This window comes from Triturus cristatus, chromosome 5_2 (assembly GCF_964204655.1).
Source record: "Triturus cristatus chromosome 5_2, aTriCri1.1, whole genome shotgun sequence".
Lineage (NCBI taxonomy): Eukaryota > Metazoa > Chordata > Amphibia > Caudata > Salamandridae > Triturus > Triturus cristatus.
In genome coordinates, this window is record NC_140588.1 from 1,065,086,123 (window position 1) to 1,065,230,301 (window position 144,179).

The following is a 144,179-nucleotide window of genomic DNA, read 5'->3' on the forward strand; positions in this document are numbered from 1 at the left end:
CCGATATGGGGAGGCAAGATAAAGGAGGATATCGTCTGCGTACAGTGATATTTTGTCCTCCAGATCTGGTGTCCATTTCAACCCCCTTACCATTACATCCCGCCGAATCCATGCCGCCAAGGGTACGAGCATAAGGGAGAATATTAGTGGCGACAATGGGCAGCCCTGCCGGGTACCTCTTCTTAGCTGAAAGGCCTGGTATGTATGATTGTTAACCCGTATTTGGCCCCAGATATCCTCATAGAGCAGCTGCACCCACTTTAAAAACTTTGGACCAAATCTGAACCGTGCTAGTACCGCAAATAGATACGGCCACTCTATGGAGTCAAAAGCCATAGAGGCATCTAAAGATAGGATCGCCGCATCCTCCTCTAGGTAGTTTTTCCGGGCCAATACGTTCTGGAGACGACGAATGTTCAACGTCGTATTCCTACCTGGCATAAAGCCAGATTGGTCCGGGTGTACCAGGGAAGAGATGACTGTGACCAACCTTGTGGCCAGTACTTTCGCCAATATCTTAGCTTCTACACTGATCAGGGAAATTGGTCTATACGACCCACATTTGTCCCCGGGCTTTCCAGGTTTACGAATCACTACTATAATAGCTAGGCGCTGATCAGGTGGGAGTCGACCTGTTTCATAGCTTTCGTTGTACATAGCCCGAAGGTGTGGGGCTATCTGAGAGCCCGTCACTTTGAGAAACTCGATAGGGGTGCCATTAGGCCCAATTGCCTTGCCCGAGCGAATTTGGGCAATGGCTTTCAGGATTTCCTCATCAGAGAGGTCACTATCCAGGATGCGTCTGTCTTGTTCAGAAAGGGTGGGCAGGTCGCTGTCCGTGAGGAGCTGTCGGGAGTCTTCTGCGTTGTATGTGGTAGAGGGGGAGTAGACTTACTCAAAGTGCTCTACGAACGCTTCTGCTATGTCCTTGGGGTGCGTAACCGGCTCGCCGCTGGGCAAGGTTAGTCTCTGCACCCACCTGTCCCCATGATCCCTTTTCTTGAGCCACGCTAGTGTCTTTCTCGCCTTAACTCCCATCTCGTATAGTCTATGCTGCATATTTAGGTGTTTAGTCATCATATGCTCCCTCGTCTTAAGTCTGTATTCCTCTCGCTTAAGTGTGAGGCGATGTAGTGTATCATCCGTGGGACTGGCAGCATATTCAGCTTCCCAGTGTTGAAGCTCAGCCTCCAGCAGGAGAAGCATTTTGCATTTGTTACGTGTATAACCAGTCTTTAATACCAAGGCCCGCCCCTTCAGTACCACCTAAAATGCCTCCCAGATAGTACGGGCCGGATCTACCGACCCCAAGTTTTCGTCAAAGTAGTTTTTGGTATGAATGCATAAGTCGTCCTTGATATCAGGTATTTTTAACAACCATGGGTCTATTATGATCGTGGTTCGAGGCTGTCGTTCCGAATGTGTGTATTCGATCCACACTGGGGAATGATCGGAGATCCCTCTTGGGAGGACTCGGGACTGCGAGAAACCCCCTTGTGTGGCCGCATAGGTCAGAAAGTAGTCAATACGGGACGACCTCTTGTGTGCATTTGAATAGTAAGTAAATTGTGGCGCGGCCAAGTGCGCTTCGCGCCCGATATCTATGAGGCCCATAGCCACTGTAAATTCTAGCATGAGCCTGTTTGGTTTACCCCCTGGCCGCTGCGGGTGTCTGTCAGTGGTGTTATCGATTGTGAGGTTGTAATCCCCGCCCAGGATCAGGGTGCCTGTAGGGAGGTCGATTAGTATTTTTCCCAAATCCGCTAGGGCGTCTTTACCTAGTGTCGGGGGAAGGTATACTGAAATTATATTTAATGCTCTCCCCTCCCACTGAGCCTCCAAGACCGCGAATCTACCCGGGGGTCAGCCCATGTCCGGTGCACTATCAGGGCTAAGTTTTTCTTGACTAGGATACCTGTTCCTCAGGAGCCTGTAGTGTAGTCTGCATGTACTAAAAGTTTATATCCCCATCGCGTGAGAGCTTTGCTTTTATTCCCAATTAGGTGTGTCTCTTGTAGTAACACTACATCTGGAGATTGGCGCTTTAGATACTGTTGTACCACCCCTCGTTTTATTTTGTCCCCCATCCCATTGACATTCCAGGTAAGGACGGAAAGCGACACATCCCTGTCACCCCCAGTCATCGTAAAGATAATAAAGCCATATGTGGCGGATCGGCAGTAGTGTTTGCGACCTGAAAGGTATCTGATGTCTCGGTGCTGCTATATTTCTGCGTTCATTATCAACTCTTTCCTGATGGCCAAAGTTGTCTATGTTTAGAAACTTTCCCCTTTGCAAATCAATAAAAACCAAAACCATGCAAACCTCCTCCTGGTTCCCTCCCCTCCCTGCCCCCCTGCCCGTGGATTTAAAACTACCCACTCCCCAACATGGCAGAGTGCCTCTCACCCCCCCTAGGTTGCGAAAAATGTCGCGGGGACAGCAGCTCCAGCCCCGCATGATCATATCACAATAGTTATGCTTTTGCCATCCATTAGTACTATCTATCCAGTCTCTAGTTAGTCCCCAGCCATAGGGCCCCTTCCTCCACCCCCAGCATCTATATATCTCCATATCGTGTCTCGTGATGGGTATTTTCACCGGCTACCTTTCCCCATCTCGCTTGCGGGTGTATCAGGGATCTTCCCCAGTGATGTCTATCCCGGAGTAATCGCTATGAGTCCGCCGGCTGGCCCCCCACATCCGGGAGCCTGGGCACATGCGGCGTCGGGCGGCCCCCAGTCGGCCGATGCTGTCTACCATTGCGGTCTCGCCTCTGGCCGCCAGCCCCGGCCTTACCCTCCATCCAGTCCCATGCCTCCTCCGGGGACTCAAAGAACCAGGTGCTCCCGCCCGAGTCCACCCTCAGTTTTTGCCGAGAACAGCATCGCATATTTGATTTCCCGGTCCCGCAGTTCCCGTTTTACTACCTGGAAGCTGCGTCGTTGGGCTTGTATCTTGGCAGTGAAATCCGGAAAAAAGGCCACTTCACTGTTGCCAACTTTCAGCGGGGGACCAACCCTGGCCACCTGCAACATGCTGTCTCTATCTCTATAGTTGAAGACTCTGGCAATAATCGGTCGCGGAGGAGCCCCAGGCTTGGGCCTGCCCCCGGGTACCCTGTGCGCTCTTTCGATTGAGAAGTAGTTGGTCAAGGCTTTAACATCCAGGAATTCTTGTCATATTCCAACCACCCCCCTCCCCACGAATCTATCATGAGCCAGAACTATCCTGTTTTGGTAGCAAGCCATCTGTGCCTGTAAATTGGGGAAACACTCCGCCGTCACTGCCATACATATGGAAAAAGCTCTGATCCAGTTCATTACGTTTTCTTCCACCCTGTATTTCAGCATTTGAGTGGCCCATTCCCTAGGGAGCATATAATCTTTATTTTTCCACGCTTCCTCCCTTTCTCTTTCGCAAATCAGTAATGAGAATATATTGACATATTCACCAGCCCAAATTCTGTTTTTTACCTCTTGTGAAACATGTCTGCCTAAAAGTTCTCGCTCTGTGCGGGACTCACCCATGTCCAACATTGGCAATGTCGTCAGCTTACCTGCTGCGGTGGCCCCAGCTGCCTCCTGCTGCTTCCCCGCTGCCGCACTGGAACCTGACTATCCCTTGTTCTCCAGTGTGCTGGTACCAACCGCTGAAATGATAGGCAAAGGTGCAGCTGGCCCTTCAATATTTTTTACCTCAGGCACCGTATGAAACTGAGACACTATTCGTTTTGCCTCCGCCAGTGCATCAGTCCTTAGCCCCCACCGTTGAAAAGAGGATGCCTGCCTTCCCCAGCCATGGCAAGATTGCTGCTAAATGTGAAACTATCTCTCTCGGAGGGCGCTAACTTCCTGCACCCAACTGTCGCACTGCGAGAACGGAAATCTTTCCTGAAACACTTCCTTTGTAGTTATGTGATTTTTAACAATTCATCAAACATAATCCAAATCTTATTTCATTTATCTTCCTTTTAACTTCATCACCACGGAGACAATATGTTTGTGCTGTATTTATTTATTCAACATTTTCAAGTGCCTGACGTTGCCAATCCAGGCTTTTACGGAGGCATGTGGAATCAAACATATTTTTAGAAAAAAAGTGAGCTTATGATGTATTCCCAATGCATTTCGAATTTTTACAATTCTTCGTCAGGGGTTAACTAAAAATGAAAATAGAAAGAACATTATAACTAGCTGCTCAACCTGTCTAGTGTCAAAAAACCTAACTCATTACTTTCTCTCCACCTCCTCCCAAAAAAGATTACTGCTGAACAACCCGTGTTAACACTAAACAAAGAATACAGCCCCACCGTATTTACAACCTTTATCACTATCAAAGTGTGCATCACAAATTTTGCCAACAAAAACATCAATCCACAGTTCCCACCCGACTGCCAAGTGCCTCGAAATTCAATACCACCCTCCTTGTCTCCCATTTACCTTCTTAACGCCACAACCGGCTGTATGCTCTCACTTCTCTGCATCTTCCCAAGACTCCTACTCGTTTTCCCTACCACTCGGGCCGTTTTTAATGAAGAATCTCTCACACCTGTGACCAATCAGGCTGTGCTCCACTCCTCCCCCCTCTCAAATAAAATACAAATCCCACAATGCACTCCCCAAGTTTACCAAAAAACCTTTATTGATTTTTTTGGTAAACTTGGGGAGTGCATTGTGGGATTTGTATTTTATTTGAGAGGGGGGAGGAGTGGAGCACAGCCTGATTGGTCACAGGTGTGAGAGATTCTTCATTAAAAACGGCCCGAGTGGTAGGGAAAACGAGTAGGAGTCTTGGGAAGATGCAGAGAAGTGAGAGCATACAGCCGGTTGTGGCGTTAAGAAGGTAAATGGGAGACAAGGAGGGTGGTATTGAATTTCGAGGCACTTGGCAGTCGGGTGGGAACTGTGGATTGATGTTTTTGTTGGCAAAATTTGTGATGCACACTTTGATAGTGATAAAGGTTGTAAATACGGTGGGGCTGTATTCTTTGTTTAGTGTTAACACGGGTTGTTCAGCAGTAATCTTTTTTGGGAGGAGGTGGAGAGAAAGTAATGAGTTAGGTTTTTTGACACTAGACAGGTTGAGCAGCTAGTTATAATGTTCTTTCTATTTTCATTTTTAGTTAACCCCTGACGAAGAATTGTAAAAATTCGAAATGCATTGGGAATACATCATAAGCTCACTTTTTTTCTAAAAATATGTTTGATTCCACATGCCTCCGTAAAAGCCTGGATTGGCAACGTCAGGCACTTGAAAATGTTGAATAAATAAATACAGCACAAACATATTGTCTCCGTGGTGATGAAGTTAAAAGGAAGATAAATGAAATAAGATTTGGATTATGTTTGATGAATTGTTAAAAATCACATAACTACAAAGGAAGTGTTTCAGGAAAGATTTCCGTTCTCGCAGTGCGACAGTTGGGTGCAGGAAGTTAGCGCCCTCCGAGAGAGATGTTTTATCATGAAGCTGTGATAAGGGGCGTTTTCACGGCTCCTGTCTGCACGCAATTCACCGTCTAAATTGGAAAACAAGCTTAACGCATAAAGGGAAGGTGTGCATTCGCTCAACTATGACTTATCTGCTTAATAATGTAAGCGCCTCAATGAGCTTGCACCCCATGTTGGTAAAACTTAAATCAAGAAATCATCATCGTGGAGACAGAAGAAAAGTTACAGTAGAAAGTTTAAGACTGGAATGAAACAATTACCAACATCAACATCGGAATGATGGGACAGTTGAACTCAGTTGCTCTAATTGGTTTTCTTTTAATAAATGTGAAATGTAAACACTGTTTATTTAGATTATGCAGTTAATAGATGGGGTAAGCGGAGGGTAATTTATGATGTTAGATTGCTTTGGCACATGATGAGGTACACAGGGGGGTGTAGGTGACCTTTATGTAGGTGATTTTTTTGGTAAACTTGGGGAGTGCATTGTGGGATTTGTATTTTATTTGAGAGGGGGGAGGAGTGGAGCACAGCCTGATTGGTCACAGGTGTGAGAGATTCTTCATTAAAAACGGCCCGAGTGGTAGGGAAAACGAGTAGGAGTCTTGGGAAGATGCAGAGAAGTGAGAGCATACAGCCGGTTGTGGCGTTAAGAAGGTAAATGGGAGACAAGGAGGGTGGTATTGAATTTCGAGGCACTTGGCAGTCGGGTGGGAACTGTGGATTGATGTTTTTGTTGGCAAAATTTGTGATGCACACTTTGATAGTGATAAAGGTTGTAAATACGGTGGGGCTGTATTCTTTGTTTAGTGTTAACACGGGTTGTTCAGCAGTAATCTTTTTTGGGAGGAGGTGGAGAGAAAGTAATGAGTTAGGTTTTTTGACACTAGACAGGTTGAGCAGCTAGTTATAATGTTCTTTCTATTTTCATTTTTAGTTAACCCCTGACGAAGAATTGTAAAAATTCGAAATGCATTGGGAATACATCATAAGCTCACTTTTTTTCTAAAAATATGTTTGATTCCACATGCCTCCGTAAAAGCCTGGATTGGCAACGTCAGGCACTTGAAAATGTTGAATAAATAAATACAGCACAAACATATTGTCTCCGTGGTGATGAAGTTAAAAGGAAGATAAATGAAATAAGATTTGGATTATGTTTGATGAATTGTTAAAAATCACATAACTACAAAGGAAGTGTTTCAGGAAAGATTTCCGTTCTCGCAGTGCGACAGTTGGGTGCAGGAAGTTAGCGCCCTCCGAGAGAGATGTTTTATCATGAAGCTGTGATAAGGGGCGTTTTCACGGCTCCTGTCTGCACGCAATTCACCGTCTAAATTGGAAAACAAGCTTAACGCATAAAGGGAAGGTGTGCATTCGCTCAACTATGACTTATCTGCTTAATAAATGTGAAACTATGTCATGTGGGATCTCCCCTCCCCCCCGTGGGGCCTCCCCTGCGGGCATGGGCTGGGCAGCGGGAGCCGGGACCAATGGGAATGTTGGAGCCACCCCTGGCGCTGGTAGGTGTGCTGGCACTGGAGTCACAGGGTGGGCTGGCAGTTGTGCAGGTGTAGCTGGCGCCATTGAAGGAGCTAGTATTGGCACCGGGACGGGCGATGTCACAGGAGGAGTTGGTACTGGGACCGGGGCGAGAGCTTGGGCATGAGGGACCTCGCCCAGAGGTACAAGTGGCTCTTGTGGAACGTCCCCCCTGGGGACAGGGGGATGGGTGCAGCAGGTTCTTTCCCCACCCGTTTCTTTGCTCTAACTCTCTTTGGGATTGGGGGAAAAGCTGCCTTGGGGGGCTCATTGCTGCGCCTAGCCCTCTCCTCTTGCCCTTCTTGACCCTCCACCTTTTCCCTAAGATTAGCAAGGCCATGACCCAGCTCATCCACCTTTTTCATCATTTCCTCCATCAGCCTCTCCATACGAGAGCGCTGGTCCCCCCTCTTTGCTTTTCCCGCCATTACTCACCACACTCACAAAGGTACTCTAACCCGCAGTACACTGTCCCCACCCACTTGGTTTAATCTGAATGAGGACTTAGGCAGAATGGTGAATTGAGCACACAACCCTGAGAGTAAGGGTATCAGAACACAACCTATAAGCTGACAATGTTACTACAATGCCTATTCTTTGTTAACTGAGACAGTCTAGAGTGAAATCAGCATTAAAGAGCACACGCCCCTGAGAGTAAGGGTATCAGAGCATAACCAATAAGCTGACAATGCAATTATACTGCCTATTTGCCGGTGTATTTAAATTGCCACCGCTCTTTTCTTTGTTAAATGAGGCAGTCTAGATTGAAATATACATTAAATAGCACACAATGCAAATATTATTCTGCCTATTGCCACAGGACCCGATGTATTCTAATATCGACACCTCTTTTCTTTGTTAAATTACACAGTGAAGCATGAAATCAACATTAAACAGCACAAGTAAGGGTCTCAATGCTATATACTGCCTATTGCATTGTTAAATCATACAGTCCCGAGTGAAATCAACATCCAAGAACTGTTTTCCCCGCTAATTAGCGCTCACCACGTGCGCTATGGCGCTAACGCGCAAAGCCAAAGTTTCGATAAGGGCACAACCGGAGGAAAGGCCTAACACTGTCTGCTCACCGCGCGTGCTACGGTGCCGACGCGCAGTGACAAAATTCAAATGCGGACTATAAACGGTAGTAAAGGCCTGATGCGCCCCGCCCAAACGCACAAAAGGAGGCGTGTTAAACGAAACCGGAGGGGTGAGCACTCTCGAACGGCACCTGCGCCACCCCAACCGGGTACCTGCACCGGGCTTAACCGTCGCTGCCGGAAAAAGCTCCGAAGCGATGCTTGACCCGACGTTGCAATCTTGCGCCGCTCCTTATCCTACGAAGTAGCGAGCGGCGACCTCGTCCGATCAATCCCGCCAGCCGACACCCGATACTGCCGCACGATCCAAGGTCGAGAGGTGGTCAGCAGCATGCGATACCTGAAAGAGAAAAAATAAAAGCAATAAAGTTACAGCCTCCTAGCGAGGCTGGGGGCAGGCTGGGGAGCAAGGAGTGAAGAGACAGACTTCTCTGCTCCCCAGCCTTTTATCTGATTTCGATGGATGGCCAGGCCAGTTCTAACTGGCCTGACGTTGCCCAGTCGTGTAACCCGGAAGTGATTCTAATCACTTCCGGGTCACGCCCCCGGGCCGGGACCTATGAGTGAGGAGGCGCACCTGTCGCGTCACCAATGTGCGCGACAGGCTTGCCTCCTGATCCGGAGGGGGCCGGCTCAACCGCCATACTTTTGGCGTGGCTGATGCCGGCCTTGCCGTTCTCTTACAGCCAGTTGGCTGGAAGGGTGCGGGGGAGGGGAGTTACGCTTTCCGGTAAGCTGATTGGCCTGAGTCCCCTTGCGCATGGGCACTCCGGTTGGAGTGCGGGCATAGTTTGATCAGGATCTGGGGCCAGTCATTGACCTTGCCGTGGGCTCAAATAGGGATACGCAGAAAGATAATGTTATTTGTTGTTGAATGCTTAGATTAGGATAGGAATGTCTATGTATTAGGAATATGTTAAGGATAGCAAACAAGACATATGTACCTATCAATGTAACGGACTGGACTTTCTGCGTATTGTGTACATAATGTATATATAATGTTTTGAGTATTAAATTGAAATAAATACGGCCGGGGTTAACAACCCCTAATCCAAAACATCTTGTGATAATTTAGTTGTTGCCTTAGGGGAAGATTGGAGGTGAGCAACTTTGCCACCGGGAAGGGGGCCATCACCTAGGGGTGTCAGTCAAAGGAAGAGGGGGTCTAGGCTGTACCTGGCCATATACCAATTTAACCAATCTTGGAATTTCATCTAAACACTTTACAGGGTATGATTTTTAATCACATGCTAATAGGTGTAAAGACAACCTGGCCAATTCCAGAATGCAAGGTAATGTTTTCTAAAACGCTATGATTATTTGCAAATGTCACATAGGATTAGGGCCACTTAGCTGCTATGTGTGTGTAGGCAATGACCCTATGAATTGTTCCAGGAACTCATACTGCTGTGTTAATTAAACTGTAATACGAAGCATAGCTATTCCTAGGCGCTCATTAAGAGAGGGCAGGTAATTGGTGTGGTATTTATTGCATCTAATAAAATCTAACTCCAAGTTGGAATTTATCGAGTGCAATTAATACCACCCAATTATGGGTTTTTGCAGAATAATGTGGATTTTGATGCTTAGTGGGATCATCTATGGGCGATCACTCCACAATCATTAATCCCACAAAATGAAGCGTCAGGAGGAATAGTCGGTAAAAGACCTGGAATCCTTGGGACTGTGGGTATTAAACAGGAGGTTTCCACAAGAGACTCCACCAGCGGAGAGTTGCCATGCACATGGCCATAAATCAAGAATCGACTATTCAATAGTATCCCTGAGCTTTTGCCAGATGATAACAACTTTTCGGATTGAAAAAACATACAAAGTGATCATGGCCAACAAATACTGGAGATTAAGCTCCAATGTATAAGAGATCAGAAATTAAAAACACTGCCCGGGGAGACATGGACGGTATATTATAGGAGATTGTACTGGAAATAAGGCTCCAAAGCTCCTACAGTGAAAATGGCACTTCAATTAGTTTAGGAAAGCTTTGAAGGGGACTCTTTCACTGCAATTGAAAAATGGGCACTTTTTACAAAGAAATTAACTGCCACCTGTGCATCGGAAAATTACAATAAACAACCAAGCAGTCAATCAAAAGCAATACACAGAATTAAACTATCCTATTCAAGTCACCTTCTAAAAAGAGATCGCAACAGATTGCTGAGACAGACAAAGAAATGGCCAGATAATACAGTCCTCAGTTACAAATTAAAAACTACTATCTCTGATCTGAGGAGGCGAATTTGGGAAAAAAATCTCAACTAAAACAAGCACTCTGGTCAAAAGCACTATGCACAAGTAAAATGAACAATTCAAGAGATTTCTGGAAAATGATTAATGGCTTTCCTAGAACTAGCAAAGCGTCCGTCCATAACATCTACTTTCTGGGTAGGAATTCTTACAACTCACTTGAGCAGCAACCCGGAAGTTAAATAAAGTGAAAGTACAGTGAACCACATAGGAAAAGAAAAACTGAATCCCGAAATCAAAATAAATTTAACTGAAGATCCAGTATGCAAATTAATTTGAAACCAAAGGAAAGACCGAGCTCCAGGCCCAAACGGGATTCCATTTGCCTTATACAAAGATAAAGACACACAATTGATGGATGGAATGCAGAACCAATCAAAACATTCACCCCAGTCAAGAGATCTGGGTTAAATCCATCATTTTTTTGCTCACCATGCCACCCCAGTTTAGACCTGGACATGTGCAAATCAATCTTGACCCTGTGCCTCATGGGAACAGTCCAGCCCGAACTGCCAAGCCAGGTCCTCCCTGGACCAGAAACAAGCATCCTAGGACCGGTTTCGGGGTTTCAGCCCTCTTCAGCCAGGATAGCTTGAATCCAGTGGCACGGTGAGCCCGGGACCCACGTCTTGGCATACCCTGGGCACTTAGGGCGAGAAAGCAAAAGACACAAAATTGATGGACGGAATGCAGAACCAATCAAAACATTCACCCCCAGTCAAGAGATCTGGGTTAAATCCATCATTCTTTTGCTCACATGCCACCCCAGTTTAGACCTAGCCATATGCAAATCAGTCTTGGCCCTGTGCCTCATGGGAACAGTTCTGCCCGAACTGCCAAGCCAGGTCCTCCCTGGACCAGAAACAAGCATCCTAGGACCGGGTTCGGGGTTCACCCCTCTTCAGCCAGAATAGCTTAAATCTAGTGGTACAGTGAGCCCGGGACCCACGTCTGGGCATACCCGGCGCACTTAGGGCGAGAAAGCAAAAGACGCACAATTGATGGACGGAATGCAGAACCAATCAAAACTTTCACCCCTAGTCAAGTTATCTGGGTTAAATCCATCATTCTTTTGCCCACCATGCCACCCCAGTTTAGACCCGGCCATATGCAAATCAGTCTTGGCCCTGTGCCTCATGTGAACAGTCCAGCCCGAACTGCCAAGCCAGGTGCTCTCTGGACCGGAGACAAGCATCCTAGGACCGGTTTCGGGGTTTCACCCCTCTTCAGCCAGGATAGCTTGAATCCAGTGGCATGGAGAGCACGGGACCCACGTCTGGGCATACCCGTCCCACTCGGGGTGACAAATGCAAAAACAACAGTTGATGGAAAGACTCCATGTTTCTAATTAGAAACACATGGCCCCATAAAGATAAGAAAGTGCTTTGCGACAGCAGCAAAGCAGGCCACCGAGTCCGGATCGGAGGTGAAGGGTGTGAACCCAAAACCCTCATTTCCAGTGGCAGGCACCATTTTGCATAAACGGTGACGCCAGCCAATGGAAATGAGGGGCGGGATTCAAGCCCTCTTCTGAAAGTCCTCCTTAACAATAAATCTCGCCGAGCGAGCAGCGCTCCTCTGTAATGGCAGAGGAGCGTCGCCCCACGCGTCACAGTCAGTGACAGAAAAATAAAATAATAATAAAACAACATCATTTTATTTTTCTGTGACTGGCTTAAGGATGCGTAAAGGGCTGGGCCGGGCCGGGAGGAGTAGTGGGCACTTAGAAGTGCCCATGTAAGTCCGACCAAACAGACAGGCGCATTTCTATTTCTCCAACCCAGCTGTGTACACAGCCAGGTTGGAGAACAGCTGTAGGCTCCCTGGGACTGTCTGAGCAGCAGACCAGGCTGCTCAGACCAACCCTGCATGGGAGCAGCGTCTGGATTGGGTAGGGAGCCTGCTTTCCCAGAGATTGCTGGAGAGCACTGAGGTGCCTTCGGAGGCAGCGATAGGAAAGGTATGTTTTTTAAAATTATTATTTTTCCCTGTCCCTTCCCCATCCCTCGCCCCCCTTGTCCGCCTGTCCCTCACCCCCACACTTTCATTTTATGGCGGCCGCCACTGGTAGGCTCCACTCACAGAACCCCTTGAAGGGAGCCCCACACCCAAGGCCATCACTTTGAAGGCCCCACATCACAGAGCCTCACCTGAAGCTGCAGGACACTTCCTGCTGACACAAAATCTGCCTGCACTCTTTGTAAGAGAGAAGGGCGCCACTGCCCAGCAAAAATAAAACAGGCATATTGAAACTTTGTTGTTTTATGTTCAAGGACGGTTCCATGATACACCTCATGCTCAGCTTGCTATAGCCAGGCAGGAGCTGCCGGAGCTGTCAACTTTGGGGCTGGGGAACAAAGTTTGAGTCTTGGCGTCAACTCTCCATCCTGTGATTCTGGGCAAATCACGTAATCTCCCCGTGCCTACAAAAAATTAATATATTCTTGTCTAATAACTGGTGCTCATGTAAAGCGCTCCCATACCTGCGGGTCGGGTTTGCACTATATAAAACTGCAAATAAATAATGAATTAAGTCAGATTGGCACGATTGCTATCACAATGCAAAGTTGGAAAAGTGGGCCCTTCCAGGGTGGAGATTTTTTTTGGGGGGGGGTTGCACCCCAGGGCTGTGGGGGCTAGCAGGGCCGGCTCTAGGGCGGTGCAATCGGTGCCACCGCACCGAGCGCTGATTTGGGGTGGGGGCGTCATTTTTACAAGTATATAATCATTTTAACAGCACCTGCTGCCCCGCTCATGGCCTCCAGCAATTTTCAGGCAACAATTAAAATGTCAAGAAAACTCTGGTGATTAATCCTCTTCCTGGTTAATCATCCTGGTTTGCCTAGTGGAAGTTTTGACTCGTCCTAAGGTAGAGCAGAGGGTTAAAATGCCTGCTGCTAAGAACGTGTACTATGCAGATAACAAAGTGCATATAATGTAAGTAGGTCAGTAGGTTACTGCTTCTGCAAGAGAACTCTTTTTGTAACTTGTCATTTATAAGTCAACATCCTAATATAGAACATAGAGCTATTAACTGTCATTAAAAAACTGCATGCAAACTGCAAGGTATATGTTAGAGCTATATGTTTTTTTGCCCAATTTTTCATCATCCTAATCTTGCGAAAAGGGTTAATTTGGGTAGAAAATAATTATTATTATTAAAGAGAACCCCTAACAATGATGTTATGTTTAAAATTCTAAATTTGTGCTTTTCCAGAATAAGGACTCTTAAACTTTGTTGCCTACAAGGATCGATGACGTCACTCCTACACCTTGTATTCCTGTCTGATGTAACATTTCCTACACACTGATTTACATACATATGTGTGTGTGTGTGATGTGAAGTGCTTTGACACCTTTCACTGGTATGAGCGGTGCTATAAAACTAAATTAATCTGAGAGACAGTGGTTAAGGAGACTCGAGGGGCAATGTTAAAGGGTGCTAGTGAGGGAATCCGTGGCAGAGGTGGTCATTGGGGGGCGCCAACATACATTCTCATACAGGGCGCCACCAGTGTTAAAGCCGCCCACGGGGCTAGCATTACGCCCCTGGCTGGCAGAAGACTACTGCCTCTGTCCTGGGTTGAGCACCTAAAGTTGTGGTGGCAGCACACTGTCGGCCATATTTACAATGAAAGTGACACAGTGTGTGCCACAATTCATTTGGCTGCACCGCACTGAGTCACTTTCAAAGCGCAGGGATGCAACATATTTACAACAATACGTCGCATCCCTGTTTTTCCCCCAGAGCTGGCGCACAGTTGGCTGCCATGCGCCAGTGCAGGCACCCAAGGATACCTGCGTCGTGGGGAGATTTTTTTTTTTGTGCAGACAGGGACATCTGCCTGCACAAAAACAATCCATTGAGGTGATTTCCTATTTCCATCTGTGCTGTAGAATGCAGCACGCGTTGAAAGAGGAAAAAAATGAGGAGAAAACATTTCTCCTTGTTGCGCCTCGCTTGCCACTGGCACTTAATTGTGAACACTGGCATTTATGCCAGTCTGCCATATGGTGGCGCTGTTTTTGTAATTCAGAGATGAGTAGAACATGTGTTTATTAATTCAATACACATTAAAACAACTAAAACCTGCTGCCCAACCCCGTTCTAATAGTATTTGGTGCCTGAAATAGTGTAAAATGTCACACTTGTAGGAGCGATGGTTAGTGTTTGCGTAGGTCCTGTCAATGGTACCGATAGCAGGGGCAATGGGTGGTGTAGGCTGCAGTGGCCTCCTGACGAGGGCCCCGGCGCTTAATATTTTACAAATTAAGCACTGCGAAGGGGGTTATCATTACCTCAGCTTGGAATTCCTCTGAACAAACCCAGGCTCACAACTGCCTTGGCATAAGACCTGCCTGCATTGGCCCAGACGAGGGTGGCACCTGCCCCTACACCAGCTGCAGTTCACCTGTGTCATGGGGAGGATGCCAGGCTGAAGATACATGAGCCCCCCCTCCTCAACCGTAGAGGAGACAACACCCCAGTACTGCAGGACGCTGCCTGCAGGCAGGACAGAGAACTGCAGCAAGCTGAGACTGAGTCTGCCCAGAACCACAGCGGGGGGTGCAAAGTGACTGATTGAGCCTTTAAGGATATTTACTGAGCCTAATTCATGCCTGTACTCGAGACAGCTGAGGAGCTACAACGAGCTATGATGCATAGGGTCACCTGGGCGGAAACAGAGCTTTGGGGAAAGGAAGGGGGTAGCACCCAACGTGGGGATAATCGTGTTTCTGGAGGAACACCCTGCATCCGTAAATTGAAATTTTTACTTTACCAAAAAGACAAGCGTGGGGCTGGACCTTTGGTGGTTGTGTCTGTTGACTGACTGTTGAGGTCTGAGTTCCTGCCCCCACACTACCTCCCTGAGGCCCCTGTGACTGCGTTGTTGTGTCTGTTGACTGTTTTTGCCCTCACACTACCTCCCTGAGGCACCTGTGACTGCGTTGTTGTGTCTGTTGACTGTCTTTGCCCCCACACTACCTCCCTGGGGCACCTATGACTGCGTTGTTGTGTCTGTTGACTGACTGTTGAGGTCTGAGTTCTTGCCCCCACATTACCTCCCTGGGGCACCTGTGACTGCGTTGTTGTGTCTGTTGATTGACTGTTGAGGTCTGAGTTCCTGCCCCACACTACCTCCCTGAGGCCCCTGTGGTTGCGTTGTTGTGTCTGCTGACTGACTGTTGAGGTTTGAGTTCCTGCCCCCACACTACCTCCCTGGGGCACCTATGACTGCGTTGTTGTGTCTGTTGACTGACTGTTGAGGTCTGAGTTCTTGCCCCCACACTACCTCCCTGGGGCACCTGTGACTGCGTTGTTGTGTCTGTTGATTGACTGTTGAGGTCTGAGTTCCTGCCCCACACTACCTCCCTGAGGCCCCTGTGACTGCGTTGTTGTGTCTGTTGACTGGCTGTTGAGGTCTGAGTTCCTGCCCCCACACTACCTCCCTGAGGCCCCTGTGACTGCGTTGTTGTGTCTGTTGACTGACTGTTGAGGTCTGAGTTCCTGCCCCCACACTACCTCCCTGAGGCCCCTGTGACTGCGTTCTTGTGTCTGTTGATTGACTGTTGAGGTCTGAGTTCTTGCCCCCACACTACCTCCCTGGGGCACCTGTGACTGCGTTGTTGTGTCTGTTGAATGACTGTTGAGGTCTGAGTTCTTGCCCCCACACTACCTCCCTGAGGCCCCTGTGACTGCGTTGTTGTGTCTGTTGACTGGCTGTTGAGGTCTGAGTTCCTGCCCCCACACTACCTCCCTGAGGCCCCTGTGACTGCGTTGTTGTGTCTGTTGACTGACTGTTGAGGTCTGAGTTCCTGCCCCCACACTACCTCCCTGAGGCCCCTGTGACTGCGTTCTTGTGTCTGTTGATTGACTGTTGAGGTCTGAGTTCCTGCCCCCACACTACCTCCCTGAGGCCCCTGTGACTGCGTTCTTGTGTCTGTTGACTGTTTTTGCCCCCACACTACCTCCCTGAGGCCCCTGTGACTGCGTTGTTGTGTCTGTTGACTGACTGTTGAGGTCTGAGTTCCTGCCCCCACACTACCTCCCTGAGACACCTGTGACTGTGTTGTTGTGTCTGTTGACTGACTGTTAAGGTCTGAGTTCCTTCCCCCACACTACCTCCCTGGGGCACCTGTGACTGCGTTGTTGTGTCTGTTGACTGACTGATGAGATCTGAGTTCTTGCCCCCACACTACCTCCCTAAGGCCCCTGTGGTTGCGTTGTTGTGTCTGTTGACTGACTGTTGAAGTCTGAGTTCCTGCCCCACGCTGCCTCTCTGGGGCACCTATGACTGCGTTGTTGTGTCTGTTGATTGACTGTTGAGGTCTGAGTTCCTGCCCCCACACTACCTCCCTGGGGCACCTGTGACTGCGTTGTTGTGTCTGTTGACTGACTGTTGAGATCTGAGTTCCTGCCCCCACACTACCTCCCTGAGGGCCCTGTGACTGCGTTGTTGTGTCTGTTGATTGACTGTTGAGGTCTGAGTTCCTGCCCCCGCACTGCCTCTCTGGGGCACCTATGACTGCGTTGTTGTGTCTGTTGACTGACTGTTGAGATCTGAGTTCCTGCCTCCACACTACCTCCCTGAGGCACCTGTGACTGCGTTGTTGTGTCTGCTGACTGACTGTTGAGGTTTGAGTTCCTGCCCCCACACTACCTCCCTGAGACTCTTGTGACTGTGTTGTTGTGTCTGTTGACTGACTGTTGAGGTCTGAGTTCCTGCCCCCACACTACCTCCCTGGGGCACCTGTGACTGCGTTGTTGTGTCTGTTGACTGACTGTTGAGATCTGAGTTCTTGCCCCCACACTACCTCCCTAAGGCCCCTGTGGTTGCGTTGTTGTGTCTGTTGATTGACTGTTGAGGTCTGAGTTCCTGCCCCACACTGCCTCCCTGGGGCACCTGTGACTGCGTTGTTGTGTCTGTTGATTGACTGTTGAGGTCTGAGTTCCTGCCCCCACACTACCTCCCTGAGGCACCTGTGACTGCGTTGTTGTGTCTGTTGATTGACTGTTGAGGTCTGAGTTCCTGCCCCCACACTACCTCCCTGAGGCACCTGTGACTGTGTTGTTGTGTCTGTTGACTGACTGTTGAGGTCTGAGTTCCTGCCCCCACACTACCTCCCTGGGGCACCTATGACTGCGTTGTTGTGTCTGTTGACTGACTGTTGAGGTCTGAGTTCCTGCCCCCACACTCCCTCCCTGAGGGCCCTGTGACTGCGTTGTTGTGTCTGTTGACTGACTGTTGAGGTCTGAGTTCCTGCCCCCACACTACCTCCCTGAGGGCCCTGTGACTGCGTTGTTGTGTCTGTTGACTGACTGTTGAGGTCTGAGTTCCTGCCCCACACTACCTCCCTGAGGCACCTGTTACTGCGCTGTTGTGTCTGTTGACTGACTGTTGAGGCCTGAGTTCCTGCCCCCACACTACCTCCCTGAGGGCCCTGTACCTGCGTTGTTGAGTCTGTGTATTGACTGTTGAGGTCTGAGTTCCTGCCCCACACTACCTCCCTGAGGGCCCTCTGACTGCTCACTCCCGCGACCTGAGAGTCACGCGTGAAAAGGGCTCTACTTGGCCCCGTTTGCAGAGTGAGAGGAGGGCAGACCCCAGGAAACGAGGCAAATGGGCCCAACTCTCAATGCTGGGTTGTTGCCCGGCCCGCCCTGTGCCCCCTCGAACGTGGTCTGACAGGTATCCATCGTACTAGGATGCCCACGCATGGCACGTCTGGCCCTTTGATGGCACTTTGTAGCATATTATGGTTCATCCAATGGTGCCAGCCTCTGGCATTGCTCTGACCCGAGACCTGGGGGTGGTCATTCTTGGCATATTGAGGGCACTTATGCACAATGATGCTCACACCTGTTAGAATCAGCTCTATCGTGGTAATCCTTGGTATACTCTGGGCATGCATGGCATGATGGTGCCCCTTCTGACATATGATGGCCATGATAGAATTGCGGCATTTCTTGGCATATTGAGAGCAGCCATAATATGATGGTGTATTGGCATAAAAGTAAATCATTTTAAATGTAATAATGCCAGGGTAGCGGAAGTGACATCACACACCATTTGACCTTCACTTTCACTCACACACAAACATGCTTACACATACACACACATTCACACCTACACACACACTCTCTCTTACGTAATTTCACACTCACCAGCAAACATGCGTACAAAATACATGCAAATGCATTGTTTGCCCCCCTCTGCTGCCAGGAAGGATCATATTCTAGCTAATTGTACTCCGTTGTTTACACTAATAGTGAAGAATGTATAAGTATTCATTATTAGTGTCATATAAAATTGAGAGACAACAAGGAAAGTGGAGGCCCAACCAGTGTCTATAAGGGTGAACTGTCCCTGTGTTCCTGTCACTGCTTTTACAACCTCTGAGGCCAGGGGTCACAAAGGCAGTGACATGGGTCACAAGGGGCAAGCCGGGGGTCGCTGCTGCGACCCCTGGCGACCCCTAAATGACATCCATGCGTCAGGAACAGTCTTCTGAACTGAAAACCCTACTACTTGACAGACCTTTCGTAAGCTGCTTTACTCCCCGAACCCCTCTCTTAGTTGCCCCCCGTTGAGCTCTGCCCCCTAGCTCACTCCTCCTCCCTGATACTTACTTCGCTTATGACTGGGGAAACCTTTGATGTGTGGGTCTATACAAAGCGCTATAGCACGTCTAGGCAATGTTTGCGCTATATAAGCCTGCATACATAAATAAATAAATAAATACAATATACACAGAATGCTGGTGAGGCCCAGAGCTCTCAAGTTTTTGAGGCCATTGAGTAAGCAACTCGCCAATGCCAGGATTTTGCTTGGCATTCCGGAACTTGTTGACCTGTTCATCGAGTTATGAAATCAAGACTACAATTCCCAAAATGCAAAGCAAAAATCCGACCTGGATGCGCTACACACGCATGGACCTTGGGAACATGTGAACTCTTTCCACCTGCCCCCACACACCCTCTGCTCACGTGGGCATCCTCACACACCCTACACACCCTCTGCTCACCTGTTCATCCTCACACACCCTACATACCCTCTGCTCACATGTGCATCCATCCTCGCGCAATCCCAGTTTTTAAGCGGTCGGCGCTTTGCACGAAGGGACAGTTGAGCCACAACATGAAAAGAGCAAATCTACAATTCTCCCAGTGTAAAATGTTGTGGATTAAGGACCAACAAAGGCTGAAGGCGTCGTACATAACAATTGACGGCGAATGTGTAGAGGGTCAAACATCGCATCTGAGGGAGGCTGGGGTGAGCACAGGGAAATGTTGGTTCGAGGACACTGGAATGTCTGGTTGGGTGTGATGGGGAACAGGCGCGAGCCTGGAAAGGATTTGAACTTCAGGACATCCGCACGACCAGCGCCTCCCCCACCCCTTGCTTGTGCTGATTAGGGCATTAGGCGCTGCTAATTGCACCGATGACTGAACAAGGAATCTCCCACTGGGATCAGAGCGTGGGGGTGCACGGAGGCGTTGATATTGACAAGGGCCAGACCAGGGCGGTGTGGGGGGTGCCGAACCTGAGTGGAGGGAGGTGGGTAGCTTTTCAGGTCACCGCAGCTAGGCAATGAAAGAGAAACCTCTGCTAATCCAATTACCCCAGGGGGGCCATGAGCAAACCACCCTCTTAATGTAACTTGTAATTATTACTCAGAGGCGGGGAGCTCGCGAGTATGTCAGCAATTAGATGGCTCAGTGTGTTATGCACTTGCTGCCGAGATGACCTGCTAAACCCAATCAAGTCTTAATTTATTTCTGAGTAAAACCCGTTAAACTATCGTTTTTGCAAGTTAGAGCCGAGACAACTTCATCAGAACCCCTTCAGCTCAGCAAAGAACCAATGGTGCCATTTGGCGTGTTTCTAGGCACCTTGAATTCTATGGAGACTGGGGCTGAAAGGAATTGTTTCTTATTGCTGGGTGCGCCGTGAGGCCTGTCGCGCACTTCGGAGCGCTGTAATCTGCCCCTTGAAGCAAAGGGAAATTTTGCTTCTAGCTTCATTAGTTCTCGCAGAAATGTGGGATCAGAACACTGCACAAAAGCCCTGGTCCTAGTGTGTGAATATGTGCAGCGCCTGCTGCCCAGCGCGTCTACCACTACACAATACACTGCTCTGTGCTGCAACCACTGTCCTGTGTGACTCCCTTCTACACAATACACAACACGACCGAATACACTGTCACTCAGCAGACACTTCCACTCCAGTCAGCCGGAGTCCCCGAACCGGAAACCGCAGTCAGACTCCAGAGGCCTTTGGAACAACACCACCCAGTGTGAGCGCGCTGCACAAACGCACGTGACATAACATATGCGTGGAGGGTGGCTTGTCTAGAAGGGGCAGGGTGGTTGGGTCCTCATTTCACTGTATCAGTTGCTAACATGACAAGAGCGGACACAGTGGTTGGGCCCTTGTTTCCCTGTATCTTCATGGATCATGTCTGGAGTGGAGAGGGGGGTTGGGCCCTTTTTTCCCTCTATCTGCATGGATCATGTCTGGAGTGGACTGGGTGGTTGGGCCCTTGTTTCCCTGTATCTCATGGATCATGTCTGGAGTGGACAGGGTGGTTGGGTCCTTGTTTCCCTGTATCTCATGGATCATGTCTGGAGTGGACAGGGTGGTTAGGCCCTTGTTTCCCTGTATCTCATGGATCATGTCTGGAGTGTTCAGGGTGGTTGGGTCCTTATTTCCCTGTATCTTCATGGATCATGTCTGGAGTGGAGAGGGGGGTTGGGCCCTTTTTTCCCTGTATCTTCATGGATCATCCATGGAGAGGACAGGCTGGTTGGGTCCTTGTTTCCCTGTAACCCCATGGCTCATGTCTGGAGTGGACTGGGTGGTTGGGCGCTTGTTTCCCTCTATCTGCATGGATCATGTCTGGAGTGGAAAGGGTGGTTGGGCCCTTGTTTCCCTGTATCTCATGGATCATGTCTGGAGTGGCCAGTGTGGTTGGGCCCTTGTTTCCCTGTCTCTTCATGGATTATGCCTGGAGTGGCCAGGGTGGTTGGGCTCTTGTTTCTCTGTATCTTCATGGAACATGCAGGCTGTGGACAGTGTGATGTGGCCCTTCTTTCCCTGTATCTTCATCGTTTATGCCTGGAGTGGCCAGGGTGCTTGGGCACTTGTTTCCCTGTATCTTCATGGATCATGCATAGAGTGGACAATGTGGTTGGGCCCATGTTTACCTGTATCTCCATGGATCATGCCTGCAGTGGACAGGGTGGTTGGGCCCATGTTTCCCTCTATCTTCATTGTTCATGCAAGGAGTGGAATTGGTGGTTGTGCCCTTGTTTCTCTATATCTTCATGGATCATGTCTGGAGTGTCCGGCGCAGTTGGGCCCTTGTTTAGCTGTATCTCAATGTATCATCCCTGGAGTGGCTAGGGTGGTTGGGCCCTTGTTTCCCTGTTTCTAAATGGATCACACCTGGAATGGACAGGGTAGTTGGGTCGTTGTTTCCCGGTATTGTCATGGATCATGCCTGGAGCTGCAAGGGTGGCTGAGTCCTAGTTTCCTTGTATCTTCATGGATCATGCATGCAGTGGACAGGGTGGTTGGGCCCTTGTTTCCCTGTATCTTCATGGATTATGCCTGAAGTGACCAGGGCAGATGGGTTATTGTTTCCCTATGTAGGAGAGTAGGATCTGCTTCTTATAGTTACCGCCACTTTTTGCTGATGTTTCACTGTTTTTCAACTTAGTCTGACTGGGACCCCGCTAATCAGGACCCCAGTCTATCTGCTTTCTTCCTAAATTGGTTGAACATGTACTTTAGGTATACTCCAGATTGGATTCTGGGGTACCCTTATCAGTCCCTAGTATATGGTATACTCTATACCCAGGGCATAGGTACCCCAGAGGCCTCTCAGGGCTACAGCATGTATTATGCCACCCCTGGGAGACCATTCAAAATGACACCACAGGTCTGCTACAGCAGCCTGTGTAAGGTGGTGCATGCACTCCTTACTTAGATATAGGTTCACTATATCTATCCTTATCACTGCACATATAAACCTATCAGTCACCCCAATGTCAGGCCTTATCAATCCTGAAGGCAGGGTGCTGGGATTTATGTGAGAGGTGCCCATGCATGAGCAGAGCCCCTCTCCAGCCTTCGGAACCACTATTCTGGGGTTGTTTGTGATGCAGCCATAACATATACTCTTAAGTGCATTATAACCTCACGGTATATGCTAACTTTAAAAAGGCTGCACGGAAACATGTCATGTTTGGTGTCAAACACCTTAGAATCATACCTCCACTCCAATAACTAGTGTGGGAGGTATGATTCCACCCTACTAGAGGGAGAAATATGACAGCACCGGTATACCCGGTACCAGCTTTGCAAACCCTGGCATCACAAAATGGATGCTGCCAGCCACAGACACGAGTCTGCCCTCCTGCTGCTGACCGAAACTCCGGCAGGGGAGTCCTGGACAATAGGTTTCCTATCACAGGGAGGTGTGACCACCTCCCAGACAGGCTTTAGTCTATTGGGGCTGGGTGGGTGCACTCCAAGAGTGCTTTAAAGTCTGAACTGGGGGCACATTTGGTGTCCCTGTGCATAGTCCACCTCAAACCGGTTGGAGGTGCTACCAGCCCCTGCTCTGGCACGAAACTGGACAAAGGATGTGGGTGTAGCCACCCCTCTGTCCTGACCCTCCCATAGGTGGGTTCCCAGAGGTTGTCACACCCCTACCTTGGGTATAAATTAGGAACCCCTGACTAAAGGACTTTAGATTTACCTGGACAAAACTCTGCTACAGAATCCCAGAACTTCTACTATCTACACGACGTCGGATGACCGAAGAATCTCCCTTGGAGTAAAGGAGTTACTCCCCTGTGAGGCAGGCACCAAAGACGCAACTGTCCGGTTGGCAACTACGCAGCTCCTGAAGGACTTCGAAGTTTTTGCAACACAGGAGGTGGGTTTCCAAGCTTCCCCGAGGCTGATCCGTGCTGTCAGCAAACCTGAGATCCAAAGCCCTCGTGGGGACCGTGCAACCCGAACCCCTGGACACCAGGACGATTTGCAGCAGTATATGCTTTTTGGCAACCCCTAAGGCTGTGCTTTGGACTACTTGTAGTCCAGACCCTGAGCAGTGATTCCACTGAGGATTACTGGCCTACACTCCTCGAGTGACCCGTGGGCTGGTATCGAGTGATTCCTCTCAAGGTCCCTTCGCGATCCCTTGTCCGTCGACTTGTGGGTCCCTGAGAAGGGTACTTTAACTTTCAATGGGCTTTCCTGGTTGCTCCAGAAGTGCCCTGACTCTCCATTGCATGGGGAGTCCACAGGACCATACTGGCCACACTGAAGCATTTTCTCTCACCGCATGAGTTGCAGTTGCCAAGGCTTGTTGGTCTCCAATTCAGACACCGACCCCCCAGCACTCGACATCCTTCGTGGGACTGTGATCATCGTCGACGCCTCCTGGTCCCCATGGCAGTGGAGTCAAGCTTCACCTCTTCGCACCTGAAACACACAACATCGGTGGGCATTCGTCTATCGTGCCCCTGCTCACGGGCAAGTGACCCAGACTCTGTCCCATCTGCTTGCAGGTTCTTCACATCTTCGATCCAGTCTTGGATCACCCCGGAAACTTCTCCTTTCCACGGCAGCAGCACTTTGCAGCACATCGCCATTGAAATCAATGACGATTCTCGACACCATTTAACACCTATGCACCCGGCTTCCCTCCGGTGCTCCCGTGGATGATGGCCCTAGAACCCTCTAAGTCCGAAAGGTTTGCTCAAAGTCCTCTCCTAAGTGTCCTTATTCTTTAAAATTCCAACCGCGACTTTCCCATTGAATTGTACGGGGCTCGTGGCTGTGTTCTCACACTGCACACGTCCCCCGTGGGTCCCCTGTGTCACTGCCTTGGGTGGTTCCTTAGGGTCCCAGCGATTCTACGTGCTCTAGGCACTGTGTCTGGTCAAGTCGTGGTTCTTATACCACTTTCTTAGTATATGGTTTGGTCTTCCCCCTGGGGCCCATTGTATATTGTGCTATTCACTGTCGTTTAATAACTGTATGATTGTGTGCCTTGCTCCATGATCTCATAAAGAGGTTAGTAGAGAGTGTTTAGAAATAAATACAAATATTTTATATATATACCTTGTGTGGTTCTCCTTTCATTTAGCCACTCGAGATTATAGACTGGTAAAACAAGCTGCTTTACATTCCTTCAAGACTTAGCCTGAAGGCTGCTCTTCATAGCTACCACTACAATAGCTTTCAATAAAGATTGTCTTTAACCTATCATCAATAAGGTGTTGTTTGGACTGGTGCAAGGTGCCCACTATAAATAGTGTACAGCATATACCAGGCCAAGTTCTCAAATGTCCCATCTGCGCCAAAGCTTTTCTGAGAGACCGTTGATCATGCCCTTGAGGTTTTTTTTTAACCTTTCAACTAACCCATTGCATTGTGGGTGATAAGGGGTGGTGAATTTGTAATTCACTCCACACTCCTTCCACATAGCAGTCAGGTAACTTGACATGAAGTTTGCAGCCCTGTCTGATACCACCTCCTTAGGGAAACCCACTCTGGAAAATATTCCCAGGAGGGCCCTTGCCACCACAAGTGCTGTGGTGGTCCTAAGGGATATTGCTTCTGGGTACCTAGTGGCATGGTCCACCGCCAGGCTAAATCTGTGCCCAGAGGCTGTCTGTGGATTAATGGGACAAACTATATCAATCCCAACCCTCTCAAAGGGAACCCCCACCACAGGTAGTGGTATCAGGGGGGCCTTTGTGGTTACACCTGCCTTCCTACTGGCTTGACAGGTGACACAGGAGCGACAAAACTCCTTTGTGTCTTCAGCCATGTGGGGCCAATGAAAGTGAGGGACAATTCTGTCCCAGGTCTTGTTTTGGCCCAGGTGACCTGCTAAGGGAATATCATGGGCTAGTGTTAATAGGAAGCCCCTAAACATCCAAGGTATAACCAACCTCCTGGTGGCTCCAGGCTTGGGTTCTCTACACTCTGAGTATAGGAGGCCATCATCCCAATAGATCCTATGGGTTCCACTAGCATTCCCAGCAGCCTCAGCAGCAGCCTGCTGTCTGAGGGGTTCAAGAGAAGGGCAGCTCAGCTGCTCCTGGCTCAGATCTGCCCTGGAAGGGCCCCCTGTCCCCAAGAACTCAACCTGATCAGGTTCAAGCTCATCTGGGACAGTTCCTTCTTCAGGACTGAGATCATCTACCTCAAGAGAGTGATCTTCTTTCTGAGTCAGGTGGGAAAACACTGCCTTACCCCTACTGCTCCTTTTCTTGGGAGGCGCCTGGTCCATTCTTCCAGGATCCAGGGCCTGTTCTGCTTTGACATTTTTGCCTGTGACCTGGTCACAGCAAACACATGTGCAGGGATGCCCAGCATTTCTGCATGAGTCCTGAGCTCCACTTCAGCCCAAGCTGAAGTTTCTAAATCATTGCCAAGCAAGCATTCAACAGGGAGGTCAGCACTTAATACAACCTTCTTAAAGCCAGTTACCCCTCCCCAGGAGAAATTAACAACTGCCAAGAAATGGTATGTCCTGACATTGCTAGCAGTGGCCACTTGGTACATCTCACCAAGTATGATTTGCTCAGGAGCCTCAAGATCTTTTGTCACCATTGTGACACTTGCTCCTGTGTCCCTGAATGCCAAGGACTCTCTTCCATTGATTAAAGGCTGCTGTCGGTATTTGTCCTGATTACTGGGACTGACAAAGGAGGACATGTCCATGCCCCCATCACAGATCAGTACAGTCTGAGTTGAAACTCTGACTAGGCCAGAGTCCACCTCAGAACCCAGGGTTAAACCTACTACACCCTTATTTTGAGTACCACCACTTTGAGCTGAGCTAGGGGGAACAGTTGCCTTAGGGGCAATGGTGGCTGGAGCTTAGTCCTTGGACTTGGTACAATCACTTGTCCAATGGGTTTTCTGCCTACAGATTTTACACCATGGTTTCTTTTGGCCTTTTCCTTTATTAGATTGGGACTCCCCACCAGATGCAAATTTTTGGGGCCCTTGAGAAGACTTCTGGTCTTTACCCTTTTCCCCACCCTTATCAGAGTTTTTGGAATCCTGCTTCTTGGAGTCACCACCTTGGTTCTGAACTTTCTGCCTCACTCTGGTTCTGACCCATTTGTCTGCCTTCTGGCCCAATTCTTGGGGAGAGGTCAGATCAGAGTCCACCAGGTACTGATGCAACAGCTGATTTTGACAATTATTAAGGATCTGCTCCCTCATAATTAAGTTGTCCAATCCTTTAAAATCACACACCTTACTGCCATTTATCCAGCCCTGCAGAGCCTTAGTAGCACAATCTACAAAGTCAACCCAGTCTTGAGTCCGTGCCTTTTGGGTATCTCTGAACTTTAACCTGTATCGTTCAGTGGTTAGGCCAAACCCATCAATTAATGCACTCTTCAAGACTTTGTAATTATCAGCATCCTCTTCTCTAACAGTGAGAAGCTTGTTTCTACCTTTGTCTGCAAAGGAGAGCCACAAGATTGCTGCCCACTGCTCCTGAGGGACCCTCTGTACTTTACAGGCCCTCTCAAGTGCAGTTATCCATTTGTGGATGTCATCCCCACTCTGGTAGGGAGGGACAATCTTGTTCATGTTCCTATAGTCATGAGTATGTTCTCCAACTCTAGGGACACTTTTGATACCACCATGGGACTCTAGCCCCAATCATTTTGAAGCTCTCTGGAGCTGCAGGGGTCCCCTGTCTAGGGCCAGCTGCTCTTTCTTGATTCTGAGCTTTGCTCTCTCAAAGTCAAGCAGTCTGCACTTACTCTCATATGAGCTCTCCCTCCTACCTATGGGAGTAGTGGTCCTATTTGAAACAGAGGTCCCTACAGATGTACCAGAATTATTAGACTCCAGAGAAGGAGATCTCGATCTTCTTGGCACACTGTTTACCCTTCCAGGTGTGGTAAAGAGAGGGCCATTAATGCCTTCTCCCTCATCCTCACCTTCAGGAAAGATTGGATTTTCCAGGTTAGAATCATCTTGATCCTCCTGGCCAGCTTCAGAGTCCTGGTCCCGGATGTTTTCACTTCCAAGCCTGTCATCTTCTGCTGTCCCACCCAACTTGCCTGCCTCATCAGAGCCTGGGGTCTTTCTGAGGTCATCTAAAAGCAAAGCCTCTGTGAGGCGTTGAGTCCTAGGGTTTTTCCCTGTCTTCAATTTTCTGGATGCACACTGTGAGAAGTTGGCCTGGTATATGCTGTCCACTAGTTATAGTGGGCACCTTGCACCAGTCCAAACAACCCCTTAGAGGTGATAGGTTAAAGACAACCTTATTTGAAAGCTATCCGAGTGGTAGCTATGAAGAGCAGCCTTCAGGCTAACTCTTGAATGAATTTAAAGCAGCTTGTTTTACCAGTCTATAATCTCTTGAAAATGAAAAGAGAACCACACCAGGTATATATATCAAATATATGTATTTATTTCTGAACACACCCTACTAGTCTCTTTATGTTACACTTAATATATCACAGTAAATTAGCACAATATACGATAGGCCCTAGGGGCGAACCAAACCATATACTAAGAAAGTGGTATAAGAACCACGACTTGACTAGACACAAGGCCTAGAGCCTGCAGAATTGCTGGGACCCCAAGGAACCACCCAAGGTAGTGACACACGAGACCCACGGGGGACGTGTGCAGTGTGAGAACACAGCCGTGAGCTCCGTTAGCTTCTATGGTGAAAGTCGCGGTTGGAATTTTAAAGTTTAAGGACACTTAGAAGTGAACTATTAACAAACCCTTTTGGACTTAGATGGTTCTAGGGCCAACACCCATGGGAGCACTGGAGTACTCGTGTTACCTGACCCAGGGAAACCGGGTGCATAGGTGTCAAATGGTGTTAGGTTGCGTCGTCGTTTTCAATGGCAGGAGACTGAAAAGTGCTGCTGCCGGGAAGAGGAGAAGTGTCCGAAGAGATCCAAGCCTGGATCAAAGATGTGAAGAACCTGAAAGCAGAGGGGACAGAGTCTGGGTCACTTGCCAGTGACCAGGGGCACGATAGACGAATACCTAGCGATGTCGGGTGCTTCAGGTGCGAAGAGGGGAAGCTTGACACTTCAGCCACGAGGACCAGGAGGTGTGGAGGACAACCAGGAGCTGGATTCGAGCTGTTCCACAAAGGATGTCGAGTGCTGCAGCGTCGGGCCCGGATTGGACACAACAAGCCTTGGCAACAGCAACTCATGCCGGAAGAGGAAAGATGCTTTGGTGCGGAACAGCAAGGTCTTGGGGTCTCCCCAAGCAATGGAGAGTCAGGGCACATCTGGATCAACCAGGCAAGACCAATTAAAGTTAAAGCTGACTTCACAAGGGCCCACCATTCAACGGACCAGGGATCGCAAAGGTATCTCGAGTGAAAACAGAAAGGGATGGCTCACGGAACACTCATGGAGTGTAGGCCAGCAATCTTCAGTGGAAAAGGTGCTCGGGGTCTGGGCTACAAGTAACTCGATGCACAGCCTCAAGGAACGTCAAGAAGGTAATGCACTTGCAAATGTGCTCGGTGTCCAGGGGTTCCCGTTCCACGTTACCCACGAGGGCTACGGGTCTCCGCTTTGCTGGCGACTCGAGTCAGCCTTGCGAAGTCTGGAAACCCACCTTTTGTGTTGCAAATACTTGGGAGTCCGGCGGGAGCTTCGGAGATGCAAACCGGTCAAATGCGTCTTCGGTGCCTGCCTTGCAGGAGAGTAACTCCTTTACTCCAAGGGAGATTCTTCAGTCATCTAGTCATGTAGATCACCGAAGTTCCAGGATTTCTGTATCAGAGTTTCGTCCAGATGTAATCTAAAGTTCTGTAGCCAGGGGTTCCTTTCTTATACCCAAGGAAGGGGTTGGACAGAGGGGTGGCTACACCCATTTCCTTTGTCCAGTTTCACACCAGAGCAGCGGCTGGTAGCCCCTGCAACCGGTTTGAGCTGGACTATACACAGGGAGTTTCGGTCAGCAGCAGGAGGGCAGACTCGTGTCTGTGGCTGGCAGCATCCATTTTGTGATGCCAGGGCTTGCAAAGCTGGTACCGGGTCTACCGGTGCTGTCATATTTCTCCCTCTAGGAGGGTGAAATCATACCTCCCACACCAGTTACTGGTTTGGGGGTATGATTCCTAGGTGTTTGACACCAAACACGACATGTTTCCGTGCAGCGATTCCAAAGTTAACATTTACCGCAAGGTTATAATGCACTTAAGAGTATATGGTCTGGCTGCATCACAAACAACTCCAGAATAAAGGATCCGAAGGCTGCAGAGGGGCTCTGCTCATGGATGGGCACCCTCTCACATAAAACCCAGCACCCTGCCTTCAGGATTGATAAGGCCTGCCATAGGGGTGACTGATAGGTTTATATGTGCAGTGATATGTAGAGATATAGGGAACCTATATCTCAGGAAGGGGTGCATACACTACCTTACACAGGCTGCTATAGCAGACCTGTTTTGTCATTTTAAATGGCTTCCCAGGGGTGGCACAATATATGCTGCAGCCCCTGTTAGGCCTCTGAGGTACCTATGCCTTGGGTACATAGTATTCCATATACTAGGGACTTATAAGGGTACCCCAGAATCCAATCTAGAGTGTACCTAAAGTACATGCAATCATTTTAGAGAGGAAGCAACTAGGCTGGGGCCCTGGATAGCAGGGGCCCAGCCAGACTAAAGTCGAAAAACAGTGAAACATCAGCAAAAAGTGGGGGTAACTATAAGAAGCAGATCCTACTCTCCTACACCAGCCACAGCACAAGTCTGTCCTCCTGCTGCTGACCGAAACTCTAGCAAGGGACAGCTGGACAATAGGTTTCCTGACACAGTGAGGTGTGACCACCTCCCAGACAGGCTTTAGTGTATTGGGGCTGGGTGGGTGCACTCTGAGAGTGCTTTGATGTCTGCACTGGGTGCACATTTGGTGGCCCTGTGCATAGTCCAACTCAAAACGGTTGCAGGGGCTACCAGCCCCTGCTGTGGCGCGAAACTGGACAAAGGACATGGGTGTAGCCACCCCTCTGTCCTAACCCTCGCATAGGTGGGTACTCAGTGTTTATCTCACCCCTTCCTTGGATATAAAGTAGGAACCCCTGGCTACAGGACTTTAGATTTACCTGGACGAAACTCTGCTACAGAAACCAAATACTTCAACTATCTACACTATGCTAGATGACCGAATAATCTCCCTTGGAGTAAAGGAGTTACTCCCCTGCAAGGCAGGCACCTAAAACGCATCTGACCGGTTTGCATCTATGCAGCTCCTGATGGAATCCTAAGATTTTGCAACACAGGAGGTGGGTTCCTAAGCATTCCCGAGGCCAAACAATGCTCTCAGCAAACCTGAGGTCCACAGCCCTCGTGGGGACTGTGCAATCCGAACCCCTGGACACCGTCCACATTTGCAGCAGCATATGCATTTTGGTGATCCCTGAGGCTGTGTTTTGGGCTGCTTGTACTCCAGACCCCGAGCAATGATTCCACTGATGATTACTGGCCTACACTCCACGAGTGTTCCGTGGGCTGGTATTTATCGATTCCTCTCGAGGTCCCTTCGCGATCCCTGGTCCATCGACCTGTGGGTCCCTGAGGAGGGAACTGTAACTTTAAGTAGGCTTACCTGATTGCTCCAGACATGCCCTGACTCTCCATTGCTTGGGGAGTCCCCAGGACCTTGGTGGTCCACACCGAAGCATCTTTACTCTCACCGCATGGGTTTCATTTGCCAAGGCTTGTTGGTCTCCAATCCGGACACTGACACCCCAGCACTCTACATCCTTTGTGGAACAGCTCGCCTGTGGACTCTGGTCATCGTCGATGTCTCCTGGTGCCCGTGGCTGCAGAGTTAAGCTTCACCTCATCGCACCTGAAACACCCGATATCGGTGGGCATTCGTCTATCGTGTCCCTGGTCACTGGCAAGTGACTTAGACTCTGTCCCCTCTGCTTTCAGGTTCGTCTCATCTTCGATTCAGGCTTGGATCACCCCGGACACTTCTCATCTTTCCGGCAGCAGCACTTTGTAGCATCTCGCCATTGAAAACAACGAAGATTCCGACACCATTTGACACCTATGCGCCCGGCTTCCCTGGGTTAGGTAACACGAGTACTTCGGTGCTCACATGGCTGTTGGCCTTAGAACCTTCTAAGTTTGAAACGGTTTGCTCAAAGTCTAAGTGTCCTTAATCTTTAAAATTCCAAGCGCGACTTTCCCATAGGATTGTAGGGAGCTCGCGGCTGTGTTCTCACACTGCACGCATCCCCCGTGGGTCCCCTGTGCCACTACCTTGGGTGATTCCTTGGGGTCCCAGTGATTCTACGTGCTCTAGCCACTGTGTCTAGTCAAGTCGTGGTTCTTATACCACCTTCTTAATATATGGTTTGGTCTCCCCCTGGGGCCCACTGTGTATTGTGCTATTTACTGTCGTTTTAGTACTGTAATATTGTGTGCCTTGCTCTCTAATCTCATAAAGAGGTTAGTAGAGAGTCTTTAGAAATAAATACACATATTTTATATGTATATACCTTATGTGGTTCTCCTTTTATTTGGTCATTCAGGAGGTTATAATCTGGTAAACCAAGCTGCTTTACATTCCTTCGAGACTTAGCGTGAAGGCTGCTCTCCATAGCTACTACTAGGATAGCTTTCAATAAAGGTTGTCTTTAACCTAATCATCAATAAGGGTTGTTTGGACTGGTACAATGTGCCCACTTTAATTAGTGGACAGCATATGCCAGGCCAACTTCTCACACCCTATATCTTCATTGATCATGCCAGGAGTGGACAGGGTAGTTGGATCCTTGTTTCTCTGTATCTTCATGGATCAATCATGGAGTGGACACCTTGGTTGGGCCCTTTTTTCCCTGTATCTTCATGGATTATGCATGGAGTGGCCAGAGTGGTTGAGCCCTTGTTTACCTGTCTCTTCATGGATCATGCATCGATTGAAGAGGGTGGTTGGGCCCTTGGTTCCCTGTATCTTCATTGATCATGCATGGAGTGGACAGGTTGGTTGGGCCCTTGTTCCCTGTATTTTAGTGGATCATGCCGGGAGTGGCAAGGGTGGTTGGGTCCTAGTTTCCCTGTATCTTCATGGATCATGCATGCAGTGGACAGTGTGGTTGGGCCCTTGTTTCCCCGTACCTTCATGGATCATGCATGCAGTGGACAGTGTTTCCCGTATCCTCATGGATCATGCATGGATTGAAGCGGGTGGTTGGGCCCTTGTTTCTCTGTATCTTCATGAATCATGCCTGGAGTGACCAGGGCGGATGGGTTCTTGTTTCCCTATATCTCCATTGATCCTGCCAGGAGTGGACAAGGTGGTTGGGTCCTTGTTTCCCTGTATCTTCATGGATCATGCCTGGAGTGACTAGGGCACTTGGTTCTTTGTTTCCCTGAATCTCATGGATCATGCCAGGAGTGGACAGGGTGGTTGGGTCCTTTTTTCCCTGTATCTTCATGGATCATGTATGGAGTAGACACAGTGGTTGGGCGCTTGTTTCCCTGTATCTTCATGGACTGGCCAGTGTGGTTGAGCCCTTGTTTCCCTGTCTCTTCATGGATTATGCTTGGAGTGGCCAGGGTGGTTGGGCTCTTGTTTCCCTGTATCTTCATGGATCATGCCTGGCGTGGACACAGTGATTGGGCCCTTGTTTTCCTGTATCTTCATGTATCATGCATGGAGTGGCCAGGGTGGTTGGGCCCCTTGCTTACCTGTCTCTTCATGGATTATGCATGGAGTGACCAGGGTGGTTGGGCTCTTGTTTCCCTGTATCTTCATGGATCATGCCTGGAGTGGACAAAGTGGTTGGGCCCTTGTTTCCCTGTATCTTCATGGATCATGCCTGGAGTGGACAAAGTGGTTGGTCCCTTGTTTCTCTGTATCTTCATCGATCATGCCTGGAGTGACCTGTGTGGTTGGCTTCTTGTTTCCCTGTATCTTCATGAATCATGCTGGAGTGGCCAGGATGGTTGGGTCCTTGTTTCCCCGTATCTTCATGGATCATGCCTGGAGTGGGCAGTATGGTTGGACCCTTGTTTTCCTGTATCTTCATGGATCCCACATGGATTAGACACAGTGGTTGGGCCCTTGTTTAGCGTTGCCTTCATCAATCATGCATGCTATGGACACGGTGTTTGTGCCATTGTTTCCCTGTATCTTTAAGAATCATGTCTGGAGGGGTGGTTGCGCCCTTGTTTCCCTGTATCTTCATGGATCATGCATAGAGTGGACAGGGTGGTTGGGTCTATGTTTACCTGTATCTCAATGGATCATGCCTGGAATGAACAGGGTGGTTGGGCACTTGTTAACCCGTATCTCCATTGATCATGCCTGGAGTGGCTAGGGTGGTTGAGCCTTTGTTTCCCTGTATCTTCATTGTTCATGCCTGGAGTGGACAGGGTGGTTGAGCCCTTGTTTACCTGTATCTTCATTGTTCATGCCTGGAGTGGACAGGGTGGTTGGGCCATTGTTTCCCTGTATCTTCATGGATCATGTCTGGACTGGCCAGGGTGGTTGGGCCCTTGTTACCCTGTATCTTCATGGATCACGCATAGAATGGACAGGGTTGTTTGACCCTTCTTTACCTGTATCTTCATGGATCATGTCTGGAGTGGACAGGGTGGTTGGGCACTTCTTTACCTGTATCTCCATGGAGCATGCCTGGAGTGGCTAGGGTGGTTGGGCCCTTGTTTCCCTCTATCTTCATTGTTCATGTAAGGAGTGGAATAGGTGGTTGGGCCCTTTTCCCTGTATCTTCATGGATCATGCCTGGAGTGACCAGGGCACTTGGGTCCTTATTTCCCTGTATCTCATGGATCATGCCAGGAGTGGACAGGGTGGATGTGTCCTTTTTCACCTGTATCTTCATGCATCATCTATGGAGTGGACACAGTGGTTGGGCACTTGTTTCCCTGTATCTTCATGGATCATGCATGGAGTGGCCAGTGTGGTTGGGCCCTTGTTTCCCTGTCTCTTCATGGATTATGCCTGGAGTGGCCAGGGTTGTTGGGTTCTTGTTTCCCTGTATCTTCATGGAACATGCCTGGCGTGGACACAATAGTTGGGCCCTTTTTTCCCTATATCTTCATGGCTCATGCATGGATTGGAGAGGGTGGTTGGTCCATTGTTTCCCCGTATCTTCATCAATCATGTCTGGAGTAACCAGGGTGGTTGGGTCCTTGTTTCCCCGTAGCTTCATGGATAATGCATGGATTGGAGAGGGTGGTTGGGTCCTTGTTTACCTGTATCTCCATGGATCATGTCTGGAGTGAACAGGGTGGTTAGGCACTTTTTTACCTGTATCTCCATGGATCATGTCTGGAGTGGCGAGGGTGGTTAGGCCCTTGTTTCCCTCTAGCTTTATTGTTCATGCAAGGAGTGGACATGGTAGTTGGGCCCTTGTTTCCCTGTATCTTTATGGATAGTGCATGCTGTGGACTGGGTGGCTGGGCCCTTGTTTCCCTGTATCTTCATGGATCATGCATCGATTGAAGAGGGTGGTCGGGCCCTTGGTTCCCTGTATCTTCATTGATCATGCTTGGAGTGGACAGGGTGGTTGGGCCCTTGTTCCCTGTATTTTAATGGATCATGCCAGGAGTGGCAAGGGTGGTTGGGTCCTGGTTTCCCTGTATCTTCATGGATCATGCATGCAGTGGACAGTGTGGTTGGGCCCTTGTTTCCCCATATCTTCATGGATCATTCATGCAGTGGACAGTGTGGTTGTGTCCTGGTTTCCCTGTATCTTAATGGATCATGCATGGATTGAAGAGGGTGGTTTGTCCCTTGTTTCCCCGTATATTCATGGATTATGCGAGGAGTGGATAGGCTGGTTGTGCCCTTATTTCCCTGTATCTTCATGGATCAGGCCTGGAGTGACCAGTGTGGATGGGTTCTGGTTTCCCTATATTTTCATGGAGCTGCATGGAGCGGACAGGGGGATTGGGCCCTTGGTTCCCTGTAACTTCTTGGATCATTCATGGAGTGGCTAGGGTGGTTGGGCCCTTGTTTCCCTGTATCTTCATGGATCATGCATCGATTGAAGAGGGTGGTCGGGCCCTTGGTTCCCTGTATCTTCATTGATCATGCTTGGAGTGGACAGGGTGGTTGGGCCCTTGTTCCCTGTATTTTAATGGATCATGCCGGGAGTGGCAAGGGTGGTTGGGTCCTGGTTTCCTTGTATCTTCATGGATCATGCATGCAGTGGACACTGTGGTTGGGCCCTTGTTTCCCCATATCTTCATGGATCATGCACGCATGCAGTGGACAGTGTGGTTGGGCACTTCTTTACCTGTATCTCCATGGAGCATGCCTGGAGTGGCTAGGGTGGTTGGGCCCATGTTTCCCTCTATCTTCATTGTTCATGCAAGGAGTGGAATTGGTGGTTTGGCCCTTTTACCCTGTATCTTCATGGATCATGCCTGGAGTGACCAGGGCACTTGGGTCCTTATTTCCCTGTATCTTCATGGATCATGCCAGCAGTGGACAGGGGGGTTGGGCCCTTGTTTCCCTGTCTCTTCATGGATTATGCTTGGATTGGAGAGGGTGGTTGGTCCATTGTTTCCCTGTATCTTCATCAATCATGTCTGGAGTAACCAGGGTGGTGGGTCCTTGTTTCCCTGTAGCTACATGGATCATGCATGGATTGGAGAGGGTGGTTGGGTCCTTGTTTACCTGTATCTCCATGGATCATGCCTGGAGTGGACAGGGTGGTTAGGCACTTTTTTACCTGTATCTCCATGGATCATGCCTGGAGTGGCTAGGGTGGTTAGGCCCTTGTTTCCCTCTATCTTTATTGTTCATGCAAGGAGTGGACATGGTAGTTGGGCCCTTGTTTCCCTGTATCTTCATGGATCATGCTTCAATTGAAGAGGGTGGTTGGGGCCTTGGTTCCCTGTATCTTCATTGATCATGCTTGGAGTGGACAGGGTGGTTGGGCCCTTGATCCCTGTATTTTAATGGATCATGCCGGGAGTGGCAAGGGTAGTTGGGTCCTGGTTTCCCTGTATCTTCATGGATCATGCATGCAGTGGACACTGTGGTTGGGCCCTTGTTTCCCCATATCTTCATGGATCATGCATGCGGTGGACAGTGTGGTTGTGTCCTCGTTTCCCTGTATCTTAATGGATCATGCATGGATTGAAGAGGGTGGTTTGTCCCTTATTTCCCCGTATAGTCATGGATTATGCCTGGAGTGACCAGTGTGGATGGGTTCTTGTTTCCCTATATCTTCATTGATCCTGCCAGGAGTGGACAAGGTGGTTGTGTCCTTGTTCCCCTGTATCTTCATGGATCATACATGGAGTGGACACCTTGGTGGGCCCTTGTTTCCCTGTATCTTCGTGAATCATGCATGGAGTGGCCAGGCTGGTTGGGCTCTTGTTTCCCTGTATCTTCATGGAGCTGCATGGAGCGGACAGGGGGATTGGGCCCTTGGTTCCCTGTAACTTCTTGGATCATGCATGGAGTGGCTAGGGTGGTTGGGCCCTTGTTTCCCTGTATCTTCATGGATCATGCATCGATTGACGAGGGTGGATGGGCCCTTGGTTCCCTGTATCTTCATGGATCATGCTGGAGTGGCCAGGGTGGTTGGGTCCTTGTTTCCCTGTATCTTCATGGATTATGCCTGGAGTGGGCAGTATGGTTGGACCCTTGTTTCCCTGTATCTTCATGGATCATGCATGGTTGGGCCCTTGTTTAGCGGTGTCTTCATCAATCATGCATGCAATGGACATTGTGTCTGGGTACTTGTTACCCTGTATCTTCATCGATCATGCCTGGAATGGACATGGTTGTTGTGCCATTGTTTCCCTGTATCTTTATGGATCATGTCTGGAGTGGCCGCGGTGGTTGGGCCCTTGTTTCCCTGTATCTTCATGGATCATGCATAGAGTGGACAGGGTGGTTGGGTCCTTGTTTACCTGTATCTCCATGGATCATGCCTGGAGTGGCTAGGGTGGTTGAGCCCTTGTTTCCCTCTATCTTCATTGTTCATGGCTGGAGTGGACAGGGTGGTTGGGCCCTTGTTTCCCTGTATCTTCGTGGATCATGTCTGGAGTGGCCAGGGTGATTGGGCCCGTGTTACCCTGTATCTCCATGGATCATGCATAGAGTGGACAGGGTGTTTTGGCCCTTCTTTACCTGTATCTTCATGGTTCATGCCTGGAGTGGACAGGGTGGTTGGGCCCTTGTTTCCCTCTATCTTCATTGTTCATGCAGGGAGTGGACATGGTGGTTGGGCCCTTTTTCCCTGTATCTTCATGGATCATGACTGGAGCAACCAGGGCACTTGGGTCCTTGTTTCCCTGTATCTCATGGATCATGCCAGGAGTGGACAGGGTGGTTGGGTCTTTTTTTCCCTGTATCTTCATGGATCATGTATGGAGGGGACACAGTGGTTGGGCCCTTGTTGCCTTGTATCTTCATGGATCATGCATGGAGTGGCCAGTGTGGCTGGGCCTTGTTTCCCTGTCTCTTCATGGATTATGCTTGGAGTGGCCAGGGTGGTTGGGCTCTTGTTTCCCTGTATCTTCATGGATCATGCCTGGAGTGGGCAGTATGGTCGGACCCTTGTTTTCCTGTATCTTCATGGATCCCACATGGATTGGACACAGTGGTTGGGCCCTTGTTTAGCGGTGCCTTCATCAATCATGCATTCTATGGACAGGGTGTCTGGGTACTTGTTTGCCTGTATCTTTATGGGTCATGCCTGGAGTGGACACGGTGTTTGTGCCATTGTTTCCCTGTATCTTTATGAATCATGTCTGGAGGGCCGGGGTGTTTGGGCCCTTGTTTCCCTGTATCTTCATGGATAATGCATAGAGTGGACAGGGTGGTTGGGTCTATGTTTACCTGTATCTCCATGGATCATGCCTGGAATGGACAGGGTGGTTGGGCACTTGTTAACCTGTATCTCCATTGATCATGCCTGGAGTGGCTAGGGTGGTTGAGCCCTTGTTTCCTTGTTTCTTCATTGTTCATGCCTGGAGTGGACAGAGTGGTTGGGCCATTGTTTCCCTGTATCTTCATGGATCATGTCTGGAGTGGCCAGGGTGGTTGGACCCTTCTTTACCTGTATCCTCATGGATCGTGCCTGGAGTGGCCAGGGTGGTTGGGTCCTTGTTTCCCCGTATCTTCATGGATCATGCCTGGAGTGGGCAAAGTGGTTGGGCCCTTGTTTCCCTGTATCTTCATCGATCATGCTTGGAGTGACCTGTGTGGTTGGCTTCTTGTTTCCCTGTATCTCCATGAATCATGCTGGAGTGGCCAGGGTGGTTGGGTCCTTGTTTCCCCGTATCTTCATGGATCATGCCTGGAGTGGGCAGTATGGCTCGATCCTTGTTTTCCTGTATCTTCATGGATCCCACATGGATTGGACACAGTGGTTGGGCCCTTGTTTAGCGGTGCCTTCATCAATCATGCATTCTATGGACAGGGTGTCTGGGTACTTGTTTGCCTGTATCTTTATGAGTCATGCCTGGAGTGGACACGGTGTTTGTGCCATTGTTTCCCTGTATCTTTATGAATCATGTCTGGAGGGCCGGGGTGGTTGGGCCCTTGTTTCCCTGTATCTTCATGGATCATGCATAGAGTGGACAGGGTGGTTGGGTCTATGTTTACCTGTATCTCCATGGATCATGCCTGGAATGGACAGGGTGGTTGGGCACTTGTTAACCTGTATCTCCATTGATCATGCCTGGAGTGGCTAGGGTGGTTGAGCCCTTGTTTCCTTGTTTCTTCATTGTTCATTCCTGGAGTGGACAGGGTGGTTGGGCCATTGTTTCTCTGTATCTTCATGGATCATGTCTAGAGTGGCCAGGGTGGTTGGACCCTTCTTTACCTGTATCTTCATGGATCGTGCCTGGAGTGGACAGGGTGGTTGGGCACTTCTTTACCTGTATCTCCATGGAGCATGCCTGGAGTGGCTAGGGTGGTTGGGCCCTTGTTTCCCTCTATCTTCATTGTTCATGCAAGGAGTGGAATTGGTGGTTGGGCTCTTTTTCCTTGTATCTTCATGGATCATGCCTGGAGTGATCAGGGCACTTGGGTCATTATTTCTCTGTATCTCATGGATCATGCCAGGAGTGGACAGGGTGGTTGGGTCCTTTTTTTTCAAGTATCTTCATGGATCATCTATGGAGTGGACAGAGTGGTTGGGCACTTGTTTCCCTGTATCTTCATGGATCATGCATGGAGTGGCCAGGGTAGTTGGGTTCTTGTTTCCCTGTATCTTCATGGAACATGCCTGGCGTGGACACAGTGGTTGGGCCCTTGTTTCCCTATATCTTCATGGCTCATGCATGGATTGGAGAGGGTGGTTGGTCCATTGTTTCCCTGTATCTTCATCAATCATGTCTGGAGTAACCAGGGTGGTTGGGTCCTTGTTTCCCCGTAGGTTCATGGATCATGCATGGAATGGAGAGGGTGGTTGGGTCCTTGTTTACCTGTATCTCCATGGATCATGCCTGGAGTGGACAGGGTGGTTAGGCACTTTTTTACCTGTATCTCCATGGATCATGCCTGGAGTGGCTAGGGTGGTTAGGCCCTTGTTTCCCTCTGTCTTCATTGTTCATGCAAGGAGTGGACATGGTAGTTGGGCCCTTGTTTCCCTGTATCTTCATGGATATTGCATGCTGTGGACCGGGTGACTGGGCCCTTGTTTCCCTGTATCTTCATGGATCAGGCATCGATTGAAGAGGGTGGTTGGGCCCTTCGTTCCCTGTATCTTCATTGATCATGCTTGTAGGGTTCAGGGTGGTTGGGCCTTGTTCCCTGTATTTTAATGGATCATGCCGGGAGTGGCAATGGTGGTTGGGTCCTGGTTTCCCTGTATCTTCACGGATCATGCATGCCGTGGACACTGTGGTTGGGCCCTTGTTTCTCCATATCTTCATGGATCATGCATGCAGTGGACAGTGTGGTTGTGTCCTGGTGTCCCTGTATCTTAATGGATCATGCATGGATTGAAGAAGGTGGCTGGGCCCTTGCTTCCCTGTATCTTCATGGATTATGCGAGGAGTGGATAGGCTGGTTGGGCCCTTTTTTCCCTGTATCTTCATGGATCATGCCTGGAGTGACCAGTGTGGATGGGTTCTTGTTTCCCTATATCTTCATTGATCCTGCCAGGAGTGGACAAGGTGGTTGGGTCCTTGTTCCCCTGCATCTTCATGGATCATATATGGAGTGGACACCTTGGTTGGGCCCTTGTTTCCCTGTATCTTCGTGAATCATGCATGGAGTGGCCAGGGTGGTTGGGCTCTTGTTTCCCTGTATCTTCATGGAGCTGCATGGAGCGGACAGGGGGTTTGGGCCCTTGGTTCCCTGTAACCTCTTGGATCATGCTTGGAGTGGCTAGGGTGGTTGGGCCCTTGTTTCCCTGTATCTTCATGGATCATGCATCGACTGAAGAGGGTGGTTGGGTCCTTGGTTCCCTGTATCTGTATCCATCATGCTTGAGTGGCTCGTGTGGTTGGGTCCTTGTTTCCCTGTATCTTCATGAATTATGCCTGGAGTGGGCAGTATGGTTGGACCCTTGTTTCCCTGTATCTTCATGGATCATGCATGGTTGGGCCCTTGTTTAGCGGTGTCTTCATCAATCATGCATGCAATGGACATTGTGTCTGGGTACTTGATACCCTGTATCTTCATCGATCATGTCTGGAGTGGACATGGTTGTTGTGCCATTGTTTCCCTGTATCTTTATGGATCATGTCTGGAGTGGCCGCGGTGGTTGGGCCCTTGTTTCCCTGTATCTTCATGGATCATGCATAGAGTGGACAGGGTGGTTGGGTCCTTGTTTACCTGTATCTCCATGGATCATGCCTGGAGTGGCTAGGGTGGTTGATCCCTTGTTTCCCTCTACCTTCATTGTTCATGCCTGGAGTGGACAGGGTGGTTGGGCCCTTGTTTTCCTGTATCTTCGGGGATCATGTCTGGAGTGGCCAGGGTGGTTGGGCCCTTGTTACCCTGTATCTCCATGGATCATGCATAGAGTGGACAGGGTGTTTTGGCCCTTCTTTACCTGTATCTTCATGGTTCATGCCTGGAGTGGACAGTGTGGTTGGGCCCTTGTTTCCCTCTATCTTCATTGGTATGCAAGGAGTGGACATGGTGGTTGGGCCCTTTTCCCCTGTATCTTCATGGATCATGACTGGAGTGACCAGGGCACTTGGGTCCTTGTTTCCCTGTATCTCATGGATCATGTCAGGAGTGGACAGGGTGGTTGGGCCTTTTTTTCCCTGTATCTTCATGGATCATGTATGGAGTGGCCAGTGTGGTTGGGCCCTTGTTTCTCTGTCTCTTCATGGATTATGCTTGGAGTGGCCAGGGTGGTTGGGCTCTTGTTTCCCTGTATCTTCATGGATCATGCCTGGTGTGGACACAGTGGTTGGGCCCTTGTTTTCCTGTATCTTCATGGATCATGCATGGATTGGAGAGTGTGGTTGGTCTCTTGTTTCCCTGTATCTTCATCAATTATGTCTGGAGTGACCAGGGTGTTTAGGCCCTAGTTTCCCTGTATCTTCATGGATCATGAATGCTGTGGACAGGTTGGTTGGGGCCTTGTTGCCCTGTATATTCTCTGATCATGCAAGTATTGGACATGGTGGTAAGGCACTTGTTTCCCTCTATCTTATCGATCATGCATAGAGTGTTCAGGGTGGTTGGGCCCTTGTTTCCTTGTAGCTTCATGGATCATGTCTGGAGGGGACAGGGTATTTGGGGCCCTTGGATCTGCATGGAGTGGACAGCGGGGTTGGGCCCTTGTTTCCCTGTATGTTCATGGATCATGCATGGTGTGGCCAGGGTGGTTGGGCCCTTGTTTCTCTGTCTCTTCCTGGACTATGCTTGGAGTGGCTAGGGTGGTTGGGCCCTTATTTCCCCGTATCTCCATGGATCATATATGGAGTTGCCAGGGTGGATGGGCCCTTGTTTTCCTGTATCTTCATGGATCATGCATGCTGTGAACAGGGTGGTTGGGCCCTTGTTCCCTGTATTTTAATGGATCATGCCGGGAGTGGCAAGGGTGGTTGGGACCTTGTTTCCCTGTATCTTCATGGATCGTGCAAGGAGTGGACAGGCTGGTTGGGCCCTTATTTCCCTGTATCTTCATGGATCATGCCTGGAGTGACCAGGGCGGATGGGTTCTTGTTTCCCTATATCTTCATTGATCCTGCCAGGAGTGGACAAGGTGGTTGGGTCCTTGTTTCTCTGTATCTTCATGGCTCATGCCTGGAGTGGACAAAGTAGTTGGGCCCTTGTTTCCCTGTATCTCCATGGATCATGCCTGGAGTGGACAAAGTAGTTGGGCCCTTGTTTCCCTGTATCTCCGTGGATCATGCCGGGGGTGGCCAGTGTGGTTAAGTCCTTGTTTCCCCGTATCTTCATGGATCATGCATGGAGTTGCCATGGTGCTTTGGCCCTTGCTTCCCTGTATCTTCATGGATCATGCATGCTGTGAACAGGGTGGTTGGGCCCTTGTTTCCTTGTATCTTCTCTGATCATGCATGGATTGGACAGGGTGGTTGGGCCCTTGTTTTCCAGTATCGTCCTGGATCATGCATGCTGTGAACAGGGTGGTTGGGCCTTTGTTTCCCTGTATCTTCTCTGATCATGCATGGATTGGGCAGAGTGGTTGGGCCCTTGTTTCCTTGTAGCTTCATGGATCATGTCTGGAGTGGAGAGGGAGGTTGGGGCCCTTGGATCTGCATGGAGTGGACAGCGTGGTTGGGCCCTTGTTTCCCTGTATCTTCATGGATCATGCTAGGATTGGCTAGGGTGATCCCCATAATTGATTAATCTCCGCTTACAAGTTCCAATAGGACACAGAGGTTGACTAAGTCAGAAGTGTGAGTGCAGTGCAGGTCTAAGTATTACTTAGTATAACATGGGCATGCTAAATGGCTGCGGTTAAACATCATGGCGTTTTCATTAAATGCAATAAAAATAAAAACAAATCATTGTAAGAGTTAAAATGAGTTCCCATTCTCTGGCTTTTGTACCTCTTGGTACAAGATGGAGGAAGTTCATAGCCATCAGTCTCCCTCTCTCAATAGCACATTCTCCTTCATGATGTCTCCCAAGTTTGCATTCACAGGATCTTATGTCACTGGGGCAGTCTTCAGTAACTGTTAATGGAGAAGCAAGAGGACTTCCTTGTATTAGATGTAAGTCTCATTTCAAAGATTTTCATCCCATATCTCCCAGAGACACCCTTCAGCCATGACCAAATTCGTCCTACATCTAAGCCAAATGTGTCATGTATTTTATTTAATTCTTTACCACTCTCTATAAACATCTATTTGTTTGCAAGTGCCGAGAAAAGTGTTAGGAATGTATGTGCAACACTGACATGCTGGTATGGCACAGACACCACCCTTCGCAGCTAAGACCACATCTAGAGCCAGTCGATTTTGTGAAAGGACAGTTTATTGAGCCTTCAGTTGCCCAGAGACAGTCCCAATGTAACAGCTGATGTCACTTGTTCTACTGATTGTGCAGTGATTTTAACTTCACAGGTTGGCTGTCCAACCCCCTGCATGGGGAAGAGAATAGGAAAGAAGCCGTGAGCTATAGAAATGGGAATAGATTAGAAGTGTCATGGGTAGAGGGATCACAGAGGCAGTGTTGCAGATACCTGCCCCGTTTCTATGTAACCTGGGGTAAACTTGATTACCACATGCAAAATACACTCTCTTTTCTGGATCCAGATCATAGCGGGTGTAAAGAACTCAAGTGCCATTCTTAAATTGAAAGGGGCCACACAGTCAGAAGTCACATCAAGTACAACTCACTACAGCTCACAACGATGCTGCTGTTACGTGTCTTGCAAAGTGTTCTTTCTACAGAGTAGGCAAGTGAAATGGATGTGGCCATGATACCTTCATCGGGAAGGTGGTGGCCAGGGCGCTATATGGCTATTCTTCAGGGAAAAGGGAGGCACTCCTCAATGCAGTGGGCATGTGGTGGGCATGGAGCATGTTTCTTCTTATGTAAAAGGCATGGGGATCACCAACAGGCTCTTTGGGCATCAGTGGGCATTGAGGGCAAAACCAGCAAGACAAAAAATGTAAAACCTGTTTGATAATCCTCCAACAGGTACAGGTGGGTGTTCTGATTGATGAAACAGTGGGTGCTGGGGTTGGCAGTGGGCATTATTCAGGTCTTCGTCACAAATGTTAGTCTCAGTTTAGATAAGGTACCGCACAGAGATCACTTGCAGCAAAGGATGAATGACCAGGCCGATAAAGGGATCTCGCGATGGCCAGCAAATCACCTCCGACAGAGGTGGTAACTATGAGGAGAGTGTGAGAAGTTGGCCTGGTATATGCTGTCCACTAGTTCTAGCACCTTGCACCAGTCCAAACAACCCTTATTGATGATAGGTGTAAAGACAACCTTTATTGAAAGCTATCCTAGTGGTAGCTATGGAGAGCAGCCTTCAGGCTAAGTCTTGAAGGAGTGTAAAGCAGCTTGGTTTACCAGATTATAACCTCCTGAATTACGAAATGAAAGGAGAACCACACAAGGTGTATATAAAATATATGGATTTATTTCTAAACACTCACTACTAATCTCTTTATGAGATTAGAGTCCAAGATACACAATTATACAGTTCTAAAACGACAGTAAATAGCACAATATACAATGGGCCCCAGGGGCGGACCAAACCATATGTTAAGAAATTGGTATAAGAACCATGACTTGACTAGACACAGTGCCTAGAGCATGTAGAATCGCTGGGACCCCAAGGAACCACCCAAGGTAGTGATACGGGAGACCCATGGGGGACATGTGCAGTGTGAGAACACAGGCGCGAGCCCCGTACTATTCTATAGGAAAGTCGCGGTTGGAATTTTAGAAGTTAAGGATGCTTAGGAGAGGACTTTGAGCAAACCCCTTTACACTTAGGGGGTTCTAGGGCCAACACCCACAGGAGCACTGGAGTACTCGAGTTACCTCACCCAGAGGAGCCGGGCGCATATGTGTCATATGGTGTTAGGAATCGTCATTGATTTCAATGGCGATCTGCTGCAAAATGCTTCTGTCGGAAAGAAGAAAAGTGTCCAGTGTGATCCAAGCCTGGATCGAAGATCAGAAGAACCTGAAAGCAGAGGGGACAGAGACTGGGTCACTTGCCAGTGACCAGGGGCACGATAGACGAATGCCCACCGATATCGGGTGTTTCAGGTGCGAAGAGGTGAAGCTTGACTCTGCAGCCACGAGGACCAGGAGGCATCGACGATGACCAGGAGCTGAATTCGAGGTGTCCCACAATGGATGTCGAGTGCTGCGGTGTTGGTGCCCGGATTGGACCCAACAAGCCTTGGCAACAGCAACCCACGCAGGAAGAGCAAAGATGCTTCGGTGCGGACCAGAAAGGTCCTGGGGACCACCAAGCGATGGAGAGTCAGGGCACGTCTGGAGCAACCAGGGAAGCCCAATCAAAGATAGAGTTGCCTTCACAGGGACCCACCAGTCGACGGACCAGGGATCGCAAAGGGACCTAGAGAGGAACCACACAATACCAACTCACGGGACACTCGGTGAGTGTATCCTAGTAATCTTCGGTGGAGACACTGCTCGGGGTGTGGACTACAAGTAGCCCAAAGCACAGCCTCAAGGATCGACGAGAAGCATATGCATTTGCAAATGTGCACGGTCTCCACGAGGGCTACGGGTCTCAGCTTTGTTGGGAGCTCGGGTTGGCTTCTGAGAAGTCTGGGAACCCACCTCCTGTGTTGCAAATTCTTCGGTGTCCGGCGGGAGCTTCGGAGATGCAAACCGGTCAGATGGGTCTTAGGTGCCTGCCTTGTAGGGGAGTAACTCCTTTACTCCGAGGGAGATTCTTCAATCATCTAGTGCCTTGTAGATCGTCGAAGTTCCAGGATTCTGTATCAGAGTTTCGTCCAGGTGTAATCTAAAGTCCTGTAGCCAGCGTTTCCCATCTTATACCCAAGGAAGGGGTGGGACAAACTCTAGGGACCCACCTATGGGAGGGTCAGGAAAGAGGCGTGGCTACACCCATTTCCTTTGTCCAGTTTCGTGCCAGAGCGGGGGCTGGTAGCCCCTACAACTGGTTTGAGCTGGACTATGCACAGGGACACCAAATGTGCCCCCAGTGCTGAACTTCAAAGCACTCTTGGAGTGCACCCACCCTGCCCCAATACACTAAAGCATTTCTGGGAGGTGGTGACACCTCCTTGTGACAGGAAACCTATTGTCCAGGCCTCCCCTGCCAGAGTTTCCTCCAGCAGCAGGAGGGTAGACAGGTGTCTGTGGCTGGCAGCATCCATTTTGTGATGCCAGGGTCTGTTAAGCTGGTACTGGGTATACCGGTGCTGTCATGTCTCTCCCTCTAGATGGGTGGGATCATACTCCCACACCAGTTACTGGTGTGAGGGTATGATTCCAAGGTGTTTGACACCAAACACGACATGTTTCCGTGCAGCCATCCCACAGTTAGCATTTACCGTTTGGTTATAATGCACTTAAGAGTATATGGTTTGGCTGCATCACAAACAACCCCGGAATAAAGGTCCCGAAGGCTGCAGAGGGGCTCTGCTCATGCATGGGCACCCTCTCACATAAAACCCATCACCCTGCCTTCAGGATTGGCAAGGCCTGCCATAGGGGTGACGGATAGGTTTTTATGTGCAGTGATATGGAGAGATATAGTGAACCTATATCTCAGTAAGGGGTGCCTGCACCACCTTACACAGGCTGCTGTAGCAGTCCTGTTGTGTCATTTTGGAGTGCTTCCCAGGGGTGGCATAATACATGCTGCAGCCCCTGGTAGGCCTCTGGGGTACCTATGCCCTGGGTACATAGTATACCGTATACTAGGGACTTATAAGTGTACCCCAGAATCCAATCTGGAGTGTACCTAAAGTACTGGTAATCAATTTAAAGGGGAAAGCAGATAGGCTGGGGTCCTGAATAGCAGGATCCCAGCCAAACTAAGTCGAAAACCAACAAAACACCAGGAAAAAAGTGGGGGCAACCATGTAGTCAGATTCCACCTTTCTACAGAGAGGCGACAGCATCTTGTGATTGACAGGTGCAGGCAGCAAGAGCCTAACTCGAGATACGGAGTTAGGCTGGTGTGGTGATGGAGGCCCAGGACCAGGAGGTGTGGGGGGAAAGGATGCACATCTGGGGCAGCAGGAGATGCAGGCGGATGCTTCCGTGGCTGGTGTTGATCCAGGCAGGGAGCCTCTGCGGTTCACAGAGGTGTTGTTGATCAGCATGATCTGGTAAAACCCTCCTGAACATGACTGCAGAGCAAGCTTCTGCTGATGTACTTTGACCAACATCCATCTCCTGTGCTTCAGGTCCAGGCAAACTCCAGTTGGGCACTCAAGCAAAGAAGTTTGGATCTGAGAATGGAAACTGTAGGGACAACAAATTCACTGTCTCCAGGACCACGTCCTCATCCTGCTGCAGATTTGAAGAAGCAGGTGACACTGGTTGGGTAGAGGGAGGCATCTTGGGTCTGCCCATCACTATCTAAAGCGGCGTTTTGTGTTCTGTGAGGTAATTCCTTGGACGGACCAAACAAACAACGGCAGAGTGCTGGCAATTTCAGCTGTGCTTTTGAACATATCTTTGCGATCTTGTGCATAAGTGTAGAGCTGCTATGTTCAATTTCCACTTTGGACTCTGAGTGGTAAGCGCAATGGAAATGCTGTTTTATACTACAGAGGAAACAAAGTGAGTACCACCAAAAAGGCAAAGTGACACTCTTTTTTTTTTTTTTTTTGTTTTTAAAAGTTTTTATTGAACAATAATTCGATTACAAGCACGGGCCTACAACCACCAGGGCCGGCCGCTAAGTACAGAATGAAATATACATTTATCAACGCTGCAGTCGGTTCCCGGGGGTCGGCCCCGTAGTGAATCCGGATAGTTCTAGAGGCACAGGAGACTTAAATCAAACAAACTCAGAAAACTAAAAGAAAAACAAAAGGCGAGGCATAAAGACAAACGGCGCAGGTCAGGCTTCCTCCGGGGAACTCCAGGTCAGACCATTAAGCAGCACACGAAAAGAAGGAGTACCGGGAGGCTGGGGACGGGGGGGGGGGCCAAGGGAACTGAACGTCCATATGTAGTCATTCCAAAAGGTGCCCGGAACCGTCAAGGGTCAGGGGGACAGGGCGATATCGGTGTCCACCAGGGGGGGCGTACAGATACCCCCGCGATAAGCATTCCATTGCCCCCAGATTCTGCCCCATGCCCCCGGCTTACCACGGGCAACATACACAGTCTTCTCCCTGAACATACACCAGTCCATGTTCTCCTTCCATACTGACACGGTGGGCGGCCGCTGGGCACCCCAAAGCTGCGCTATATCTCTCTTGGCAATCATGTTCCCCAGGGCCGCCCACCGAGTCTGAGCCGCGCTATAATCATTGGGCTCCCACACATTCAGGACACAGCGACGCACCTCCGGCAGCAGCACAACCCCAGTGACCTGTCCCATAACCGTATGTACCCGGCGCCAGTAGTCCGCCACCTCGCGGCACTCCCACAGGATATGGAGAAAGGTGGCACTGAGCCCACAACCCCGCTTACAGAGCCCATCGTCGGAATATCCCATCGAGACCAAGCGAGGACCCGTCACATACACCCGGTGAAGAATCTTAAGCTGTACCAACCGGAGACGGGCTGGAATGGCGACCTCTTTGGGGGACGACAGTGCAGACTGCCAGTCCTCGTCGTCCAATTCCACCCCATCCCCCGTCCAAGCCTCCCGAAGGTGCACCAAGAGGTCAGCCCGATGATTAATCAGTTTCTTATAAATTAAAGAAATAGTGCTGTCCGGGACATGTCCGTCAAGTATGCGGTCCTCGAGGGGCGAGGAAACCGGGATCGTGGTCCCCTCTCCAAAGACCGAGAGCAGGGCGTGTCGAACCTGGGCATAGCGGAAGAACTCCCTGTCCGTAAGCTCATATTCGGCCTGAAGAGCCGCGAAAGTCTTAACCGCGCCCTTATGCCACAGGTCTCCCACTTTGCTGATACCAATCGTGTCCCACTGGTCAAACCCCTTCGTAGTCCAGAGGCTCCCCAGGCGATCGGAGGCAAACAAAGGAGTAGCACATGTCAGTCGCTCACCCCAGCCCGTGGCCGCAGTGGCGGCCCTCCAGGTCCGCACAGCGATCTTAGTAGGACCCGTAAGGGTCCGGCCAGCCGAGCGGGAGTACAGCGCCCTGTTATAGTCCCCGCCGGGAAGCAGGAACTTGTCCATCTCATACGCCGGGTTCAGGCCAGGCGCATACGTGGCATGGTTGATGGCCGAAAGCTGCGCGGCCCAATAATACCTGCGAATGTCGGGAAGCGCGATGCCCCCGTCATACCAGGGGAGAGTGAGCTTAGCAAGAGCAATACGCGCCCGCCCGTCCCACACCAGTCTCCTCTGCAGGCTCTCTACCTCCCGAAAGTAGGCCACTGGGATGACGTCGAAGGAATTCTGGAGTGCATAGAGGAACCTGGGAAGGGACATCATTTTGAACAGCGTGGCCCGACCCAGCGGGGACAGGGGCAGCCTGCACCACCGGGCCGTATCCTCTCGCAATCGCCGAAGCGGACGCAGGAGATTCAGCTCATAGCGAGCCACCGGGTCCAGCGAAACGTATATCCCCAGGTACTTAAAGCCGCTCAGTGATACCTGGATCGGAAGCCGAGGCGGTAGGAGTGGAGGACCACCGGAGATCGGATAGACGCAGGATTTAGACCAATTGATCGTGAGACCCGAATTACTCCCAAAGGAAGTCAGAACGTCAAAGAGGACGTTGAGCGACTGCCGCGGTGAGGTGAGATATAGGAGAATATCGTCCGCATACAGCGAAACCCGATCTTCAAAGCCCGGGGCCCACCGGATCCCTCGAAGCGAGGGCTCCCAGCGGAGCCAAGCCGCGAGTGGCTCCAGGGCGAGAGCGAAGAGCAGAGGGGACAACGGGCATCCCTGCCTCGTGCCCCTGCCGAGGGCAAAGGGCCGAGAGACCCGCCCGTTCACCACCACCTGAGCCATGGGTCCCGTGTACAGAAGCTTCACCCAGCCAATAAATCCTTCCCCGAAGCCAAATTTAGCCAAGACAGCCCAGAGGAATGGCCACTCGATGGTGTCAAAAGCCATCGTGGCATCCAAAGAGACCAGCACGGCCGGTTCGGAGAGGAGCTCCGCCCTGGCAAGGGCGCCATGAAGACGCCGCAAGTTAAGAGCGGTGTTACGATGCGGGATGAATCCGCATTGGTCCGGATGAATCAGATCGCACACGACGCTCAACAGACGATTGGCAAGGGCTTTCGCCAGGATCTTAGGCTCCGCATTTAGCAGTGAAATAGGCCGGTAAGAAGTACAGCGATCTCGCGGCTTGTCCTCCTTGGGGATAACGACTATCGTGGCCAAACGCTGATCGGCCGGGAGGGAACCCGCCGCCAGAGACTCACGGAACATGCGACTGAGGAAGGGCGCAAGCTTGTCAGGGCGCAGTTTATATAGCTCAATGGGCAGACCGTTGGGACCCATAGCCTTGCCCGAGCGAAGGGAGCGGATCGCGGTCGCTATTTCATCCACCGACAAGGGGGCCTCCAGCCGCTCACGGTCCTCAACGGACAGGCAGGGCAAGGCGATATCCCTCAGTAGAAGGCGAGAGTCGTCCTCATCCCTGTCAGTCACTGGGGAGTACACAGCCCGGAGGTGGTCGGCAAAACATTCCACAATCTCGTCAGGCTCCGTCACACACACACCATCCGCAGCACGCAACTCCGGGACCACACGATTCACTCTCTCCTTCCTGTCCAGCCACGCGATCAACTTTCCCGCCTTGTCCCCGGCATCGTACAGTCGACCCTGCTGCTCCCTATACATAGTTTTGGCCGCGTCAGTGACCAGGGACCTATATTCAAACTGTTTCAAGCTGAGGGCATGGAGCCCGTCCGGAGTAACATTCGCCTCCAAGGCCGACTCCAGCCCCAAGATGTCAGTCTCCAGCCTCACCACTGCCTCACTCTTGACCCTCTTAGCCACCACTATCTGGGAAAGGGCGTGTCCGCGGATCACGGTTTTAAAGGCTTCCCACAGGGACATTGCAGAAGACACCGACCCCTCGTTATCCAGGAAGTATTGGTCCATAGCCTTAACCAGGCTGTCACGAGTCGTAGGGTCTCGCAGGTACCATGGGTTAATGGGAGCGATCCGCCCTGCAGACTGCGGCCCGGTGTCAAAAACAAGCCACAGCGGAGAATGGTCGGAGATACCCCGCGCCAGGTGCCTGACCTCTCGAATCCGACCAGTCTGCGCCGCGGGCATAAGGAAGTAGTCTAACCTAGAGAGACTCCCATGCGCCCCCGAGTGAAAGGTGAATTGACATTGGGTCGGATGCATTAATCTCCAACTATCCACCAGACCGAAGGTCTCCAGCATCCCACCCAGCCATGCCTGGGCAGCGGGGAGGGTCCTTGGTGGGTGACGATCCAGTTCACCCGAAACCACAGAATTAAAGTCCCCGCCCATGAGCAGGAGGCCGTCCGGAAGGTCAAGCAGCATTCGACCCAGGTCAGTGAAGGTGGAGTTCTGGAGGCCCGGGGGGACGTAAACTGAAACCAGGGCAAGGGGCTGCCCCTCCCACTTCCCAATCAAACACACATAGCGCCCTCTGTCATCCGAGACTATCTTAGTGATCTCCACCGGAAGTGAGGTTCGCAGCAGAATGCCCACCCCCCTGGAACCAGTTGTGAAACCAGAATGGGCCACGAGGCGGTATCCCCCCCTGTTCATTGCATGACAAACATTGCCAACAAGATGCGTCTCCTGGAGAAACACCACATCAGGAGTCAAACGACGCAAATATTGCAGTACTACACCCCGCTTGATACGGTCCCCCAACCCATTGACGTTCCATGACATAAGCCTCAACCCGTCCCCCCCCATCCCCCCCAATAGAACAAGGGTCCCCCCGCCTGCCGCACCGTTCCCAAATGTGGACAAAAATCAGTACCTCGCCCTGTAAACAAAAAACACACAGCAAAACAAACCCTCCTCCCCCCCAACCCCACCCCAGGACCAACTCCCCCCACCCTGCACCCCTGCGGGCCAAAAAACCCCCCCAACTTGCAGTGTGCCTGTCGCCCCACTAACCCCATTCTACGAAAAGAACCCAGAGGAGGTAAGGGACCCGTCCCCGCCCGCCCCCCTCACTGGTCCTGGTAAAACACAATATGCAAATGAAATAAGACCCGACTGTACAGTGCAAAAAGGCAAAATCAAGGACCAAAAGTCATTCTAAAGGGGACCCATCACCTGCGGTGCCCGCAGAGGGTCCGGGACGGCCACCTCCGTCCGGCAGAGAGTCCAGCCAGTCACTTGCAGCCACAGGAGAGTCAAAAAAGGCTGTCCGATCCCCATGTTCCACTCGGAGTTTTGCAGGGTAGAGCATCGAATACTTTAGGCCCAGCTCACGAAGACGACGCTTCACCCCTTGGAATCCCATCCGTTGTTTCTGGACCAGTTGCGTGAAGTCCGGGTAAAAATTGATGGTCGAGTTCTCATGACGAACCGGGCCGTGGGTCCGTGAGGCCTGCAGAATAGCGTCGCGGTCCCTGTAATAGAACAGTTTGGCCACGATAGGCCTCGGGGGGGCCCCCGGCCGTGGCCGACCGCCCGGAACTCGATGGGCCCGCTCCACGGCAAAGAACTTACTTAGGCCAGCCGAGGACAACTGTTTCAGGATAAGTTCCTCGACCACGAGGTCAACCGGGCGGCCGTCAGAGGACTCCGGTACACCTATGACGCGGATGTTGTTGCGTCGGGCCCGTCCCTCGAAGTCCTCAAGCCGCCGGGCCATATGGTCGTTAACCACCCTGATGTCTCCAAGCGCGGCCCGCAGATCCGACACATCCGCACCGAGGGTGGAGGTCCGTGCGTCGAGGGCCTGGACCTTCTCGTTAGTTTTGGAGAGGTCGGCCCGGATCAGGGTGACATCGATCGCGACAGTGTCAATCTTACGGGCCAGGGCCTCATATTGCGTCGCGATGGTTTCCCTGATGCCATCAATGGCGCCCATAATGTCCTGCAAGGATAGTTCCGTAGTGGCGGTCGCGCCTCCTTCCGCAGTATCCGAGGGGAGGCCAGCAGCGCCAGAGGGCCCCCTGCCCTGGGTGTAGCGGTCCATGTTATTGCTCTGGACTGCCCCCCCGCGGAGGGAAGCCTTGGTCTTGCGGCCCTCGGGACCCCCTTTGCCCCCCATGTGAACACGGTCACCCGAGGGGACCTCCACTCAAGAGGTGTAAGGCACCAGCAAGAAGACCACAAAATGTCGGTATAGGGGGTCCGAGGCGATAGGCGCTCTAGCGGCAGATGAAAGAAAACCTCATGCAGAGGCCCAGGAAGCACCCCTCCACCCCGAGCGCACCTCCCTGCCGGTCTCCTGAAGTGCAAAACCGAAACCAAAAGTGGTGGATCGGCAGCTGGCACCGCGCTGAAGCCGCTGTTGTTCAATTGCAGCCCGGTCCCTCGGGTCACCTTCACCCCGGTCACCTCCGTCGGGTGGGTCCCAAAAGTTCCGACGACGACAACTCAGGATTCCCAGGTCCGATTTGAGTTTTGAAAAGAGATATACGCTCAGCTGGTCTTTATCTCCCAGATTCCATAAGCCACGTCAGGATATTCTCAGGATAAATTCCGAGGAGCAGAGAGGGTCCGGGGAGCCCTGTGCTCACGCGACCATCTTGGATGCGCGCTAGGCTCCTCCTCCAAAGTGACACTCTTAAGTAACTTTTTTGAGGACAGTCACAGCATTCCCAAAAAAGTGCGTCCCTGGGAGACGGTCATAGGGCTGGGCAGTTTACAGGTGGCTTGAATCTGATCAGGATACAAATTACATTCTCTGGCAGGGATGCTCTGATTTAAATATTGCACACAAGGGAGAGAAAATTGTGATTTCTCTTTGAAATCTGTTATACGGTTCCCACTAGAAAATGTAGGACTGTTTATTAGGACAACAGGACTTCAGAATGCAGGGACAGAGTCCATCTACGCCATCAGAGACTGTTGGACCAATTCCTAGGTAGCTCATTTTGCCTCACTCAAACCCCTAACCATTGTTCCCTGTAGCGTGCGTCCCTGTAGCGTGCGCGCTTGCGCGGGCGCGCACACTACCTGGTCCTAACGCGCACATACTGTCCCAAAGCGTGTCCTTCACTGCTGCATGTAAGAGACGGCTCGACAGCCACTAAAACTTTGATTGGCGCTGAATAATTATCACTTGTATTTGAAATGCGAGGAGCAGTGGCAGACAGTTTACAAGGCCTTTACTCTAAAACGGGCTTTAGCACAATGTGTCATGGAGTTTGGAGCAGGCAGCTGTTACACATGCTGCTTGCTCTATAAGTGTCGGGGCATGGAGCCTGCAAGGATTCCGTAGCAGTAGTGACGTCCAGGAGCCCGATCCAGAAATGTATCGATAGTTGGCAGTGGCACTGATAATAAAATTGCCCAAGTTTGAAGGCGCGTGTTATGTAAAACAACACAAAATAAACTGGATTCTGCCCATCACCAAAATCGAATCACATCCTTTAGGAATTAAGCTCAAAGCATTTAAGCAAAAAGCAATACTTTTTTATGGCCGGAAAATGACATGCCATATCAAAGAGCAAAGTCAGTTGTCATGTATGCAGTACACGTGGCCTAGATCCTATTAAGAAAAACAAATGTTTTTTGTAGATTGCACCTCCTAAACTTAAGTATTTGAGCTGCTCTTATATGTGATCATGCTGTGCAATTTAGCCACTCTTCCGGCCATAAAAAGGTATTGCTTTTTGTCAGAACTGACATCCAATGACTAGGCTGGTCTGTATTAATGTAATTATCCTAAACTGTACTACTTTCCATTAGGCCTGCATACAGGAGAAAATACATGGGTGTGTATGTGTGTATGTGATAAGTGCAACACTAAATCATGTCTATTTGATGCAGCAGTCATTAAACCACAAAGATCCACCCTCAAGCAGTTTCAAAGGCCGTGTCCTCCCAGGTTGAGTATGCTTCCTACAATGGTGGGAAATACACACAGTGTTTTTAAATACCCCTCACACACCAAAAGGGCCCTTGGTGTCATGCTTCATCATAGGGGTCTTCCCGCCCCTCTACGGGACGGGGCGTGCTACGACCTACAGGTACGCGGGAGCACTGTTGTTGTGAGACGACTATGTGTTGTGTAGGAGTGTGAGTGGAAGGGTCAGGAGTGAATGGGAGGGTGAGGTTAAAAAATACCTGGCTCGTTGGTTAGAAAATAATTTTTAATACACCTGTGAGCTGGTATTGTTTAAATAGTGGGGACGGAGGTATATTTGCCTTAATGAGCTCTGCCACCAGGGTTAGTCAACATGTTTCGAAGCCCCCCAGGCTTCTTCTTCAGGACTTAACAGATCCCTTGCTACACTCACATATTATGTGGTGTGTTCATTGCACTAATCTTCTTCAGAAAGGTGTGTTTGTGAGAATAAATATACAGTGCTCATGGATTCTCAATGCACATATACGATACCTAAATAAGTATCTTGAATCATTTATCTGGAAGAAAAACGGTATTACACATATATGTTAAAATGCGAAACAAAAATGCACCATCCATCGTGATATAATAGTGACCTGAAAAGGAAGTGAAATGAGTGAACATGTACTCCTTATCATTAAACATCATAAGAGGTGGTATGCACACCGTTTTTCACCCATGTAATCCGTATTATCTATTCATATAAACAAACTTTGCAAATTGTGTGCAGAACTGGGCTGTGCCTTGCCCTGGAAACACCGAAGTTAATGCAATCACGTAGGGAGCGTCGAGTAAACGCTCCACTCCCAGACGCACTGCAGGAAGTGGATCGCAGATCCAACCAATAATAATCCATTTGACCATATTCAAAATTAATCCTGTTTAATCCGTTAGTAAATCACTTTATTTGTCTCGTAATTCATCTCCACATATATAACATTATGTATTTTGGAAACTTCGCGTATTCACACTGCCTATCCGGACCTCTTGAAGAATACGATCCAAACACAAGAAGTAGTTCAGAGCAGCATTTCTTTATTAGGAACCCAATGCATTTCGGGCTTATTGCCAGCCCTTCGTCAGGGGTAACTGTGAATCACCAATTTTAGAAAACACTTGATTACAAAATTATGTCTTTACCCACTCTAATAATATCAATCTAAGTTTTCATCTTGCGCAGTATGACATGTAGTGTTAAAACATTCAATGAAAAAGTTGATTTAACTTTAATTTCGAAAATGAAACAAAATGCAATTACCAGGTGCTTAATCCCCATAGCTGAAAAAATATAAATTTTCCCACCCCCAGATAGACATAACAGTCAAGAAATACAATGTAACGAGCCATATGTCATCCCATGGTTCCTCTGATGTCAGACTTTCAAGCGTTCCCTCTAGCACCCTCCTATTCACAGGGCCGAATCACGATCTCCTCCCACCTTTAGTTAAACTACCCATTTTAACATTGCTCTTATGTTTATGAGATTTTTATTGCGCAAGAATACCCTGGGGTGTCTCGGCGCATGCAGAGCTTCCTAATAACAGAAGGCATCTGAGGGGATCACTGGTCGAATAACCAAGTCTTCAAGAGCTTGCGGAACATGATGAGAGTGGGAGAAGTTTTTATAGCCAATGGGAGGGAGTTCCACAGCCTGGGGGTTGCTACCAAAAAGCATCTGTCTCCCCATGTAGAGGTTCTGGTGCGTGGCACCGGGAGCAAGTGCGTAGAGGCTGATCGTAAAGCTCTTTTGGGAACATAGATTCAGAAAGCGTCCTTCATGAACCTAGGTCCTGAGTCATGAATGGCTTTATAGGCAATGCATAGAGCCTTGAACTTTATCCGACTATTTACTCTCAGCCAGTGCAGATGGTGTATGGCTGCGGATGTAGGGTGATGAAATGGAACGTCGAGCAGTAATCTAGCTGCCGCGTTCTGTACTGATTGCAGCTTGGCTAGAACCTGCTCCTGAGCATTGAGGAAAAGGCCATTGCTGTAGTCCATTTTTGAAAAAACAAGGGTGGTAATTAAGGTTTTTCCTGCAGTTGAGGGGAGGTATGGCAGCAACTTCTTAATTTTCCTCAACATATAGAAGGAGGATGCCGCCACAGCGTTGACGTGATACTTAAAAGACAGTTTGTTATCGAACATGATGCCGAGATGCCTGACCTTGGTTACTGGAGTGGGGGGGGGGGACCCATATCGCTGGGCCACCAGGTCACAGACCACTCAGGAGAAAGCCTGCCAAAGGTCAGCACCTCGGTCTTATCCGAGTTCAATTTTAAACTGTTATCCGCCATCCAAGAGCTAATGGCCATCATCCCTTCCTGGAGTCTAGCGGCGACTGCGGGACCATCTTTTTGAACAGACAGCACCAGTTGGGTGTCGTCAGCGTAGGTGGTTAGCCGCAGCCCGTGAGCTTTTATAACCCTCGCCAGGTCCGCCACATATATATTGAATAATGTGGGGCTTAGCGAGGATCCCTGAGGGACCCCGCAAGGGAGGGTCCTAACGCTTTCATATTTTGTTCTTATTTTGTTCTTACGCGCTGTAACCAAATCCATATTTCTCTCCCCACAAGTATGGTACGTTTCTAAAAACTCTTGCGTTCTTGCATTTTTTAAATAAAACTCGTACCGCTGTGATCTACACACCAAACTGCATGCATACCTGCTCATTCCATGATTTCCTAACCGCTCGGTCTGTATCACAGGCGATTCTCCATCTCCGATGCGACTAGCCTTCCATTACATCTCACTTTTAAACCACTTTTACTCCGCCCCCTCATTTGTGAACTTATTAGTCACCTAACCCCCAGACAATAATCAAACAACTACAATACCCATAGTGCACTTTTTTTAAGTTGTGCCTAAAATAATCAATGCACATATACGATACCTAAATAAGTATCTTAAATCATTTATCTGGAAGAAAAACGGTATTACGCATACATGTTAAAATGCGAGACAAAAATGCACCACCCATCGTGATATAATAGTGACCTGAAAAGGAAGTGAAATGAGTGAACATGTACTCCTTATCATTAATTCATAGTGCAGTTTGATGGTGGCGTGTCCCGCTGTTTACCGGAGGAACAAACATTGGACAAAGACTCACACACATAAAACATAAAGCACACACTCTATGTAAAAGGACCAGGTATATTCGGTCCGTAGGGTAATGTCACACCTGTACAAATAACACATTATTTATACATTGTTTGTCAAGAAAAAGGGGTAGGTAGGCATCATGGTAGGGAAAAGATAACCTACTTGTTTTCAAAAGTAAACGTGCCCCATGAGCCTGTAACGGGTGGGAGGGGTGCCTATAGTTGCAACCTAGAGGGAAAATACATAAAGGCAAGTTTGTTTCCAAAGTGGTTGTCTCGGCCAGAAGAAACCTTTTCTACAGCACAAATGACCCCCAGCTATGCCGTACTCACTGCTCCTGGGACACTACCCCGCCGTGTCTGGCCTCCACGTGACTCCGCTGGACAATGAAGGTCGATCGGGGAGGGTTTTAAGTACCACTCTTAGATTACTGCTCCCGCTCGAAATCAGAGTGTGATAAAGTGCACCTGTGTCCCGCCGGGAGGCTCAGGAGGCTAGAGCGCTAACCTCCGATGTTTCCCTGGAGGGATTCCGGCTGGAATGCGCTGTGCTACTGCGTGTAGCAGCGTCGTGGCTGGATGTGATGCGACAGGGAGTCTGGAAATGAATAGACGCCTGAGAGGAGGTTAAAACTAGTATGCCATCCTTCTATTTGAAACGGGAAGGTAAAAAGTACTTGAGACTATGCGTTTCTAATGAAAAAAACAGCGGTACATGGAAAGTGGAGTCACGTGCGTGACTGGTATGCCAACCTTCTGTAGAAAAGGGTAGGGGGTAATTATGACCACGCTCATCTAATGGAAGAACGGCTGCTTGCAATCACGTGTACATCAAGAATTGATAGTTCAGAGGGATACACTCCGAGGATTGCGGGCGCATTTTTATCAGAGACTCTTCCAATGGGTAGAGCACTCAAAGCTACAGTGAGAGAACTAGAGGGGACTAGTACGGTGACGCTCAAATCATTGTGTGGAACCCGGGGCTGATGCTGAAAGGTATTAACAGACCTGGGTTTAGCAGGTGCAAAAGGGGTTGTCATGGGTTGCCAGGATGGGCAGTGTACGTGTACCCATTGTGCGTGACACCAAGAGTTGGTGCGACCCACATGGTTGTTTTGAGATCACTGTGGTGTATGTTGAGAGCTTAAAGGGCGGTGTAAGGTGTGGAGGTTCCGCACCCTTCAGTTTGGGACGGGGAACAACCTTTACAACGCAACTTTTACAACGCACTACCTTTACAACGCATTTTTTAAAACGCATAATCCATTACAACGCATGACATTACAACGCATGACACTACAACGCATTTTTAAAAACTACCTTTACAACGCATTCCATTACAACGCATACTACCATTACAACGCATACCATTACAACGCATAATATTACACTACACTATCCAACACTTACCCTACTGTTGCACCCCCTGGAGTTAGAATAGTAATTTTTACCCCTATACTATCCAACACTTACCCTACTGTTGCACCCCCTGGAGTTAGAATAGTAATTTTTACCCCTATACTATCCATCACTTACCCTACTGTTGCACCCCCTGGAGTTAGAATAGTAATTTTTACCCCTATACTATCCAACACTTACCCTACTGTTGCACCCCCTGGAGTTAGAATAGTAATTTTTACCCCTATACTATCCAACACTTACCCTACTGTTGCACCCCCTGGAGTTAGAATAGTAATTTTTACCCCTATACTATCCAACACTTACCCTACTGTTGCACCCCCTGGAGTTAGAATAGTAATTTTTACCCCTATACTATCCAACACTTACCCTACTATTGCACCCCCTGGAGTTAGAATAGTAATTTTTACCCCTATACTATCCAACACTTACCCTACTGTTGCACCCCCTGGAGTTAGAATAGTAATTTTTACCCCTATACTATCCAACACTTACCCTACTGTTGCACCCCCTGGAGTTAGAATAGTAATTTTTACCCCTATACTATCCAACACTTACCCTACTGTTGCACCGCCTGGAGTTAGAATAGTAATTTTTACCCCTATACTATCCAACACTTACCCTACTGTTGCACCCCCTGGAGTTAGAATAGTAATTTTTACCCCTATACTATCCAACACTTACCCTACTGTTGCACCCCCTGGAGTTAGAATAGTAATTTTTACCCCTATACTATCCAACACTTACCCTACTGTTGCACCGCCTGGAGTTAGAATAGTAATTTTTACCCCTATACTATCCAACACTTACCCTACTGTTGCACCCCCTGGAGTTAGAAAAGTAACTTTTACCCCTATACTATCTAATACTTACCTTAAATACAATTTAATATTATGCGTTGTAATGGTATGCGTTGTAAAGGTAGTATGCGTTGTAATGGAAATGCGTTGTAAAGGTAGTTTTTAAAAATGCGTTGTAGTGTCATGCGTTGTAATGTCATGCGTTGTAATGGATTATGCGTTGTAAAAAATGCGTTGTAAGTGCATGCGTTGTAAAAGTGTGCGTTGTAACGACATACATCCGTTTGGGACACATCTCATGTGAACTGGTTCCATGGTATTTCGTCATTGAGACCCTCGATGTGTGTTCCCAGACGGAACACCCACCGTTGTTCTTTTTCAGACAGTCCAGTCTCGCTATTAAGTTGTTCTATTGCTGTCCACTTCAAATCCTCCATTGCGTGGTTGTGGGTGAGGTAGTGGGTCGACATCTTAGTTGTGCTTCTCCCACAGCGAATGTTGCTCTTGTGCTCCCCAATGCGAACTTTGATGGGTCTTGTGGTCATTCCTATATACTCCAAGCCGCATGGGCAGGTGATCATATATATAATGTTCTTGCTATTGCAATTAGTGAAACTTCTTTGTTCCCACTCACTACCATTCCTGAATTTCAAAAACCTACCTCTGCAGGTCAGGTGGCATGTGCTGCAGTTGCTGCATGGATGGTGTCCCTGTACTGGTGGCAAAAGTTGGCCCATCGGTCTTGTCGGTGGGAGTATCTTTGGTCTTGTATGGACAAGCATGTCCTTTAAATTCCTTTTTTGTGGGCAAACATCGGTTTGGGGAAGTTCAGTTGGCAACTGTTGAGGAGTCTCCAGGGCTTATTGACAATCTTGGTGATCTGATTCGAATGGGTGTTAAAAGTGGTAAAACAGATGGGTCGTTCCTCTTGTTCGGCTGTCACCCTATCCTCCAGCAGTGAATCCCTGTTGTTGTTTCTTGCCCTCTTCATGGCCTTGTCGATGACGTTTTAGGGATAATTCCGTCTCAGGAGTTTTATTTGTAAGTCAGCTGCCTGACTCCTGTAACCATGTAACTCCGTGCAATTCCTCCGGAGACGAAGAAATTGTCTGTAGGGAAGGTTCTCCCTCAAATGACGGGGTTGGAAGTTATTATACATAAAAAAGTTTGAAATGTGTCATCGCCTTCAAAATACCCTCCTATGGGTAAATGTCGAGAAATTCCAAGTTGGTTCGTGAGGTGGTATTGGAAAATTTCAGAAAACTGTTCTGTTTATTCAGCCATACCATGAAGGCTTCAGTGGATGTAATGTCCTCTTCCCAAATCACTAGTATATCAACGATATACCTTGTCCACGTTTTTATATTCTGGTAGAAGGGGTTGTTGATGTTCAAGATTTTCTTGGACTCAAGATGATATACATAGAGATCAGCTAGGCGGGGAGCAAAAGTGCTCTCCATGCGGGTCCCGTGCCTCTGTAGATAGTAGGTATCTTCGTACATGAAGTAGTTCCTCGCGAGTGCTAGTGAGACGCACTCCATCACCACATTCCGTGGTGTTTGATATTCCCACTGGTTGGAGAACAATACTTCCTCAATAGTGGTCAATGTCTCATCATATGGGAGGCTCGTATACAGGCTCTCCACATCGAGTACTATGAGAAAGTTCTTTTTGGGGTCAAACTCAACATCTTTGAGTAGTTGGAGCACCGCCTTGGTATCTTTCAGGGTTGGTATCTGTTGCTTGGACCATGGGGCGGAGAAAGGCATCTGCGAATTTAGACAGAGGCTCCAAAATGGAGTCTATCCCCGAGGCAATCGGACGCCCTGGTGGTTGCCCAAGATTCTTGTGAATCTTGGGTATCGTGTAGAAGTATGGGACCCCCTGTGATTTTTTAATAAGGAATTTCGCCTCTTTTTTAGTTATGCAATTGTGGGCCACTGCCTCCTCTACCATGGTGGCTATTTGAATCCTGATGGATTCCGTTGGGTCGTCGCAGATGATCTTGTAGGTCCTGCGGTCATCGAGGAGTTTCCTGCATTCATTATCATACGCGGTAGTCATCTGTAAAACGATGGCCCCGCCTTTGTCCGCCGGTTTTATGAGGATATCTGCGTTGAGTGACAGTTGGCGTATCACTTCTCTCTCCTCCTTAGAGGTGTTCTGAAAGGTAGTGTTTTCTGATACAGACATGATCTGCATTTCCCGCATCACAGCTTTATCTAATGCTAGTAGTACCACGGGGAGTGTGGAATCTGGAGGGACAAAGGTCGATTTTACCCGTAGGCCGGTGTCCCATTCTCTTCTCCCTCAGGTTTCTCTTTATCTTTGAAGAAAGCTTTCAGTTTCAGCTTGCGGATGAACTCTTTCATCTCCGCACATGTTCTGAATTTGTCTATCTGGTTCGTGGGTACAAATCCCAATCCTCTTTCTAGGACCCGTCTGTAGGAAGGTGGAATCTGACTAATGCTTGCCCCCAACTTTTTGCCTAGTATTTGAGTGGTTTTTGACTAGTCTGGCTGGGATCCTGCTATCCAGGATCCCAGCCTATCTGCTTTCTCCCTAAAACTAATGTGAAGTACCCTAGGTACAAACCAATTGGATGCTGAGGATGCCCCGACAGTCCCTTGTAGATGGTACCCTAGGTACCCAGGGCATGGGTCCCTCAGTAGGCCTACCAGGGCTGCAGCACTTATTGTGCCACCCTGGGACAGCCATACAAACTGATACCACCAGACCACTACTGTAGTCTGGGTAAGGTGGTGCTAGCACCCCTTACAGGGATATAGGTACCCTATATCCCACCCCATTACAACACATGTACTCTCATAGGTCACCCCTATAGCAGGCCTTGCTAATCCTACAGGGCAGGGTGCTGAGATATGTGTGAGGGGGACCCCTACGTGAGTAGGGCCTCTCTGCAACCCTCGTAAAATCATTGCTGGGTTGTTTGTAGTGTAGCCATACCATATACTCTTAACCGCATTATAAGTCTATCGCGATAGCGTGATAACTTGAGAATGGCTACACAGAACCCTATCGTGTTTGGTGTCAAACATGTAGGAATCATACCCCCAGTCCAGCCATGGGCATGAGGGTACGATTCCCCCCTGCTAGAGGGGCGATATGGGAAAAGCAGCAGAATTGAGACACCAATTTAAAAGTGCACATGTAGTACAAAATGGCTACTACCCGCCACCCACACGACTCTGGCTGGCTGTTGCTGGGGAAATCCCCAGCCTCGCCAGCTGGACAATAGGGCTCCTGTGGCAGGGAGGTGCTAGCATCTCCCCAGACAGGATAATGTGGATTGGAACAGGGTGGGTGCACCAAATGTCCTTTCAGAGTTGCACGTAGGCATCTGCAGAGCCCTCATTCTGCATACACCGCTTGGAACCGGTTCAGGGGCATCCTGCCCCTTGCCCAGGCGGGAAACACACAAAGGGGAGAGGGTGTAGCCACCGTTTCCCGCCTCACCTCTAATTGGTGGACACTACTCTGGACACTCCCCTAATCTTGGGGATAAAGGTGAATAACGTGGCCCCAGAGCCTCAGATTAATCTTGAACTTTACAGTCTTGACCTTCGACTTGCTGCTGCCCAGCTGACGGAAGAAATCTCCCTTGGGATAAAGGGGTTATCCCCCTGCTTGGCAGGCACCTGAAACACTGCAAGTGGCCCGGTTGGAACCTCGCTGCTCCTATGGACTTTGACGACTTCCAGCACCCTTGAGGTGGATTTCCAACGCATCCCAGAGGCCAGTGAGTGTGCTCAATGAGTTTGGGCACCGTGGACCACGTGGGTGCCGAGATCCCCAATACCCCAGGACACCAGCCACCTCTTGCATAGCACATGACCCTGACCAGTGGGGAAGTTGTGCTTTGGCCTGTTTTTGAGCCAACCACTCTACAGCAATTGTGCCAAAGACCAGTACCCTAGCCCCCTCGGGTGGCCCGTGGGTGCCCTTTTATGCACTCCAAATTGCCGCCTCCCGCGGTCACTTGTCTCTCAACTTGTGGGCCCTAGCGGAGATCTATTTCAACAATCAAGAGTTTCCCTGGTTGCTCGAGGCCTGCTCTACAGTCTCTCCAAAGGAGACCTCTCCCAGACCTCGTGGTTCTGTACTGTAGCCGATTTGTTTATTCCTCGTGGGTTGCGGTTGCCAAGGCTTAGTGGATCCAATCCGGACACTAACACTGCAGCGACCCTCATCCAACGTGGGACAGTCGCCCTTCGGAAGCTGGCCTTCCTTGAAGCCTCCTGGAGCCCGTGGCTGCAGATCCAAGCTACACCACTTTGCACCTGAAGCACCCGACATCGAAGGGCTCTTTGCTTTGAGCCTCCTGGTCACTTTGCCGTGACCCAGACTCTGTCCCCTCTGCTTTCAGGTTCTTCTCTACAATCTTCACATCTTTGATCTTCACGGCATCATCGACGCTTTTGGCTAGCAGCACTTTTGAACATTTTCCTATAGAAAATCAGCCCGCGACCCGACACCAGAATCGACCTATGCATCCGGCTTCCCTGGGGAAGGTAACAGTGGTACCTCTGTACTCTCGTGGTAGTGGGCTCCTCAAAAGCTTAAGTCTAAAGTTTTAACTTTGTACTCCTGCTAGAAGTGACTTTAATCTGTGTAATTTCAACCGCGACATTCTCCATAGACTATAATAGAGATCCCGATAGCAGCTACTTCCACTGCACGCGCCTCCCGTGGGTCCCCTTCCTCATAACCTGGGGTGTATTCTTAAGGGGCCAGCGATCCTAAATGCCCTAGGCATTGTCTGTAGAATTGTCGTGGTTCTTATACCACTTTTTTGATATATGGTTTGGTCCCCCCCTGGGGCCCAGTGATCCCTGTGCTATTTATTGTGTTTATAAATGCTTGTTTGAATTGTAACTTTGCCACTAGCCTCATAAAGAGACTGTGGGATTCTGTCTAGAATAAATACATATATTTTATATATATACCTGTGTGGGCTACTCTTTCATTTGGTTATTCAAGAGGTTATTATGGTAAAACAATAAGCTTAACACTCCTTCAAGACTTAGCCTGAAGGCTGCTCTCCACAGCTACCACTAGGATAGCTTTCTTTAAAGGTTGTCTTAAACCTATCATCAATAAGAGTCGAATTGGACTGGTGCAAGGTGTCCCTATAACTAGGAGACAGCATATGCCAGGCCAACTTCTCACACCGTACTTGTGTCGGTGTCAGTTGGTAGTCTGTCCGGTTCAGCACCAAATTCATCTCCTGCTGGTCGATGGTTGGGCGCTCGTCGCGCCGGTTATGCTCCTTGTTGAGACCCGTGTGGTCTCCTCCTCCGCGGTGGACCAATGTACATTGTTGCCCCTCCGGTTCCTGCCTCTCCATGGGCCCTGGCGCGATCCTAAAAAAGGGGGCGGGCCATAATAGTTATAGTCATAATCCTGGGGTGGGGGTATCCAGTGTTGATGTGGACCACCCATGGGGGGAGGTCCATAGGGATAAGGTGGAAAAGATGGTGGTCCTTGGTAGTTCACTCAACCACTCCTTCTTGGGTTATATGGTCGCTGGTATTGGTTGCCCCCTCCTCGGTTGTAACGCCGTCCACTCCCTTTGCCAGAGTTAGAGTTGTCAGATCCTGTATCTGATGATTCGCCATCGGAGCTCTGGTCTTGGTTCTTTTGTATGTAATCATCCCGTATATAGGGGTATACTCATTCATGACTGAAGCGCGAGGTATCTTTTTTCAATTTGTTGAACTTGCTTTGCTTCAGTGTTATTTCGTAGTCAGTTATTTCCTGATTTAGTTCCTCCAGGCGTTTGAGGATGTTAGGGGGTATGTAGGCCTTGAGTTGTACCTCCAATTGTTGGATCTCGATTTTGAGCTCCTGGGTGAGTCTGTTCGCTGTTTTTATTATTAAGACCAGCCAGTCATGTGTGCAGTGCCATGATATTAGTGACCATTCACGTTTGAACACTTTGTCATGTTGAAAAATGTACGTTTCGTTGCGGACATTAAGCCCTGCGGGCCGCATTGGCCCTTAGGTACTCAGTCATTAATAGGCCATGTAGAGCTGTTTTTATCTGTATTTTTCTAAGGTTGGCCAACTCATCCCAGTCTGCATTGTTAGGGCCAGGATCCGTGCTTCTCAATCCCTCGAAAGGGTTTATGGCTGCTAGGATTCTATCCACCACCCCCTCCTCAGCGAAGGTTAGGCCTGTATTTACGGCCATATCCAAGTGTCGTTGTTACTACTAGTGTCAGTAGTGTGTATAGTGGTTGCGTGTGCTAAAGCTCAGTGGTGTGCTTATGAAATGTCAATCCTCCCAACAAACTAATACAAATAGTGGTACTCCAAATGGAGCAACCAGTCAGGAATTCCTGGAAAACAAAGAACTCCCACAGCTTCATGCTGTCTATAAATCAGAAAAGAACAAAGGGGGAACAGAGAGGTACTACTTATCATAAGTAGTGGAGGTGGATACGTCCTCCGTTAGTCTATAGTCATTAAACCACAAAGATCCACCCTCAAGCAGTTTCAAAGGCCGTGTCCTCTCATGTTGAGTATGCTCATTAACCAAGGGCCCCCTGCCTCCCATAGGATAACATTGGGCCTAACTCACTCTGCACCCGGCTGCCCCTGTGCCGCTGAGGGTGTAACAACTGTACTTACCTGACCTTGGGAGACCCCTGAGTCTATGCCCAGCACCTTAACTCTGCCAGTCGAGTACTTATCCAAAAGCCGATAACTCACTTTTCTTCCATATGGTAACATTTACTGGTTCCTCTTGAAATTTCTTCTAAGTGTGGAGTTTCTAAACTTTAAAATATTCACCGAAAATCAACCGAGTAACGAAAACAGAAATACTCACCTGCTATTAGGAGAGATCCCAGTGCTGGATCTTGGTGCCCAGCACTGACCCTGAAAAGTACTTATGACCAACCGTACTTACCACTAACTCACTTTTCTCCTATAGGAAACCATTGACTGTTTTTCTGTGAAATTTCTTCATCGTGTCGATTTTTGCAAAATATAAATATTCTTTAAAAATCGTACCAACTGTGAAAACGTAATTACTTACCTGTTTTAGATAGATGTCCCATTACTGAGCCTAGATGCCCAGCACTGGATTACAAAAGTAACGAGAACATACTTCACCCGTAACTCGAATTTTCTTCCATGGGGAACCATTGACTGTTTTTGCAAACTTATAAATGTTCCTTAAAAATCGCCTGTATAACTTAAACGCAGTTTCTCAAACTGCTTACAGGTGATACACTAGTGCTGGATCCAGGATCCAACACTGACCTAGAAAAAGTAACCATAAACCCACTTACCTGCTAAGTGAATTTCCTTCCATAGGATAACATTGGTAATTTGATAAGAAAAAGTTTTTAAGTGTCAACTTTTAAAATAGCAAAATATAGCTAAAAAATCACAACAGTAACTAAAAAGTATTTACTAACTTGTTTCCAAGAACTGTCCCAGGCTTGAATCTAGGATCCAGTCCTGGAGTTAGAAAAGTAATCCTGAAAGTAATCAATTGCATAGAACTTAGAATTCCCATTGAGCTCAATGTATTATTGTGTTTGAAATTGTGTTGCCTATTGCAACAAACTGTAACTATTGCGTTCCAAGTCAATTGACTTTTGCAAAGTATTTAACTAAAGCATCTCCTTCTGAGAAAGTATATTTTGATACCTCTTTTTGGTTCTAAAATAAAACAACCATATATTTTTATATACAAACCATTGGCCTAGAGTTCAGTTCTTGAGAGTGTGAGACCATTTGCTGACTGAGTGTGTACAACAAATGCTTTACACTGTCCTCTGATACTGCCTTACTGCTCGACCAAGCTACCACTTTAGAGAGTAAGGTTATATCTAACTTTAGCCTCTGCTAAACCTCTGGGGACTGTGGACTCTATACACACTGTACCTATTTGGGAACAGTATATACAGAGCCACTTTCCTACAGATACGTCCTCCGTTAGTCTAGAGTCATTAAACTACAAAGATCCACCCTCAAGCAGTTTCAAAGGCCGTAAGCCATAAGAGGGGCGTATGGTCTGTCTGAACAAGGAAGTGAGTACCAAACAAGTATGGCCTCAACTTCTTCAGAGCGCAAACCACAGCAAAGGCCTCCCTCTCAATGGTTAACCAACGTTTCTCTCTAGGGGTCAGCCTTCTGCTTATGAAAGCTACTGGCTGATCCTGACCTTCATCATTCAATTGTGATAGTACAGCCCCTACCCCCAATTCAGATGCATCTGTTTGGACAATGAACTTCTTGCAGTAGTCAGAACTCTGCAGAATGGGAGCAGTGCACATGGCCTGCTTCAGGTCATCAAATGCCTTTTGACAGCTAGCTGTCCACTGAACCTTTTTGGGCATCTTTTTAGAAATTAAGTCATTCAGGGGTGTCACTATTGATCCATACCCCTTGACAAATCTCCTATAGTACCCAGTCAGGCCTAAGAAGGCTCTCACCTGAGTCTGGGTAGGTGGAGCAATCCATTCCATTATGGTCTGGATTTTGCTCTGCAACGGTTGAACCTGACCTCCACCTACAAGGTGGCCCAGGTACACAACCTGACTCTGCCCTATCTGGTACTTAGTAGACTTGATAGTTAGGCCTGCCTTTTGCAGGGCCTCCAAAACATTCCTCAGGTGGACCATGTGATCCTCCCAGGTGGAGCTAAAGACAGCAATATCATCTAGATATGTTGCACTAAAGTCTTCCAGGCCTGTAAGGACTTGATTCACCAACCTTTGGAAAGTGGCAGGTGCATTCTTCAAACCAAAGGGCATTACCACAGACTGATAGTGCCCACTAGGGGTAGAAAATGCTGTTTTTGGCTTTGCATCATCAGCTAGCCTGATCTGCCAGTAGCCAGCTGTCAGGTCAAATGTGCTTAGAAACTTGGCTGAGGCCAAAGTATCTATTAGCTCATCTGCCCTGGGGATGGGATGGGCATCAGTCCCAGTGACTGCATTGAGACCCCTGTAGTCTACACAAAACCTCATTTCTCTGTTTACATCTGTGGTGTGAAGTTTAGGTACCAGGACTACTGGGCTAGCCCAAGGGCTAAGTTAGGGTTCAATCACACCCAAATCCAACATCTTTTGGACTTCTGTCCTTATACAGTCCCTGACATGGTCAGGTTGCTTTTAGATCTTATTCTTCACAGGTAGACTGTCCCCAGTGTCCACTTCATGAGTGCACCATGTGGTCTGACTTGGAGTCAGAGAAATCATATGTCTGAACTGGCTGAGAAGGTTTCTGCAGTCAGTTTGCTGCTGGGCAGTGAGGCTGCCTGCCAAGGCTACACCATCAACTGACCCATCATCAGGGTTCTGAGAAAGCAGGTCAGGGAGTGAGTCACTCTCTTCCTCCTGTCCTTCATCAGTAGCCATGAGCAAGCCCATGTCTACCCTGTCAACATATGGTTTAAGTCTGTTGACATGAAGTACCCTGTGGGGACTCCTAGGGCTCCAAAGTCTACCAAGTAGGTAACCTCCCCTTTCTGTTCAACTATTGTATGGGGGCCACTCCATTTGACCTGGAGGGCTGCTGGGGCCACAGGCTCCAATACCCACACTTTCTGTCCTGGCTGGTAAACAGTCAGTACATCCTTTTGGTCATGCCAGGATTTTTGCAGTTCCTGGCTAGCCTCAAGGTTTTTGGTTGCCTTTCTCGTGTACTCAGCCATCATGGAGCGGAGACCAAGTACATAGTCCACTATGTCTTGCTTTAGGGGCTTGAGAGGTAACTCCCATCCTTCCTTCACCAAACACAATGGACCCCTGACAGGGTGACCAAACAAAAGTTCAAAAGGGCTGTAGCTAACCCCCTTTTGAGGCACCTCCCTATATTTAAGTAAAAGGCAGGGCAAGAGTATGTCCCATCTTCACCTAAGCTTTTCTGGGAGTCCTTTAATCATGCCCTTTAAGGTTTTGTTGAACCTTTCAACTAAACCATTGCATTGTGGGTGATAGGGTGTGGGGAATTTGTAGTTCACTCCACACTCCTTCCACATAGCAGTCAAGTAACTAGACATGAAGTTTGCACCCCTGTCAGATACTACCTCCTTAGGAAAGCCTAGTCTTGAGAACACACTCAAGAGAGCTTTTGTCACCACAGGTGCTGTAGTGGTCCATAGGGGAATTGCCTCTGGGTACCTGGTGGCATGATCCACCACCACCAGTATAAATCTGTGCCCAGATGCTGTTTGGGAATCCATGGGACCAACAATGTCAATCCCTACCCTTTCAAAGGGCACCCCCACCACAGGTAGTGGTATCGGGGCGGGCCTTTGTAGTGCCACCTGCTTTGCCACTGGCTTGGCAGGTCACACAGGAGCGACAAAACTCCTTAGTGTCTTCAGACATGTGGGGCCAGTGAAAGTGAGGGACAAGTCTGTCCCAACTCTTGTTCTGGCCCAGGTGTCCTGGTAAGGGAATATCATGGGCTAGTGTCAATAGGAAGCCCCTAAACTTCAGAGGTATAACCAACCTCTTGGATGCACCAGGCTTGGGGTCTCTACTCTCTGAGTAAAGGAGTCCATTATCCCAATAAACTTTATGGGTGCCACTAGCATTCCCAGAAGCCTCATCAGCAGCTTGCTTTCTGAGGGTTCAAGAGAGGGGCAGGTTTTCTGCTCCTGGCTCAGATCAGACCTGGAAGGGCCCCCTGTCCCCAAGAACTCAACCTGGTCAGGTTCAAGCTCCTCTGGGACAGTTCCTTCTTCAGGCTCAAGATCATCTCCCTGAGGAGACTGATCAGCATTCTGAGTCAGGTGGGAAGGCACTGCCTTAACCCTACTACTCCTCCTCTTGGGAGGCACCTGGTCCATTATTCCAGAATCCAGGGCCTGTCCAGCTTTAGACATTTCGGCCTGTGACCTAGTCACAGCAAAGACATGAGCAGGGATCCCTAACATCTCTGCATGTGTCCTGAGCTCCACTTCAGCCCAAGCTGATGTCTCTAGATCATTGCCAAGCAAGCACTGTACTGGTAGGTCTGCACTTACCACAACCTTCTTAAGGCCAGTTACCCCTCCCCAGAAGAAGTTAACAACTGCCAGAGAATGGTCTGTTCTGACATTGCTAGCATTGGTCAAGTGGTACATTTCACCAAGTATAATCTGCCCAGGATCCACAAGATCTTTTGTCACCATTGTGACACTTGCTCCTGTCTCTCTAAATGCCCAAGCCTCTACTCCATTTATTAAAGGTTGTTGTCTGTATTTGCCCAGATTACTGGGACTCACAAAGGGGGACATATCCATGCCCCCATCACAGACAAGCACAGCCTGAGTTGGAACTCTGACTAGGCCAGAGTCCATCTCAGAGCCCAGGGTCAACCCTACTACACCCTTAATCTGAACATTGCCACCACCTATTGTAGCTGTACTAGGGGGAACAGTTGCCTTAGGGGCAATGGTGGCTGGAGTAGATTATTTGGACTTGGTGCAATCACTGGTCCAGTGAGTTTTGTGTTTACAGATTTTGCACCAAGGTTTCTTTTGGCCTTTTCCCTTGTTTGACTGTGACTCCCCATTGGAAGAAGATGTTTGGGGCCCTTGAGAAGACTTCTGGTCTTTACCCTTGTCCCCACCCTTGTCAGAGTTCTTAGAATCCTGCTTCTTTGAGTCACCACCTTGGTTCTGTACCTTCTGCCTCACCCTGGTTCTGACCCATTTGTCTGCCTTCTTTCCCAATTCTTGGGGAGTGGTCAGATCTACCAGGTACTGGTGCAACAGCTGATTTTGACAGTTATTATGAATCTGCTCCCTCATTATCAGATTGTACAATTCTATGAAATCACACACTTTACTGCCCAATAACCAACCTTCCAGAGCATAGTATACCATATAATAGGGGCTTATAAGGCACCTAAGAGGTCAGATGGTTAGTTCACAAATCGGTAAGATTATAGAGTCCATCAGCCCACCCATTAGTGGCGGAGCCTCGTCATCTGGACCTAAAGGAGAACAGGATACCGGCCCAAGAATTGAGCCAACGGGCCCTGCTGGGAACCTGGCCCTGATGCTCCTGAAGAAACTCTTAACCAGATGTATGCTCCAACTATATGAACTCAAAAAAGATACATATGTGTATAAATGTGCAGTGCTCTAGTGCAAGTGCTGATTAAAAATGACTACTGGGGCAAAAAAACTAAGTTTATTATGCATGCGTCCAAGTGTCATGTCTAAAATCACCTAATAGTCTCAAAAAATATATAGACTAATTCCTAATTAAATACAGTTGTGGTCGACATGTTTCAGCCGGATGGGTCACTCGACCCGGCTTTCTTCAGGACCTCAAAAAATAAGGAATAAACAGAAAATAGCTACTGCAAAATAAGCGCAATTCGTGCAAGTGTGTACATAAGACAGTTCTTATGAGAAATAATAATACTGGCCCGACCAGTCTGTGGCCATAGCCACCCTACCAGTTGACCGGACCTAGTGTTAGGAAGGTGGGCTTCACCTCTTCTTTCCTGAAAAAATAATAAGAATCAAACTATCACAACCTTGTTAACTGCAAAGAAGGACTGAAAAATCACTAGCTCACAGATACACTGTCTCAGAAAAGTACCTGATAATTAATGCCATTTAAGCACTAAAATATAAGAAAAAACCCATCAAAGTGGTTACATTCATCCAATTCAGATCAAATTATAACTATGTTGGACTTACCCAGCTTTGTGTGGGAGAACCGCCTCACCTCAACCGTCTGACTGCTCGGAGGAAGAGGCACCGCTCTGTTAGTAGATAGAGTAAAAACGGAAAAGTTGCCAAAGGCTACTGATCTGACTGTAAACTCTACCCATATATCAAACATTATCATTATCATAACCCTACAAGATCTTCAACCAACAAAACACATAACCCCACAAGAAGGATGCTTATGCAGGAAATCACTGGAGTGGAGCCTCAGTGAAAAGAGGAAACTTTGTACAGAATCAATTGTTGAATAGTTCTAAAAACTACAGAACTGCCAGGGCCAGAGGGAGCCTTCTGTATAAATACCCTCATCCCTGGATACTAAAGATAGAGATGGGATAGCGTAATAAACAGGACTACTTGTAAACTACTACAAAACCCCATCAAATAAAAAGTTTAACATTGAAACATGAGAAGGACTAAAAGAAAAATGACTAAAAAAGCTTACAGCATTCAAAAAAGCTTATTGGACTTCAGAGAGCTTGCCTTACTCACCTATCCGTCGGTACCTCGGGCTGGACTGCGAACAGTCTGAGAGGTGACGGTAGGCGGAAGGGGAGCTCTTTTTAAACCTGCCGTCATTGGTGCTAAACAACTGAATTGGTAACAGCTGTCGTTTTAAAATGTATCAATGGACATGCGCCGCTGTTAGGAATAGTGCGCGTCCCGAGACACTGATTCAGAGGCATGCGCAAAAAGAACATCGATCTTACTGCCGTGCCAGAGGAGACCATTCGGCATGCTTGTGAAGAAAACACTAATTATTGCGCATGCGCTCAAAGGTATCAGATCTGGGTCTAATACGTGCTAGTGGGTTTTACGCTGCTCTAGATAAATTTATTTATTTATTTATTTAACTTATATAGCGCGTTATAACCACCGGGGTCTCTAAGCGCTGTTTGTCCAGATTACGTAGTGAGGTATGGCATTCACTTGATCCCAGCCTAGGGTCTGCTCCATGCTTGCTTAAAAAGTACAGTTTTTAACTTTTTCCTGAAGGATAGCAAATTGCATTCCTTCCTAAGTTCTGGGGCCAGTTTGTTCCACAAAGCTGGGAGTGTGTTGGAAAAAGCACGTCCCCCCACCGTGGCCAGTTTGAAACGGGATTGGGACAAGAGGGTAGCGTCCGACGAGCGCAAAGTCCTGCCCGGTATATATGGGAGTAGACGGGATTTCAAATATCTTGGTGCTTTACCATACAACGCCTTGTGTACGATGCACAATCCTTTAAATACAACCCTCTGCCGAATCGGGAGCCAATGTAGCTCCTGCATCAGGGGGGAAGAGTGGGCAGTCCTGGGTTTCTTATAGATCATGAAATACAACAAGACCTACCCCGTACACAAATTTATTTAAAAATTCTTAAGTAGTGCGCAGGTACTCAATGTCTGTAGTGCCTGCCTCGCTCTCACTCAATGGTGTTCTTACCACATATATATAAAAAGAGTTGTTGACCGCTATAACCGGGTGCAGTCACTTGGCGGTGGCAAAAACAACGTGATACTTAGTGTTAAAAAAGTTTCCCCATCCTGTAGTGCTGTAAAAACCTGCTAGTGATCAGATCAAAACCAAGGAAGGTTAAAGAGATAAAGAAGGTGTGATAGGACGTCAGCGCCTCACGGAAGCAGCCCCAACGAGGTATATGTAGACAGGTACTCGCCTACTACCTCCTGTTGTCATCATCGGTCGCTGCCGCCCAAACAGAAGCAGTAAAGGTGGAAAGGAAATTTATAATGTGCGTCACTCAAACCCTCGTGATAGTCCTAATGACTAGTGTCTACAGGGCAACCTATGTATTGAAATGGTGTATACTAATCTACAAAAAGCAGGAAGTGTCGACCCAAATTTGGTGATTTGAGCCTGATCAGGACTCAAATCACTCGAAAATAAAACCGAGCAGCACTACACTGGCTATACGGTACTTTATTCTCAGCTGTGTCGCTGCTCATTTAAAAACCGACATGTTTCGTTGCCTTATTTACTTTACCGGCAACTTCATCAGGGCTGGGGTCGACTGGTCTCTCTGCAACGCTGGTGTAAACCAGCAATAACTTTTGGTCAGCACCTGGGGGAAACATAATTAAAAACACATATACTCAGTATCTCACCCACCCGGTCACAACTGGTCTTACCGAGCAAATGCTCATCATCCATATCAATGGGTTCACGCTTAACAGGGATATTTACCCTCAAGATGCTGTTTGGCAGCATACCTGCACCTTCATTGTGTAAGTGTCTGAGGTATTTTGCACCAACCCTTTGGCTGTTTCATTCAGAGCTGCGGAACTTCGTTTCTGAAAAGTGCACACGTAAAACATACATATATCACACACAGTAGGCTTTAAAAGTTGGTATAAGAACTGTTGAGACACCTCAATTTAAGTGTCATGTCTCAGCTCTTTAGCTGTATCCAAGTGTTGGCCGAGCCCTACCGTAATGTCTCAATTAAGAGTTCTGAATTCACCATTGAATGCTTTGGTGCTATAATTGGTTTCCTAAGCGGTTACACATAGATACCAACTAGCACTGTCTAGCATATTCAACATGGTTGCCTGCTATTTGAAAGTCCATGTTAACTTGCTACTACGCGGCTGAGTCAGCGTGTGCTTGTTAAGCCTTACCGAACACCCTGCCGTCCCCCCTCCTCGTGGAGAATGCGTCCTGCCCTCGTTATCTAACGTGAAGAAGAGAGCACCCCCTGCTTGGCCCGGAGTCCCGGGTCTTACCTCATCAGTCTGAGCGTCGGTACTGGACTCACCCTCGATCACTGGGAGGTGGCCCGCTTCCTATTTAAATGTGTAATTCGCGCGGTGGCCGCGCATGCGCATTCAGTTGTTAAGGGTGCCGCGCATGCGCAAAGAGTTCTTGAAGGGGTGGGCTGCCATCTTAGATAAACCGCTACTATCAACTGCACTGTGGTAGTTATCTACCTGATTATTTGGAATGTTAGTGTCAGCTCCTGACTCAAAGGAAGGGAGGTGGCCCGCTTCCTATTTAAATGTGTAATTCGTGCGGTGGCCGCGCATGCGCATTCAGTTGTTAAGGGTGCCGCGCATGCGCAAAGAGTTCTTGAAGGGGTGGGCTGCCATCTTAGATAAACCGCTACTTTCAAATGCACTGTGGTAGTTATCTACCTGATTATTTGGAATGTTAGTGTCAGCTCCTGACTCAAAGGAAGGGAAAGAAAAGGCAAAGTATGATGTGACAACCTCCTCCCTGCTTAAATAATGTGCAATGCGAGCAATAGGTGTATTTATGCGTCTAGCCCGGTGTGTTCATATCTACTCTTCAAAAGGCTATTTATAAGGGCGGTAATGGTTGTGGTGGAATCCTACATCTCAACCACGCCCCCGTCAGAGGGTTTGGGAGTGTATGCCTGACTCCGCTTGGTTCTGTGGAGGTAGTACTAGGTCGATGACCGCACATAGGAATGTGTAACCCTGACGTAATGTTGTTTTTATATTTATGGTGGTAGACAGATGTTATAATACCACCTTACTCCATTCAATGAGGTCATTGAGTCCCTGTTGGTCTACCTTCTCCTGGTAAATCCAGCGGGCCTCTTTTGTCAAAAGCCTTGCTTCCATATTGTAGGAATCGCCCATAACACGTTCAAGGACTACCCATTTGACATCTCTGGGGTTATGTCCAATTGTCAAGAAGTGTTGTACCAACTTGGTGGTCAATTTGCCTGCCCTGAAGGTGCTGAGGTGTTCCTGTATTCTAATTTTCACCTTGCGGGTGGTAAGACCAATATAGTGCATGCCACAAGGGCACGTTAGCCTGTAGATGACGTTCTGAGTGTTGCAGTTGCTGAATGAATTCAGATGCCAGATCTTCCCATTACTCAAAGAGACATTCTTAGTAACGGTGGTGAGCTCACACACTGAGCATCCCCCACATTGGTAATGCCCTGGTGGAATGCTAGTGTCCGTGGACTTGGTCTGGGGTCGTGAGTGCACTAAACGGTCACGCAGATTAGTGGACCGCTTAAACGCAAATCGCGGGTGTGGCATCGTCATAGTTGGAGTATTAAGTAAAGGCCAATGTTTTCTGATGACTTGTCTGATTTTGGTAGACAAGGGGCCAAAGGTAGTGACAACCGGGATACAATCGCTCTTCGTTTTAGGTGTTCTTTCTAATAGAGCAGCTCTCGGGGTGTTCATGGCTCGTTTACGTGCTTGTTTGATGATCTTGGTGGGATATGATCTCTCCTCCAGCTTGTTGGATAGGACTTGGGCTTGTGTAATGAATTCCTCTGTAGACGAACAGTTCCTGCGGTATCGCAAGAACTGTCCCACAGGTAAGTTGTCTCTCAGTGCTCTGGGGTGATACGACCTGTAATGCAACAGGGAATTCTTGTCGGTTGGTTTTTGATGAACATTGGTGACAATCTTGCAATTTTCTGCCCTGATGTCTAAGTCCAAGTATGTGGCTGTGACGTCACTGATGGACCAGGTGAATTTCAGACAATCATCCAAGTTGTTCAACCACACGAGGAACTCTTCCAAGTCAGTCCTCGATCCCGTCCATATGCATAGAACGTCATCTATGTATCGCTTCCAGAGGACAATATTCCTCTGGAAGGGGTTGTCATGGTGTAGGACGTATCCAGCTTCAAATTGCCCCACATAGATGCACGCTAAACTGGGAGCAAATGTAGCTCCCATGGAAGTCCCGGACACTTGCAGATATAGCTGGTTTTTATAGGCAAAGAAGTTCCTTGTGAGGGCCAGTTCGACACACTGGAGCACGAATGATTGTGGGACATCATAGAACCATTCACACGATTCCAGGGCCCGTGCTGCTGCCACCAGCGTGGCTGCCTGGGGAATGCTCGTGTATAATGATTCGATGTCAATTGTCACCAGAAATTGATGCTGTGGGTCATACTCGATGTCTTGGAGGATCCTCAATACGTCGGTAGTGTCCTGGACGTAGGAGGGCTGCGTAATCACACACTCCCTGAGGAAAAAGTCGGCAAATTGGGACAATGGTTCCAGTGTAGATTGAATGCCCGAGACTATCGGCCGCCCGGGAGGGGGCCTTTGTGCTTTATGAATCTTCGGGACAATGTAGAAAGCCGGGACCCGTGGTTTATCGTTGATAAGGAAATCAGCCTCCTTGGCCGTCAGCCATTTCTTTTCTTTGGCCTCTGCGACCATAGTGTGGATAGTCGCCTGGAGGATCTTGGTGGGGTCCCTCATCAACGGTTGATAATTTTGGCGAGCACCCAAAAGCCTGGACACCTCGGCTTCGTAATCAACTGTGTTGAGCACAACCACTGCCCCGCCCTTATCTGCAGGTTTGATGGTAATAGTGTCGTTCTGCTGCAGAGATTGTACAGCTAGCCAGTCAGCATGAGTCATATTGCTGCGGTTGTAGCTGTGTTGCTGTTCCTCGAGGACAGTGATGTCCTGTATCACTTTTTGTTCGAAAACCAAAACCTCAGGGCCAATAGAATGCATGGGGGGACAGAATCGGGAGGGGCGTCTGAGATTAGTAGAGAAGACCGATGGGGCTTCTGCTTCCTTTCCCTCAAAAAATTTTGTGAGTTTTATTTTCCTCATTAAGCCATGCAATTCACTCCTCAATTTGAAGCTGTCATGCTTTGGTGTCGGAACATATCCCAAGCCCTTGTTTAGAACCCTCTGTTCATCAATTGTTAATACATGTGATGATAGATTGACCACAATGTTGTTTTCCTTCTTTGTTATTAGAGCGGTGTTCTGCCCCTGCTGCGTGTGATCCTGGGTGAGGAATTCTGCCACTGTACGTTGTTGTTGTGGCGTCCTCTGCCTCTGCCTCTGCCCCTGTGGCTGGTCCCTCTCTGGTCCGGGGGGCGCTGTTCTAAAAAATTCCTCAGTAGGACCCCTAGATCTTCATTGGACCTATCCGTGGTGTTGAACCTTACTCTTTGATTGGTGCCTGGGATGGAGCCTGAGGTGGAAGGTTGCTCAGTGAGGTCGTCATCCTCACTGCTCGTGTTATCAAACGTCCAGTTATTGAACGTGCGTCTACCTTGGCGTCTGCCACCCCTAGTCCCTCGTGTGTAAGATGGTAATTCTTGAGGTTGCTGGTAATGGCTGTCCTCGACATACGGGAATGCCCATTCGTGGCTGAACCTTTCAAGGTTCCTTTTGAGTCCCTTGATCTTTTGGTTCACCATATAGATCTGATATTCCGCCACATCATTCTGGATGATTGTAAATTGCTCCTTCAGATCTTTTATGGTGGTATCAGCTTTAAGAGCTGTTTCCAGATCTAGAATTTCCTTGAGGAGATCCTCACTCAGCCTTTTGGCAGTATTTATAATTAATACCAACCAGTCGCGGGTACACTTGTTAGCTATATAGCTCCAATCTACTCGAAACCGCTTGTCCTCCAGGAAAATCCTGGGCTCTATGCGGACTAGTAGACTGGCTGGTGCTGCCCCTGCTCTGAGGTATTCAGTCATGAGGGCGCCATGTAGGGCTATCCTGATTTGTCGTTTTTTAATGTTGGACAGTTTTTCCCATTCTTCCCTAGCTGAACCTACGCCACTCAAGGGTGCATTAGGGAGGAGTGATGGACCTGACAAGATAGAGGCAATGTGTAGATCAACCTGGCTGCATCATTCATAACCCCCTGTAGTTTATCCAGCAACCGCTGGGGTAAACCTATATACAGGGAGTTCCCGTAGTCCAGCCTAGCCAGGATTGTGGCTGAGACCACGTGTCTCAAAGTAGAGAATGAGAGTAATGCAGAGATCTTCCTTAATTGTCGTATCAGGCCTATACAAGTACCCACTACCGTAGTGACTTGTTTTTTCATGGATAGTTTGTCATCCACATATAGGCCCAGACTTTTGACTGCAGTCGCCGGTTTCGGTGGCACACCCAGCTCCACAGGCCAAAATTTCTCGCTCCAAGGGTTGCCCGAGATGGAAATGGGCAACACTTCCGTCTTATCCGGATTGATTTTTGAGCCAATTACTCAAAAAACTGGATAAAGCCCGAAATGAAGAGTGAACTAACTGTATTGACATCCATGCATAAGCATGAAAAACAGAAAACAATGGGCAATGATGCTACAGATAACCACTGCAAGCCTACCACGGGCTCCCACATAGTTTGGAATGCCGCGATAACTACCCAGATCGTAATCGGAACCACAAAGTAAAGAAAGGATCCAACAAGATCTAGAGGTCCCTTCACTAAAAATTAGGGATCTGCTTAGTTGCACTATATCAGGGAAAGCGAAGGCGCCATGTGCGCCGTGCCTAACCTAAGGCAAAAAATTTCTCAAAAAGCATATGTATGAGAAAACAATGAGGAACCAATAAATCAAAACCACCCGCGAATGGATGAAAAAAACGTAGTCTCATCAAGTTGACGGAAGCCAGGTAGTAAGATAATTGTGTGCCACAGAGCATGACCACAAAAATCAAGCGTCCACAATGAGAAATAGACAAATCAGAAAATAAGTAGCAAGCAGCAATACACTCAATTGTCTGAGTCTTAGCTGTATCTGGGGAGTTCACAGCTACCGTGTCGTTCATGCCGGACCTCAAATCAACATGTGCCAAAGTCATGGAACATACATGCCTGAAAGGATGGAAGTACATATTAGTTCAATCATCAAGTGCTTAACATAATGATGAGATGTATTTAGATGGAAAGATCAAAATCCTTCAATCATTAATAAGCACTGGATAGATCTAAACCTTACTCAGACCAAATACTGAATATAAAGTAACGGCAAATAATGAGGCAACTATGTGTCATATCAGTTCAAAAATATCTGTTGCCGAATGACTTACACATTTGAGTATCCCCAGAGCCCAGCAAAGGGATAGTCAAAAAATCAAATCAAGGACCAGGGAATACTATCATTCAAACCTTGTATATCAGTTTTCAATCTGAAAATCCATTTCTGCTCCTTGAGGAACAGAAATCTGGAAGTGTCTGGCACATGCTGGGGGATTACTGGACGTTCAAGCACCACCCAACGTAGATCATCAGCCTTATAATTTTGTACAAGAAAATGATCAGTGAGGCACGTGGACTGCTTCTTGCACCGGATGGTGCTTTTGTGTTCACTAATACGTAATTTAATTTTACGTGTAGTGTAACCAATATATTTGAGAGCACACGAACACGTAATCATGTAGATCACGCCGTCGGAGTTGCAGTTGGTGTGACGCTGCAAAATCCACGGACGACTCGTACCTATATCTACTGATGTGGTTTTGGTCGTCTGGGGGCAAACACTACAAGTGCCACATGGATAGTGGCCTCGTACCGGACTCAAAGCCCACAGAGTGTTAACTCCACATGCGGGTTGTGATAGAGGTCGTGTATGGACCAGGCTGTTCCGCAGACTAGGACCTCTCTTAAATGCAAACAGTGGGGGCGGGATGTTTTCCGATGTCACATTCAGGATTCGCCAATGTCTCCTAACTGTTTTCTGCAATTGGTTAGATAGAGTGCAAAAAGTTGTCACAAAAATCAGCCTGTCACTGGTATTCTTTCTGGGATTGTGATCTAACAGGGCATCACGATCATTATTCGATGCTCTCTTCAGGGCTTGACGTACCAAACGCTTGGGATAATCACGCGCCCGTAATTGAAGTGCAAGTTCACTGGCATGTTTGTAAAAAAGGTCTCGGGTGGAACAGTTCCTTCGAACCCGGAGGAACTGGCCTACCAGCAGATTCTCCCTGAGAGCCCTAGGGTGATGGCTATCAAAGGACAACAACGAGTTCCTGGACATAGGTTTTTTAAATAGTTCACAATGCAGAGTCCCTTCGTTTGGAAAGATGGAAATATCTAGGAAGGAGAGTCGTTGTTGACTGTACTCAATAGTGAACTTTAAAAAAACGTTTTGTTGATTTAACCAGGCATGGAAAGCAAGAAGCTCAACGTTGGTACCGCGCCAAACCACTAGAACATCATCTATGTACCTCTTCCACAGCACCAGATGTTGTCGGTAGGGGTTGCTGTGGTTCAGTACATAGTTCTGCTCAAAAAGATGAACATAGAGGTTGGCGAGGCTGGGTGCAAAAATGCTACCCATAGAGGTCCCAGAGACCTGAAGAAAGATTTGGTCTTCAAAGGCGAAAAAGTTCTCCATCATTGCAATTCTGGCGCACTCCATTATGAAGGTGACAGGGGTTATGCTATCCAGATCGCGAACCTCTAATAATCCCTTGATACACTCCAGAGTCTCTAGTTGAGGTATACAAGTATACTGAGACTCAACGTCAAAGCTGACCAGAATGTCAGTGTTGATGTCAAACTCTATCTCAGGCAAAAACCGTAACACATCCGAAGTATCTTTAAGATAGGTGGGCATTTCCATAACAATTGGTCTTAAAAAGAAGTCAACAAACTTGGACAGAGGCTCAAGTAATGAGCCTATCCCTGAAATGATGGGTCGTCCAGGTGGTGGTCGTTGACTTTTATGGATTTTCGGAATACAGTAAAAATAGGGAATAACCGGATTTGTATTGACCAAAAATCTGGCTTCATGTGGCGTGATCCAACCTTCAGCCTCTCCTTCCTCAACCAGATGTTGTATCTCCAAGCTAATCCTTGATGTGGGATCTGTGTGTAAGATTCGATAGGATTTGGTGTCATTCAGCTGTCTTAGACACTCGGTCCGATAGACCGAAGTGTCTTGGAGGACCGTAGCACCCCCTTTGTCCGCTGGCTTGATAACTATGGAAGCATCTCTTGTGAGCTGCTGAAGGGCCAATTTGTCCTTGTTGGTAAAGTTACTGTAGTTGGTAAATCGTTTGTCGCATTGTGCCATCACCTCATAAGTAACAGCTCTTTCAAAAGTGGATACCTGGGACGGGACCTGATGTGCTAAGGGTGTAAAATTGGATTTGGGGCGTAAACCCGTGTTGGCAACCTCCAGAGAACTTGAATCTTCTGTCTCTCTATCTTTAAAGAAAAAAGAGTCGTATCTTCCTGAAGAACTTCTCCAGCTCACACCTTAAAGTAAAAGGATCACCCCCAAACGTAGGCACAAAACCTAAACCCTTGTTGAGGACACTCAGTTCTTCTTTTGTGAGTATCCTGGAGCTAAGGTTGACCACTAAATCATTCACTCCCCGGTCGAGTTTGGGGTCTGTTGTTGGTTGCCCCTCCTGCTCCGGGTATTCGGGAATGATTGGTCTTCCTGCCAGTGGACCGACGGGGTGCCCCTCCGTTTGCCCCTGGGACGGCCTTGGCCCCGGTTGAGGTGAGGCGGTTCTCCCACACAAAGCTGGGTAAGTCCAACATAGTTATAATTTGATCTGAATTGGATGAATGTAACCACTTTGATGGGTTTTTTTCTTATATTTTAGTGCTTAAATGGCATTAATTATCAGGTACTTTTCTGAGACAGTGTATCTGTGAGCTAGTGATTTTTCAGTCCTTCTTTGCAGTTAACAAGGTTGTGATAGTTTGATTCTTATTATTTTTTCAGGAAAGAGGTGATGCCCACCTTCCTAACACTAGGTCCGGTTAACTGGTAGGGTGGCTATGGCCACAGACTGGTCGGGCCAGTATTATTATTTCTCATAAGAACTGTCTTATGTACACACTTGCACGAATTGCGCTTATTTTGCAGTAGCTATTTTCTGTTTATTCCTTATTTTTTGAGGTCCTGAAGAAAGCCGGGTCGAGTGACTCATCCGGCTGAAACATGTCGACCACAACTGTATTTAATTAGGAATTAGTCTATATATTGTTTGAGACTATTAGGTGATTTTAGACATGACACTTGGACGCATGCATAATAAACTTAGTTTTTTTGCCCCAGTAGTCATTTTTAATCAGCACTTGCACTAGAGCACTGCACATTTACACACATATGTATCTTTTTTGAGTTCATATAGTTGGAGCATATATCTGGTTAAGAGTTTCTTCAGGAGCATCAGGGCCAGGTTCCGAGCAGGGCCCGTTGGCTCAATTCTTGGGCCGGTATCCTGTTCTCCTTTAGGTCCAGATGACGAGGCTCCGCCACTAATGGGTGGGCTGATGGACTCTATAATCTTACCGATTTGTGAACTAACTATCTGACCTCTTAGGAGTTTTTCTGAGTCTCACTACTCTCTTTTACCCGTCTCAGCAATTATCTGTTTAGTTTAAATAGACTGAGAATCTCTTGTTAGTTGTCAAGTCTTTGAATTGGGATTTGAGATTTTTCAGTCTTTAATTATTTTCCCGTTGACCCTTCTGTATATATGTTTGTTAGCTTATAAGGCACTCCAGAATCCAATTAGAAATGTACCTAATGTACATGGAAACCATTTTAGAGAGGAAGCAGCTAGGCTGGGGTCCTGATTAGCGGGGCCACAGCCAGACTAAGGTCGAAAAACAGTGAAACACCAGCAAAAAGTGGAGGTACCCATGTGAAGCAGATCCTACTCTCCTACAAGATTCTGAAAGCTCATACAATGTATTGTGGTATGGCCTGGCTGGATTATGATGGGGACTTCAGATGGGCAAAAGTTGAAGACCCGGATATGGGATGGGATCAGACTAAGGTGAATGTGTGGTTGGAAAATGTGAATAACAAGGCACCCATGAAGCAGCCCTTTCGGACCTCTCAGGGTGGGTCAGGTGAGAGTAAAGGGACTTGCTGGGCATTCAACAGGAAAACGTGTACTTGGCCTACCGGGGCATGTAAGTTTAAGCACGCCTGTGCATTCTGCGGCCACCCCTCTCACCCCGAATTTAAGTGTATTAAAACATCAAAAGAGAGAGGTAGGGAGCACACAAGCCGTCTCAGCAATAAATTACCCACACCAGTAGATGTAGGGAGGCTGATTTTTTGGCTGAATCAGTATCCAGATAGGATGGCAGCCAGGACATTGCATCAGGGGTTTTCCACGGGCTTTCGCATTCCAGCACAAGGGGTGCCTCCTGTTGATCATTGCAATACTTTGTTGTCAGCGCGCACGCATCCCACAGTAGTGTCACATAAGGTTGATAAGGAACGGGCCTTGGGGCGGGTGGCTGGCCCGTTCTCCGCTCCGCCGTTGCCGGGTTATGTTTGTTCACTTCTGGGAGTGGTACCTAAGAAGGAGCCGGGCCAGTTCAGGATGATACATAACTTATCGGCACCAAAGGGAGCCTCGGTGAACGATGCCATAGACCCATCCTTGTGCTCTGTGACTTACTCCTCCTTTGATATGGCACTACAGAAGCTGCGCGACTTAGGGCCAAACCCCTTCATGGCAAAAACAGACATTGAGTCCGCTTTCCGGCTACTGCCTGTTCACCCTGATGATTATCACTTGTTAGGTTTTCAGCTGAATCACCAGTTCTGCTATGACATGTGTATGCCAATGGGTTGTGTGGTGCCATGCAGGTACTTTGAGATGTTTAGTTCTATGCTTCAGTGGCTGTTTACCTTCAGGACGGGGCGTAGGGACATTGTACATTATTTGGATGATATTATGGTCATGGGCCCCGCGGCATCGGGAGAGTGTGCTCAGGCATTGGGACAACTAGTTGCCATGTTTGAAGAATTTGAAGCACCATTGGCCCCCGGTAAGACTATGGGTCCTGCAATGTGCATGTCCTTCCTAGGGATTGAGATAGGCACAGTGGTGGGGGAATGCAGGTTACCAATGGACAGAGTGCAGGCCTTTTCCCAAGCAATTGATTCGGCATTGGCAGGAGCGAAAGTGACGTTACGCCAACTCCAGGTACTTGTGGGTCAGTTGAACTTTGCCTTGCAAATAATCCCGATGGGGCGCCGCTTCTCAAGGTCAATAGCGCGGGCTATGGTGGGGCTGACCCGAAATCACCATCATGTGCGTCTGCAGTCGGATGTGAGGGAGGACCTGAGGGTGTGGCGCAGTTTCTTGAGTGATTTTAATGGTAAGGTTGTATGGCCTGCCCCACCGATATCCAGCACTGACTTGGGCTTACTCACTGACTCAGTCGGTAGCATGGGTTTTGGAGCGATATTAGGGTCACGCTGGTGCAGGGGCGATTGGCCAATAGCATGGCACGAGAGCGGGTTGACCAGAAACATAGCCTTTTTAGAGTTGTTCCCAATTGTGGTAGCGGTAACTGTTTGGGCGGAGTTCTTTGAGAACAAATCCGTGGTCTTTTGGTCAGACAACATGGCAGTAGTGGAGGCTATCAATAGGCAGGGGGCTACATGTAAACATGTTCTGAAACTATTGAAACATTTGGTTCTGGCCTGTTTGAGGCTGAATCTGCTGTTCAAAGTGGCACATATTCCAGGCGTAGAGAATCAGGCTGCTGAAGCTTTGTCTCGCTCCAAGTTGCAGGATTTCCGGAGGTATCACCTACAGGCAGAGGATCAGATGACAGTGTTCCCGACATCTCTGTGGAGGATTGGAGCCCCACTTTAGCGGGGCTGGGAGGTGCCTCACTGAGTGAGCGCACCAGAAGAACTTACCAGCAGCATTTCAAGTCATACAGGACGTTTGTGCAGCGCGCAGGGATAAGGGGCCTCTTTTCTGCAGGGGCAATATGCGTTTTTTTGCAGGCGTTAAAGGATCAGGGCAGGTCAGTTTCTAATGCCAGGGCGCACGTGACCTCTGTAGGATTCTTTGCCAAGTTAGCAGGTGGTACAAAAGGGGGTGGTGATGGACGGAGCATCAGAACCAATCAAACACTCACACCCAGTCAACAGATCTGGGTTTGATCCATCACCGTTCTTTAGCCCACTCTGCCATCCCAGTTCCGACATGGCCATATGCACCACCCCCTATTGTACCGCTAAGTTAGCAGGTGAGCGCGATCCAGGCGCAGCATTCGTGGTCAGGAAGGCCCTGTCAGGATGGGCCAGGTTAGAGGGGGTGAAAAAGGATAGCAGAAGGCCCCTAGACGTGAAGACACTGGGCGACATTCTTGTGTCTCTGCGAGCAGTACGCTGCTCAGCTTATGAGAGTATCCTATTCAGGGCCGCCTTCTCCCTAGCCTTTTATGGGGCCTTTCGATTGGGGGAGTTGGTGGGGACCTCTAAGTCCGATCAGTCAGGGGGGCTGCAATTGCGTGACACCAGACTAGTGCAGGGTGGGTTGGTAGTTGCCCTAAGGAAGTCGAAGACAGACCCTTTAGGGAAGGGGACCACGATTCGACTTAGTCCTGCGCCTGGGAGCTTTGATGGAGACATACTTAGCGATCCGCCCTTTAGGTGTGGGGCAGGCCCTGTTCATAAATGAGCAAGGGAATTGCCTGTCACAATATCAATTCAGGGCAGTTTTTGGGCGGGCATTGGCAAGTCTGGGGTTGGATCCTACTGGTTATTCGTCACACTCATTTAGAATTGGTGCGGTGTCTTTGGCAGCGGGCGCTGGCTTGCCAGCGGAAGCAGTGAAGAGGGTTGGGCGCTGGTCATCAGAGTGTTTTAAGCGCTACGTGCGACCTGAATTACTGAGAGGACACACAGATATGTTGGCATGATCATTCCGACTATTCCATTTCTCTTCCCGACAATAGTATGCCCTCAAAGGCGGTATGGGTGTTGGGGCACTTGTTTGTATGGCGCGCCATGGTCCGGTTGCGGCAGCAGCGAGTCTCGAAACCACTGGGTCTGAAAGGGATGTCGTTCCTTGGTGCTGGAGCAAGTTAATATTTCATAACCAGAGTTTATGATATTTATTTATGAGTGTGTTGATATTAAACGTGTAAATATTAATGCAATAGATGTGAAATATGAAATTGAATTTTGTCATGTTAATGATTGTTGATGTGATTAAACATGGCCGTTTTTATACCCACATTCTTGAAGTGGCAAGTATTGTTTGTGGGACTGAGCTTATGAGGGCGGGGCGGGGAACATCCTGGGGGGTCCGGGCTCCATCCTGGGGGGTCCGGGCTCTGTACAGATGTCTGAAGGATGAAGGGCTCTCCCGGCGTCCTGACACATTTGTTCAAAAACCCTGAATTACTTTTGGATGTATTTATTTCGTTGTCTGTGTGTTTGTGCATAGATATTATTTGCTTTCTGTTAATTGTTTTACTTGTATATCGATTTATGTTGCCAATTTGTTTATGTATGTATTCGTTTCATTTATTTCGTTTATTTATTGCTTACCTATTTTTATGTTTCGAATATATTTTGTACGCCTCTTATTAGGTGGTTTATTTTGTATTTCTCGATAAAACTCTGTGTGAGCCCTGAGCAGGGCTGCCTCTGGTGCAAGAGCTCCATATCCCAGTTATTGTCACCCCTGGGTGTGCGTCATGTATGCTCTTGGTGTCATACTTGAAACACACTCTTAGTGAAACACACACTTGCGCGAAGGAGGGCGACTCGCCCCCGCGGCGCTGTGAGCCTCTGTGTGTGATGTCTGTTTGTCTTTCCAAGGAAGGGGATCTCCACTCGCAGGCAGGTGTGAATGACCCCTTATTGGACCTGGGCAGCAGGCAATCCGATCAGGTGTATTAATAATACCCGGTGGATTGAACTGCTTCCAATGATTACCGCTAATGAAGTGACCCGTAGTGGGCGCTAAGTGGCAGCTTCCAAGGCCAGCTGTGGGCAGTGACCACAGCCGGAGGCCGGGCCACCGCCCACCCATGTCAGGTGTGACTCTAAGGCAGGGAGACGTGCCTGACTCTGACGCCAGGGTCAGGCACCTCCAAGAAAGAACACAAGACACGCGAGGCCCCAGTCCGATAGAAAAACAGAAAGTCGGATATTAAAGCACTGAACACATTATGGTTAAATGTATGGGTTACTGAGCGGTGTAATGTGTCGATCGGTGTGCTTTTAGATGTGTGTATTACTATAGTGTGTGTGAAAAGTATTGATGTATGAATTAAATGTATTGATTACTGCGCGGTGAAATGTCTTGATTGCTGTGTGGTTAGATGCGTTTGCTGTAGTGTAACACGTGTATTTGTAAAGCGCACGTTCACTTCTTGGGGACGTCTTGGCGTTGAAGTACAGATGGTTGATGTCGCCCACCCCACTGGTGCTGTAGACCTAGGAAAGATGAAAGCCCGGGTGGACCCGCCAGGAGAGACCTGTGACCATGAGATCAAAAGCAGATTCCTGAAGAGGATGCGTTTACTCCTCCTACTCCTCCCCCCAACTCAACACCCCTCCCCCCACTGGATAAGGCGTGCCTGGTGTATGTACATGCTTTCTTTTTTCAGGGTCGACCTGCGTTTATTGCCCACGTGAATAATAGACTTTTCAACTGAACCTTTTTTTCCTTTAATGCCCCCGTGTGTCATCGGCTCCAGTAACTGGTATCGGATACATTATGGTGACGTATATCAGATACTGTGAGGTTAAATCTGTTGACGTCTGGGGCATAGGTACGGCTAAATGTACCTGTTGTATAAATATATTTATTGTCTTATTACTGTTAAATGTATTGGTGGAAGTAAGTTTACGCGTATAATGGGGTCTTTTTAACTAATTGATTAATGCGGGACTAAAATGAAGGCCACAGATTACAATATACAGTATTTCGGATTCAGCCAGTGACGCACAGACGTCAGAAGGTAGCTCAGGTGGTTCATGTCGACGACCCCCCCCCCCTCCCCCCGCCACCACTACTCGCCTCCCAGGAGTTGTTCCTGAGAGCTCACATAATCGCGGAGGTACAGAGCCCCTGTACCCAGGCACGCAGCGCTTTATGTCTGCCATAACCCCGGCGCACCCCCTGTCTTGGAAGGCGGAATAGCTCAGCGGGGCACTGCGCCTGCGCCTGCTGCGGCAGCCTGCCCGCAGTTGTAAATCGGGGCCTCGGATGACCCGCTTTGAGGGACAGGTTGGCGGACGTGACTGGGTTAAATATGAGGTATCCGATATGCTCATTAAAAGGCTCAGCCCGGGGTATTTTTCAGGACAGTTTACAAAAGAACTGTGTCACGCGCAGGAAAGGAGGACACGGTCTCCCAGTAAATTGCGGAACCGGTGCTGGCATAGAGACATACCAGGTGGTAGGGAGGGGGCGGTGAGGTAAAAGACCAACGCTGGCACAGGGGGCAGTAGGCACCCCAGGCATGCCCTGGCCTCCACCCCAGCCCCGCCGGCCTCCAGAGAGCCTCTTGTTCCGTACACACCAGTTGCCGCTCCCGGTTTTCCCACGGGTCCAGGCCCGCAGCCTCCCGCCTCTGTCCATTCACCCTCAATAATCCGGGATTATCCCGACACAGACCCCGGGGCTGGGGGGAGGGGCACCTCCCAGCTGCTGCCAGTTAAACACCCGCTGACACGAGCAGTGCACGCCCCCCGAGGCCCTGCTTAATGCACAGCAATGCTCCTCTCCCCAACCCCGGGCCCCCTACATCAGGTGCCCCTCCCCTTTCCCTCGAGCTGAATATCTTACTCTCGGTCCCGGGTTTCTCCCATGACGCGCCCCCCTCTCTGCTGTGTCACTCGTGGGGTGTGCACTAAACCTCAACATTGTCCTGATAGTAGTAATAAGTCTCGGCGTATAGCGCCTACTCCCTGTGTGCCATTCTACAGCGCTGTTAAGAATAGGTGTAACTAGCACCCTATTTAATGACACTCGGTGGCACGATCAAGATTCAAATCCGTGGCTGCTGATGTTAGCAGTCAAAGCGCCAAGAAGCAGCCAGAAGGTGCTATGTTAGTGTTAGGAGTTACACTCGAGCACAATGACCCTGAAATGACCTGCTCGCCCCTGAATAATGCGCCCCATCTCTTCTGCTACTCCCAGAGGAGGCGGAAAGGCGGGGTACGCACGAGTCTACGGAGGCGCACAACCCACTGAGCTGCTTTACAATCTTGCCCCTGAGCAGCACACATCTGTAAGGATGTGGTCCGTCTGCTAGACTGCCGACGTTGATGCTGGAAACCAGGGTTCGAGCCTCGGCGTCCACATCCTGCGATTCTGGGCAAATCACTTAATCTCCCCGTGCCTGAATGTGTAATGTAAATACGGTGCTCATGTAAAGCGCTCCAATACCTTCAGGTCGAGTTCGCGCTATATAAATATGCAACAAAAAAATAAATAAATAAGCACGCTTTGAGTGGGCACTAGTGCCCTCTTGGGTCAAGGGAGGCATGCCCCGACACAGCGCCCCCTGCTGCACCCCCTCATTAACACCACATTTTTATGGAGATGGTTGAGGGAAGCTCCGCTCCTATTTCAAAGGTGGGGGCATGAAACGCCCACCCTGGCCCCTCCCACCAAGGCCTCTCGGCTGGGGGAGTGGATTGAGCCAGGTTTAGCGCTTTATGCTCCTTAAATGTTTGTCTGGGGGTGGGGGGCGATGGTAATTGGTCTTTTCGGGGTGCAAATGTACTGCTGGCCCAGCCGTGGGGGGTGTCCTGCCCGCTTCCTGCCCCGAGGACAAAAAGCAGAATATATGGGGGGGGGGGGGATGGTTCTACAGTAAGCAGCCTGTGACCTCACAGGGCCTGGACATGTCACGCAATGCACGTGTGACCTTGGGCTCCTGGAAGGGGGGGGGGGGGGGGACAAGTATTCAAGGTTATTCGGCGACTGGAAACTGGGACGATTTTGTCTGCAAACTGCATCTGGAAGGAACACTTTAGCTTTTTTGTTTTGTTTTGTTTTGTTTTCCAGATCATCTGTTGAAGGAATTATGTCGAAAAACTACAAATAATAAAACGAGTAGTGACAAGTTTTCTGTGCAACTATTCCTGCCATTTGGTGATTTTTAATTAAACTTTAGCATTTTGTTTTTGTTTCGTGCAATAAAAATACGGAATACTAAATCGCGTGTCAAAATTAGGCACAACTGTAACTTGTACACATCAAATTCTGGGATACTGAGTGTTTTGCTCACTTATGTATGAGACAATACTTCCTACATATATACGTCCCAGTGTAATGTATGTCACCTGCCTGTTGTGACGTGTCTCCTTCTGGTAATTATTGCACGATACCCATATTGTTTGAAGGGGCGGCGGGCGGGGGGGGGGGGGATATTACACGCACTGTCCTGCTTTCTACGTTACTCGCCACTCATTAGTGATGTAAAACACGGCGAGAACGTGATTTGCACAGGATCACTTATTTGTGTGCACTTGCCGAGGCTGGGACTAGAACGTAAAGCGCCCAGAAGGAGTGGGTTTAGTTATAGGCGGGCCTTGCTGCCACTGCCGTGGCCCCGCCCTTGGTCTGCTTGTGACGTGCCTGTCGTATCAACGCCACATCTGCTGGTAACAGCACTAACATAACAGGTAAGACACTTACTAATTACACGTAGATGTATGCCAGGGCTGGCTTTGAATAGTAAAGATGGCAATAATATCATAGCAGGATTGATAAAAACAAGACACGTGTTAATGACATTAAGATGAGACCTAATGAGCCGCGCTCCCGTCGGCGCACTGACGGCTCAGCCTTTAATTAAGAGGGAGATTAATTAGCAGATTGTGTCCCTCTCACTGACTATTGGACCTGTGCTGAGCGCGCCCCCGGTGACGGCGCGCCCCCTTCCTACCTGCACGTCATGTCGATGCTTGCCTTGTCATGAGGGTGCACCGTGGAACACTTTGCAACCGGATTCTGTTTGCCCGGAGTGTGCACCCGGTCACTGTTTGCCCTGTCCTCGGTGTGCACCTGTCACTCTTTGCCCTGTCCTCAGTGTGCACCCTGTCACACTTTGCTGTCCTCAGTGTGTACCCTGTCACACTTTGCTGTCCTCAGTCTGCACCCTGTCACTATTTGCCCTGTCCTCAGTGTGCACTATGTCACTGTTTGCCCTGTCCTCAGTGTGCACGAGGTCACTCTTTGCCTTGCCCTCAGTGTGCACCATGTCACTCTTTGCCCTGTCCTCAGTGTGCACCGGTCACTCTTTACCCTGTCCTCAGTGTGCACTATGTCACTGTTTGCCCTGTCCTCAGTGTGCACGAGGTCACTCTTTGCCTTGCCCTCAGTGTGCACTATGTCACTGTTTGCCCTGTCCTCAGTGTGCACGAGGTCACTCTTTGCCTTGCCCTCAGTGTGCACCATGTCACTCTTTGCCCTGTCCTCAGTGTGCACCGGTCACTCTTTACCCTGTCCTCAGTGTGCACGGGTCACTGTTTGCCCTGTCCTCAGTGTTGTGCACGTCACTCTTTGTCCTGTCCTCGATGTGCACCCTGCCACTCTTTACCCTGTACTCAGTGTGCACCGGTCACTGTTTGCCCTGGTCTCAGTGTGCACCTGGTCACTCGTTGTCATGTCCTCACTGTGCTCATGTCACTATTTGCTCTGTCCTCAGTGTGCACCCAGTCACTGTTTGTCCTGTCCTCAGTGTGCACCAGGTCACTATTTGCCTTGCCCTCAGTGTGCACCATGTCACTGTTTGCCCTGTCCTCAGTGTGCACCGGTCACTCTTTGCCCTGTCCTCAGTGTGCACCAGGTCACTCTTTGCCCTGTCCTCGGTGTGCACCAGGTCACTCTTTGCCCTGTCCTCGGTGTGCACCAGGTCACTCTTTGTCCTGTCCTCGGTGTGCACCCTGTCACTGTTTGCCCTGTCCTCAGTGTGCACCGGTCACTCTTTGTCCTGTCCTCGGTGTGCACCATGTCACTCTTTGCCTTGCCCTCAGTGTGCACCCTGTCACTGTTTGCCCTGTCCTCAGTGTGCACCGGTCACTCTTTGCCCTGTCCTCAGTGTGCACCAGGTCACTCTTTGCCTTGCCCTCAGTGTGCACCCTGTCACTGTTTGCCCTGTCCTCAGTGTGCACCGGTCACTCTTTGTCCTGTCCTCGGTGTGCACCAGGTCACTCTTTGTCCTGTCCTCAGTGTGCACCGGTCACTCTTTACCCTGTCCTCAGTGTGCACCGGTCACTCTTTGCCCTGTCCTCAGTGTGCACCGGTAACTCTTTGCCTTGCCCTCAGTGTGCACCCTGTCACTGTTTGCCCTGTCCTCAGTGTGCACCGGTAACTCTTTGCCTTGCCCTCAGTGTGCACCCTGTCACTCTTTGTCCTGTCCTCAGTGTGCACCGGTCACTCTTTACCCTGTCCTCAGTGTGCACCGGTCACTCTTTGCCCTGTCCTCAGTGTGCACCAGGTCACTCTTTGCCCTGTCCTCGGTGTGCACCAGGTCACTCTTTGTCCTGTCCTCAGTGTGCACCGGTCACTCTTTACCCTGTCCTCAGTGTGCACCGGTCACTCTTTACCCTGTCCTCAGTGTGCACCGGTCACTCTTTGCCCTGTCCTCAGTGTGCACCAGGTCACTCTTTGCCCTGTCCTCGGTGTGCACCAGGTCACTCTTTGTCCTGTCCTCAGTGTGCACCGGTCACTCTTTACCCTGTCCTCAGTGTGCACCGGTCACTCTTTGCCTTGTGCTCAGTGTGCACCCAGTCACTGTCCTGTGCTCAGTGTGCACCGGTCACTCTTTGCCCTGGCCTCACTGTGCACCGGTCACTATTTGCCCTGTCCTCAGTGTGCACCGGTCACTCTTTGCCTTGCCCTCAGTGTGCACCAGGTCACTCTTTGCCTTGCCCTCAGTGTGCACCGGTCACTCTTTACCCTGTCCTCAGTGTGCACCGGTCACTCTTTGCCCTGTCCTCAGTGTGCACCAGGTCACTCTTTGCCCTGTCCTCGGTGTGCACCAGGTCACTCTTTGTCCTGTCCTCAGTGTGCACCGGTCACTCTTTACCCTGTCCTCAGTGTGCACCGGTCACTCTTTGCCTTGTGCTCAGTGTGCACCCAGTCACTGTCCTGTGCTCAGTGTGCACCGGTCACTCTTTGCCCTGGCCTCACTGTGCACCGGTCACTATTTGCCCTGTCCTCAGTGTGCACCGGTAACTCTTTGCCTTGCCCTCAGTGTGCACCCTGTCACTCTTTGTCCTGTCCTCAGTGTGCACCGGTCACTCTTTACCCTGTCCTCAGTGTGCACCGGTCACTCTTTGCCCTGTCCTCAGTGTGCACCAGGTCACTCTTTGCCCTGTCCTCGGTGTGCACCAGGTCACTCTTTGTCCTGTCCTCAGTGTGCACCGGTCACTCTTTACCCTGTCCTCAGTGTGCACCGGTCACTCTTTGCCTTGTGCTCAGTGTGCACCCAGTCACTGTCCTGTGCTCAGTGTGCACCGGTCACTCTTTGCCCTGGCCTCACTGTGCACCGGTCACTATTTGCCCTGTCCTCAGTGTGCACCGGTAACTCTTTGCCTTGTGCTCAGTGTGCACCCGATCACTGTTTGCCCTGGCCTCACTGTGCACCAGGTCACTCTTTGTCCTGTCCTCGATGTGCTCATGTCACTATTTGCCCTGTCCTCAGTGTGCACCCAGTCACTGTCCTGTGCTCAGTGTGCACATGTCACGTTATGCCCACCATTTGTGTGCGCCATGTCGTGATTTGCTCTGTCGTGAGTATGCCCGTCACTGTTTGCCCTGCCGTGAGTGCACCCGGTCACTGTTTGCCCTCCCGTGAGTGTGCACCAGGTCAGTGTTAGACCTGCCGTGAGTGCACCCGGTCACTGTTTGCCCTCCCGTGAGTGTGCACCATGTCAGTGTTAGACCTGCCGTGAGTGCACCCGGTCACTGTTTGCCCTCCCGTGAGTTTGCACCAGGTCAGTGTTAGACCTGCCGTGAGTGCACCCGGTCACTGTTTGCCCTCCCGTGAGTGTGCACCATGTCAGTGTTAGACCTGCCGTGAGTGCACCCGGTCACTGTTTGCCCTCCCGTGAGTGTGCACCAGGTCAGTGTTAGACCTGCCGTGAGTGCACCCGGTCACTGTTTGCCCTCCCATGAGTGTGCACAGTTTCACTGTTTGTAGTGTCGCGGGTGTGCACCAGTGGTTGGCACCCCCGTACCCCTAATGCTGGGTCGGATACCTGAATCCACTTACTGCAGCTGCCTGGCTGTGGCACTTCTCGCGGCCCCCACCCCCAGCGCCGCTGCAGCACCCCGAGAATCCCCCATTCATGTGTGGTTTCCCCGGCAGTGGGGACCCCACGATCCGAGTTCTTTAAAGATGTTTCTTTGAACCCTAGGATGCTCTCACCACCCACCACCCGGTCCCTGCATCTCTGTACCTGGCCCCGCCCCCGCCCTGCGAGGGTGTGGATTGGCTGTCCAGGGGGGCCGGGGGCCAGACGCTCCTTTGTGTGCCGGGCGCTCCGGGGGGGATCTGGGCACCGTTTCACACCAGGCCGCAGGGCCAGCCCATTGTCACAAGGAGTTTGGTAATTGCACCTGATTAGCACACGGCGGTGACGTCACGGGGGTTTAAAGCAGAGGGGCAGCGGCGGGGTCAGGGAAAAGAACCAGAGCCTTGGACAGGGAGGGAGTGTCCGCGGAGCCAGGACAGACGGCAGAGCCAGGACAGACGGCAGAGCCAGCACACACCGCAGTGCCCGCACAGAGGGCACCAGTGCCGCAACACCCAGCCAGCCGTGCCCAGGAAAAGGGATTTGTGGAACTTTTTGGAAGTGGTTTCTGTGTCACCCGGGACTGCAGCGGGCCGTCTCCCCTGCTGGACTTTTCTCCCCTGCTCCGTGAGCACCCCCGAACCCGGATCCTGCACACCGGACTATGGCCCCTGGAACCAGAGCCCCCCTGTTTGTCACCGCCGCCCTCCTGCACTGCATCACGGTCTGTGGAGCCATCCAGTGGCTGTAAGTGATTTATTCCAGTTCGAGACCTTTTAGGGGGGCTGTGGGGTGCATGGCTGGGGTGTTGGGGGCACTCGTACAACGCCATGGTCTTGGAAGGGGTTCTCTTGTGTTTTCGTGGGGGGAGTGCGGGGGCAGGCGCTATCGCTAACACACTATTCCGTTTTGTGTTCAAAAGTTTCTAAAAAAAACCATCTGAGAAGCATGCACTGAAATATTGTATATATAGATGTGTTCTGCTTCGTAATATTGGAGTCGCTTGTTAAACTCTGGGGAGGGGGGGGGGGTCTCTATTCCCGGACGCATTTCGTATCAGCAGACAGGGATACAAACGGGGACATAAACCGCTTTACATTACAGTATATGGAACAGCGGAGGCGGCTTGGTCTATCGATACAGAAGTGGTTTATCCGGCACTTAAAAAGCGCCCTGAATCTCATAGGAAATTATTTTATTTATAATTGTATTGTAACTGCATTTATATAGCGCTTACTACTCTGGACTCCCCATTTCTGAGCTGATTTGAGCTAGCGAGTCTCAAAATAGCCCTTTCCGGGTTTTGGTGGGCAAGGTACGGGGGAGGGTTACATTCCAGTACTTGTTGGCTTATCTCAAGTGGGGGGGTAACATGCTGGGAATTAAACCGGTTTAATTCTTAGTGTGAGCTAAGTGAAAAGGTCAGGGCTGGAGGACAGTTCCGGTGTCGTCCAAAGGTATTTGATTTCAGCGGTTCTCGGAAACCCTGGGCCTTTGAACCATAAAGCGCTTTATGTACCTCGGACTGGCGCGCGCCGTGCTTCGGATAACACCGGCGTGTATCGAGGGTCGCCCCCACTTTGTGCGCGCGTTAAGTGTATCCCCCAATCACTTGTATGTGCGCAGTTCATTTTATCGATTAGTTTTATATAGCGCTGCTAGATTCTGGCGGGTGGCAGAGCGCTGTAACTAAGCGCTTTATGTCACCATGTGGGCAGAAGCAGGCTGAAGGGGTAGACGGGCAGCTGTGATACATTAGCATTCCTCTGCACACTGGGCGTGCAGCTAGCTCCCAAAAGAGGCAGACTGTGCGCTCTTCCATCAGGAAGGGGTGTGTGGGGGGGGGGGGGGGGAGGGAGGGTGCGACGTTTAACTCTGCAGACACAGAGGCGAAAAGGTGATCTATAAAACTATTCACGCCAGTGAGGATACACGACCCATTTTACTGCCAGCTCTAAAGTGTGCACCCCTGCACTTTACCAGTAGAAGAGACACTTTATTACACAGGCGCGGCCTGTGTGTGTAACCACCCTGGCCTCTGCCCGCCGAGCGGCACCTGTCACGCATTTACTGTGATCTCACGCCTGCTTCTCGTGCACGAGCCGGCCTCTTCTTTTTATGTCGACCTCTTGAAAGCTCCTAGCTGGCAGGTGCTTGTCAGTGCCTTATAACAGTTACTTATTTGTTAGATTCAAATACGTGTATTGTGCCCCTACGGTGCATTTCTTGAGGGTGCTGCAGCCTGCCCACAGCAGCCACCCTCCTACCGCACCCCACAGTCCTCCTGGAAGCAGCCTGCTCCCCACTCGGCACCTGTCACAGGTCTCGTCCTTCTGGTGGGTGCAGCCTGTAGACTGTCTACCTGGCACAAACCTTAGCCTACTGTGCAGCTGCACCCCCCCCCCCCCCCTTCCTTGTGCAGCCTGCACACAGCTCTCCTCCAGGGCTCAGCACTCCGTTTGCAGCCTGCACACAGCTCCCCTCGAGGCCTCAGCTCTCCCTTTGCAGCACACACACAGCTCCCCTCCAGGGCTCAGCTCTCCCTTGTGCAGACTGCACACAGCTACCCCCAGGCCTCAGCTCCCTTGAGCAGCCTGCACAGAGCTCCCCTCCAGGCCTCAGCTCCCTTGTGCAGCCTGCACAGAGCTCCCCTCCAGGCCTCAGCTCCCTTGTGCAGCACGCACACAGCTCCCCTCCAGGGCTCAGCTCTCCCTTGTGCAGACTGCACACAGCTACCCCCCAGGCCCCAACTCTCCCTTGTGCAGCCTGCACACAGCTCCCCTCGAGGCCCCAGCTCTCCCTCGTGCAGCCTGCACACAGCTCCCCTCCAGGGCTCAGCTCTCCCTTGTGCAGCCTGCACACAGCTCTCCTGCAGGCCTCAGCACTCCCTTTGCAGCATACACACAGCTACCCCCAAGTATCAGCACTCCTTATGCAGCATACACACAGCTCCCCTCCAGGCCTCAGATTTCCCTTGTTCAGCCTACACACAGCTACCCCCAGGCCTCAGCTTTCCCTCGTCCAGCATACACAAAGCTCTCTTCCAGGCCTTAGCTCTACCTTGTGCAGCCTGCACACAGCTCTCCTCCAGGGCTCAGCTCTCCCTTGTGCAGCCTGCACACAGACCCCCCCCTCCCTCCAGGCCTCAGCTCCACCATGTGCAGCATACATACAGCTCCCCTTCAGGCCTCAGCTCTCCATTGTGCAGCCTGCACACAGACCACCCCCCTCCAGGCCTTAGCTCTACCTTGTGCAGCCTGCACACAGACCACCCACCCCCCCCTCCAGGCCTCAGCTCCACCATGTGCAGCATACATACAGCTCCCCTTCAGGCCTCAGCACAGGCCTCAGCTCCACCATGTGCAGCATACATACAGCTCCCCATCAGGCCTCAGCTCTCCCTTGTGCAGCCTGCACACAGCTCCCCTCGAGGCCTCAGCTCTCCCTCGTGCAGCATACACACAGACCACCCCCCCTCCAGGCCTTAGCTCTACCTTGTGCAGCATACACACAGCTCCCTTCCAGGGCACAGCTCTACCTTGTGCAGCCTGCACACAGCTCTCATCCAGGGCTCAGCTCTCCCTTCTGCAGCCTGCACACAGATCACCCAAGGCCTCAGCTCTCCCTTGTGCAGCCTACACACAGACCACCTCACTCCAGGCCTCAGCTCCACCATGTGCAGCATACATACAGCTCCCCTTCGGGCCTCCGCGCAGGCCTCTGCTCTACATTGTGCAGCCTGCACACAGCTCCCCTCCAGGGCTCAGCTCTCCCTTGTGCAGCATACACACAGCTCCCTCCAGGCCTCAGCGCAGACCTTAGCTCTACCTTGTGCAGCATACACACAGCTCCCTCCAGGCCTCAGCGCAGACCTCAGCTCTCCCTTGTGCAGCCTGCACACAGCTCCCCTCCAAGCCTTATCTCTGTGCAGCCTGCACACAGCTCCCCTATGATGGATGCAGTCTTTAGACTCTACCTGCCCCAGGCCTCCGTTGTGTTGCCTGGAGGCATAACTGATCCGGTGTGCGGCCAGCACACATACCCCCTCCCCTACCCAAGCCCCACTGTATTCAAGATTGCACACGAGTTGGCTGAGGGCCCCACAGGCCTCTCGCGTGCAGCCCCCCCCCCCCCCCAAGAGGTTTGTTTCCCTCAACACCTCCAGGCCGCAGCCTCGTGTGCAGCCCGCTCCCGGCTGGCCCCAGCTGTCACCCGCCTCGGCCCTCGGAGCGCTGCCTGCCTCTCAGCTGGCTTCGACCCGCTGCCCAGCCGGGGTCTGCTTGCCTCTTTGTCACCGAGAGGTCCGCTGCGTGGCCCTGATTAGCTTGGAATGTGCCCCACACGCCCCCGCGCCCCAGGCCTCCCACCCCTCTGAGCAATTATTAATAGGAGCACAAAGCCGGTCCCGGTGCAAGGCCCTGGTGCACATGTGTGTCACACTAAATCACCAGCGCGCCATTAGGTTTTATTGGCAGCGAGTCCTTGGGGTTTCGAAAGGAAGGAGTTTGTGAGGCTGGGTGGGGGGTGGGGCCTGCCTAGACGGGGGCTCCAGTGCTGTGTGTACCCCATCTCACTGGCTTCCATCAGCAGGTAACGGACAACGAATCCGCTTACCGCCCGGCCATAGCTGAGGTTTTCAGAATAGTAAATTAAACGCTGAAGTCGACCCATGCTATGGCATATTTTCGGGATTTGTAGGAACAGAATGCGGGGCTGAGACCCATCACAGCCCCCTAGTTGCCGCTAAACACAGGCCGTTAGACAATTCCAGGCGCCGCACACGATCACACTGCGGCACGCTGCTGCGCTGGGACTCTGGGATCTCGAGATCAATATTACCTTAGCCAACGCTACTTTATTGTATCCACTCCAGAAGGATGAACGGGTTGATTGACCGTGCTTGGATCTGACCGCTGGATCTTCAAATTGAATGCAGATCATTGTAGCAGGACCATTGACCAACTGAGCTGCCTTACTTTTATAAATCATTTGCTGATTCATAAATGATGGTCTAGGACCACTGTTTCTTGTATCTTACTTTTATAAGATCATCCAAGCCCCCAGAGCTGTGCTATGGAGGGGGGCGGAGGGGAGGGGAGGGGGGGGGGGGGGCTGAGAGGCACGGGGAGGTGTCTCTCTCGCCTGAAATTGCAGGGGCACGCCAACGAACCCTGGGGCAGAGGCCGTTTTACGGTCCCGCCTTGGTTAAGCTTTCTTCACTTAATACTCAAAATATTATATTTTCGTTTGTTCCCGACGTGGTTGTTGATTGGGCATGTACGGCGTTTTTAAAGTGTTTCAAAATTCTCGACATTTGAACACTTTTCAATGGAAAATGGAAATATGCATTTTTACAAACCGAATAAACTATATAGAATCCGAATCATTAATCATGGGGGAGAGGAGTTGGCCTAACTTTTTGTCTGTGATTGTCTGTTGCCCATTGAGTCTTCCTGGGGTTCTCATTGAAAGCCCACGCCCAGTTTCATGAGTAGGGTCCCGTGGGAGCTCGTGTTTCGTTTTCCCTGCGGTTTCTGACCTGTGCGCTTGTCTCCCCCCAGTGGCCTGACGGCGAACGGCAGCGCAGTGGGCTGGAACGAGAGCCAACACTGCCGCCTGCTGGACGGACTGCTCCCGGACCAGTACCAGCTGTGCAAGCGGAACCTGGAAGTCATGCCCACCATCGTGCACGCCGCCGCCCAGACCAAGCTGGCCTGCCAGAGGGCGTTCTCCGACATGCGGTGGAACTGCTCCTCCATCGAGCTCGCCCCCGACTACGCCCCGGACCTCATGAAAGGTAGGTGGTCTTTGACCCTTGCTGCCAGTGCTTAATTTGCACACAAAAACATAAGTGCCAGGTTTCTCAGCAGGAGGCCACGGCAGCTTCCATCATACAGTGGCCCTGCCAGCGCTGCCAATGATAGTACCAGTATCCATCCCACTCCACGGTGACACTTCGGACTTTTTCAGGCCCTCAAAGCTAAGAACGGCTAGGGCGGCAGTTTATAGTCATTATTAATCTAGATTAAATTAATACTTAACTGATGTTGTGCCATCTCCAAATTAGATAGACAGCCCCACCTTGTGGCAGGCTGTCACAAGCGCTTGTGTTGACAATTAAGCGCCTGTGCCCAGCACCAGAAACCTCCGGCTCAAATTAAGCACTGCCCTGTCCACCTCCTGGTATCAGCTTTCATTACACGTACATGCTTGTTAATACAATATTACAGGGTGTGGTACATGCACATTACAACACTGTACAAAACGGCATTACAAAAACCTAAAATAAATAGATTATTCACAGATCCCATATTATCACCTCATTTACAGTAACTTTAACCAGCCATGGCTGCTGCAGGTAAGAGCGGTGGAGCCGGCTTGGGGGGGGGGCAGGGGGGGGGGGGAGAGGGGAATTTCGAGAGGCGACCACAAGGGAAAATTAAATAAATAATTAATTTTCACTCGTGGTCGTCTCTCAAAATCAGGGCCGGGCTGGTTGTAGCGGGCACCGGTGATCTCCCTGGTGGATCCCCAGGGTGGGGCCGGTTTTGGGTCCCTTGGGGCCGTTTCTGTTACCGGGGGTCGGTTTTGCAGCGAAGCTGCGATCTCGACCCCCGTAACAAAATCGGCAAACAGCTCGGCGTCACCCCTTCACCAACCCCCTTGGCTGAGCAGTTTGCCAGGACTGGTTTCGGTTACCAGTCCGGCCCTGCTCGAATTCCCCCCAATCGGCCCCACTGCTCTTCCCTGCAGCGGCCCCAGCTGACTTTAATGTAAAATAATGATAAACAATTACTAAATCTGTACACCATAAACTACCAATTACTTTACAATTTTGAAAAAATACTAACATGCATTTTTCCCCCCTCTTCCTAGGGACTAGGGAAGCCGCTTTTGTGTATGCGCTAGCCTCGGCCGCGGTTTCACACTCCATCTCACGTGCTTGTGCAGCAGGGGAGCTGCCCACATGCTCATGCGGACCTGTGCCCGCGGAAGTACCAGGGCCCAACTTCAGGTGGGGCGGCTGCGGGGACAACCTACGCTATGGCCTGCAGTTGGGGGCCGCCTTCGCAGACGCGCCCATGAAGTTCACTAAATCTGGGTCCCAAGCCACCAAGTTGATGAACCTTCATAACAATGCAGTGGGCAGACAGGTGAGCGTAACCTCACCACATATGTGGACTTTACTTATGTGCCTTGGTGTGTGGTGGGCGGTGGCATGCAGGAGAAGGTCTGTTGTTTGGGCTGAGTAGAGAAATGTGTAGGTGAGGTAGTACAATGTGGTGGTGGTGGTGGCAGTGGTGGTGGTGGTACGTTTGTGTGTGCGTGTCTGGAGCAACCATTGGTGGATGTGGTGTGTGTAGCAGTAAGAGACCGTATTGGGAAGTTTGTGGTGGGGAAGAGGATGTCTGAGGTGCGACCTGAGAAGGTCCTCTCTGGTGGGGAAGGTGTCCACAGACCACAGGTTAGAGTAGGGTCTGCCTCATGCTGGGCTATCCTCCTTCGTATAGTTCTTGCAGTTCACAGGGGGTCTGGTCTTTTAGACTAGTCTTCCATGTTACACCCTAGATTAGAGCCAGGGGCACATCAGCGGCACCCCACAGTATGCAGATCATGTTGAGTGAAGGATGCCCACCTTGAGATATGAAGTCCTCACAGACATCTTTCCTTCTCTCTCAGGTCCTTATCGACTCTCTGGAGACCAAATGTAAGTGCCATGGCGTGTCGGGGTCCTGCTCCGTCAAGACCTGCTGGAAAGGACTGCATGATCTCCGAGACATCTCTGAAGACCTCAAGTCTAAATACCTTGGTGCCACCAAGGTCATTCACCGCCACATGGGCATCCGGAGGCAGCTGGTGCCCAAGGAGCTGGACATCCGGCCCGTGAGGGACGCTGAGCTTGTCTACATGGTCAGCTCCCCCGACTACTGCAACAAGAACCCCAAAGTGGGCTCCTACGGAACGCAGGACAGGTAAGGACCTCAGAGAGACATCAAGGGTCAGTCTTCTGCTGTGTGTACTGCGGAGACCATGCGCTCTCTTCTGTAGTGGTATTTAATGGCAAATGTAAGTGTGGGCAGTCACTATCGCTCAGTGACTTCTTGGAGGAGTTTTGAACCTCCAGACACAGAACATTATATTCGCACCATAATCCTTAGCCAGGGCCACTGGGTTTATGTGATTGTGCGGCTGCATAGATTTGTGCATAGTTGTAGATCTGCTGCATTTGCCACATAAACCATCCTCTGCGTAATCTTCAGATTTTAACCTCCCAAAATGTTTGGGGCATATGCATTGCGCCGCGGTAATGTTACTTTCTTCGATGTTGGTGTGGTGCAGTGCCCTGCACCATATTTACAAACCGCTGTGAAGCTACTTTTTGTGGCTTGCCATCGCTTTATAGAGATGGTACCCTTTCATGCAGGTATCTGCATGAAAGGGGGTGCAATGGGTGTTGCTGTGGGCGGTCCACCGGATCACCCATTGCTTTTTGATGCTACCCCAGGTTTACAAGGATGCGTAAATTTGTGGCAGCGCCAAAAATGAACGCCGTAAAAGCAGGCATTAGATTGGTGCAACGAGGAGGAATACTTTTATTTCTCTTCGTTTTTGCCTTTTCTGTGTGCGCTGCACTCAGCAGCTCACATGGAAGTAGCACATCGCCATTATTGATTGTTTATGTGCAGGGAGGGCCATTCCTGCACATAAACAATCATCGCTGCAATGCAGGCCCCCTTGCTCTATGGCATAAGGCTGTCTGTATTGGCACTAGGCAGCTACTTGTAGTGCCAGTGCAAGGGAAAACACGGGTGCATCGTATTCTTGTAAATACGGTGCATTGTTGCTTTTTTTAATTGACACAGCGTGGTGCTGCAAAATTTACCGCTGTGCAGCGCTGCTCCATTTCCTTGTACATGTGCCCCTATGGTTTGTTTTTTAGCTCAAAAGGTTCAAAAGTTAGTAAAAATGCAGCGACCCGTGTTGCCACACAGTGGAAGGTCCTTGCAAAGGTTGATGGTCACCTTTCTTTAGTTTATTGGTACATTTGTGCATTTAACTTGTACTAATGAAAGGCAACGAATGCCCAGACAGTGTTAATAAATGTCAAAATAATGAAGTAATACTATCACAAAATGTGCCGCATAATGTGCTTTTTCTTGCCACATAATTTACTCAACCCTGCAGCATAATTTGGCCCTCCCCTGCCACATAATTCCAGTAGCCGTGTATATAGCCTTCAGGAAACTAGTGCATTAGGGCCACCTAGTGGTCAGAGTGTGGTATTTGCTAACCCTCCGCACATCTCTGTGTTGAGTCCCTAGACCTGCCCTTCTTTACCATCAAAAGAGCTTACTACATTTTTACATTACACATGACCATGTAGGGCTGCAGTAGTGCGGCTGGGTACCACACGTGCTCACTCTCTGGCAGTGAAGGGAGCATAAACGGAGGAAGTCCCTCTGAGACCCCTAACTAACCGTGCCCTGTCTCTTCCTCCCCCAGGCTCTGCAACAAGACGTCTGTAGGAAGCGACAGCTGCCACCTGATGTGCTGCGGACGAGGCTACAACGTCTTCGCGGAGACCGTGGTGGAACGGTGCCAGTGCAAGTACCACTGGTGCTGCTACGTCACGTGCAAGAAGTGTGAGCGGACTGTGGAGCGCTACGTGTGCAAGTGAGGACTCTGCCGGCTGCGTGGGGGGCAGACCCCCTCGAACTGCTCCAGTTAGGGTAGCACAGCCACCCTGGGACCCAGAGACACGACGACCATCACTGTTCACATACTGGACCGATCCTAGCTGCAGGCCCGCCCTGGGCGGACGGGATGCTGTGCGCAGGGGACTGGGGCGAAATTGGCGGGAAAATCACATTCAACCCCTTTCGCGTATTCGTCCACCCCCATCTTTGGAAAATGGACAATGCTATGACCTCTTGGACAACTACATGTGTTCTCTCTCCTGTTTGGACAAATCGTTTATCACTGCAAACGTTTGACACCCCTGGAGGAATGGTGCGGTCCAGTGTCTATTGACTGCTAGGGACTTTCAATGGCTGGGATTGATGGATGGGCAAATTAGGGGTGTGGGCTGAGAAAGTGACCTGCCGGAGGCCTGAATAGAAACAAAAGACCCCGGGCAGGGAGGGATGGCATGCCGGCCTGGCCCCAGCATGGGGAATGGATGCCGCCTCCCTCACACCCTGTCCTGAGCCCCAAACCAGCACTGGGGGCAGTGCCCGACAGCCCCTCACGCTCAGGGACCCTCTGTAGTCAATGCCCCTCCAGTGCAGTGCCCTCTGAACCGGCCTAAAAAGGGGCAGTTCCCAGATCATTCATTTAAAACGAAATATTAATGTTATTTATAGACATCGGTTGCCCGTGGGGCACCAGTGGCTGCAGGCAGAGGGCACTGGCCCCTAGGAGCGCCTTGAGTGATCGCCGGCAGCACTCGGGGAGCACTGAGGCCTCAGCTGCTTGTTGGTTTCATCACAGCGCCACCTCGCGTCAGCACGGGGGCTGCGCACCTGCTGCAAATAGACCAACCCGACTTTATCTTCTGTACTTGGGGCGTGGCTCCCGGTTAAAAAATACACTTTGGACATTCGTAAATATATTTTTTATTCACTGTACAATGTTTTTTTTCGATGCATTAATTTATTTTTTTAATAAATATATTTCACCTGTTGATGCCTTGAATGTGTTCATTGGTCATGAACTGCTCGCTGCGCCTCACCCCGGGGGCAGGTGTGGTTCTGGGGCAGGAGGAGAGCCGCATCGGAGGTGTGCCGGGCACCCAGCTTTTAGGGGTACGCTCTCATTTCAGGGGTGCCGCTGCATTACCAGAGCTCATGGTATGCAGATCCGGTGCCTGCAGGGAGAGAGGAATGCACCGGAGACTTGGTATGGGGGGGGAGGAGGGGGGGGAGGGCCTCCTGACAAGTTCCCCAACTCTCACAGGCCCTCCGCATCTCTAGTTCACCTATGCTCTTTCTCTGAGACCCTCTCTCTCACCCCTCTCACTTCTCTCGCTCCCCCCTCTCTCTCTCACTCGATCGCCCTCCCCATCTCTCTCTCTCTTTTCCTTGCACTCTTTCTGCATTGTGCCCAGTCTCCACCCTGCGTTTTCCACCTCTCTCTCTCTCGTATGTCCTCCTCTCATTTTCTCCATCTCTCGTATTGCAGAGTATTTTCCTTTCCCCATCTGTCTCTCTTGCCTTTTTCTTGCTGTCTATTTATCTCCTCTCTCTTTTCTTCTTCCCTTTGTCTCTTTCTCCATGTCCCTGTTACCCACTCCCCCTTTCTTGGGCTGCCCTCTCTCCTCTTTTCTCATTTCCATTCAGTTCAATTAAACGTTATTTGGGCCGCTGGGCGCTGTAGGTTCGTCGTAGTACGACATAGTGCCCCTTCTAAGCCTAGCTATCAATAGTGTTGTGGCACAGGGGTCCAGTACATAGAGAGGACCCTTGCACCCCAATGATAGCGGATCTTCCCCGCCCAAGACCTAACACTCTGGATTTGTATAGTGGCTAATCAGCCGTAAGGGTCTCTAGGCGCTGTTCATAGGCACAGGGAGATTAAGTGATTTGCCCAGAATCACAGATGCTGAGCTGACGCCGAGACTCGAACCTGGTTCCCTTGCTCCAAGTGGGCAGCTCTGGCCGTTATCCCACATCCTCTCCCATCTGATGGGCATCCATGGGGACCAATTTCCTTCCTGGCAACACCCCACGCCCCTTTCACCCCAGGACTCCCGCACAGACCTGCTCCACACCCTTTCTCTTTCTCTCCAACAAGCCTTCTACTCCTCTATCCAGCCTCTACTCCCTACCGCAGACCCCTCTCCACCCCTCCCGCTCTGTGTAGCCTCAACCACCCTCACATGCTTGCACCACCCCATGCAGCCCCCCACTCCCTGTATCAACAAGTGGCCGAAGGGTTACACAATGTGTGGGGACTGTGATCATGAGCACATATGTGGGCGGGATCAGCGAGTGTGGGGGTGGAGTCAGCGAATGTGGGAGCTGAGAAGATGCAGAAAAAACATTCTATAAAGATGTTGTTAGGCTTCACCTAGACATGACAGCACGCAGAATATTAATGCCCCGGCACTAATGGAAGACAGCTGCAAGTGAAACTAACCTTCGCAGAGCCGGACCCGCTGCTGGCCTAATCCCAAGCAACTCAAGGCTGTCTTTGAAAGAGCAGAGACAAATATTCAACACAAAGTATGGGAGCGGCTTTGAGAAAAGTAAAACAGCCTGGGGAGGTGGTTCCTGATAGATCCCGCCCACTCCGACCTCTGGCCTCAGCCTTTCTCCGGTGCATGAAACTCAGTGCACCCAGGCCTGGTTTCCTGTCCCTGCTTGTCTCCACTGATTCATCTATTTTACAGCTCTTTTTCCAGCCTCCTCTTCCTATTTCAACTCATTTCCTGTCAACTCAGCTCTAGCCTGACAGCTCTGCCCAGTCTCTCCCTCACCTCAGTCCTTCTCCGGTGTATTAAACTCTCACTGCTCTGATCTGCTGTCCCCCCCCCCCCCCCCCCCGCCCCCCACCTGGACCCTTCTCCAGTGTATTTAACTCTCACTGCTCTGATCTGCTGTCCCGCCCCCACCTGGACCCTTCTCCAGTGTATTTAACTCTCACTGCTTTGATCTGCTGCCCCCCCCCACCTGGACCCTTCTCCAGTGTATTTAACTCTCACTGTTCTGATCTGCTGTCCCCCCGCCACCTGGACCATTCTGCAGTGTAGAGGTCATTTTATTGCACAGTCAATAAACACGTTATCATAATGCACAGTTCAAAATAAGTAATTACCAGACATTAAAACAGATTAAATAAATTATAGTATTAAAAAGCACAATCAGAAGTGCAAATCAACAACAAATGTGACCCATGCAGAATGTAGGTTGGACTCTTGAGTGTATGTGGGTTGACTCTTGAGTGTATGTAGAGTGGACTCTTGAGTGTATGTAGAGTGGACTCTTGAGTGTATGTAGAGTGGACTCTTGAGTGTATGTAGAGTGGACTCTTGAGTGTATGTAGGTTGACTCTTGAGCATATGTAGAGTGGACTCTTGAGTGTATGTAGAGTGGACTCTTGAGTGTATGTAGAGTGGACTCTTTAGTGTATGTAAGTTGGCTCTTGAGCGTATGTAGAGTGGACTCTTGAGTGTATGTAGAGTGGACTCTTGAGTGTATGTAGTGTGGACTCTTTAGTGTATGTAAGTTGACTCTTGAGCGTATGTAGAGTGGACTCTTGAGCGTATGTAGAGTAGACTCTTGAGTGTATGTAGGTTGACTCTTGAGTGTATGTAGAGTGGACTATTGAGCGTATGTAGAGTGGACTCTTGAGTGTATGTAGGTTGACTCTTGAGCGTATGTAGAGTGGACTCTTGAGTGTATGTAGGTTGACTCTTGAGCGTATGTAGAGTGGACTCTTGAGTGTATGTAGAGTGGACTCTTGAGCGTATGTAGAGTGGACTCTTGAGTGTATGTAGGTTGACTCTTGAGCGTATGTAGAGTGGACTCTTGAGTGTATGTAAGTTGACTCTTGAGCGTATGTAGAGTGGACTCTTGAGCGCATGTAGAGTGGACTCTTGAGTGTATGTAGGTTGACTCTTGAGTGTATGTAGAGTGGACTCTTGAGCGTATGTAGAGTGGACTCTTGAGTGTATGTAGGTTGACTCTTGAGCGTTTGTAGAGTGGACTCTTGAGTGTATGTAGGTTGACTCTTGAGCGTATGTAGAGTGGACTCTTGAGCGTATGTAGAGTAGACTCTTGAGTGTATGTAGAGTGGACTCTTGAGCGTATGTAGAGTAGACTCTTGAGTGTATGTAGGTTGACTCTTGAGCGTATGTAGAGTGGACTCTTGAGCGTATGTAGAGTAGACTCTTGAGTGTATGTAGAGTGGACTCTTGAGTGTATGTAGGTTGACTCTTGAGCGTTTGTAGAGTGGACTCTTGAGCGTATGTAGAGTAGACTCTTGAGTGTATGTAGAGTGGACTCTTGAGTGTATGTAGAGTGGACTCTTGAGCGTATGTAGAGTGGACTCTTGAGTGTATGTAGGTTGACTCTTGAGCGTATGTAGAGTGGACTCTTGAGTGTATGTAGGTTGACTCTTGAGCGTATGTAGAGTGGACTCTTGAGCGTATGTAGAGTAGACTCTTGAGTGTATGTAGAGTGGACTCTTGAGTGTATGTAGAGTGGACTCTTGAGCGTATGTAGAGTGGACTCTTGAGTGTATGTAGGTTGACTCTTGAGCGTATGTAGAGTGGACTCTTGAGTGTATGTAAGTTGACTCTTGAGCGTATGTAGAGTGGACTCTTGAGCGCATGTAGAGTGGACTCTTGAGTGTATGTAGGTTGACTCTTGAGTGTATGTAGAGTGGACTCTTGAGCGTATGTAGAGTGGACTCTTGAGTGTATGTAGGTTGACTCTTGAGCGTTTGTAGAGTGGACTCTTGAGTGTATGTAGGTTGACTCTTGAGCGTATGTAGAGTGGACTCTTGAGCGTATGTAGAGTAGACTCTTGAGTGTATGTAGAGTGGACTCTTGAGTGTATGTAGAGTGGACTCTTGAGTGTATGTAGAGTGGACTCTTGAGTGTATGTAGGTTGACTCTTGAGTGTATGTAGAGTGGACTCTTGAGCGTATGTAGAGTGGACTCTTGAGTGTATGTAGGTTGACTCTTGAGCGTTTGTAGAGTGGACTCTTGAGTGTATGTAGGTTGACTCTTGAGCGTATGTAGAGTGGACTCTTGAGCGTATGTAGAGTAGACTCTTGAGTGTATGTAGAGTGGACTCTTGAGTTGCTGATTTGCACCCTTGTGGTTTTATTTCATGTTTACAAGGCCTAGTGATGATTTCTACCAGATCATGTGAGCTCTTGTAGATCAGATCTCTCATTGTCCTTGCTCCAGGATTGCGAAATACAGAAGAGACAACTACAAATCTCGCGAGGGCAGCCCTGACCAGCAGGGCCTTGAAGCGATCACAGCCTGGCTGCTCAACTGAGCCCTCCATCAGCAGCGGGCGTCTCAGCACCTGGACAGTGCCAGGGCCTACCTCAGGTGGTCACTGCAGCTCGCACCACCCTTTGCCCCTGCCTGAGCTGCCAATGACAGTCCCAGCACAACTACTAACCATCACACTCCTACAAGTGCGACAATTCAGACTATTTCAAGCCGCCAAATCTGTAAAGTCAGCTTGGGTGGTAGGTAATAGTCATTTTAATGCATATTGAATTAATAAACAATTTGTTCTGCTCATTTTTAAATTACACAAACAGCGCCACCGTGTGGCAGACTGTCTTAGGTGCCGGTGTTGACAATTAAGTGGCAGAGCGGAGCACCGGAAACCACAGGCTGAAATTAAGCACTGCTGGATACCCTTGCCGGTGACTCACCGCTCTTTATAAATCCTGATTCATTGATTGAGAAATCAAGAAGACTCCTCATGTCAAAGACAGACCAAGGTCTCCACACATGCAAGATTAACAGGACGCCTAGCCCAAAAACGAACAGTCAGGATACCAGACACACGCAGTCAGGTCCACGGGGCAGGAGAGCCCGCCTGTACACCATGGAACGGTCATTCCAGTCTCAGGTTATCTTCTTCCTTTCTCATGATCTCAGTCGTTGGACACCTGCACCCCAGTATTCTAAGGGACAGCGTGGCCGGCCGAGACCATGATGCACAGATATTTAAATTTTCACAGATTTTCTTTAACACCTTTCATCTTTCACTTTGATGTCCCTTGCAATTAAAATAGGACAGGTCAGTTTCAAGGGCGTTCCTATGAATACAGCAGTAGTGGCAGTGGCCCCGGGCCCTGGGGCTGTGAGGGGCCCCTGCATCTCAGTTAGGGCTGCACTCTATGACCCAATGAGAGGTGGGAAAGTTAATTTCCCTTTCTTGCACCACAGCCCACTGCACCCTTGCGACGCCTCTGGTCAGTTACAGCTCACTATCTCCTTCTGCCTCCCTGGATCTCAATCAGATGGTCTTGTGGTGCCCTGTGGTCCAGCAGGGGTTGGTGTCACTGGTCAAGCAGTGTCGTAGGGTTTAAAAACAAAATATGGGTGTGCCGCTTGAAGTAATCTTAGCTACTGGTAATTACCATGGGTCTCATTTCAGGCTGTCATTTTTTTGCTCACTATAGCCTACAAATATTGTTAATAAAATGCTGAAAGGCGGCAGGGGCATTACATACATCCAATGGCTTTTCTAAATACTCTTAAGTGTTAAATGGTGTCTTCCACTCATCCCCCTCACAAAGTCTGACAATATTGTGGACTCTTTTTAGATCCAGTTTGGAAGAGACCGTAGCTTCTTTTATGTGAACAACAGACGTGAGAGGGAGAGGAGAGCGATTTCTGTCTGTAATGGAATGTCACCCTCAGTAGCCCATACTTTGTGGCTAGTCCTCATTCGGTTCAGCAATGTAAAATCTCGGGGCGCCTGCCGGCAAAGTAGAGTGTTTAATAAGCTTCTTGTCTATGGGGCACATGCATCAAAGTTAGGAATTGAGAGTCCTTAATAGCGATTATTAAGGACTCGCTATTAAGGACTCGCAATACACTATCATGTAGGTTTTGCTATTAAAACTGTAATTCCAACATATTCCTTAATAGCGAATCACAAATTGTGATTCGCTATTAAGGAATGGCCTACCATTCCTATGGGCCTAGAGGCCCATAGGAATGAATAGGATTGCATTCGCAATTTGTGAGTACCAAAAAGGTACTCACAAATTGCGCAAGCAATTTCAAGGGTGCAAGGGGGCAAAAGGCCACCCTGATGCACCCCCCCAAAAACAGGTAAGTATGCACATGTGGTGCACATACATGCCCTAAGAGCATGTGTGTGCACCACAATGCACTTTGAAAAATGCATTTTTTTGCATTTTTCAAAGGAATTGCAAATTACCATCAACTTGAAGTTGATGGTAAATTGCGATTCCAAATTGAGAAAATGCAATTTGCGAATGCATGAGCCATTGCATTTGGGGAATCGCAAATTGTGATTCCCTAACTGCATTTGCAATTAAGGGAATTGCAAAAAATTGCAATTTACTTAATTGCGAATGGCAAAAAAGGTACATGCATCTGAAAAGGCTAATTTTGCAATCGCAAATGGCAGAATTTTGCGATTCGCACTGTTTGCAATCGCAAAATGGTTTAATGCATGTGCCCCTAAGTTTCCTTGTAAGTGTTGATGCAGCAGGTTTATGGTTAAGGGGTAAATCTTCCCTTGAGGGATCTGAGCACCAGGTCTGAGATCAATAGTAGAGTCATATTGGCGATGCGGACGGAAGGGATCTGCCCTGTTTCGACTTTGAATAGGCTTCAGGAATCTCCTCTTCTTCTGATTCTTCCACCTCTGGAATGGGATTCTGGGTCGAACCATTCAGTGCTTTGCAGGAATAAACTGTGGCGTGCTATAAGACATAGGATTCTGTCATTCCTGTATAAACAGCATTCACTAATTTCTTTATAATTGCCGACTTGTGACGCACTAAGTTGCCGATTATAAAGAAAAGACGTCAGAACTCGACTATTGTAAGTTATTACAGTCGAGTTCTGACTTCACAAAGCCTGCTTCCAAAGCCAGCAGCCCAGGTGAGAGGCAGGCCAGGTCACGGAGCATAATTAAAGCAGCTGTTTAAAGCAATGGAAATGGAACATTGCTTTTATTTCTTTGGCTCCATTTTATTAGCTTTCAGTGAGAAGCAGAGAGAACATGTTTATATTTTGCACCCCTTAGATAGAGAAAAGCTAGAGTCTCTCTGCATGTTTCCAAAGGCTCCAGGCTACTGCAGCTTTCATCTTAAACTGACTTGTAATATCTATCTGCAACAGATATCTCAAAGGTTTTTGATGTGTTTGATTTTGCACTAGAGGTTTTATTTGTATTCGTCATGTTTCCAACATGCTCGCTCTTTTGCATGAAACAGCGCTATGCACCAAGGTTTTAAGTGGTTTGTGGGAAAGGTGATGGTGTGATCATGTATTATGTTGGATAAAGTACCACCAGGAGTACACGATAAGGATATTGTAAGTCACCTTGGAGTCCCATAACCCTAGAAAGGAACTCAGCCTTCAGCCTCGTTCTTCTATATGGTTCTGGAACTCCTCAGTGACTTGCAACATCCGTATAATGTACGGCAGGGGGTACTTTTCCCCTTATATAATATGGCATAAAGCTAATGGTGGGGAGTTCCTAATCAATCCCAGGTTTATGTTTACTCAGCCAGACGGTACCATATATACATTTTTTGTGTGAAATATTTTATTTTGCATATGTGTAAACTTACAACAAGTTGATCACTGAGTAAAGCTTATAGAAGGTACCCAATATATTGGTGAATAATGGTGTGTCAATATTATCAAAAAGACTGAACTCCACATGTCCTGAGCGAGTTGAGATATGATTTTTTCTCCTTATGGAAAGGTTGCAGATTGGAACCTCCCTCCCTGAATTTAAGGTCACATCAGAAATGTGTGTTCATAGAGTCCCAGCCGATCTTAACAAACTGCTAGAGAAGGGTTCTAAAGACTTTGGGGCAGATTTATGAGCCCCTTGCGCCTCATTTACGCCGCCGTTGCGTCACTTTTGTGACGCAGCAGCGGCGCAAATCCTGCGCCATGCTGCGGGGTATTTACAACGTGATGCATCTGGGAGATGCGTCACGTTGTAAAGCCCTGCGCCTGCAGTAGGCGTACCTGTGCAGGGGGGGGCGTTCCGTCGCAGGAACGCCTCCTAAAAGTGGCTGAGTGAAATCTACAAGATTTCACTCAGTCACTTTTGAGCCAATGCTGCGTCAAAACCCTGCGCCTGCTTGAAGCAGGCGTAAGGATTGACGCAGCATTGTAATGATAGGGCACCCCGAGCCTTGCTGGAGCTGCATCGCGCTTGCGACGCAACTCCAGCAATGCGCCGCCCTTCCGCCATCAGATGCGTCACGCATCTGTTTATCCTTGCGCCACGATGCACTGCATTGTAAATGCGGCGGATCTATTGTGGCGCAAGGGTAAACTTTCGTGACGCATCTTTTCTGGCGCATCCCTGCTGATTTGCAGGGATGCACCAGGAAACATAAATCTGCCCCTCAGTATATTGGTGAATTGACGCAGCTGGGATAGTTCACCTTGGGACAGAATCTCTTTGTTACACCTTCTTTATTGGAAGCTTTGTGGCAATGCAGAGATAATGTTTCAGTTAACTATTGTGAGAAGCTGGCCTGGTATATGATATACGCTTATGTAAGTAGACACCTTGCACCAGTCCAGACAACCCTTATGGTGATTTAACAGGTCTTTGACAACCTTAGAAAGCTCTCTAAGTAGGCTTAGTCCAGAAGGAGTGCAAAGCAGCTTGTTTTACCGGAATGCAATCTGATAGTATAGATTAAGTGAAAAAGAACCACACAAGGTATTTATAAAAAATATGTATTTATTATATAATACTCTATAACACATACAAATATCTCCTACCCGGAGATATGTAAAATGCACACAATACTTTGCAAAGAAATCACAGTAGATAGCACGAAATACACAGTGGGCCTCAAGGGGGACCAAACCATATACTAAGAAAGTGGTATAAGAACCACGACTCGGATCAAGACAATGTCGAGAGGACGTAGAAGTGCTGGGGACCCAAGTAACCACCCAAGGTGAGTAAGTAGGGATCCCACGGAGAGCATGTGTAGTGTGGGAACACGACCGCATGCTCTGTACAAGTCAACGTGTAAGTCCTGGTCAGGTTTTTAAAGAATAAGGACCCTTCCCAGTGGACCCTGAAGAAACCTCATGAAAGACAAAAGGTTGGAGAGCCACCCCACCCGTGGATAGTACCTACGTTACCTACAGCGGGGCAGCCTGGTGCATGCGTGTGAAGTGGTGTCGGAAACCGCAGTCGTTTTCAGTGGAGGACTTCAGGAAAGTGCCACTGATGGAAGAGGAGAAAGTGTCCAGTGGAATCCAAAGGTGAATTCTAGACGAGAAGTACCTGCAAGCAGAGGGGAGAGAGTCTATGTCACTCAGGAGTGACCAGGAGTCTTGGAAGACGAATGCCCTCCGATGTCAGGTGTTGCAGGAGAGTTAACGAGGAACTTGACTCTGCAGTTGTGAGGACCAGGCATTGCTGAGGAAGACCAGGAGCCATGCACGAGCTGTGCCACAAAGGATGTCGAGTGCTGAGGGTTCGGTGCCTGGCAGGAGCACCAACAAGCCTTGGCAAATGCAACCAACGCAGGCCCTGAAGAAGGAGCAACGTCGAGACCAGCAAGGCCCAGGGGACTCACCAAAAGCAGGGGAGTCGGGGTAGACCCTGAGCAATCAGGGGAGCTCAAGAGAAACAAAGGCGACCCTAAAATGGACCCACAGGCCGGAGGGACTGGAGTCGCGAGAGGACCTCAAGCAGCTCACCGAAGGATGCAGGCCACGACGCACACGATGTGGTTTGGCTGAAGATTCTGGTCACAGGAGATGCTAGAGGTTGGGGATACTTGGAGTCCGAAGATCTTCTTGGAGAGAAGTCAACAAGCCTTTACAACTGCAAGTTGATGCGGTGCAAAGGGGCCCAGTTATTGCAACCCCCACGGGGGATACCGGCCAGAGACTTGGTGAGAGGGCAGGGCAGGCCTCTGGAGCTGTGAAAAACCATCACCTGAGTCCCGAGGAGCTCAGGATCAGCAGAGCGGTCAACTTAGCTGCAGTGCCTACAAATGCCTACACAACAACAGACCCAAATACCTCAACGACAGAATCAACTTCCACGTACCCAAAAGAAACCTCCGGTCTTCCAACCTCGCAGTGGCTGAACTTCGCACATCCACAAAGCCAGAGCAGGCGGAAGATCCTTCTCTCACATTGCAGCCAAGACCTGGAACGAGCTACCGGCAGACATCAGAGGCGCCACTTCCCTGAACACCTTCAGAATGACCCTCAAGACCTGGCTCTCCGGCTAAACAGATCTGCGGATCCCCCCCACCTCCGCGCCTTGAGACCCTCACGGGCGAGTAGCACGCTTACAATTCCCCTGATTGATTGATTGAGGGGAGTGACTCCTTCACTCCAAGGGAGATTGCTTCAGGCGTCTTTGATGACTATAGGCCTTGGAAGGCTCCTGTATGGTGCACAGGCACAGACAATGCAGCAGACTGAAAGGAGGACGAAGTCAGGACCAAACAAAGTCCAGCGAAGTCCAGAGTGCCCAGACTGTAGAAGAAGAATGGTGTCTGATCCAAATCTCATCCCACGATGAATCTAGGGACCTACACTCAGGTAAGCCCTTAAGTACCCTAGGGAAAGGGTTGGGATGATTGAGGGAACCCTCCAGGGGAGGGTCTGGACAGAGGGGAGGTTACTCCCATGTCCTTTGTCCAGTTTCGCGCCAGAGCGGGTGCCTACGGCTCCCAGGACTGGTTTGAACTAGGCTATGCATGGGGGCACCAAATGTGCCTCTCATGCAGACTGAGTGGTGCTGGCAAGCGCTCACACCCTGCCCCAATAAAATAAATCCTGTCTGGGAGGTAGTCACACCTCTCAGTGACAGGATGTCTATTGTTCTGCCTTCCCCTGCTCGAGCTTGGCTCAGCAGCAGGAGGGCAGAATCGTGTCTCTGGTCGGCAGCAACCATTTTGTGCTGTCTGGAAGACTGGTACCAGGGACATGGATAGCCTAACGGAGGGTTCTTCCAGTGCTTGGAATCATACCTCTCACACTGTTTATGGAGTGGGGGTATGATTCCAACATGTTTTATACCAAACATGATAGGATTCGGTGCAGCTAGTTTTGGGATAGCCATCGCGTAATTACGTGGTGCCCCTATATATGGTATATGGCTGCTCCACTGACCCGGGAGAATGGACTCCATAGCCTGCAGGGGTGTCCTGCTCATGCAGTGACAATCTCTCACTTAGAACCAAGCACCCTGCCATCAGGATTACAAAGGCCTGCTACCGGGGTGACTTATAGGTTTTATGTGCAGTGACCCTAGATATAGGAAACCTATATCTTTAGTAAATGTTGCATGCACCAACTTACACAGGCTGCAATGCCAGGCCTGTAGTTATATTATGAATGCTCTCCCATGGGTGGCATAATGCATGCTTCCGGCCATGGGAGGCCTTTGAGGTACCTATGCCCTGGGTACCTTAGTACCATATACTAGGGACTTTTAAGGGTATCCCAGTATCCAATCTAGGATGTACCAAAGTACTGAACATAAGAATTTAGGGAAAAAGCAGATGGACTGGGGTCCTAATTAGCAGGATCCCAGTCAGACTAGTCAGTAACAGCATAGCACCAGGCAAAAAGTGGGTGTAATCATAGAAGCAGATCCTACTTTCCTCCAACTATTTATTGGAAGCCTGCTTTTCCACTGGTACACTCCAGGCAGAACCTTGAGATCTTCTACCCAGAATAAACGTGTCTCTCCTAGATTTCGTAGGTCCAAATGGGATGGCCGCGCATTTTCTGTGACGGCCACTAAACTCTGGAATTCTCTGCCCCCCCCCCCCCTTTATCTCCGTGGCAAATTCACTTGAGTCCTTCAGGAAGATGTTAAAGACCTGGCTCTTTGCCTCTTAGCTGGTTGGTGCTAGTCTCTCTTTCGTCTCGCACAGCGCCTTGATACCATTTGGTTTTAGTGCGCTATATAAATATTCATCCTATCCTATTTAGCGTGCGAAATCTGCATGGGGGTTTTTCACCATACCACCTCCTTTGGAACTACATTTCTTATTTAGTGAGTTAGGAACTTTGGAAGTAATCGACTCTTACGGCTTTGCCCCAGATCCACAGGTAAGCGGGGTCTCATGTTTGTGAACAATACATATGGATGAGATGATACAGAAGTTTTCGTTCCTCGTGACCTTTTCAGTCGCTCAATGTTCACATTAACATTTGTGAGAGCTTGCCCTGAGAATGATTCGGGCACAGCGGGTTGGAGATGCTAGCGGTACCTCTTGGGAAATTGACCCTGACTGTTACTCTACAATCCGCCGAGTTGGTTCTTGATCTCAGGGGAAAGAGAGGGGTCAGAGGGAGTAATCGAGCCATCGTTTGCTGATTGGTGAGTGATCCTTCTGGGAGTCCTGAAAGCTTGTTCTGTAGTGGTTGATGTGGGGGTTACTGCTTGACTTGAAGAACAGGTAAAGTGATCCTCCTTGATTTTCCGCTTGATTCGATTGAGCAGGCAGTAGTGGCGTAGGAAGGGGTGTGCGGTGGGTGCGGGCTGCCCCGGGTGTCATCACTGAGGGGGGTTACAATATGTCACTGAGGGGGGTGACAAACCCGGGTACCACCTGACCTTGCTACGCCACTGTCAAGAAGCGGAGACTTTTTTGTTGAGTGAGACAATTTCGGCCTCTCGTAGACAGTATCAAGATACATGCCAACACAACCGCGTCATGTACTCATGCGAGAAGTACCTTGAGGCGTCTACGAATAACATCCCCCCCCCCTCTCTTCAGTGCGGCCGCCGCGGGACACACAATGCAGGGACTGCCCAGGCGGTCTAAGGGCTAGCTACGCCACTGGTAGGCAGGCAAGCTGTTCCCACATTGTCAGATTGACTAGCGTGTATGTCTACAGACTAAGGGCCTGTTTTAGATCTTGGCGGACGGGTTACTCCATCACGGTTGTGACGGAATAACCCCTACTCCGAAATCTATATAAGGCCCTTAATTGTGCCAGGGCTATCAGAGGCCTGGGGAACTCTCTGGTTGAATTTTCCGTGACTCCCTCAATACAAACTCCAGACGCTCTTCGCTCACTCACCTATTCGATATTAGGCCTGTGACTTTTATCTATAGAGCTCCTTGAGGAGATCTCTGAGAAGTCCTTTTTCCGCCCCCACCGTTAGGGTTACTAGAGTGATACAGGTTCTAGGAGGCCTGAGACGCAATTTATTAGTACGCATTCAGCAAAGGCTGGTTTATTGTGTAACCAGTTCTGTAACAATAATGTCTGTCTCTTGTGTCCACTTCAAGGATAATTTTGCAAGGAGGCGTGGTGATATTTTGGTGAAGAAACACTATTCCCTCACAGCAAACGACTGCTTTAAGTATTTCCAGAAAATGGCAGAGCTGGCTGACTGGGAAAAGTCAGAAAGGAAAGATCCAGCTCTTGCCTTCCTTTGTGACCTGGCCAGAGCTTCCAGTAGTCTTGGGGCATCTTCTTGCAAGAGCCAAACCACCTTTCTGGCCTCCTTGGCACAAGCGCTCTGGTTCAAGAAAGTGAATATATTGATTTAAGAAATAAGAATGTGACAAGCAGGGATGCAGACTTGCAGGCAACCGTCCTACAGACTTCACAACAAGACCCCACACCTCCCCTGTATATATTGGTTTTTCTAATTACTCCATGCACACACAGATAACAACTGCACAGACACAGAGACAAACAACAGAATCATGTGACACAAAAGACAGAATGTCAGAAGAAGCCTAACAACACAGGTTTTACGCCACATAACCCCTCAGGATCTGAGGAGTAAAGCGCCCCCCTGATCTTCTTGAAGTGCATACCACAGATGACCCTCTATTGGAGACAATCAACAATCTCTCCTTATTCCAACACTTTCTATCCTCATCTAACTCTACGACACGCTCACACTCACTGTCCTTTTGGTGACGAAAAACAGGAACTTCCCTTTCGATGAAACCTGGGCGGATGAACTCTCATCATCTCACTTGTAACCTCCAATCTGCTATACTCTTGTACTTGTTCTGTGCCAGCCTCCTCCTGTGACTCACATCATGCACATTCTCAGAGCACAACTCTCTCTTCCTGATCCAAATCTGTTCATTTTTGAAAGTCTCCCCCTCAACAACACAAAGGGAAAACCTTGGTATCAGCTTTGGTAATGGTGTGAACGGCCCACACAAACCTCTTGAACTCACAAACTCAATCCAAGCTCTTAATCAGAAACAACTGGATATTATCCCTGAGAACCATTTTGTACAGTTCCACTTTTGCTCCTGGATGGAATAAAGAAGTAGTAAGATGCTTGACAGTAAGAATGCAGAGGAAATGATTAAATTAGCAAATCTGGGCCATTGCTAGTAACTACTCCATTTTGGCACACCTTCTCTAGAAAATAAACTTTTCAGGAATTCCTTGACTTTGGACGTGCATACACTGGCAGGAGTTGTGTTAACTGTAAATGCTACCACAGTGTCAAACTTCCCTCAAACATTCATTGGCTTCCCACCATGTTCCATTGGCCCAACCATGGACTTTCTCAATGTGTTGTCACTGAGCTTAGCCCATTCATTCACTCGAAGGGAAATCCTGAGTCTGCCCTCATGTTCGCTTCTATACACACTATGCAGATATGGCAATGAGGCCTCCTGGTCACATCAGTGGCCACCTGCACGGCTACACCCTCATTGCCTTAGGATCTTTCCATAAGAATTACATCTACTCACGATACCGCTCTCCTGTCACCCGAATTAGAAATTTTGGAACCTTATCAATGTCACTCAAGATTATACAGATTTAGATTGAAATTGTCTGCCAGATTTGCAAACTTTAGCAAAGGTCCCCCTCCTCTTACACTCATTGCAAATTATGTCTGTTGCAGAGCAGAATTGTCCATTGCGTACATGGTCACTACTACCACAATAGCAAAGTAAATTCTTGAACGTAGCAGGAACAGACTCTTTCTTCTTCTTTTATCGAGTGGCATTGTCGTCCAAATGTACAGTCGAAGCTTATTGTCAAAGTGTCATTTCAGCCATGTAAGATGCCGTACTGCCTATCCCCGAGGTGACCTCCACTGCCTTGTTCAACGTTAAATTGTCACTGGTCAACGAGGCTTCCCGAACCCTCTTCGCCAGTGAAAGGAAGAGGAAACTTCACACTTGGTCCAGGTAAGTGAATATATTTATTTAAGACACAAGAACATGACCGGCAAGGATGCAGGCTAGTGAGCAACCGCCCTCTGGACTTCAAAAGGTAACATTCCATACACATTCTATAAAAGAAGACAAGACCCAACGCACTCCTAGCCGTAGAGAGCGTTTGCAGCTAAGTCAACTCCCTGCAAGGCGAGCAGCAACATTGTAGCGTGGAAATCCGTTAGCCAGACTGTCTCCCATGGAGAGCATCTGCTGCTCATCCTCCCTTCGGTCAAAGGCATTGTAGCTCGAGGATCCTCGGGTACAGCGACCTCCTGGGCTCTGATACGCGACTGCTTCGAAGATTTACAGCCCTTCTATGGTTTTTGGAAGAGGTAAAGCACATTGCTGCGATTTGCAGTACGCGGATGAGGTGCTACTATATATAACTGACCCAGAACTAACGGTGCCCAGGATCATGCAAATAATCACAAACTTTGGTAACTTTTCGGGATATGTCATAAATTAGCACAAGTCCCTAATATACCCAGTGCAGGGTGACATCTCTAGATACCGCCTGACTGGGGGCGACTATTGTGTGGAATGGGTTCTGTTATCTGGAATGTACACAGCACTCAATACAGAGCTCTACCGAGAGCAGAATGTAACCCTGCTGCTTGGCAGACCGAAGGGGAATGTGGGGCACTGGCAGGCTCTGCCACTCTCCCTTCTAGGCAGGGCAGTCTTATTTAAAATGATGTCATTGCCATGTTTTTGGTACATGCTACAAAACACTCCCTATGAGGCCCCCAAGGCATAATTCAAGGCAATTGAGGAAGAGGTCTCACTACTGCATTGGGATGGGGGCCCAGCACGGGTCGGCCTGTCCAAGCTGATAAGAGGCTGGTATGACGGGGCCCTTCCAGATATTCAAAAGTACTACTGCCCATCACAATTAATTATCGTCAATGACTGGGCCTACACGTCACAGGCCAAACCAGCACTGCGAATGGACAGACACGTGGTGGGAGACAGAGGATACCCAGAAGCCCTATATGGCGGGAGGGGTTGCTTACCCCCACAAGAACATGTGACCCTGCCAATAAAAGGGTCCCGGTGCACGTGCTCTGGGCCAGTTCTAGTTACCATACCACTGTGTCCGTGTGTACATTTGTACCGTATGGAGGCCTAGGGCCAGACCCTTACACAAGCAATGAGTAGCTGAATGGGGCGGCCCAGTCCAGTACAGGGGCCGCTCCGATCAGCACAACTCCATGAATGTGGAATCAAGCGTCTGCGGGCAGATCCAGGCCTCTCACTCCTGACCGTTATTGGCCGCTGCCTGCAAGAGCATCCGCTGAGCTGCATTCGTATTTCGCTGCCCTAATTCTGAGCCGCAGCATACATCTCCTTAATTATGTTCAATGAAGGCACACTGCTTTTAATAATTGAGGGCACAGAGCAATTCCCCGTCTCTGTATCCAGCACTCAGGTGTCTCGGGTGCAGTTGCTGGTCCCGGGTGCCCAGGATCACAGGGCAAACTCGGCCCAACATATGCTCCAACGTATTCAACTTTCATAAAGCTCTTTCCAGATCCTACTCCCTATCTCAATCCTACTCCAGAGTTTTCAACTCCCTTACAGCTTGATGGAGCGCAGTTCACCAGCTCTGGTCACTCATACACCTAATACTCACCTGGGCCTAAACCACATCCACACAGTAAGCTAGTAAACCCTGCTGGCATGAATTTTGTGTAAAATACCTGTAACTTTGTTATCCACCTTTACCAAGTCTTACCAATTTGATAATAATGTTTCCTTTCCTCAATGAATCAGGTTGCTGTTAGTTTAAGGTAGAATGACAATTACCTCTTTACTCTGAATAACCACAGACTCAAGAAGTTTTGGAAACCTTTTTCTGAATTAATTTGTGAGTCAAATTTCAATTACAGTACCCACCTTCATTTTCAAGAGGCAGAAATATACTAATAATTTCATAGCAAACTAAATGATCAATGATGACGGGACCTGAAAGGAAAGACAAAGGGGGAAAAAGGATAGCATAGGCATAAAGGACAGATTTTCTAATTATATTTACCTATTGGTCAAGATGAGCCCAACTCTGTAATGGTGGGGGCCAGAATGGAATCTCCAAAGCAGGTCACAGGTAGAGGAACAGGCAGATTCAGATGTGGAAGGATATCTTCTTCTAAACTAAAACGCCAGCGTTGCACCCCTCTCTGACACTACTCTCCTCGGGTGTCCCTTTTCTGCAATCCCTCTAGATGAATAGATTTATCGATTGATATCTCAAACTCTCGGACAGAGTTTCTGGCAGCAGCAGGGTCTGAGACAGCGTCTCGGACAAGAACTGGAGCAGCAAACGCGTTGGGTCAGTGACGAGTCGGAATGACAGATCTGACAAGTCGAACTGGGTTTCTAGCTATCTTACCTCAATTATACTGTTCTTGATTCGTGTACCACCCCCCAAATATCAATTCTTATGTCTTCCCTTATTCTGATTGGTTGGGATGAGGAGGTGAGTTCATCACACTACTTAGAATTTTAACATTTTCTCCATGAACCATTGTCTAAGTGCCCGACCCCTTAATTTTCTTTTCCCATAGCTTTATTCCCACACGCATTTCACTTTACTCAGTAAATTAAACATTTTATTCAACATTGTTGCTTTCGCTGGGGTCATCAGTTGAATTTCCCATGCTTCTTTATTCAAGGTGTCCTTGGCTGAGTGACTCGGGTGCCGTCATTGTTTTCGGCCAATCTTTATGAGCATGCGCGTAGTAGGGATTCCAGTCACCTTTCGACGCCCAAATAAGAACTATTAACAAAGTCAGAAAAAGACAAGTTAGAACACAGAAACAAATGATTTCACTGTATACCACTTATCTCTACTCTATCCCCATTTACTTATTTAAAACTTTTGCATTAGTGTTTAATACAACTTACGAAGTTTAGTTTATCAGAAGCAGGTGCATTAGCATGTGAGTTCAAAGCAGCCATCTTTAGTGCCATTGCGCAGCTGCAAAAGTTTCCCACCAAAAGCGACAGTCATACTATGTAGATTCAGTAGACGCATGCGCAATAGAAATCTCACGTTTTGTCGGCCATTTTAGGACATTCAAGTAATGGGTTAGTAATGCACATAGGAAACCTTCCCCTGGATAAAGATGTTCGTGATATATTGCAGTTTTAGTATTCACAAAACAGATTGATTACATTGTTACATGTTATTTGAGAGGATTGAATCCAAGCAAGTTTCTTTTACGAATCCTTGCTCCATCAAGCTCTGCCCAGCCCCCTCTTCCTGTCTCAACCCTTCTCCAGTGTTTTCAACCCTTCTGTCCAATCATTGTAATGTTATGTTATGTTAAAATGAATTTATAGAGTGCACGAACACCGGGGAGGTTTCATGGCGCTATATTGGTTGAAATCCAGGTCATAAAAAGAGGGTTTAGAAAGCCTGTCGGAAGAGCCAAGTTTTTAAAAGACTCCTGAAACCAAGAAGATTGGTACAGGAGCGAATATCGAGGGGGAAGAGAATTCCAAAATATGGGGGCCAAGGTAGAAAACCTGGCACCACCAGTGCGCTTTAATCTAAAATGGGGAATGAGTAATACATTTTTGTGAGCTGAACGAAGATTTCGTTTAGGAGCATATTTGTTAATCATATTATCAGCAAATTTAGGGCTCTTTCCATAGAGTGACTTAAAAATAAGACATCCTGTCTTAAATACGCACCGCTGAACAAGCGGGAGTCAGTGTAATTGCTTCAGAAGGGGAGTGATATGATGATGCCGAGGATGATGAACAATCAGACGAGCAGCAACTCTCTGTCTGAACCCTGCTCCGGTGCAGTAATCTTCCTTGCTACCCTGCCAGGCCTCTATTTCCTATCTTGACCCTTCTCTAGTGTATTCAGCTTCCTTGCAGATCTGTCCAGCCCACACTCCATCTCAGGACGTCTCCAGTGTATTCAACCCCTTATGGCTCAGTCCACCTTTTACTACCTTTCTCAATCCTTCTCATGTGCATTAATCTACCTTAGAGCTCTATCCAGTCTACACTCCCTGTCTCAACACTTCTCCTGTTAGAGCTGTATCCAACTGCCACTCCATGTCTCAATCCTTCTACGGTGTATTCAACTCCTTTACAGCGCTGTCCTGCCCACACTCCGTCTCATCCCTACTGTAGTGTATTCAGTAACCGCACACCTCAGTTCAGTTCCTGCTCCTTACCTCAACTCCTCTTCACTGCATTTGGTGCCCTTAGAACTCTGTCCAGCATTTACTTCATTTCTTTCTCCACTGTGTCAACTCCCTTACTGCTCTATAAAGAGCGCAACTCCTCAACTCTATCTTTTTCAGTGTATTCAACTCCCTTACAGTCTTCTCCAGCGTATTCAACTCCCTTACATCTCTGTCCAGCCCCTGCTTCCTGTCTCACTTCTTTTACAGTGTATTCAGTAAACCTTGCTGCTCTGTCCAGTTTCTGCTCCCTCCCTCAACCCTTCACTACTGAATTTAACACATTTTGCACTCTGTTCAACAACTGCTTCATAGCTCTTCCTTTCTTGGGTGTGTCCAGCTCCTTTGCTTCTCTGTCTGACCCCCACTCACTAACTTATTACTCTCCAGTGTTTTCAGCAACCCTTTAGCTCTGTCGAGCCCCTATTTCCTATCTCTGACCTTCTTTAGTGTATTTATACACCTTACAACTCTGTTCAGCCCCTACTTTCTATCTCACCACCCGGCCTGGGTTGTTGCTAACTCCCGAAGAAGATGGCGGCAACTCATTAGAGCTTCGCTCAAGCAGATTCCTGGGAGGATAAAACCACCAGTAGCAAGGTGGTGTAAACCTTTGTAAAAACATCTACTGCTGTATGGAAGGTGACTTCACAGTAGTCTCCAACTGAAGATCTGCTCAGGACCGGCAGCAAATCCCAGTGAGACCTGGTTACGGATGCTGGAAGGAGAACCCCAGATGCACGAGCTCCCGAGAGAGAAGGAATGGCCGAGATCACCCAGCCTTGGAGCTTTGAGGTGGAGACAGTTGAAGGTGAGCTCAGTGGGTGAGTAGTGATCACTTACCACAACAAGCATTGGCAACGCCAATAGGTCTTGCCTATGTAAGTGCTATTGGCTTTGCTATTGTGTTTTTAGCCATTCTGTACACCAGCGTGGCTACTGTTCAGCATGGCTAGAAGTTAGTGGCATAGAGGAGAGGGGTGTGGAGTGGCATAGAGTGGAATGGTAAAGAGTGGAGTAGAGTGTTGTAGAGTGGAGTGGCAGAGTTATGCATTAGAGTGGCACATTTGTGGAGCTGCGTAGCGTGGCATACACTGGAGTGGCAAACAGTGGAGAGGACTGGTGTAGACTGCATTGGTGTAGAGTGTTGTAGAGTACAGTGGCATTGAGTGCAGTGGCATTGAGTGCAGTGGCATTGAATTCAGCAGCGTACAATGCAGGGTCATATAATGCAATGGCATATATTAGAGTGGTGCATTGTAGAATGCTGTGGCACTGAGTGCAGTGGCATTGAGTGCAGTGTCATTGAATTCAGCAGTGTACAATACAGGGCCGTATAATGCAATGGCATATATATTAGAGTGGTGCATTGTAGAGTGCAGTGGCGCAGAGTGCAGCGGCGCAGAGTGCAGCGGTGCAGAGTACAGCGGTGCAGAGTACAGTGGCGCAGAGTGCAGTGGCATTGAGTGCAGTAGAGTGGTGCTGAGTAGAGTGGTGTAGAGGTGAGTGATGCAGAGGGCAGTGGTGCAGAGTAGAGTTGAGTGGCATAGAGTGCAGTGGTGTTGAGTGGTGCAGAGTAGAGTATAGTGCCGTAGAGTGCAGTGGCATACAGTGGAGTTGAGTGGAGTAGAGTAGAGTGGCGTAGAGTTCAGTGGCAGAGAGTGCAGTGTTACAGAGTAGAGTGTCAGAGTGCAGTGGTGTAGAGTGGAGTAGAGAGGCGTAGAGAGCAATGGCATGGAGTACAGTGATGCAGAGTATAGTGCAATGGCATAGAGTGTAGAGACTTAAAGTGCAGTTGTGTAGAGTGCAATGGTTAAGAGTAGAGTGGCATAGAGTGCAGTGGCATAGAGTGCAGTGGCGCAGAGTAGAGTGGCATAGAGTGCAATGCCGTAGAGTAGATTGTTTCAGAGTGGAGTGAAATGGCATAGAGTGGATTGGTGCAGGGTATAGTGCAGTTGCGTAAAGTGTAATAACGTTGAGTAAAGTGGTGTAGAGTGCAGTGGCATAGAGTGCAGCGGTGCAGTGTAGATAATTGTGACTTACAGTGGACTGGTGTAGAGTGCAGTGGTATAGAGTTGAGTGTTACTGAGTCAAGTGCAGCAGCTCAGAGTGCAGGGGCGCAGAATGCAGTGGCACAGAGTGCAGTGGCATAGAGTGCAGTAGAGAGGTGCTGAGTGGAGTGACGTAGAGTTGAGGGATGCAGAAGGCAATGGTGCAGAGTAGAGTTGAGTGGCATAGAGTGCAGTGTCGTTGAGTGGTGCAGAGTAGAGTAGCATGGAGTGGTGCAGAGTAGAGTATAGTGCCGTAGAGTGCAGTAGCATACAGTGGAGTAGAGTGGAGTAGAGTAGAGTGGCATAGAGTTCAGTGGCAGAGAGTGCAGTGTTGCAGAGAAGAGTTTCAGAATGCAGTGGTGTAGAGTGGAGTAGAGTGGTGTAGAGAGCAGTGGCCTGGAGTACAGTGGTGCAGAGTAGAGTGGCATAGAGTGCAATGGCGTAGAATAGATTGTTTCAGAGTGGAGTGAAATGGCATAGCATGGATTGGTTCAGGGTAGAGTGCAGTTGTGTAAAGTGTAATGAGGTTGAGTAAAATGGTGTAGAGTGCAGTGGCATAGAGTGCAGTGCTGCAGTGTAGATAACTATGACTTACATTGGACTGGCGTAAAGTGCAGTGGCACAGAGTGCAGTGGTGCAGTGTAGATAATTGTGACTTACAGTGGACTGGCGTAGAAAGCAGTGGTATAGAGTTGAGTGTTACAGAGTCAAGTGCAGCAGCACAGAGTGCTGGGGCGCAGAATGCAGTGGCACAGAGTGCAGTAGAGTGGTGCTGAGTGGAGTGACTTAGAGTTGAGGGATGCAGAGGGCATTGGTGCAGAGTAGAGTTGAGTGGCATAGAGTGCAGTGGTGTTGAGTGGTGCAGAGTGGAGTACCATGGAGTGGTGCAGAGTAGAGTATAGTGCCATAGATTGCAGTAGCATACAGTGGTGTAGAGTGGAGTAGAGTAGAGTGGCGTAGAGTTCAGTGGCAGAGAGTGCAGTGTTGCAGAGTAGAGTGTCAGAATGCAGTGGTGTGGGGTGGATTAGAGTGGCGTAGAGAGCAGTGGCATGGCGTACAGTGATGAAGAGAATAGTGCAATGGCATAGAGTGTAGAGACTTAGAGTGCAGTTGTGTAGAGTGCAGTGGTTAAGAGTAGAGTAGCATAGAGTGCAGTGGTGCAGAGTAGAGTGGTGTAGAGTGCAGTGGCGTAGAGTGTAATAACTTTGAGTAAAGTGGTGTAGAGTGAAGTGGCATAGAGAGCAGTGGTGCAGTGTAGATAACTATGACTTACAGTGGACTGGTATAGAGGGCAGTGGTATAGAGTTGAGTGTTACAGAGTCAAGTGCCGTGGCATTGAGTGCAGAATTGCAGATTAGAGTGATACAGAGTCAAGTGCAGTGGCATAGAGTGCAGTGGCGCAGAGTAGAGTGATACAGAGTCAAGTGCATTGGCATTGAGTGCAGTATTGCAGAGTGGTGTAGAGCAGTGGATACCACCCTTTTGACTCCTGAGAACCCCCAGTGAATCACTACTGGAAGCCGGGGACTCCCAAGCAATTTGTACAATTTAAATTTCAAACATTAAAACAGTAATTCGCAAAAAATACACAAACAACTACGCACCAAACAAATACTCGAATTACTAAAACTTTTATGTTATATTGAAAAATAAGCAAAAATCAAAAAATGTTATGGTTGGTCCTGCATTTTGGTGACTAATTTTTCAATGTTTGGTTTCTTTCGGAAAGTTGAATCCTCAGGTCAGATTCTACATTTCCCAAGTGATTTTTGTATTTATTTTTTTAAGTACATAACATCTGAGAAAGTTTTTTCACATAAATATGTATTGGAGAAAGGAAGTAAAACCTTCAGTGCTTTGTAGGATTAGTCAGGATAATCTGTTCGTGCATGCATCCAAACATTTGCCAGAGAATTTTCCTTGAATTGGAGTTTAACCTCTTCCATGCTCATGACGTCTCCCGGCCGTCATGAGTCACGATGGGTGTGTGCGGACGACGGCCGGGAGACGTCATGACCACGCCCGCGATCGGAATGTCAGCACTGCGGTAGCGCTGCGGCGGAATTTGCGCCGCAGCGAAGAGGTTAAGTGGACTATCTGTAGAGATTTCAATCAAACCATTTTCTTCAGATGCTGTCAGTCACACTAAATTGTCAATATCTACATTAAAAAGATCTTTAATCCCATTTTTGCTTTCATCTGGAAGTGAAACGTACTGACGAAAACTACATTCCATATCTTGGAGATGCCGGATAAAAAAATTCCAAGACTTTGTTTGATAATTCATCATCAGCAGATTCCAAGAATGTCTTCGGGTTTTGGAAAGAATTGAGATTTTCCTAGCCTTGGTGTCAGAAAGGCTAGATTTTTATTAAAGACAGAGGCGAGTATTATGCAGTCTTTTCTTGCTTTATTTTAACAGCAGCCAAGCAAGAACTACAGCTCACAGAAAAGCGAACAGAAGAACTACTGAATGACATCACAATGAGAACATGCAAAAAGAACTATTGATGGACAGAATGCAGAACAATGTCATACATTCACCCCAGTACAGAGATCTGTGCCCAAATCCATCGTTTTTTTGCTCACCATGCCATTCCAGTTTGGACCCAGTCATATGCAAATCAGTCCTGACCCCGCACCCAATGGGAACAGTCCAGCCCGAACTGATAGGCCAGGTCCTCCCTGGACTGGAAACAAGCATCCTAGGACCGGTTTCGGGGTTTCACCCCTCATCAGCCAGGATAGCTTGACTCCAGTATCAGCGCCTTTAAGAGGAAAGAGTGTGAGAGGCAAGGGGTGGAACCGAAGGAAAAAAGCGGAGTAAGCCAAATATACTCCCATTGCAGGCAAACTGAAGCGAAGGGCGGAAGAAGAGAAAGGCCGTGCTTCAAGGCGGGGCACTGCAATGAGACTCCACATCGGAGACTGTGACCAGAATAGTGGGCAAGCAAGGAGAAGAGCAGCTGGTAGCAGGGACTTTTTGGGGCCAATGAAGCGGAAGGAGGCCACACGCTTCTGAGGAACGAAAGGCAGAATGGTAATAATCAGGCTCGTTCTATAGTGGTAAAATGGAAACCGTTACTTGGACGCGAGCATTAAGTAGAATTCAAGGAAGCAGCCGACAAGAGTGCACAGGAAAAATTAAATGCTCAACACAAGTAAGGCTGATACATTAGCAATACAAAATACACAGTCATAATGAATAACGAGTAAATGCTGGAAAGAATTTAAAAGTACTTATCTTGACTGCAAGCAGCAAGAAAAGAGGAATTGTTGCGCCCAGTCAAGATAATTATCTAGTTACTTGATGTCCAATTGGCTGTTCTCATTGTGATGTCATTCAGTAGTTCTACTGTTCATTTTTTCTGGGAGATGTAGTTGTTGCTTAGCTTTTGGTAAAATAAAGCAAGAAAAGACTAGATAATATGAGCATCCAGTCTTGTAAAAAAATCAAACTTTCTTGGTGATAAGCGACAAGCCCACAAATCTAACTTTTTTTATCAATGCCTCAATCTTCTCTTCAACATTAAAAATTGTGATAGATAGTCCTTGCATACTCAATTTGAGTGCATTTAAGTGAGTGAAGATGCCTGCCATATACACCAACATGGTTAACCAAGAATAGTAATTTAAGCACTCATCAAGTGCAAATAGAGATTCCAGTTCGGTGAAGAATACTCTTATTTCATCTCTCAATTCCAAAAGCCGAGACAAATCTCTACCACGAGACAGCCATCGGACATCTGTATGCAGCAAAGGCTGATAACGATCACTATCCATGCACTGACAAAGCTGCTCAAAAAGCCTCGAATTTAGTGACCTAGCTTTGATAAAATGTACGATTTTGACTGACCCCTTCAAGACCTTTTTTTAATTCCTCTGGCATCTTCTTAGTGGCTAATGATACTCGATGAATGCAGCAATGATGCCATAGAACTGAAGGGTTAATTTCCCTTATTCGTGCAACAAGTCCAGTTAGTCTCCCAGACATGGCAAGCACCCCATCTGTGCTGACTCCTATGCACTTGGACCACTGAATTCCATTTGATGTCAGAAATTCATTGAAACTGCGGAGAACCTCTAGAGCAGCGGTATGTATCAAATAGCAGCAGAGCAGTAAATCTTCAATAATGTTCCCCTCAAACTCGTATCTAATGTAACACAGGAGATGAGATTTATTTGCTATGTCCGTACTTTCATCTACTTGTAGGCTTTAATGCTGACTTTTACAAATTCTTTCAATCAACTGTTCTTTTATTTTGTTTGACACTTTGTTCATTCACCTTTTTACAGTGTTTTTAGATAATGGCACCAGATTAAAATCTTTTGCTGCTTTTTCTCAAACTATTGCACTCACCATGGCTTTAGTAGCAGGTACTATTAGTTCTTCAGCAACCGTATGAGTTTTTCCAGTTTTTGGAATGAGCATGGACACTTCATACGAAGCTTTCAGAGCATTTTCATTAACCTGAACATGTGCTACCCATTGATTATTATCCAGCATCGTATATGTGACACTTAGTTTTCTTTTGACTTAAATCACTTTGTTTTGCGCATGATGGCCCATCGTTGACGTCTTCAGTGGCTTTCCGCTTAAGGTTAAGCCAGTGATCCATCACCCTTTTGTTTCTTATGATACCCACAAATGACAAGTCTATTGAATCACAAGATACGGTAATGGAATCAATCTGTAGCAAAGTTATTTGGTAACGCATAGACATTCACTATCGTACCGACTGCAGAGTGCCCTCGTCAGATAGTTCCAGACTACATATGCTTGGACTGTAGAGATGAAGCAGAGGCTGGAAGAAGATTTTAACACTGTATCAGCACTAGTTTTGTGGAAAAGACAGAAGACACTTGCAAATCATATTCATGGAGTTGACAATCTAATGAACGCTGCTTCAAGATAATACCATTTGCACGGTTAAATTAATCATAGCTCATTCATTTGGCCTCCAGTGTGGAAGCAGTCCATTGTTGATTGCACTGAGAGGTTCTCACAATAGTATGGGAAAATATGAGCAAGATTGGAGTTAAGTGAGAACACTTCAGAAAGTCATTTTGTCTGCTACACACTGACCACAACTGTGTTGAGGTTGAGATTCAATTCAAACCAGAGTGTCACAGAAGTTTCCTGAGTAGTTTGCTGGCAGCCATGGGACGTGGCATGAGCAGCTGATGTGAAATTGAGAAAAGTCTCAAATAAATAGTTAAATGTATACACATACATAAATTCACACATTGCATGGATAATAATACCATCACTTTTCTGGAAATTCCAATCACTGCTGAAAATGGAAAACTTAAAACAAAGACATACTACAAGCCCACAGCGAGAAACATCTTACTAGAATTTGACAGCTTTCATCCTAGGATAGTCAGGGAGAACTTACTGTATGGGCTATTCCTCCGGCTCAGAAGAAATTGTAGTCAAGTGGAAGATTATCACGCCCAGGCAATGGCTCTGTCTGATAAATTGAGGGATCGAGGTTACCCTGACAAAATCATAAATACTTACCTGAAACGAGCACGCAACCAAAACAGAGATGCCCTGCTCGAAGAACCATCCAGGACAGATGCGACCATAACTCTCACTTGTGTCACAAGGTATAGCACAATCTCCAATAAATTGACCAAAGTAATCAACAAACACTGGTGCATCCTACAATGAAATTGGAAAAACCCTTGTTTTCATTCAAGAAAGCTAGAAGCCTAAAAGACTGCCTGGTGTCGCACTGCCCTAAGAAACACCCCAAGCACCCCACTAACACAGTGCTCAATGCCTGGGGCCTGCCAAGTGTGACAGGACATTATCCCTGAAGTAACCGCAGTGTATGTCACCTGACAGCCACCGCAAAGACTTTGGAAACAAGTAAGACCTGGAACGTAACAAAACACACCAATTGTAATTCTGTCAATGTGATATATATGATCACCTGCCCATGTGTTCTATGCTACATTGGCATGACAAGTCGAAAGATCAAGGTGAGAATCTGCGAACGTCACGGTAGCATAAGATGCAAACAGAACTCCACAAGAATGACTGGCCATTTCCGACAAGTAGGTCACACAACCAATGACCTAAACTGGGCTGTCATTGAACAAATGGAACAAAACCAAGAACACCTACAGAGCTGACTCTTTGAAAAAGAACAAAGATGGATTTATAGTTTATCAACACACATGGAAGGATTAAATGATAATATTCCATGGAAACCCCTAAACATGGCTGATTTACTCATTCACACAGCTGCCGCAGCCAATGTCTGACCTCGAGCATCTCACATGAGACTCCAGATGACTGCTGATATGGCCATAACTAGATGTTAGATGATAGAAACAAAAGCCAAACAACAGCGAAGCACAATGGAGGGAGCCGGAGCAAGTATAGAGGACAACTAGAATCCCAGCCCCCCAGAGGACCAGCCTGGGACCTCGGGATCAGGGAAGGGCAAGGACAAGAAGAGTAGGAAGAAACGGTTCAGTCCGCAGGAAAACAGGATCCAGATAACGGAGGTGATAGAACACCATTAACTACTGTTCATCACCTCCACTGTGTCACTGGCAACTAAAAATGGAATATGGCAGTCCATCGTCGACAAGGTGAATGCAGTCGGAGTGCTGAAGAGGACAATGGAAGAGGTCAAGAGGCGCTGGAATGATGTGAAGCGGAAAACCAAGCACAAACTCGCAAACAACTGGAAGGCAGCAATGCAGACTGGAGGTCGGAGCCCAGCGCCACAGGAGCTGGACGAGATGGAGGAAATGGTGTCCACAGTCATCAGTGGGGAGACGGTGGCAGGAGTCGGGGGACCGGACACTGCTCAACAGGACCAGACACAACAGCAACAGGGTGAGTAACGACCAGGGACTGGGGCGACGGGGGGAGATGGGCACAATGGCACACATGCACAATTAAGCATAGCACACCTGCGGACAAACCATGCCCCAGACCCCCAACACCCACCAAGAGACCAATGCACTAAGCACAGAAGTCAGAGGCACACCGCATGTAAGGGATAAGGGGCAGCCTAATCAGAGCTGCAGGGGAGACTCCCTCAAAATACGGCACACACACATTACATGCAGAGCACATCAACATTGACAAAGATGTGGTACAAACCGCAACACGTCCACAACAGAACAGAGGACATAACTGGTGCCGCATGTGTGTAGAAACTGGCCAATCACATTTGGCATTGCAGGGAAATGTGAGGTGACAATGTACAAGTACAAACACACATCCGTGATGTTTTCGGAATGTCCACTGTCCCGCATCAAATAGGCAGCTCCTCCAAAACAGTTACAATGTACACTGTCATGCAGTCTGAATGTAAACATGTACAATGTGTCAATATACATGTGCACACAATGTTAAACTGCATCTCCCCTTTACATTGCAGGGGGAAATCCAACACCTCCTGTAGAGCCGGCCGAACCTCTCTTCTCTGATCAGGAAGAGGGCCACCACACCTTCGACCCCGACTCCCTCCAACAGCTCATGGAGAGCCTCCGCAGCCCACTTCCAGGAGCGGGGCAGCCCAGCTGCCATGAGGAGAACCCACCCCCTGCACAGGACACACAGCAGGCAGCACCCACCACCACGGCTGCCTCCCAGGACCCCCACGACGAACACATGGCCTTCCAAAGCCGTGTGTTGGGGTGCCAGGAGAAGCTGGCTGAACAGGTGCAGGCAGGGTCCGACCACATGGCAGCCAAACTAGATGCCATACGTGGGTGTCTAAGTCCCATCAGGGACCACTCACAGTCCCTAACAGATACCCACAGTCCGCTCCATGCTCTCCAACGAACCATGGCTGACATCGCCAGAGTCCTGACTCTGAGACAATAATGACTGTCTAGTCAGAGTGGCTCCAGTGAGTTCGTCCGGGAGTTGGGCCTCATGCGGAGGCTCATGGAAAACATGGAGTGGACGTGGGCGTAAAGAGCGGCTGCCACGGCTGTACACCAGCAAGAGGTAGCTGGGTCCCTCAATGCCCTAAAAACCATACTCATGACATTGCTGCCACAAGGCCTGGCGCTGATGCATGCTGCTGCTATCACTCCATCCACATCTCCGGCCCCTGACGGGTCAGTGCCACACAGTGCGGCGGACATTCCACCTCCGGCCCTTGAGGTGTCACTGCCACACAGTGCTGGAGACAGAACACCACCACCCACATGTGAGGCACATGCAACAGCTGAGGACGAAGATGCAGATGACTCTGCCTTTGTGGTCAGAAGGACGCAGTAGCATCCATCTCCGCCATTGGGCCTGTTTCTGCTTGGTTCTGCCCTCTGCATTATCACCTTCCACTGTCCCCCGATAAACTCTGCGACACTCACCTTGGACCTCGACATGGACTGCCATATCCTGTTTGGTCACCAATGACATAGCGATCAGATTGCGGACTGAACTCCTCCTCTTCTGATGTACTTGTCATTCCCTGGAGGACTCTGGCTGGCCCGCCACGGGCCAACAATGAAAAGTGGGGTTTGCATGGCCCTGTACTGCCCCAGCTTCAAAACTCCACTGAATGTGCAATAAACATTCATGTTCACACAGATGTGTCATGTCTATGATCTTTCAAGTGTGGAAGTATGGATGAATGTAGGGTCAGTGATTGCCCCTTACGTCCATGTTGCTCATGTTGTGGGACTTTGTTGGGTCACAGGGTGACACATTGCCGATTGTGGTCCGGGTGGCGCAGTCACTACAATGGAGACACACGCATTAGTTACTTCCTTGTACAGCCCAGGACGGAACCACGCCCAGAGCCCCGGGGTCATTGTTCACACCTTTACACTGGACCTGCATACGCCAGGCCAGCCCACTCCGCTTACGCTCACAGGGGGGGGGACAACGCTACATGTCCCAGGTCTTCCCTGTAGGGATCTGCTGCTCACAGGTCTAGTTGTCAGCTTGCCACAGCCACTCCCTCATGGCTGGTTTACACCCACACCACACCCATCCAGCACAGCCATCACAGAACATGTGACCCTACCAATAAAAAGGGCCTGGAGCACGTGCTGGACGCCATTTCTACTTTCCAACTGGGTGTCTCTGTGTGGGTATCATGTATGCATGAGGGCCTGGGGCCCGGCCACCTCACATTGCCCAGTGCCAGGGGTGACATGATGGCGTCCGCACTACAGGACTTAATCATAAAGGGTCCATGGCTTGCGGTGCACAGACTTGTTGCACCGGATACACTGCGGCAGGCACAGGCACACCGCCACGGTACGGTGTCTTTCGGTGCACTGAGGTAGGGGCACCTAAAGTGCTGATCGGGTGTGCAGCCTGCGATGATGCGTCGTCCTGGCGGTCCGGACTGGTAGGTTTAGTGTGAGCCCTGCTGGACCGCAGTGTAGGCCGGAGCCAGCGGGCAGTGAGTGCCTACCGCCACGTGGCGTCGCCTTGCGGTTCACAGAGTTAGTGGCACCTCAAGAGCTGAGCGGGTGTGCAGCCTGCGATGATGCCGTGTCCACTGATATGGTCTCTGCCATAGCGAAATCAAGACCCAGAATTACGTGTGTGACCTGGTGGCCCGTGGCGCGGGGCTGCATAATGTGGAGGGTGCCATGGTCGCGGGCCCCGGGCTTGGAGCGCTCACCGGCACGTGTTGGGCCCTCTCCGAGACACGCCAGTGGCAGAAGGTGAGCAGTGAGGCCTGGTTGCGCAGGGGCGGGCAATCACCGCTGGGCGGCGGGAGTGGCTGGGGTGCAGCAGCCTGTGTGCTCAGGGGTGGGCAAGCGATGATGGCATGTGCAACTGTATGGCCTCTGCCATTCATGTCTCTGGAAACTGTTTCAGATAAGGGACCTGGGGGACTGCAATGTATACCGGCACGTGGTTGGAGACACCGGTGGCAGCAGGTGAGCAGTGAGGCCTGGGTCCGCAGTGTCGGCACTCTCTCTCCCTCTCTTTCCCTCTCCCTCTCTCTCTCCCTCTCTCCCTCTATCTCTCTCCCGCTCCCTCTCTCTCTTTCTCTCTCCCTCCCTCTCTCCCTCCCCTCTCTCCCTCACTCTCTCTCTTTCTCTCTCCCTCTCTCTCTCTCTCTCTCTCCCTTTCTCTTTCTCTTTTTCTATTTCTCTTCATCTCTATCTCTCTTTCGCTCTCTCTCTCTGTACTTTGATGAGAGCATGACACACCTTCTTATCTAGGTTTTTGTCTTGCAGGCTGTGACTTACAGAATGTCCTTAGAAGACCCGCCATGACTCTTCAGAATTGTTGTTTTGGTTTTATTCTGTAATAAACGTATTATTTGGATATTCTGAGATGAAGGTATGATTCTCATTTTTCTGACCTCACATGTATGTTGTTAGGTGTTGTGATTGTCCGACTTCAGGCAACTTGTTTGGTTCATGATTTCGTAGGATTGATGTGCAATATCTTTGTCCAAAGGGGGGTGCCTGGGGTAGGGCCCAGGGGGGTGGGGTGGGGAGTGGTGGGGACATGGGGACATGGGGGTGTGGGGACATAGGGGTGGTGGCGGTGGGTTTTGTGGCCCTGTTGGGGCTCCGAGCTGCATGACCAGTGGCTCCATGGCATCTGTTGTTCTTCATGTGTGGCTCTGGGCTGTGCTCCCTTGTCTGGTGCCGGTTGTTGTCCGACTTTACACCAGGTAAGAGCAGGTGCTAAAAACATGCAGCTAACGCGCCTTATCGCATGTTTGTCTTCTCATCGCCGATCTGGCTGGTTGTTGAGAATGTTGCGGAGTGGTGTTGTCGCGGCTTTTGGCACGGGAACGCCTACTCTGCATCTCATTAGCGTTAGTTGCCGGGGTCATTTGTGGCGATATTTTGCGACTACTATTGCGGGTAAACTGGTGATATGGGCTGTTGGCACCAGCTTGTGAATGGGACGATAAATTTATCATGACTTTGGCTGCGATAAAGTGCCGTTAACTTGGTGATAGATCCTTGAGAATATGCCCCTCAGAGATTTCTCAGAATATCAAGAAAGCAATAAAACTGTTCTAGATTATCACGTGCATACCTATTTTCTCATAACGATGTAGTTAAAATACTCCAACATTCCCCATGTTATGTGCCCCGAACACATTCTACAGTAGAAAGACACAGCACAAGACAGAAGGAAGATTTATGCATGCATGACATATGACTCCAACCCATACGATAGGGAAGGAGTTAACTCGCAGGAGGCCGGTCTGGTTGGACCAATGGGGAAATCGCTTCCTACGTCATCACGCGACCATGCACTCATGACGTCCTGGCTCACCTATGTGCACGGCACTCTACAATGCTGACTAATTAGTCAGCAGATGCCCACACCGGAGCATCTTAAGGATCTTGTGTCCGGGATGCAATAGGTAACCAACACGGGCGGTGGACCTTGAAGTAGTACGTGGGATGGTGGTAGGCCTTGACACCACTCGATTGACTAGAAGAGGGATTGCTTACCTATGAAGGATATATCTTTCTTACTTCCCCAGAGTGTGACATCAGGCACCGCCCCCGCCAGGATCCATGTCACATAAAATTATAGCAACTTAAGTACGTTATCTACTTCCTCAAAGACATATAAGTTATGTTTCTCTCAAAGGAGTCAGGTGCATACACGCGATAGGACGTTTCACAATTCCGCTAAGTTACAATGAACAACCCCTCACCGTTCTCTGCCTGGAAAGGGCACCCCCACAGACATATAAGTGATCACATGCTGCTGATATTTACAGGAGAGGTCACTGCTTGGAATTGAGCATTGACCACCAGGATGCCTGTTGCCGATAGTTCTGGTTACATGCACAGATTGTGGTTTATCACACACGCAGTTGCAGTATGTGTGCTAACAGAAACTCATGTATGGAACTGAGTGAGTCACGTGCCTGCTCTCTGATTGTTGGGCGTTGAACAAACCCGAATGCACAGACCAAAATGGTAACACCTGTGGCATGCAAGGCGGAGTGTTTCATGCATGCAACCACTTGAAGTATATGTGCCACTTCATGGGTGCACTATACCTAGTACTGCATTTCGAATAACTGTGTTTTGTGACTACCAATCATCTTGTCACATTTTACCCTTACAGGTACAGCGTTATGGGTGAAAAACGTAAGTCACTGTTTCACCACAGATACAGAGATAATATCTCACCTCTGTTGCACACCTTAGCATGGGTGCACTCACAATCATTTTATTTTTCCTGTTAAGTGGGACGACGCTCCTCCGCCTTAGCAGAGGAGCCGCCACTGGAGGCCCGCCTCCCGGAGATGCGTCACTTCGAGAAAAAGTCATAAATATCACTGCGTCAGATTTACGGAGCATTTTAGGTTGGAAAGCCTACCTTCCATACATTGAAACGAACGCGACACAGCCGATTCCGATGAAGGAAAAAAACAAAGCAGGCCATCAAAAAGTGACACCTCAGCTTCGATGCATCACTTTTTAAATATGGAGCAATGACAGCGCCGCTGCTGCGCCAAAACAAAACTGAAGCGGCGGGGCGCAAGCTCTTTGTAAATATGCCCCTTAGATTACTCAAATATATGTAAAGTGAGTCCGTTCAATTTTCCAATTACTTCCTACCATCAAAAGCATAGCATAGGCACCATGACGCAAGGAAGGATAGAGTACCACTCGGGGCACTTACACATGACAGAACTCCCACAAGCCAACCTGTAGTGTACCACAAGGGCAGGACTGGGGAATCAAAAGCAGCCATGCAAAAAAGCTTGAAATTTGTGAGAAAGGTGAGTTAAAACTGTCTCCAAGATCCCCCTCTTAGCCAGGAGAATTTTAATAATGGGTTCCTGGGGCAGATTAAAAGTGAACTGTGGATGTGAGGGAGACATGATTGACCGCGCACATCCTGAAATAGATCTGACTAAATCGGAAAACAAGTTTTTCAGAGACATAGTCTCACTCCCCCAGTCCACTCCCCTAGTTCCCCTCCGCAGCGACCTTGGTAGATACCCCATAAGTGACGTGGCAAGACTGCGCCCTTTATTATACTGGGTCAGGCTCAGAAGGTCCCCGGATCTAGGTCAGTATGCATCTGCTCTGAAGGACATACTCCAACTTGGAGCTCGTTTTAAGATCTCTTGGGTATCCAATCTATACAAACTGGTGGTAGAGCTAGGTTTGGGCGAGTACTGGGAGAACCAGAGCCCCCCCCCTAAAGCCATCGTAAAAAAAATCTATTGGGACTGGATCAATGCTGTTACCTTGAGGTCCCAGAGAGGCATCCTCAGTGAGAAATTCCTAGGCATTAAACCTATGCCTAGATTGGAGGCCTTTTTGGACCTGATCGAGTCCCCAAGCGATAGGTCTCTTTACCTCAAGCTGAGATATGGTACTCTACCAATACACGAGTTCCAGACAGGGTGGAGTGGTGAGCAGGTGGCTGTTAAGGGCTGCCCAGTTGTGCCTCCCCTACGGAATCCATCGCCCATTTTCTTTTTGCTTGCCGGGCCTACAGCCAGGTCAGATCTAGATGGCTGAAACCCGTATGCATAAATCTGGGCTGTAGGTCGTATAGGGTGGCCTTGCGCATCCTAACCTATGAGACGACAGTCCCCAATGTCATCTGTGGGACTGCTAAGTTCTTGGGGGGGGCCTGGAGGATCACACAGAGGCTACTTAAGAAGTGTTAGCTATTGAGCCGAGTTCCAACGTCCCTTGCCTATGCCCCAGTCCCCAGCCCTATTTAAAAGTCGTCTACTGTTGTTGCATTTGTCCTTTTTCTATACTGTACTCATTGTAGAATATCCCTTTTCTGGGGCTTACGAATTATGTTGTTCTAGACATTGTTAATATTTCTCCTTGTATATATGGGAACCCCGCTGCTGCAGGGGTTTCTTATTTTAAACATTGTTTTTATAATGTTTTATACTTTTATGATATTTTATATATCAAATAAAGTTATTGACTGACTGAGTTAAAACTGTCTCCAAGATCCCCCTCTTAGCCAGGAGAATTTTAATAATGGGTTCCTGGGGCAGATTAAAAGACACATGTGGATGTGAGGGAGACATGATTGATCGTGCACATCCTGAAATAGGTCTACATGTTTCAGCCAGTTAGATTGTCTTAGAAAGGCTTTCTTCAGGACCAACAGTGAAGGGCCACAAAGAAGGGGTGGGCCCTTGGAGGTGTGAGCGCACTTCCCTGGTCTCCTCATGCGATCTCTTTCTCTTTCCATCATTTCATTCTCTATTCCCTTCTTTCCTATTCTCCCTCTCTGATCACTTTCTCTTTACCTTCCCTCTTCCTCACTCCCTCGCTTTTTCTATCACTCCAAGCCTTCCCTAGCCTGCTGTAATTAACACTGAGGAGTTTGAGAAAGTGACTGAGGCACCAGGAGTGGCCTGGACTTTGAAGACCAGCCTCCAGCCCAGTGGGGAAATGTCCGGTGGAATGAAAGGCCTGTCAGGCCCTGTTCACCATTTTCAGAACCAAGCATTGCCCACTGGTGTAGCTGCAGCATGCTCCACGTACACTAAAGCACTTGAGCAGCACAGCAGAAATACGAGGCGCTATATCATTACAATTACAATTCCATTACAAAACTAAAAAATTATTTGCAATGAGAAGCCTTTCCTGTTTTCTGGAGGAAACCACAAAAACAAACTGATATAAAGAGGCTTGTTTTGTCCACTCATCACTAAATGGCCACCAGATGGAGGTTTCTTACAGCGACGGTCGAGTGTGCATCCCACGCCAGAGTCGCTGATGGAAGTGAGGGGCTCTTTAAACATAAGGCCATGCTTGATATGCGATCCAGACCCCAACCGTGTAGTATTTTTTAAATATTTTTATTTATTTATGTGGCTTTTCATTCATGTATCTATTTTGCATATTAATGCAGCAGCACCCAATGCCAATGTGTTTGAAAATAAATGGGTGCATTAAACATTAAAAAGGTAATTATTCTAAAAGTAAGAAAATGCTGACAGAGTAAGATGGACAATGATAAAAGAGATATCAGAAGCTGCAGCATCAAGATGGGAATCCCTGATGGTAAAGAAACCCCCCATGAAGAACAGTTGAATACAATGCCATGATCTAATCCTGAAGTTTGGGGGGTTGCCTTCGTAAAATCATGTTTAACTATTATCCTGTATGATGTCAATGAAGAGGTAATGTTGATTGGTGAGGAGCTCAGTATGGCTACATTACAGTTAATATTGTCTGCTGATTTCTGATATAGTTGCAGAAGCCGGACAGGGGCATCAGAAAGCTCTGGGGCTGGGCCCCAACACAAGGGGACACCAGCACTGCCGTGCGAGCGCGACTCGGACGGCAGATAATAAAATAAGGCTGATCACCCTTCAGCTTGCACCTAAGGCTGAATGGTGATTGGCCTGATTTTAGATTAGTCCCGCCTCCACTGTGCTGTCATTCACAGCTCATGTGTGCTGTGATGGCGCATTGGTGTTTCCTATGAGAAAAGGCGCTCGAGGCCTGCAGACCACCTGGGAATGTGCCACAGACCCCTGAGGACTGCAGACGACAGGTTGAGAATCACTGGCGCAGAGTACAGAGGCGATTGGGGTGGTCTAGACTAGAGTGGTGTAGAGTGGAATGGCAAAGAGTGCAATGGTGTAAAGTAGGGTGGCGAAGAGTGCATTAACTAGAGTAGAGTGGTACAGGGTAGAGTAGAGAGGTGTAGAGTGCAGTGGCGTAGAGTGGAATGGTGCAGAGTGTAGTGGCGTGGAGTGCAATGGTGCAGAGTGTAGTGGTGTGGAGTGGTGCAGAGTAGAGTGGAGTGGCGTACAGTGGAGTATTCACTGTCATTT

At 49.0% G+C, this 144,179-nt stretch overlaps 1 protein-coding gene and 1 long non-coding RNA gene across 3 annotated transcripts; one reads left to right on the forward strand and one right to left on the reverse strand.

Annotated features, from left to right (window-relative positions):
* Window positions 1–3,999: 3,999 nt before the first annotated feature.
* LOC146829671 (uncharacterized) lies at window positions 4,000–4,613 on the reverse strand. The gene is made up of 2 exons (XR_014962034.1): window positions 4,443–4,613; window positions 4,000–4,162 (listed from the first exon to the last, which is right to left on the reverse strand). It is a non-coding gene; the product is annotated as an uncharacterized LOC146829671 (long non-coding RNA).
* Window positions 4,614–4,657: 44 nt separating this feature from the next.
* Window positions 4,658–106,932, forward strand: LOC146829672 (protein Wnt-11b-like). Of its 2 annotated transcripts, XM_085608345.1 has the most exons (6): window positions 4,658–4,845; window positions 5,126–6,110; window positions 101,810–102,045; window positions 103,125–103,402; window positions 103,929–104,221; window positions 105,753–106,932. In XM_085608345.1, exons 2-6 carry the CDS (start codon window positions 6,067–6,069, stop codon window positions 105,925–105,927), a joined length of 1,026 nt encoding a protein of 341 aa, XP_085464471.1. In that variant the 5' UTR covers window positions 4,658–4,845; window positions 5,126–6,066; the 3' UTR covers window positions 105,928–106,932. The 2 variants fall into 2 exon arrangements, with proteins under 2 accessions (XP_085464471.1, XP_085464470.1); XM_085608344.1 differs by lacking the exons at window positions 4,658–4,845; window positions 5,126–6,110 and adding an exon at window positions 96,627–96,995.
* Window positions 106,933–144,179: the final 37,247 nt, after the last annotated feature.

Bases quoted from the DNA above. Each gene is read 5' to 3' on its own strand.
- LOC146829672 (XM_085608344.1), top strand. From the start codon at position 96,913: ATGGCCCCTGGAACCAGAGCCCCCCTGTTTGTCACCGCCGCCCTCCTG. The intron at 96,996-101,809 runs GTAAGTGATTTA...GTCTCCCCCCAG, and splicing joins TGTGGAGCCATCCAGTGGCT to TGGCCTGACGGCGAACGGCA. The intron at 104,222-105,752 runs GTAAGGACCTCA...TTCCTCCCCCAG, and splicing joins TCCTACGGAACGCAGGACAG to GCTCTGCAACAAGACGTCTG.